General features: G+C 52.3%; 4 protein-coding genes and 1 long non-coding RNA gene across 5 annotated transcripts; 2 read left to right on the forward strand and 3 right to left on the reverse strand.

Annotated features, from left to right (window-relative positions):
* Positions 1-5,883: 5,883 nt before the first annotated feature.
* SRRM3 (serine/arginine repetitive matrix 3) lies at positions 5,884-39,054 on the forward strand. The gene is made up of 14 exons (XM_048224570.2): positions 5,884-6,116; positions 12,377-12,478; positions 20,452-20,580; positions 20,664-20,744; positions 21,222-21,251; positions 21,689-21,751; positions 21,871-21,906; positions 23,965-24,015; positions 24,454-24,558; positions 24,930-25,107; positions 35,221-35,588; positions 36,462-36,686; positions 36,788-36,925; positions 38,742-39,054. The coding sequence occupies exons 1-14, from the start codon at positions 5,884-5,886 to the stop codon at positions 38,968-38,970; spliced, it is 1,968 nt and encodes a 655-aa protein (XP_048080527.1). The 3' UTR covers positions 38,971-39,054.
* A 6,561-nt stretch (positions 39,055-45,615) lies between these two features.
* On the forward strand, positions 45,616-47,152 carry HSPB1 (heat shock protein family B (small) member 1). Its single transcript, XM_026516042.4, has 3 exons — positions 45,616-46,095; positions 46,665-46,728; positions 46,833-47,152. The coding sequence occupies exons 1-3, from the start codon at positions 45,726-45,728 to the stop codon at positions 47,020-47,022; spliced, it is 624 nt and encodes a 207-aa protein (XP_026371827.1). The 5' UTR covers positions 45,616-45,725; the 3' UTR covers positions 47,023-47,152.
* Positions 47,153-60,872: 13,720 nt separating this feature from the next.
* YWHAG (tyrosine 3-monooxygenase/tryptophan 5-monooxygenase activation protein gamma) lies at positions 60,873-87,410 on the reverse strand. The gene is made up of 2 exons (XM_026516043.4): positions 87,088-87,410; positions 60,873-64,302 (listed from the first exon to the last, which is right to left on the reverse strand). Exons 1-2 carry the CDS (start codon positions 87,172-87,174, stop codon positions 63,646-63,648), a joined length of 744 nt encoding a protein of 247 aa, XP_026371828.1. The 5' UTR covers positions 87,175-87,410; the 3' UTR covers positions 60,873-63,645.
* On the reverse strand, positions 77,003-87,081 carry LOC130544210 (uncharacterized). Its single transcript, XR_008960319.1, has 2 exons — positions 85,662-87,081; positions 77,003-85,378 (listed from the first exon to the last, which is right to left on the reverse strand). It is a non-coding gene; the product is annotated as an uncharacterized LOC130544210 (long non-coding RNA).
* A 20,512-nt stretch (positions 87,411-107,922) lies between the features above and the next one.
* SSC4D (scavenger receptor cysteine rich family member with 4 domains) lies at positions 107,923-117,405 on the reverse strand. The gene is made up of 10 exons (XM_026516045.4): positions 117,240-117,405; positions 115,615-115,650; positions 115,039-115,344; positions 114,259-114,336; positions 112,999-113,313; positions 111,863-111,940; positions 111,219-111,293; positions 110,777-111,088; positions 109,628-109,705; positions 107,923-108,983 (listed from the first exon to the last, which is right to left on the reverse strand). The coding sequence occupies exons 1-10, from the start codon at positions 117,403-117,405 to the stop codon at positions 108,667-108,669; spliced, it is 1,761 nt and encodes a 586-aa protein (XP_026371830.1). The 3' UTR covers positions 107,923-108,666.
* Between the last annotated feature and the right edge of the window lie 13,759 nt (positions 117,406-131,164).

Here is a 131,164-nt window from a genome sequence, read left to right on the forward strand (position 1 = left end):
GGAGGAGAAGGGTCCAGAGAGGGGAAGTGACTTTCTCAGGGTCTCACAGCCAATCAGCAGTAAAGACTTTCCCCATTTGCTGCTCCAGCTCCAAAGAGACTCAATGTAAATGTTCCAAGGACCCTATCATGTTAGGATCAGGGTCAGTTAGGGCTCTGGCTCCGCGCCTGCCTGCTTGACCCCCACAAGCTCCTCACTCTCGGTGCACCCCTAATTTGCCCTCCATGTTCCCCCATCACAGAAAACGGCTGCGCCATCCATCTGGTCTCCCAGACCAGCCCATGAGCTCCCAGATGGCCAGGATCGGGCCATGTTCATCTCCAAATGCCCAGCCTTTCACAGGGTCGGGCCCGAGTAGATGCCGGGTGGGTGTTTGTTGAGTGGATATAATGTCTACCTCCTGTTCGAACATTCCTGTGATGGGGAACTCACTTATATTAGGATGAACCGAACTGCTTCGTTTTTTTCTTAGAGGTTTGATTGCTAAGGGGGGAAAAAAAAATCCTGTCTTGGGCTTAGTTGAAGTCCACTCTAGCTGACTTCCCTGCAGGAGTCCTGGCTTTCGTCTGGAACAGCCCAGACTGGCGAGGTCCTTCCTCTTCTCAGTGTGATGGAGGACTGGCAGCATCAAGGGCACTTGAGAGCTTGTTACAAATGCAAATTCTCAGACAACAACCCAGGTCTACCGAATCAGAAACTCGGCAGCTGTGTTTTAACAAACCCTCTGGGTGACTCTGATGCCTCATAAAATCCGAGAACTGCTGCTCCGGATACCAGCTCCCAGTTGCTGGTCCAGAGACAGTCTGTATCAGAATCACTCGGGAAACATGAACGATCCCCCAGAGATTCGGGGTCAGGAGGTCTGGGGTGGGTCCCAGGTAGGATAGACACCCAGTTAAATTTGAGTTTCGGATAAACAATGATTTTTTTTTTGTATACATATGCCCCAAATATGAAATTCATGAAATTCAAATTTAACAGTGTATCTTAGTATTTTTCTTAAAGATGTTTATGTATGTACGTATGCATGTATGTATGTATGTATTTGAGGGGGAGAGACAGAGCATGAGCAGGGTGGAGGGGCAGAGGGAAAGGGAGAAGAAGGCTTCCGGCTGAGCAGGGAGCCCCATGTGGGTCTTGATCCCAGGACCCTGGGATCATGACCTGAGCCAAAGGCAGACACTTAACCCACTAAGCCACCCAGGCAGCCCCCCCCCAGTATTTTTTATTTCCCAAATCTGGCAACCCTAATTCTTTGTTTTTTCTTTTCTTAGAGATAGAGTGTGGGTTTGCATGTCGTGGGGAGGGGCAGAAGGAGGGAGAGAGAGAAAAACCTTAAGCAGGTTCCATGCTCAGCACAGAGCCTGTCTCTGGGGCTTGATCTCATGACCCTGAGATCATGACCCCAGCCGAAATCAAGAGTCAGACACTTAACCGACTGAGCCCCCCAGGTGCCCAACCTTATCTAATTCTAACAAGCTTCCCCACAGATTCAGCCAGGTTTGGCCGAAATCCTCTACAATCCTTCAAGTATTTGAAGATAGGGATTCTGACCACCTGTATATTCTTATCACCTCCCCCATTCTAGGCATCATGTCTTTGTTGATGCAGCCTAAGATAACACGCACTTTTGGCAGCCATAATGTGAGATTGACTCAAATCAGGTCTGTGACCACTGAAAACCCCTCAACCCTTCCTAAATATGCTGTTTCTTTACTTTTTTTTTAAGATTTTATTTATTTATTTGACAGAGAGAAAGACAGCCAGCGCGAGAGGGAACACAAGCAGGGGGGAGTGGGAGAGGAAGAAGCAGGCTCCCAGCGGAGGAGCCGGATACGGGGCTCGATCCCATAACGCCGGGATCACGCCCTGAGCCGAAGGCAGACGCTTAATGACTGAGCCACCCAGGCGCCCCCTAAATATGCTGTTTCTTAAATCATGTCTATCCCATTCCAATTTTAGAAAGTTAGCTTGGGCGGCGCCTGGGTGGCACAACGGTTAAGAGTCTGCCTTCGGCTCAGGGCGTGATCCCGGCATTGTGGGATCGAGCCCCACATCAGGCCCTCTGCTATGAGCCTGCTTCTTCCTCTCCCACTCCCCCTGCTGTGTTCCCTCTCTCGCTGGCTGTCTCTATCTCTGTCGAATAAATAAATAAAATCTTAACAAAAAAAAAAAAAGAAAGTTAGCTTGGGATCCAGCTTCAGAGTGAGAGATTTGTCTCTGTCCTCTTCCACTGCTTCAATTCCTGCCATCTTTCCAGCCTACTGAGTCCTTTTAGAAACTGACTCTGTTTATGAAGCTTTCCAGGTGCTGTCCTCAGTGAATCTGATCAGATTACCAATGTCCCATCCAGTCAATTGTGAACATACCAGAGCAGACATGGGTGAGGACAGGGCCCTGTGGTCCTCCACTAAGTACCTCCGGCTAATGTGACATCGACCCATGAATCAGCTCCCTTTGAGCACGGGTCAGTCCATCTACCGATCACAACGGTGCAGAATATTCACTCCAGAAGCCACACTCTCTCTCTCTCTCCTTATGCAATTTTGCAGGGATTCTGTAAAAGATAACGTCAGATGCCACTCAGAGAGACCTTGTGCCTACGGTAACTTCCTGGTGTGCTGGCCCAGCACCTGCAGCTTGGGAGGAAATGGGCTCCATGTGCAATGACTGTTCTTCTCAATGTTTGGGGGTCATCCTTCAATAACCTATCTCTGCTTCCTTCCTGGTGGCAGCCTCCAATGCACCAGGTGAAGCTGGTAGAATCCGCCATCTGTCCCAGTGAAAATCCAGATTGCCCTGCCCCCATGCCCATATACCCTCGCTTTTCCTTCTTAGAGCCATTTCTGAAAGATTGCCCTCAGCTGTCTAGCAATCTTAGCCAGGTGTTCTTCTCGTGCTGGGGATAGACCTGCTCGGGGTCTGGAGCTCTGAGTGTGCTCAGAACTGTGCCCACCAGCTTCCCCTCCCCTCTGCCCTCAAGGAGTTCAGGCCGACTTCTAGGCTGGGGAGCCTGGCCCATGTCAGAGGGAAAGCATGCAGAGCAGCATGGCTCAGAACCTGGTTCCGTGGGCTCCCCTGGGGCCTAAGCACTTTCTCCCTATACCCTCAACACGCCTCTTCCATCACCAGGTGCTGGGTAGGCTCTGGGGAGCCAGAAAGAAGAGATCCCTCCCCTGAAAGAGCTCACAGTTCAGAAGGGGGGGGTCCGATGCCAACAACAAGTTCGACTTTGGTATCTATAGAGGTGAGGACAAAAGCTGGAACACAAATAGAAAATGGCTCACTTCTCCTGAGAAGCCAGGACAGCTTCCTGGAGGAGGTGACATTTGGGCTGGGCCCTGAAGGATGAGCAGAAGGAAGGGCTTTTCCCCAGTGGAAAAGAGAGGAAATGGAATTCCAGCACAGGGAACTCTATGGGCAAGGGCCCAAAGGAGTGAGAGCACATGTCTGGGGACAGATGACCAAGGCTGAGGGGCTGATGTTGGCAGGATGAGGCGTAGCAAGGGAGGAAGTTGCAAGATAGCATCAGGCAAAATGCCAAGGGGTCTTGCACGCTGTGTTAAGGATGGTGCCCGGTATTCCTCAACCCCGCCTCCCGTTGTAATTATCTTCTGTTTGTTCCACCCGTGTGCTCCGAGCTCCACCGGCTCACTCAGGCACTTTGCTGGCACTAGGAGTTGAAAGCTAGGCAGCCCTCGGGGGGTGGCAGACCTGTGAGCCCACGGTGACAACAATGAGTGGCAAGAGCTCTGGCACCAGCCAGAGGGGTAAGGGAAGCCTTCGAGAAGGTGGCGATGCCTACAAGCAGTGATTCTGAGGGTACTAAGGAGTCGGGAGAAGAGCGTCCCAGGGAAAGGGAACACCGAGTGGAGAAGCCTGGACACCAGAGAGATGGAGAATGTGCGTGGCAGTGTGAGTGTGGGAGAGTGGTTACGGCAAGACCAGAAGGCAGGCCAGGCCGTGTCACGACGTTAAGTGACGAGAAGCCACTAGAGGCTATTAACTAGGGCATGACGCAGTCTGATTTGCTCCTGGACTGCTCTCTCAGGTTGCTGACAGTGATGGTGGGGATGGGGTGGGGTGGTGGGCGGAGGCAGGATTCGGGTGCAGCGGATCAGAGTGAGGGGCTTGGATTTTGCTGGTGACGAGAGGGGAGCAAGTGGATAAATGGAAGTGATGTTGAGAAGCACCATGGCCAAGGCAGATGGAGAGCAGGGCTCCCAGAGCTCTGCGTGGGGCTTGGTGAGTGTGTGGTGCTTGGCGGTCACCCCAGGAGAGGCCCCGGTGGAGCTGGGTGCAGGGCTGGGCTAGGACAGAGGCAGGAAACTCACGGGGCTTAGAGATGGAGAGAGAGGTTAGGAGAACAGGTTTGGTCTGTAAAGCCCCAAGAGCCTTCCTCTCTGGAAGAGTCTGGATGATGCTCCCAGGCACACGTAGGGACCAGAGGCTCAGAGAGGGTCAGTGACATCCTCAGGGTCACACAGCAAGGAGTGGAGGAGCCTGTCCTAGAACCCAGAGGCTTGGGATTTAGGGGGATGGACATGTAGAAAGAGTTTATGTTCTCATCATCACTGTCACTGCCACTCTGTCCCCTTCCCTGCCTTTCAGTTTTTGTGGCTCTGAACACCCCCACACCCATCACTCTGAGGCCAGTGAGGGAAGTGTGTGTTGGGGGTTATGTTGCAGGAAAGGCCCCATCCGGGATGTCCAGACATGCCCAATCCCTTCTTCCCACCTCCCTCCACTCTTCCCTCTCTCCCATCCCACTCCCTGGGAAGGAGGCCTCCCTGTTGCTTAGCAACTAGCTGGAGCCTTGGAGAAAGGAAATGGAAATAGCTGGAGGTGCCTCCCCTCTGTCAAGATAGGTCCTTGGTCGTGCACGTGAGTGTGCCTGCACACGTGCACGTGCATACTCTACTCTGAGCCTAGCGCGGAGCCAGGGCCTCTTACCTTCGGAGCCACACTGACTCCCACGTCACCCTGAGCCTGCAGGAGGATGCGGCTGCTGCAAAGCTAATGTCAGTGCCATTGGTCACATCTTCAGGAGCAGTGTTTCCAGAGCAAAGGAGGGGACAGACCTGTGGGCTTACCTCCGGATCTGGCCCACACCTGGAAGGTTGGCTTTGGAGTAGTTAGCCAGGTCAACTGAAAACTGCATGTGTGCTGGGATTGCAGTTGCCGGCATCTTCCCATCTCTGCAGGGCTGCCCTGGGAGCTGCCGGGGAGGTGGGAGCACATGTAGCCTGTGACCCCACAGGCCAGCAGGCCAGTGGATGTTTGGAGGGAGGTGGAGGTTTAACTGAGGCTGAAGGAAAAACAACAACAAAAACCAACAGATTTTACCTGGGGCACCTGGCTGGCTCAGCAGGAAGAGCACGAAACTCTTAATCTCAGGGCTGTGAGTTTGAGCCCCACCTTGGATGTAGATTACTTAAATAAAAAAATAAACTTAAAAAAAAAAAAAGACAACTAACAACTTTTCCCAGAGACCGATGTGGTTGCCTGGGAAAGTTACAAGCAGGTGTGCAAGCAGGGGCCCAGGAATTGGTACAAGGGAGAGTGCGTTGCCTAGGTCCCTGGACAGGGCTATTCCAAGCCCTTGGAGGCATTCCAGTCCAGCGTCCACCCACTCTGCAGATGGGAAAGACTGGTGTCCAATCCCCCCCTCGTGCCCTAGGTTGTAACCCAAAGGTCCTAACCTGACGTCCGCCCCCCCACTGCAGCATGAGGGGAAGCGGATTAGAGCCATGCGTGGGCCTTTAAAGCTCCAGGATTAACCCGCGCGCACAGGAGCTTAGCAGGTGGCGGAGAAGTGACCACCCGCCTGGCGTCTGTGTCTGTCTCGCAGGGCCGAGGCCGGCGGCTCCGGGGCCAGCCGCCATGTCCTCCACCGTGAACAACGGGGCGGCCACCGTGCCGTCCCCCCCAGACGCGGCGAACGGCTTCCCGCAGCCGGGCGCCTCCTCCGGGGCCTGGCCGCGGGCCGAGGAGGAGCTGCGCGCCACCGAGCCGGGCCTGGTGAAGCGCGCGCACCGCGAGATCCTGGACCACGAGCGCAAGCGGCGCGTGGAGCTCAAGTGCATGGAGCTGCAGGAGATGATGGAGGAGCAAGGGTGAGCGGGGCCGCGGGGCGGGGCGGGGCCGCGGGGCGGGGCGGGGCCGCGGGGCGGGGCGGGGCCGCGGGGCGGGGCGGGGCCGCGGGGCGGGGCGGGGCCGCGGGGCGGGGCGGGGCCGCGGGGCGGGGCGGGGCCGCGGGGCGGGGCGGGGGCGGGGCCGGCGAGGCTTGAAACCCCGCAGGCAGGCAAGGGGCCAGACTCTGATACAGGCTGGGTGGACCCCTTGCAAGGCCAGACGAACTGCATTCATTTATTAGTTTATTCAACCAATAAGCTGTCTTGAACGCCTGCTGTACGTCGAGCTCTGAACTAGGCTCAGATTCACGGAGGCCAAGGAGACACAGCCCATGCCTTCCAGAAACATCCAGTCCAGGGGAGGGGAGAGAAGTGTGGAAACATGCATGCATGGCAAGTCGAGGTCTCAGTTTGCCCTTCTCTAAAACGGCTCTATCTGGCTTCCTGGACTCTGCCAAGCAGGTGCCGCAGCCAGGCACGAGAGCATGATGGGCCCTTACAATGGGGGGAGGCTGCGTGTGGTTTCAGCAGAGGGTCCCTGCCAGCAGCCTCACCTGGAAGCTTCAGTTTCACCTGTCCAGGTCAGAACCAGTCACAGGGACATGCAGGGCGCCAGGCACTGCGCTGGGCAACATTGGGCCCCAGAGCCGAAAGACACGCTCCCACTCCTTCCCCATCTCAGAAGAGAAACAAGCATGTTTACAACCAACTCCGCCATAAAACAGATTAGAATCATGGTTATAGGATAGGAGAAGTCCAAGTGCTTCAGGAGCTCAGAGAAGAGAGTCTGAGAAAAGATGTTTGAATGGGCCTTGAAGGATGAGTAGGAGTTCGTCAGGGCTTGCACGTTGATCGGCCAGTAAGGATCTTTTTAGCGACTTCCCTCAAAAGCCCAGGGGAGACAGGGCAGGCCTAGCACATGGAGCTGGAGGCAAAGAAACAAAACAAATCCATTCCCGTTTGTGCAGCTCCAAGAATGCTGGTGGTCCCAAGGTTCCATTTTGCATCTGCCCTGCGTATGTTGAAACCAGTGGGCTGGCTGCTGGGGGGGTCAAAGTGGGGAGCAGGGCTCACCCATGAGACTTGCACTGTTGGAGAGCTGAGAAATCAGAAATGCCCAGGGTATTGGTCCCGAAGCCACATGGGGGCAGACAGCCTGTGTCCAAAAGTGCTTCAGACCACCTTAGTTCATCCAGGCCTCTGGGACTCCCCAAGAGGCAGCCAAGACATGGCTCACCATCGCCGTAGAGCCCAGGAAAACACTGAGGCTCAGAGGCAAGTCACTGGCTGCAGGCAGGACCAAGGCTGGGCCTGGATCCAGGGTCCCCAGGGGACTGCCAGGCAGGGCCCCTGAGGCGCAGAGACTTGGTGTTCATCTCCAGCTGGGGACCAGGTGGGGGTGGGGAGGGTCCCTGCAGAGTGCGATAAAAGGCTGGAAGGCAGCTGAAGGCAGACGGAAAGGAGGCTTCCAGCTGGCAACGAAACCAGGTTTGATGAGCCGTGCATGTGGACAGAGGAAATAAGATCCCTTAGGGACAGGGTCCAGTAGGGGCTGGGAAGAGGAGAGCCCTCGGACATTCATTCAACCTACAAATTCTGCTAAGTTGGGAGTCTCAGGCTTTGAAGGGATTGTGGGCAGGTGGGCCAGAGAGGGCCAGCCCTCTGTGCTGTATTCTTGGACACTGCCCCCTTCCCCTCCCAGAGCCCCACCTCCTTCCTGAGCCCCCTCCCTTCCCCTTGCAGAGCCCCATTCTTCAGGGATCTCCTAAGGCCCCCTTCTCATGGCGCCCCTCCTCTCCCAAGCCTCCTCCCTCTGGCTGAATCTCCTTCTCCTCCAGGAGCCCCCAGCCCCTCACCGCACACAAGAGGGTCATTATCAGATGAGGGCAGCCTCAGGCAGAAGGGGATGGCATTTGGCCGTGTCCTTGATGTCGGTCCCCTGGCATCAAGGACCCATGCTTCTCTGAGAGGCACCCACTAGGTCTCCAGTCAGGGCCCTTTCCCTCACCCAAGCCCTCACTCCAGGCTGTCCTTAGACTGGAGTCTCCCGGAAAGCTAGCTCTCAAGTCACCAGCCCCCGACTCCCACCCCTTAGCAGCAGTCTGGTCAGTGGAGGGCACAGCCCCTCTGGGACCCCACAATCCAGCTGTGAGCAAGCCACGGCTATTGGCCTGTAAAATAGGGAGTCCTTCTGAGAGTCTTGTGCCTAAAGATGTTGGGGGCTCCCCCACCTCCCGCCAGTCCCCATAAGGTGCCCCACAAACACTGGGCACCCTTGCTCTGTTCTAGAATCCGGTCATTAATATCCATTTCTACAAACACTGGTTCATTCAAGCTTATTTACCAGTTTCTCAGGCATTTGACAAATATTCCCACTAGTCACAGGAACACACATTCTTTGGCCCCATTAAAAAGCAATCCCTTCCCTAATACTGATGGATGGCCGGCCAATTCACTGGTGAGTGATGCTGCTTTGAAGTCCCCTTCCCCCGCAGCCCCCGCGGGCAGCCAGCCTGCAATCACCAGAGGGCTAGGGCCAGAGCCCCAGGCCTGGGTGCTGTGCTGCTCCCACCCCAGCCACAATCTCCCCCCGCCCCAACTATGCCCCTCCCTGTGAGGACTCTGCATGGCTCTGCCCCTGGGGCTTGGAGGTGGAGGCCTTGCTTTTCCCTGTTCTGTTTCCTCATCCATCAGATGGGAAGAGGAAGGCCGCCCACTGCCTCAGAACTGCAGTGAAGAGCAAACTCGTGACCAAGGAAGCGATTACGCAGGAACCTCCAGGTCTGGGCAGAGTTGGGCAGAAGGACACATTTTCTACTCTGGGGACCTCTTTGAAAATGCAGTGTCTCCTTACCGCCCCTGAACCTTGGAGGGCGGTCCAGGGAGCAATAACGAATTTGGCCTGTCCTTACCTGGCGGCCCCTAGAGTGCAGGGGAGACCAGGGAGCCAGACTGCCTGAGCCAGGAGGTGGGGATGCTGAGACAGGCATCACCGCCCTCCCTGTCCCCAGTTCCTTGGCCACGCCTTGGCTTTTAGTCCGAGAGTTTGGCTTGGCCGCCGGACCTGCATGCCTTAAGTTGGCAGGTGCTTCTGCCTGTACAAGCAGTGGATGATTTGGGTACCAGCCTCCCTACCTTGGCCCTTGCCGCCAGGAGAACAGCAAGAAGAGGCCCCGGTGCTTCCCGACCTGGGACGATGCTGACCTGGCGGGGGTGTGGTGTGGAAACCGGCAGGGACCCTAGGACCGCTAGACTCTGTCCCTCCTGCTCTGAGACAAAAGTCCTTGGTCATTACTATTCATTGAGCAGCTACTACGTGCCACGCGCTGCGCAAAGTGCGTTGTAAGCATCATTTCCCTTAATCCTTGCGACAGCCTTGAAAGACAAGTTACTACCCCATTTCACAGATGTAAAGGCCGAGGCTAAGAGAAGTGTATGGACTTGTCTAAGGTCACAGAGCTGGAAAGTGGGGGGTGCCAGGACGAAAAACTAGGACTGCCTGCCTCTCATGTCTCTTCCCTAATCACTGTCCAACGTGGCCTCAGCTGAGGGTTGACCTCGAGAGGCATGAGGGAGCAGGAGACTTCGGAGATAGTGGTTGTACCCAGGACCTCTTTGCCCATCCCTGGGTCCCCAGCTTCTCCCGGCAAGATGTCCTGAGGCACAGAGGGGTCCTCCCCAAGCCTCCGCGTCGATTCAGCCCAGCCCTCCCGGCCTCCCGATGACATGTGCTGGAGTTAGTCAGCTTGCCTGAGACCTGCCAGCTCTAGACTGAGCCCTAAGTCCCTGCATATGTCCTGCTCCGGGTCTCAATGGAACTCTGACTTCTGCTCCTACCGCCCAGCCTCAAATGGTCCACAGATCCCAGGAGTCCGGGGAACGTGGACCCTGGCCTGAAGCCCAACCCATTCAACTGAGGAACGGGCCGGCCTTGCTCTTGGACCATCTCCTCCCCAACCCTACCAGGCCCAGGGCCCCATGCCAAATGGCCCAAGTTTCCAGCCCCGCCCCCAGCCTGTCTCTCCCTCCCAGAGCCCTGTGAGTCAGAGGCTGGGCAGTGTGGAGGGGCCCCTGCTCTTTGTCTCTATGCTGCTGTCAACGACAAGCTAGTCTCCCCAGGAGAAGGTGAGGTGGGAGGAGTTCCTCTGTGCCTCCACCGCTCAGAAAGCACCACCGCCCCTTCTTCCTGGGCACCAGGACGGCCCAGCTGAGCACTGCCCAACAAACGAGGCCAAGGCACCTTGGCCCAGGTCTGAGGCTCGCAGACACTGGGGTGGACATTGATAAGCCAAGACCCAGGCTTGGAAGAGAGGAGGCCCCTCCCTTGGGCAGGCAGGACTTAATCCTCCCTCTGGTGGCCCATAACACAGTTCCTGAGCCTGCAGAAGGACAGACCACAGCTGGGGCTCGGGGGAGGCATGGCTCAGAAGCAGCTAGGGCTCCTCGTGTAGCCCCTCACATCTTCAGTCGGTCCCCAGGCCCCACTCATCCTGCGTCCTTGATGGATTCGTGTCCGCCTCTGCCCCTGCACCCTCATAGCCACTCTCGACCTCCGACTTCACCATCTCCTGCACCAACCCCCACAGTAGCCCACGGCCAGCCTCCCTGCCTCCATATCCCTCCACTCCAGCCGTGCAGCCACCAGGGACAGATGTCCAAAATGAAAATCCAACCTGCAAATGGTTCGGTGCCTCTCCAGCACCAGCCACTCACTTGTCAAAAAAAATGTGGATGCCACATGTGGCAGACAAGGTGCCAGGTGCTGGGGACACAATGGCAATCCAGACAGACAAGGCCCCTGTCCTCGGGGGAACTCCCAGGCCAGCACAGGATACAGAGGAGTCAGTCAACAGACAGACGAGCACTCGAGCCACCTGCTGGCACCTGCAGGTACAGGTTGCTATGGAAACACAAACGTGGGCACCTCACCCGGTCAGGGGGTATCCGTCCTCCTGTAAACATCCCATGAGTCACGTCTCTGTGCTTCTCCGTGATTATTTCCACAGGGTAAACCTGCAAGTTAATTTTATGAGTCAAAAGACGTGCTCGTTTTTTAAGGCTTTTGCAAGGACTTGCCAAATTGCTCTCCAAAAAGCCTGGGCCAATCCCAAATGCCTGTTGGAGAAGGGGAGGGAAGAAGGGAACAGAAGAGGAGGGAGGACAGCCATGGGGTTCCTGAGGGGCAGCAACGTGTTATTTTCATGGACAACCTCCATCCGGAGGCCCGGGTCTGCTGTGTGGACAGAGAGGATGGTGAGTGGAGGACAGACACAAGCCAGGACCCTGTTCCTATTTTGCCACCACCATGTTTTCCATCCGGGACAACGACCTGCAGCCCATGACGGGGCCAGAGGGGGCGGGGAGTGAGGGGTCTTGGACCCCGAGACTCATTCAGCAACAAACGCGACACCTGCTGCTGTGTGCCGGGCACAGGGCAAGGGGCTGGGTGAGCAAAGACCCCCTCCCCTAACCCCTGCCGAGGCAGCGTGGACACAGGCTGGAGGCGGACATGCCAGAAGAGCTGAACGGCCCTGCAGTGGGTGTCACAGGGGTGCAGTGAGAAAGGATCATGATAGACCCCAGGCCGTGGGAGCAAGGGCAATCGTTCTGGACTTTGGTCCCTCCCCTGAGCTTGGGCTTAGGGAGGGCAGGGGAAGGGAATAGAGAAGTCAGGGCATTTGTTCCAGACCAGACTTCACCCAGCTCCCCCGCCAGACCAGGAAGCAACGGATCTAACACTGGGACAAGCCATTTGGCAGCCTCGCTCATGCAGAGTTTGGGATGCTCTGAGGACTTCCCAAGGCTATTGTCCTTGAGGCCAGGAACGCAGAAGAGGCCTGGATCTTCGTTTCTCCTTTCATATGTCTCCAGAGAGTGACTGTAGTCTGGATATGGGCAGGCGGTCTGCCCTGGGAGTAGAGCAGGACCGGGAGGAAGAGCACAGCTTCCGCTAGACAGTCTCCCCACCTCTAGGAACAACTCCTTTAGTTCATTTGGCTGTTTGGCTAGTCATTGCTTGTTTGTGTGGTTGGTTGGTTATCTGGTTTGGTGCCAAATGGGTAGGCCTTGAGCTTCCCCAGTGCTGAAAGCCTTGCTTGGTGGTGGGACCCCGCATGGGTCATTGCAAGCTGAAAGGCGCACCTGTGATAGAGGGCTGGGGGTGTGGGATGTGGGGGGTGAGGGCAGGCAGGGAGGGAAGAAAAGCCAAGAAGGCAGCCCTCACCTTCCCTGTACCCCTACAGGTACTCAGAGGAGGAGACCCGGCAGAAGGTCAGGACCTTCCGGCAGATGCTGATGGAGAAGGAGGGAATGCTCACCAGGGAGGACCGGCCTGGGGGCCACATGTGAGTGCTCCCCTGCCTGGGGGCGGGGCAGGGGAGAGTGCGAGGTCAGACAGCAGCTGGGTGCCAGAAAGGCCTTTCCAAGCTCCTTCTGGGGGCTGGGGACTCGAGGAAGAGGTGGAGGAGAGGGCGTACATCCCGTCCACTGGAAGCTCCAGCTTGCCCCCCGGCACAAATCAGGGGCTACTAGGCCCCCAGGCGTTCCCCAGGGCTCCCCTACTGCTCTGGGTTTGATCTATGGCTCAGTGGTAAGGGAGGCAGCCCAGAGCCCAACTTGGGAAATCCTGGGCTGCAAATCAGGGAAACCTAGAAATGTTCTGACCCTGACATGGTCACTGGCTGACAGTGTGGCCCCAGGCCAGTCCGTCTTCCCCAACTATAATCACCTGTAAAATGGGCCCCAGAGTAAGCATGGGTTCTGGAAAGTAGGAACCAACACACCAAATGCCATTGTTCATATGGCCAAAGTCTTGTCAGGTAAAGAGAGAAAGAGCTCTGCGGGGGTCACGACTTGCACCTGGCATGCGCTGGGAGGGGTACCAGCGTGCGGTGGGCCCCTGGGCATTAAACAGGGAAGTGACGGGGAAGCAGATTTGTCTCATGTTAGAGACCTGGGAACCACTCGAAGCCGGATGAGAATGCAGCCGGCTGCTGTAGGAGGGCGGAGGCGGGCTGTCCCTGCCAGTGTCCAAGCCTGGGTGGGGGTGGGGGGATGGCTGATGGAGCCCCGTGCCCCGCAGGCAGTACTCGTGGAGGGAGCATCATGGAATCCACCCAATGGACCCCCCCCCTTGCTAAGCCTCGGAGCCCCTCCCCCCCCAGGTCTGGCTCTAGGTGAGACTGAGGCCTGGTGAGCAGCAGGGGTAAATGCTCCTGGCCTTTCCTCTATGGGGAGCAGGCATGTTGCTGAGGCCCTAAACCCGTGTCACCTTCGCTCACACAAAACAAAAGCACAGCAGCACCTTCTGAGAGATTTTCCTGTTGCTGTTGTCCTAAGGACAAACAGCATTGCGGGAGTAGACAGACCTGGATGGGCGGTGGGGAAGCCCTTTCTTCTTCCTTCTGGACCACTGAGGGCTCCGGGAGTCAGGGAGTCCCATCTTACCTCACCTAAACCTCACCTCTCTGGTTCGGGGATGGGTAGGAGCAAACATGGTCAGAGCAGCCCCAGGCTCATGGGGGCCCCTGGGGGACCTGGGGGAGCCAGGCTCAGAGATGATGAGGTGACACTACCACCACCTCCCTCTCTCCAGCCACCCTGAACTCACGGCACCCTCAGCCACTCCCGTGCCCTCCCTTCGGTGATGCCCATCCGGCCCCCCGCCCCCGCCACCAAGAGCAGGGCCGGCACCTCTCTTCCCTTCCCAGAGCTCCTGACAACAGATCCTCCTCCAAAACAAGAGGTCCCGGCTTTCCGACCTGGGCCCCTTCAAATCACCCCCAGGGCTTTTCTGGAAAGTCAGGCTCTTCCACACACTGTGCGGACGGGAGGCCTGTGTGGACTCTCCTGCCATTTTCCCTGGCCCTTTCAGCAAGAAGCCCACCCTTCCTCCCTTTCCCGGGCTCCTTCCTTTTAATCCCATCCTTCCTCAACTCTGCTTCCTCCTCTGGCCGCCATCCTATGCTTCTCTCTCCTTTCTCAACGGAATTTCCATAGAGTGTGTGGCACACATTGCCTCTACTTCCTCAGGCCATGGGAGCCATGGTGGGTCTCTGCCCTAACTCTGCGACCTGCTTGCCCTGCGGCCTCCAGAGTCCTACTCCTCGTGGTCTATGCCTCTCTGCAGGTCTAGCCTCTCTCTCTGGCAGGTGCCACCACTGTGCTTCCCCTTCTAGAAGCCTGCTTTTCGCCTGGCTTCAGGATGGCTTCCAGGATGCGGTTCTGTGTTTCCCCCGCCCCTCCGGTGGCTCTCTCAGTCTCTCCTGGTCCTGCCCTCCTCCCAGATATTGGACCCTTCCCTCCACTCCCTGGGGGGCATCTCATCTGTGCGCCAGCTGGGACTGCCTCCTGTGAGCGGGTGACTCTCGAATATTCTCCAGTCATCTTGATCTTATCTTCCCTCGAATGAAGGAATGATGCATTTAAGAACCAGGGACGCGCTGGGAAATCTGCCAGTGTGTCCTTCATCAGAAGGAATGTCCTTGAGGGTCTGTTCTGCGCGCCTCCCCCTGTGCTGGTGCTAGGAGCAGGGAAGAGAAGGGGGAAGGTGGGGCCCCCACCGTCTGCAACCTGAAACCAGGAATTACCAGAAACTCCTGACCAGAAGAGACAACAGGGTGGCCACTTGAACCCCGTAGCCCTCAGGCCTGTGTGTGTTCAGTGGAGGAAGAGAAAGAGGCGGGCTGCGGTTGGTCAGTCAGGAAGGGTCCCTTGGAAGGAGCAGTGTCTGGAAGACTTGGGGTTCTGGGAGGACTCCTGCTCTGGAGGCAGAGGAGAAGGTAGCCTTGGCCAGGTCCTGGAATCCCACTTGCGTGTTAGAAGACATGGAAGATGAGATCTTTATCGGTTTTGTTTACTGTTTTCTCCCTGGTGCCCAGAACAGTGCAGCTTGCCTGATTTTCCCTGACATCTGTTTCCTTCTCTATATGGGAAAAGGGACGGGGCCAGAGGCTTCTAGCTGAGGCAGCCCAAACGGTGTCAAAATAGCACTCCGGTGACTACAGCAAGCTAAGGAGGCTGATGGCTGCCTGAAATCCTCGCAGGCTGGGAGGAGCTAGCTGTTTGTGGTGCTGAAGCCAAGGCCCAAGGCAGAGAGGAGACAAGGGGCTGGTGATAGATTGGACGTGTGCCTTCCTGTGGACTTGGATTCTGAGCGGGTCTTCACTTCCTAGCTCAGAGTCTGGGGTAGTGGAGGGAGATTGTGGGCTCTGGCAACAGACACCTCACCTGTCCCAACCTCCAAGCTCAGTGTGAACCACTGGTCCCTGGATCTCAGCTCTGCCACACCCCAGCTGTGTGACTTGGGCAGGTCCTTGACTTCTCTGGACCTTCACTTTTTTATTTATACAGTGGACCACCCAGCAGTCCCTGTGCTCATGCCTCTGGCTTCCTGATCCTGAGACCCCAGCCCCTCAAACACTGGCATTTTGAGACATGGAGAAATCCCATGCCCTCTTAGGGTGAGGTGACAAAGCCAGAGCCAGCAAAAGGGTCACCACGCTGGGAGGAAGTGAGGAGGAATGTCTGATTTTAACCCTCTATGGACCGTAAGAGCCCATGGCACCTCCCACTCAAGAAAAGAGTCTCAAGGGGGCATGGTCACTCCCAGAGCTTTTCGGCCCCAGGGATCATCTTTTTTTCCTTAAGTTAATCAACTGGTCTGAGTGACAGCCTCTTGAGACAGACCCCCTTTGGTCTACTCTCCATACTGGATACAGGACATCTATTCCATAGGTGATGGGAGCCAGTAGACGGTTTCTGGAAGGTGTGATGTGATCAGACAGGTGTTTGGGACTTCCTTCTTGGGAAGAGGAATCAGAAGGTGACATGGCAGGGAGAACAGTGGGGCAGCTGGCAACCTCATCAGAAAGCGAGGTGAGAGAGAGAGGAAGTCCCAGAGACATTGAACGAGGACACAACTTTGTCCTTGGAAACCAATCGATGTGGGGGGCCTGTTTTGCCCAGGAAACCGTCTGTGGCTCCCCACCATCCACGCAGCCAAGTCTGGACTCCCTGGCCTGGCAGTGGAGGCTGTCCACACTCTCGATCCAGCCTTGTGCCCACTCCCAGCCTCATGCAGCAGCCAGCCCCGCCTGCTGGCAGTTCCCAGCTCCCTCCTGCACGCTCTCCTTTTCCCACCTTTGCTCATACTAGGCCCTTCCGCACTGGTTCCAATTCACCCCATCGTTCAGGGCTCCTCTAAAAACCACCTTCCCAGTATTCTCGGGATAAAAGTAAAACCTTCTCCTCCTTGGAACCGCACAATGCTTTCTTACTTCTTGTGGTTGCTATCAGTTCTTTTTTGGTTTTTCCTCCCTCACTCTGATAGACAACCTTTAAGAATAATTGCTTTCATAGTTATGTAACATGACAAAACGCTTGGGAGAGAGAAGGTTTATGGAAAACAATATTCATAAGCTACTCCCTCACACAGGGAGCAAATTCCAGTGTTGTGTGTTTTGTTTTTTCTGTGCGTCTAATTTTATGCATCGAGCCACCTCTCTGGGCCTCATTATTTTATCTATAAGATGGCAATATTAATGGTGGTACCCATGTCACAGACTTGTTCTGGGCATTAAATGACTAAATGAGATAAACACACATCAAATGCTTAGAATAGTACCTGACACCGCGATATACCCCGGGCACTGTGAGGAGTGAGAGGAGAGGCCCCAGGCCTGACTCATCCCTGTTCCTGCCACCGCACTCCCCCCCCCACCTCCCCCCTGCCCAGGCCCCAGGCAGGCCTGGCACGCTGGCTGAGTGAATGAGCAGAATGAGCGAGCAGAGAGGGCAGACCCTTTGCCTGGAATCCTCCCCTCCTCTGTCTGGACTTATTCATCTGTCAATTGGCCATTATGCTCCTGGCTAATGGCAAACAGAACCAGTTCATTAGAGAAACTGCTGGCATGAGAAGAGCGTGTGACAGGCAGTCTTTACGCAGGTCAGAGCCTTGCCCAGGGCGGCCAGTCCAACAGGTGTCCCGTGCAGTGTGAAACCTCCATCTGTGCTTGGTCCCTCTGCAGGAGACCCTGACTGGGTGGCCGGCTCTGGCCAGCTCTGCGGGGCTTGGTCTGTTCCATCACAGGGAAGAAAGGCCTCCCCTCCCTAGTCCACAGATGTGGTGAGGCATCGACTAGCTAACAAACAGGAATTTAAGAGCAGGAAGTGCTGAACAAATCTGGAACTCGGTGCATGTGTCTACAACTGGGTCTATAAAGCAGAGAGGCCATGGCTGAGCTAACGTCTGCAGCAGAGGCCAACCGGGAAAGTCAAGGCCTGTCCGGTTGCACAGGAATTCTCAAAGCCGACTGCCTGAGTGAACTTATATTCTCTACTCAAAGGTTCCAAAACTATAGGGGATGTGCCTTTCCTTCTCTGGGCCTCAGTTTATTCATCTGTAAAATGGGGGGTACGAATTCTCTCAATCAGGTAGTGGCTCGGATTGGGATTTGTGAACCATGGGGAGCTATTGAAACATTAGAGGACATTATTGTGAGTGATATTATCATCCAGGGAAGGCAGGCTAGGAGAACCCAGAGTTCTAGCCTTGGGAGAGCCTACAAAACAGATGTCCTGATCAAAGTCACCAAGAGAAGCCACAGCCTAGGCCCATTTATACCCCTGGAACGTGCAGGGCAAGTCTTACCAGAAGGTTCTCAGACCTTGTGCCTCTCCCTGAGCCCACTACTCATGCTCTATGCTTGTCTTTCAATGCTCCCAGCAGACAAGATCCCAAGTAAACCTCTCAGAAGGGACCAGAGAGTGAAAGGGCAGATGAGAGGACCCCAAGGAGGGAGGATGCAGGAGCTCTGTCCCTGGGCCAGAGGAAGAAAGATGTCTGCAGGGGTGCAGCCAGCAGAGCAGGAGGTCACAGCTCGGGGAAGGAGTTCGGATGTTACAGGCAAAAAAGGATTCCTGCGGAAGGCAGTGCCCAAACTGAGCTATTCTATTTTGTAAATAACCTTTATCACATTTGTGTCGAGATAAACGGAGGCTCCCTCCAGCCATCAGCTCACCCACACAATGTTTGAGGTGCCCTTAAGTTTTGCTAAAGACTGTGTTTTATGTGTCAGGCATTTGTGTGGCTGAGGGCTGTGTGGGGGTGACAGGGCTGGGGACGGTGGGGGGCTGGACAGGCCGAGGAGCTGGAGACTTCAGGAACAGAAAGGAGGAGGCCACTGGCTTCAGGAAGAGGAATGTGGGGAAGAGCAGAGAGGTTTGAATGGAGGGAAGTGGGGATGTTTGGCTCTGTGGGGATAGGGAAGATGACATGAACCCCGCCTCCACCACCCCAGAAGAAACTTCCCATACTACCTGTGTGACCTCAGAGTTGCCCAGACCAGGTGTGTGTTTAGGAATCGAATGGCATTCTTGATATTGGCCTCAAGGCTAGCTAACCCTGTCAGATTTGGGTTACATTCTTTTTGGGGGGGACTTTTTCTTTTCTTTTCTTTTCTTTTCTTTTTTCTTTTCTTCTTTTTTTTTTAATAGAGGGAGAGAGAGCCAGGGAAGGGGCAGATGGAGAGGTAGAGACAGAATCTCAAGCAGGCTCCACACCCAGCACAGAGCCCAGCGTGGGGCTCGATCTCACAACCCTGAGATCATACCCTGAGCCGAAATTAAGAGTCAGACCCTTAACAGACTGAGCCACCGAGGCACCCCTATACTATTTTTTAAAATACAAAATCAGTTCTTCAAAGACCAGTTTAGTGGGTGCTCTACTGGAGATGTGCCCCTGAAAATTGTTTCGCCTCACAGCTGTGGTCTGCCTCCTTTGCTCTTTCTTTCATGTTTCACCACCCTGGAAGAGAAGGCGTGGATGTGTTAGTGTCTAACAGAGGTCCCTCTGTCTAAAGCGGCGACCGTGTGCGGGACAACCGTCTCGGGCCAGGCTGTTGTTCGTGGCAGGAGCTTCACAGACAGAATCTTACTTAATCCTCCCCCCTACTGGGATATTCTTTCCCTGCTTGTAGAGGTATAAGGACCGGGAGCCTCCGCCAGCATGGTCCCGCCCGGACTGAGACCCGCTCGGGGCAGGGAAAGAGTGAGCCTGGTGAAGGGCACCCAGGCGGGAGGGTAGTGGTACCGAACCAGGGATGAGCCTCCATGTGGGAGGGGCACTGTCTGCACAAAGTGTGAAAGGAAGAATGGAAGGTGGGGAGGCCAGCACCTTGGAGCCATTAGCCTGGACGTGGGCCTTCGGAGGGTCGCTTCTGGGCTTGTTCAATAAAAAATAAAAAAAAAAAAGGAGCTGCACAGTACGGGTTACCTCAGCGAATTTTCCCAGCAGCCCCATAACATAGTCATCACACTCATCTCGGGGAAGAGGCTCAGAGAGGGGGCGCGACAGCTACCAAGTCACACAGGGACTCAGGGCCAGCGCGATGAGGGTACGTCTGCAGCTGCGAGGCTCAAGCTCTTGCCGGAAGCCCGGCTGCGACCCTCTGCCAAGTGCCCGCAGGGAGCCCGCATCTGTGGCAGAAGATGTCTGTGGGCCCCTGAGCCGGCCGCGGGGACGGGACGCGGCGGTCCCTGCCCGGTGCAGGGGAGGGCTCCGCGAGATGGATGGGGAGCCTCGGAGGCGGCGGAGGGCTGGGCCCGCGCCGCTGCCACCGGGCTGTGATTGATGACAGCCCGGCAGCGGGAGAAGAGCAGCCCGGCCTCGGGAGGCTGCAGAGACGAGGGCGAGGACAGGCCATGAATATTTCAGAGCGGCAGCCGGGGCTGGGGGACGGGGTGTTGGGGGTGGGGGGAGGGAGACGCTCGGCGGGGGCGGGGGGAGGGGACTAGGCAGGCGAGCCCGGGTTAGGGAAAGACTGACACCAGAGAGGGGGAGCTAGGAGATGAAGGGGCTCTCTGGGAGAGCGGGGCTCACTAGGGGAAGGGGGCCTCGGAAGGGGAGGGGGCTGAGCGAGGAGCTGGGGCTAGGAGTAGGAGAGCAGGGCTCAAGGGCAGGGGTCGGTGAAAGGGGCTCCATGCGGGAAAGGGGGCCGGGGGAGAGGAGAGGAGCACGGTGAATAGGACTGAGGGGCTCGGTGAGGGGAGGGCCTCACCAAGGAGGAGGGGGCTCACTGAGAGGTGAGACCGTAGAAGGGGTGAGGACCAAGTGAGGCGGGAGGACACCGCTGAAGCGGGGGGCCTGCCCTGCAGGCGGCCCTTTGGACCACCCAGATCCCCGCCTGACCCTCTAGGGGTCGGGGCCGCACCCCGCCGAACTTGCGGGGGACCCGGCCTCGGGGCGCTGCGCGGAGAAAGGGGCAGGCGGAAGGCCCGGCCCCCGGGCGCGGGTGGTGAGCGTCCCTGTCGCCGGCAGCGTGGCGGAGACCCCGCGGCTGCTCGAGGGCGCGGAGCCCGGCCTGGAGTACGCGCCCTTGGACGAGGACGACGGCCCGGTGGACTGCGACTGCCCGGCCGCCTGCTACCGCGGGCACCGGGGGTACAGGTCAGCGCCCGCCGCGGCAGGGGGCGGGGAGGGGGCCCCGGGGCCGCCCCTCCTCCCTCACCCCTCCTCCCCCTCTCGCCCAGGACCAAGCACTGGTCCAGCAGCTCGGCGTCGCCCCCTCCCAAAAAGAAGAAGAAAAAGAAAGGCGGCCACCGGAGAAGCCGGTGAGAGCGCCGCCGGGCCGGAGGGGGCGGGAGGGGGCGGGAGGGAGCTGGAGGGGCAGGAACGGTGGCAGTCCCCCGGGTACCCACCTCTGCGGGCAGGAGACCCGACGCCCACGCCGCATTTGGGAGCCCCGCGCCTAGCCGAGTCCCTCAGCCTTTACTGAATCCCGCCCCCTCACTGGCCCCTCCCCTTCACCCAGCCCCCTCCCCTCATTGAGTCCCCTCATTGGCACTCACCCAACCCCAGAACTGGTCACCCTGACCCCTGGGTGACAGTCCACCTGCTCCCGGCCCCCCTTCCTCCCTCCCTCAGAGGCCCTGCACTCACTCAGGACGCCAAGTGTGAGTGGCCTTGGCTAGGTCACATTTGTGGGTCCCCATCTGTATGTCCCCCTCTCCTGTCCTTAATGAGACCCTGGCAAACGTCTGTCTGGAGCCCCAACTATCTGTCTGTCCTTTTCTCTCCCTGGCCCTCAGCAAAAAGAGGAGACTGGACTCCGAGTGCAGGTCAGTGATAAAGGCGGGCAGGGGCTGGGGGCAGGGGTGGGGATGTCTGCGTGGGCGAGACTCCCAGGCAATCCCCCAGAGACGGGAGGGAGGCCTGCCACAGCAGGGCCTGGACCCTGGAAACCGCCCCTGTGCCAGCTTTCCCCAAAGGAGGCCAGAAATCCCACCTTTGAAGCCTCTGACATTTGGATGTAAAAGAGCCCTCACTTACTTAAGATGCCAAGGAGGCTGAAGGGTGGCTAGGGGACAACACAGGCGGCTCTGTCACCCACCCTTAGGGACCTTGCTGACCCTCGTGGCCTCAGTTCACTTTCTGCCACGGGCAGCTGGCTTCAGCTAGATGCCCCAGGCGCCCAGACTTCCCAGCCATGTCCAGCTGCCCCTGCCCCTGCCGGGGCAGCAGTTCACTAGAACCACCCCCCCACCCATGTCCGCAGCTGTGGGAGCTCCTCACCCCTGCGCAAGAAGAAGAAGAGTGTGAAGAAGCACCGCAGAGACAGGTACCTTCGCCCCCCTGGGACCTCCTCTCACCTCTGTCGGCCTGGGACTGTGGCTGTGCAGATTTGTGACTCCAGGCCACCCCAGACAAACTCAAGAGAACCCTTTTGTGGCCCTCCAGGTCTGATTCCGGGTCCCGGAGGAAGAGACGACACAGGTGAGCGATGCCCTGTTGAGGATGTGGACAGAAGCCAGTGCCACCCTGCAGGGACCAAGGCCCAAGGGAAGCAATGATGGGAGGAGGGGGGTGAGGGTCCTCCCCTGCTCCATCCTCCCCCCTCCTGGGACTCCTTCCAGAGCCAAGCAGGGGAAGGAGGGTGGGGGAGGGGGATGGAGGCCAATTGTTTGCAATACTTGCTGGTCCCATGAGTCAGCCTTGACTTGGGGGCCGTAAGAATTTCCAGATGACACAGCAGGTCCATTATCCAAGGGGCGTGTCCATAGAGGTGTCAGGAAGGGAGAAGCATCAGGACCCCAAATTTACATGGAAAGGGCATCCATACAGAAGGAAAACTCTGTAGGTAAGAGTGGTGATGTCTCGGGGACAGGTGCCAGCCCCCAAAAGGCCTGACTGCCAGGCCAAGGAGCTGGTCTCCAACCAGACAGAGCTGGGAGCCAGCATGGGGCTCTGAGCAGACAGTGACTTGTTCAGGATGGATTGGGGGAGGGGGAGGAGATGAAAGTCAAGAGCCCTAGCAGAGGGGCACCTGGGTGGCTCAGTCGATTAAGCATCTGCCTTTGTCTCAGGTCATGATCATGATCCCAGGGTCCTGGGATCAAGCCCTGCATCCGGCTCCCTGCTCGGTGGGGAGTCTGCTTCTCCCTCTGCCCCTCACCCCACTCATGCTCTGTCTCTTTCACAAATAAATAAAAAAAAAAAGAGCCCTGGCAGAGGCTGGGGTGGGGAAAGTAGAAAACTCAGCATGGAGGGAAGGAGGATATAGGCAGTCACATCCCCACGGCCGGCATGGGAGACAGGGCCCCTCCCAGGGGTCCTGAAGAGGGTCAGAGTCCCCAGTCCCATTCCTGCAGTGGGACTTTGACCATGGCCACTTGCCAGGTGGGGTCCTACCCGTAAATAAACCTACAGCCTAAATAAACACCTAATCCTGACCCTCCAATCTCCCCAATTTCCATTCCGCCTTCCTTCTCTTCCTCTCCTCCCCTCTTCTTAGGGGCCAGTATGGGCCCCTGCTGCCACCTAGTGGTCACCATCAGTCTGCACAAATCGTCTCACCAGCTCCCATGGGTCCTGGGAAGGACCTAAAGGTGACCTAGGGCTAGACCAGCTGCAGATGGGGAGACTGAGGCCCAAAGCAAGCAACATGAGCTCTAAAACTGAAATCTTTGGCCTGCTGGGCCTGCCCCCCACCCACTCTGCTCCTGTGAGAAACACATCCTCTTGGTCTTAGCATCACCTGGCTATTTGGTCAGAAGAAGGCATCTGTTGAGGGCTAGAACGATCCAGCTGGAATCTAGTGGCATCAGGGAGGGTGGGGCTGAGGGGCCTACAGGATCCAGGGGTGGAGTAAGACCTTAGACACCTACTAGGAAGCTTTTCAATCCTCTAGTCAAACATAGAAGGGAATGGACTGTGGGGCTGGATGGGACGGTATGGGGTGGGATTGGGTGGGATGGGAAGCTTTGGGGGCAACCCTCGATGAGAATCCAGAGGACCCAAATGTCGGGGAGATCGTGCCCCAGGAAGAGTATTTCTTTCTCAAACCCCTGGGGTGCTGGCCCAGAGCTGAGCCACAGTCTGAGGGGGCAAAGAGGCAGGAAAGCCTGGGCTCGGCCCTAGGAGCCCCATCTGAGCAACCAGGGACCCAGGGGACACAAACGAGGTGTGGAGGGACCACTCCAGCACAATGACTCATAGAGGGGCCTATCCTGAGACCGATTCCAGAAAGAAAGGACAAGTCAGCCTTCTTTCGGGGGTGGTGGACACATCACTTACGGCACTCCCAGGAGAAGCAGCAACTGCGGCCCAGACAGGCAGTGGTTGTGGGCCAGGAGAAGGAAGGAAGGAGGCTTGGCCGGGTGAAAGGGACCAAAGCAGTGGGGTGGGATGAGCAAGTCCATGCCAGCAGGGCTGGGGGTGGGGACTCAGGTCCCAGACGAAAACAAATCTCGGACCCACACCTAGGCACAGCCCTCCTCCTGGCCCCCTGCTGGGCTCAGGCTGAGCTGTCTCCTCAGCCTCTGCTTTCTGCAGATCCCGAAGCCCCAAGAGCAAAAGAAAAGAGAAGAACAAAGAGAGGAAGAGGTGAGAACCCTTCACCATTCTCTAGCTCCTCCCCCTTCCGCTTTCTAGAATCATAGAATTGGGCCCTTGGAGATAGCTCATTTTGGCCCCGCTGCCCAGATGGAAAAATTCAGACCCAGAGAGGAAGCCAAGAGCCCCTGCGAGTCAGCAGCAAACCAGGGAACTGGAACCCAGGCCTCCTGCCTCCTAGTCCAGGGTTCTCTCAAGCTCGGCCCTTGTTACTCGCCACATCCCTCCACCGCTAGTCACAAGAGCATGTGCTGAGGGGTCAGTGAGGTCCTGGGGACCACAGCTGTCTAGACAAAAGGGTGCCTTTGACTAATTCCCACAAATGACCCACCTGGACTAACGGGGTTATATCTGTAGGAGACTATAGGGGGTGGGGTCTCCCTTGGGGAGGTCAGGCAGAACTTAGGTACTGGCTGGTTTCTCTCCCAGGCCACACGCAGAGTCCCCAGGTCGGAGGTCCAATCGCCACAGCAGCGGCAGCTCCCAGAGCCCCTCCCTCTCCTCCCATTACAGCGATTCCAGATCACCCAGCAGGTAGGTCCTGGGCCCCTGGGAGCCTTCCAGAGGAGGTTCAGCTCGGCTTTCTTGCAGATTGAACAATCCCGAGGGCTGGAGAGGGGGCTGAGGAAGAGGATGGTGGTCGGGGCAGCAATCGATGGGTGGAAATCTACCAGGAGTGAGCAGGTGCCCCCTCACCTGGCAGTGGGCCGGGCAGAACTTCGGCCCCCGCCCAGAGACGCCCCAGACGCTGAACTGGAAATCGAGGCAGTGTGCAGGCTAGGGCCTTGCTCTCTAAATGCAAGGGAGAGGGCGGGCGAGGGGCTGCCCTTCGTGCGGGAGCAGCGGTTCCACTTGCAGAAGGAGCGTCCCACGCCGGCTCCCCCCCCATCTCCCCCCCACCCAAGGCTGAGCCCCAAGCACCGAGATGACGGGCGGAAGACGGGCAGCCAGCGGTCCAGCGGGAGCCGGTCGCCTTCCCCGTCTGGCGGCAGCGGATGGGGGTCGCCCCAGCAGAACGGCGGCAACAGACAGCGGAGCGGAGCGCACGGGGGCCGCCCCGGCTCGGCGCACAGCCCGCCAGATGTACGTACGCTTTGCTTTGCAGAGGGTTCCCGCGCCGTGCGGGCTGCGCCGCGCTGGGGGCGGGGGGCGTCACCGCCGGGTAGGGCGCGGTGAGTGTGTAACCGGGGAGGGAGGCGCCGCTTCCCCCTCCCGGCTCGGGAGCGGCCTGGAATGCTTGGTTGGTGCGCCCACCTGGCCCGAGTGTCAGGGGGAGGGGGGCCTGCAGGCTTGGGCCACCCTTGAGCTTGGCAAACGGACGGCCAAAGGGGGCTTGACCGCGGCTCTCAGGCGGTTGGGAACAGAGCTGAGGAGAACCCAGGTCTCCTGCCTCCCTCCCCCCAGGCCTATTGGGGTGGGAGGGGCATGGACGATGCTAGGGGTCGCAGTCAGGAGTCGGATTCGAGAGAGACGGGATCTCCCCTGGGCATCACTTAGGCCCTGAGTCTCCCTCTCCCCACCAAGCCCTCTCCCCCTCTCTGAGCACCCTCCCTCCCTCAACCCCCTCACTGCCTCACTCCCCACCCTCAGAGCCCCCCCCCCTTCTCTGTCCCCAAGCCGCCGCTGAGCTGCATTTCTAAAGTCCCTGCTCCAAGGAAAGTCTGTCCTTCCCCCCCCCCCCCGGGGACTGCCCACGCGTGGACAGCAGTTCCCCATGTCCCATCTTTCCTAAAGCGCCTGCCAGTGTACCCATTGCTCCCTCAGAGACTCCACACCAGCACCACTCAAAAACTGTCCCTACCCATCCTCCAGCAGGGGCACAGAGTCCTTGAGACCCACAAGCAGGTGTGGTGATGATAGGGCTGGCAGAACAGACAGGCTTCTCAGCCTTTCCCAGGTGGATGGGCTGGGGTTGGGGGCTCTCCTGAGCCCCAGGGGGGGCCCACATCCCTTTGTCTATTGATCTTGGAGTACAGGATAGAGCCCCCTCAGGGAGAGGGGGCTGCAGTACTGGCAGGGGCACGGGGTGGGCACGGGGGACTTGGGGTGGGCAGGCCTGCAGGTCCCCCCCACCCACCCAAACTGCCCCAGACGCCTCAGCAGGGAGGGCGGGGGCTGCCCCTCCCCAGACCTCAGGTCTCAGCAGCAAACATGTCCGTGTTGGTCAGTTTCATTTTGATTTTTGGCTGTTTCCTTCACTCCCTTTCTTTTCTCAAACACCCTTACTCCCAAGGCCTTAGGGAGGAAGCCAAAGGCAGCTGACAAAAGGCTCTCGGTCTCAAGCTTAATTTTTGTTTAAGGACATTACCTGTTTCGAGACTGCCCCGCTTGGACAGGGTGCCGGGCTCCTGAGCTCCTAGGCACCTGCTTGGGCCACATAGGGAGGATCGCACCCATGTCCCAGGATCTGCCTTGGGGGTGGGAGAGGACACACAGAGGCAGCTGAACGAAGCCAGGACAGGGACTGTTGCCATAGGCCCCAGAGATAATGGCTCAAGCAGGGAAAACCCAGGAGAGGGTGTACCTATCCCCCCACCACCAAGGGCACAGAGCCAGGGCCCCAAACACCTTCTCGTGGGAGCTCCCCATCCTCCTAGAAAAGTACAGAAGGCAGCCAGGGCCACTAGAAGGCTCCATCCCACTTCTGGTGCTCTCCCCTCCCTGAGCAGTAGGCCACTAGGGGCCCTGGGCTTGTACAGACAGAACAGCCATAGTCTACGTAGACCCCAGGAGAGAGCAATCAAGGAAGACAGCCTAGCCTCCAGCCTTGGGGAGGGCGTCGCCTCAGCAGCACCCAAATCTTGATTCCCTCCCAGAATGGGATTTCATTTTGCACTGCCCTGGGAGTTTTCTAAGAGACAGCACTTTGTTACCCCTTTCACGAAGCATGCTCCCCAAATCCTCTCCCTGCCCTCGGGCCCTGCGAGATCTGGGATCTCAGGACATCCAGGCCTCTCACCTGCACCTCCTGGGAGGTGAGATGGGGGTGGGGGGGTCGTAGTCTTAGCCATTCACCAAAAATGTCTTTGGGGACAAGTACTGGGGGGTGGGGGTATTCTTGGACGCTACCTTTAAAAAAAAAAAAAAAGAGAGAGAACAAACGGAAAAAAAAGAAAAGCTCACCATTTTTAACCCCGTCTATGTTTTTGCTTGTTTTTTTAGCCTCCCATTTGAACCGTGGTAATACTGTGATTCCATTTCTTGTATAGTCGGCAAGGGAAGAGGGTGGGGACGTTTATGTAACTTTTCCTGTTATTTTGTTTTTGTTTGTATTTTCTTTCTTTTTTTGGTTTCCTTTGGTAATGTACAGAAATGCAAACTATCTCTCTGGTTTTTTGTTTTTGTTTTTTTCCTATCTTCTATGTTTTTCTAGAATTTTGCTTTTGTGCGTGTTACTGTGGGGGCCTCTCCTCCTAACGCAGAGATGGGTTTGGAATCTCAAGCGAACATTAATCGTATACATCTATCTACTTATTCTTTTTTCCTTTGTAACCAGAATTTAAAAGGGAAGATAACTCTTAAAAAGTGACTCCCACGCCAACAGCTCCTGCCAAAACAGCAGCCAGTCCTCTCCTCGACCCCGGGGCACGTGCTGGAACTGCCTCAGCTTTTAAATGAACAGGAGTGGCCCGCACTGTTCTTCCATGTCCCTACCTATAAGGAACCTTGGAGGGAAGCTGGGAGACCCAGGGAGGAAGAGAGACTTGTCCCAGGTCACCCAGGGAGCATCCCAGGGCAGCAAGCACCCGGTGTCTCCCCGGTTCCATCTAGGATAGGATGGCTGGGGTGACAGAGCCAGGCTGCTGTGCACCTTCTGTGCCAGGCCTCACATCCTGGAGGAGGGAGCCATACACCCCTGAGAGAGTTGAGCTCAGGTGAGGGCTTCAAAGCCAGACACTCCCAGGCAAGAGAACAAGACCATCCTCCTCTTGAGACAAAGGCTAGCCGGGTGCTGGCTCCCAACACATCTCTGTGTTGTTCCATCCCAGGCCAGGGAGAAACCGCCAAAGGGATTTCTGGGTTCTGCTATTTACTGCTCCCTGCAGCTCAGAGAGGTCAATGACCAGCTCAAGGTCACACAGCTTTTTAGAGGTAGACCCAAAAGGAGACTCCAGCCCTCTCACCTCAAGACCACCAGCCACAGCCAAGATGTGGAGAGAGTGGTCAATGGAAAGCACACTCTGGGAACCCTGAGTAAGGGGAGGAGGATTTGGGAGGTGATGCTGATCGTTTCAGCACCTGCCTTTCCCCTGAGGAACCCCTCCAGATGTCGATGGCACACTCCCAGCTCTCAACTCCCTGGCACTGGGGCCTGCCCACAGGGAGCCCAGGGTATAGGTGGGCCCTGCATCCAGCAAGCCCAACTCTGTATGAGCGTTGCTTCAGAGTCTCAGGGAACCCTACACCCTCCCAGTTCACGCACATATGGGGACAGAAATAGTGAGGCAGAGAGGAAAGGGGGCTGCTCAAGGTCACACGGTTTGGGACTGAGGAGTAAGATGCTGAGCCCAAGTCCCAGAAAAGGCCTGCAGGGTTTAAGGGCTTAGAAGTAGGGGCCCTGTCTTGGCTCTAGCTGTCCCTGGCATTGGAAGTGTCAAAGGGAACCCTCACTATTCGGGGAGGGTGGCAGAGAGGGTTCCTGAGAAAGGCCCCTATAGGCTTGCTGTGGCCTCTACCTTTGGCTCAAATTTCATCACGAAATGGGCAGCCTAGGGTGACCCCAAGAAGAGGTGGCCATGGCACTGCCTAACCTGTGCCATCCCAGGCCTCCCCCCCTACCTGCTCCCAGAAAGAACAGTGGCCACAGCTAGAGGGAGGCAGTCAGAAGAGGAAGGGGCATCTTGGCCTTTCTTCCGGGATGAAGCCAGAAGGCCGGAGGGATGAGTTTTCCTAAAATGATGCAGAAGCCCCGGGAAAGTGGTAGGCCTGAGGCAGCTTCGGGCCTCCGACCAGATCTGTGGTTGCCTTCCCTTTTAAATGAACCGAACCCTTCACCCCATCTATTCACTCTGCCTTGTTGAAACAGCTTTTCTCTCCTTTTTCCGTCTGGGCCCACCTCTCTCTATTCCCTGCTTGTCTGTTTCCTTCTGTCTTTGTTTCTCTCTCTCTCTCTCTCTTTGTCAAGTCTGTCTCTGACTCTCTTTCTCTCCATCTCTCTCCCCAACATGGGCCTCTCTCCCCATGCTGCCAGCCCCTCTCCTTAGCCCGCCCTCTGGTTCTGCTTCCATCAGCTGCTTCCTGCATGCCCTCTGGAGGTTTTCTGTTGTTTAAAGAGTTAAGGAAAGCTTGGCTCTTGGAGCCTGTGGGTTCTAAAAAAAAAAAAAGGAAAACAGAAACGCTGGGTAGGAGCCCCCTCCCATCCCTGGGACTAGACCAAAAGCCAGACTGGCTGTACTGGTGCTGGTTCCCGAGGGGGAGCGCAGCTTAGAGTCACTATCTTTACCCCCCTTCTGCATTCCCAATGCGGAGACCTTCTTTTCTTTTTTATTATTGCATTCCTGTCCCTGACCACTGAGAAGGTAGGTATCCCGGCTCAGCTGTGCGCCCGCTCGCTCCCATCTCCAGATAAGCCCCGCCACTCTGCTTGGTTTGAATGTGGTTTTCTCTCTCTTTCTCTCGATCTCGCTCTGGTTGGTTTTCTCCCCCTCTCCCTTTTCTTTCTTTATTTTAGTGACTACTCATTTGTAAACTTGCATTTTCCCCAAATGAGCTACAAAGCTGTGTTTCCTGGTTTGTCGTTTGGTTTTCTTGACTTCCCCCCACCATCACCACCCCCACAACTCTTCTGGTTCATGTTTCCCCTCCCGTCCACCTGCCCCGCGCCTCCTTCTTCCTCTCCCACCCCAACCCCTGCCCCACCCGAGCCCCTCCACTCCTTCTCTTTCTCATTTTGTTGTCCGAATGCATTTCTGTGTGGTTAGCATTCCAAGTTCGTGTTCCCTTCCTGAACTGTATGCTGTGGTTGAGCCAATTTGATTTCTGTTGTCTGGAGTAGCTGCTAAGCCCCCCTGCCCCTCACCCCTGCCAGCTCCTGGGGCCCATCTGGGCAGTAAGCAGTGGTGGAGGCACCTGTGCCTGGCCTCTTGGCCTCCAGATCCTGGAAGAAGTTCTGGCTGAGGCCAAGCCTGAGGAAGGAGCCCTGTCCCACCCTCCAGGGCCTGCCGGGCTCCCAAGCGTCCTGTCCCGGTGGCAGGTGGAACTTAGGGTGGGAGCTGCAGACTCTGGGGCAGCAGCTGGGACCAGGGCTGACCCTCACAGCTCCATCTTTCGGGTGTGATGGTAGTTGAACTTCAGGGGGCTAGTGAGTTGGCATTGGACTTAGAGGGCCTACTTAGCAAAGTTTCTGTGGGGCAGTTTGGGGGATGGAGGGGACTCTCAGCTCACCCTCCCCCTGCCTGGACCACTACCCATCCCAGACAGGGGCTCCCTCAGCCGCCCAGCATCCTTCTGTCTTCTGAATTTGAGCTTAATGTGCAGAGAATGAGTCAGAAAGGACAGTCGATAGGGGCTGGGTTTCCCCAAGGTGTTGGAGCAAAACGGAGCCTAGGTCCTGAGACTTGCGACTCCCAGCCCCGTGCTCATCCAGTCACATTGAGGGTACGCATCAGGAGTAGGTCCTCAGGGGACCCGCCTCCCCATCCCTGATCTTTAAGCTGTTTCCTGTTCCATCTGGGAGTAGCTACAGAAGTCCGACATCCCAGCCCTTGTGAGGCTTCGGTGGACCTCCATCCTCAGCTTTGGAAAGAGTAGGCCTGGCTATCCATCCTCTCCTCCCCCCATGTTGACCCCAGGGACCAGTGGTGAGGAGCTCATCCACTCAGAACATTCCTCATCTGTGAGTGGTGTTGGGAAGGCAGACAGGAAGTTGTTCAGGGAGGAAGAAATCACTGTTGGTCCCACAGGGAGACTCCGTCCCAGACTGATGGGACGAGTAGAGGCCCCCATCTTCTGGGAGGACCTGATGTGACCAGGGACCCAGAAATGGGATTGTCAGACGCTGAGATGCTGAGTTAGGGGGGTAGTTGTCTGAGCCCTGGGGGGAGCAAGGGTAAAGCATCCCAGATGCTCAGTGTTCTTGTCCTTAAAAATGCCAGCCCTGGCCTAGCGCACCGTCTCTTGCTACTCTTTCCCATTGTCTTTTCCTCTCAAAGACTTCTTACATAAGCAAAAGAGAAGAGAGCAGATAGCAGGTGGTACCAAGGAGCAGAGAGGCTTCTGGAAGCCGGGCTCAAAGACAGGCAAGTCTCCTGCACTCACGTATTCATTCGTTCACACATACACTAAGCCAACATTTGCTGGGCACACTTCCGTGCCAGGCCCTGTCTGGGTATCCACACCTGGCGAGAGGCAGGCTGACCTGGGTTTGAGGCCGCACCTGCCAGGCTAGAGGCCTGACAAAAATGGCTCAGAACAATTAGAGAGAAAAGCTGAACCGTGGATGGGGAGCTCTGCTCACCACCGTAGGCCCGGCCCTAACACAACCTGGCACAGTCCCTACAGAAAGAAGGCACAAGGGTCTGTGAGATCATAGAGGTATGCGCCTGACTCAGGATGAGGGTCAGGGGAGGCTTCCTGGAGGAGGTGGTCTTGAGCTGAGGGCCCATAGGCATTAGCCAGGCCGTGAGGGGGTCGTGGGGGGTGAGGGCAGGGAAGGGGAAGAGGGGACAGGAGTCACAAAGAACAGGCTTCTGGAGTAGATGTTTGGAGGTCCCTGGCCAGGACAGCTAGTCCTGTCTAGCTGTGAAATCCCATGGTGTCTGGACTTGGCTCTCCCTCAGTTCCTGGGAAGAACAAGACCCAGCCAAGCGGAGGTTGAGGCTCACGCTCCGACAGGATCGTGGTGGCCCTTTCTCCAGGGAGGGATGGGTGGATAAGGGTGTGAGATCGGCCCTAGGAGTCTTCCCCCAGGGAGGGCGCTGTCTGCCACGCTGCCCAGCGGCGCCTTCTTCCCATCCTCCACCATCCTGGCACATGGGGGTGCCCAGACCTTCCTGCACTGCTCTGACCCCGTGCATCTGTGAGGGGACTGTCAGTCACTGGTGCTCTCGAAAGAACCTCTCAACCCCTATTCAGGCCCACCCCCCAAAGACCCCAGTAAACCCCACTTTACCAGTGGGGAAACCGAGGCCCGCAAGAGGTCACTTCCTTGAGGTCTCACAGCAGACTCACATCGGGGCTGATTCCAGGGTGTTTCACTTTGCCAGTTACTACCATCTGAAGCTATGGCATTTGGCTTGGAGGAGGGGACAGGTTCGACCTGAAGGCGCACCAGGCAGGAAGCGTCCAGAGAAGCACAGGGGGCCTCAGCAGCTGGGGGTAGCACCGTGATGGGGGTGGGCATCCACCCAACCCAGACCCTTTTTGTTCCTAACGTTCCCACCACACTCCCAGCCCAACACTGGGAAGTAGAGAGGGCCCCCCACGGGGTCTGTGGGAAGGAATATCAAGGCCCTCAGTCTCCTTCCCCCACTGGTGGCCTCTCTCCTGGAGTCAGAGAAGGCGGCACAGATCCAGAGTCTAGGTCGGAGCCAGGGTTCACAGCCAGGTCCTGACCCCCAGTTCAACATTCTGCCTTCTGGCTTTGCTACCCGCCCCCATCAGAGCAGCAAGCAAGGGCGTCTTAAAGGCAGGGTCCAGTGTTTCCTGGGTATGTACGGGTCACTACGCCTTGGCTCCCAGGGCTCCCACTCCCCCACCTAGTATCTGTTCACTTTGCACACTCGGACAACCCAGGAGATAGGGAAGAACTTGGCAATGTGAAGATCCTGGAGATTGCTTTCTCATTTGCCTCCTCTGGAGGAACAAGGATATGCTGTATGACAGAACCTAGTCCTGGGGGCTTGGGAGCCGTAGGCACTGGCCACCTGCTGGGGTGGAGGGGATGTGCGTCAGGGGAGCCAAGGGTCTCCTGGTGAGGTCTGTTGAGAACGGAACTGCCATCTCAGAGGGGCCATGGCGAGTCAGCCCAGTTCCCATGTTTCCTAGCCTAGGATGAGGGGTGAGCTGGTGATCAGGAGAGTCGGGGTGCTCAGGGGGGTATCTCAGTACCCAGTGATATCCACTCTGCCCCAGAGGGAAACACCAGGCTCTCCCAGGAGGCCTTCATGGCCCATTTGACTCTGGACAGCTGAGCTCACCTGCTCCTGCCAGTGTTCATTGGCTGCTTCAGCCATCAATCACAAGCTGGCTGTGCCTTTCCACCGATGAGACTGACTTCTTGGCTCTGCCTCCAAGCCCTGGCTGGATCCAGGCTTGCGCAGAAAGGCCTTGGCACCACTCTTGCCAGCAGCACCGGGGCCATGCCAAGGAAACCATGCTCCTTCCAGTCTCTTGGCAGCAAAGTGCCCTGAGGGGTGGTAGTTGGTTTGTTTTCTCATCCAAAGAGCCTGCCAAAAAAGCTTGGCCACCCTGCCCCTCTTCTAGGACGACCTGGTTTGGCCTCTGACCCCTGGAAAGGCATTTACTCCTTTCTCAGCAACAGGCATTGAGGCCCTCCTAGACACCAAGTTCTGTGATCAAACCGAGATTACAGAGCTGAATCCAACAAAATAATCTGCCCTGGGGGTGCTCAAAGTCAAGTTATGCTGGTGATTGGGGGTGGGGTAGGAATGGGGGACAGACTTCTAAACCCCGGAGTGTAATCAACTGTTACCAGATGGAAGCCCAAGGACAGGAGGAGGGGTCAGTTCTGTGAAGGGAGGAGGATGGAGAGGGTGGCCAGGGGTACACAGAGAATCCTGGAATACTTGCTCTGGAAGGGACATCAGGAAGCAAAGCCCAACCCTCTCATTTTGCAGATGGGTAAACTGAGGCCCAGGATGGGGAAGTGACTTAGCCAGGGTCACTCAGTGAGGTAGTGGCAGGCTCTCAGACCCCTGGTGGCCAGCCAGGGCCCTTTTGATGGTACCAGGCTCCCTTTCTGGTTTTCTGAATCCCAACCCTTGTGTCCTAACTGCACTTTTGGAAAACCATTTGACATCTCTATCCAGCAGTCACCAAAGAGGTGCCTGCTCAGGCCCGAGGAGCCGCCGGGCGCTGCCAGTCCTTCCTCCAGAGGCGGTGTGGCCTCCTCTCGGCCTAGAATGGGGTGGTTGCGTTTTTCTCTCTCTCTCTCTATCTCTCTTGCATTTTTGTGAATCTAATGATGAACTTACGCTACCACACTTTTCCCTTCTCTTACACATCTTACCTACTAAAGGAGGAAGTGCCACTTTATTGGTAAGTGGACGTTAACCAAGAGGGACTTAAAAAATCAGAACTTAAAAAAAAAAAAAGGAAAAGAAAAGAGAGAAACAGAAAGACAGTCGGGTGCTACTGACAGCTCCACAGGTCTCTGCAGGGCCGGAAAACAAAGAAAGAAAAATGTTAACAGAAAAAAATGTCAGTTCCCCAGGAGTTCAGACATTGTTTTTGATTTTGGTATCTAATGACATTTGTGGATTTGGTTTTTTTTTTATTTCTGTTTTTCCTCCCTTTCTTCGGTTCAGTTTTGAGTTCAGTTGTCCCGCCCCGCCCCCACCCCCATCTGTGTGCCGTGTGCCCCCTCCATCCCCTCACCCACCCCCACGCTCTGGGGGGCCTGGCCTGGGGGGGCTGGCCCTGGCCCGGCCTCCCGGTGCCCGCCCTCTCTCTACTCTCTGCCGGGATCGTCCGTCCCATCGGGGGCCAATGCCAGCCCCCGTGCCCGTCCTGGAGCCCCCTCCGTTTCAGCCCCCTCCCCCCACCGCTCCGTCCCTCTTGTGTTTTGCATGCCGAGAACCTTGCATGAGCTGCACTGTTGAGGCCAGAAGGTGGACACTCAGGAGAGGCAGAGGCAGGGCAGGCGCGGGGAACCGTGTGTGCGATGCTCCGGGACTGGCAGCCCCCGGCCTGGGCCCGGTGAAAGCCCCCTTTCCTTCTCTCCCCCCACCCCACCCGCCCGCTCTCTCACCCTCGACCTCGCTCCTTCTCTTGGTCTGTCCTCTGTCTGTCTCTCCTCTTTTCCTCTCTCTGCCCGTCTCCGTCTTTTCTCCCTGCTTCTCTAACTTCCCCTGCTCTGTCACCTCCGGCTCTCCCTCTCCCTCTCTCTCTCTGCTCTGGACTCTTCACCCTCTCTGTTTTCTCTGTCTCTGCGGGCGTCTCCTCCGCCCCGTCTCTGTCCGTGCCTCCGTCCCCTCTCCACCCCCTCCGTGCCCTCTCTGCCTCTCTCCCCGTCAGAAGCCCAGCTCGCCCTCGCCCAGGGCCCGCGACCAGGCGGAGGCCGGCGCAGCCACGCCGCCCGCGCGGGGCAAGGAGAGTCCGAGCCCGCGCTCAGCACCGTCGTCGCAGGGCAGAGGAGGCCGCGCGGCGGGCGGGGCGGCCAGGCGGCGGCGGCGGCGGCGGCGGCGGCGGCGCTCCCGGTCCTCGGCGTCCGCGCCCCGCCGCAGGGGCCGCCGGCGCGCCCGGCCCGCGCCGCCCCGGGGCTCGTCGCGCTCGCTCAGCAGGGCTCGCTCCAGCAGCGACTCCGGCGGCGGCGGCGGAGGCGGCGCCCCTGGCCCCGGGCCAGAGCCCGGCTCCGAGCGAGGCCACGGCGCGCACGGGAAACGGTGAGCGGCCCGGCCCCGGGTGGCACGGGGCTCCCCTCTCCGCCCTGAGCCCTGCCCCGCCCCCGCGGAACACCTGCCCCCACCCACCCCCTCCATCCCATGGAACACCCTTCCCCGCACTGACCCTCCTCCCTCCCCGCAGAACAGCTCCCCCCCCCCCCCCCCCGCCACCGGCCCCTCTGATCACTCTTCCTGCCCCCAAAGATCACTCTCCAGCCCCGTGGAGCGCTTCCCCCTCCCCACTGACGCTCTCCCCGCACTGACCACTCTCCCTCCTTCTCAGTAAGCTCTCCCTTCTGTGATCACTGCCCCTCCCCCCACGACCATGGAGCACCCTTCCCCACCCAGTGAGCTCTCTCCCTCTCACTGGTCATTCTCCTTCCCCACTCACTGAGTTCCCCCCTCACTGATCGCTCTCCCCACCAAGGAGCTCTCCTCTCCCCACACTGATCACTCTTCACCCCGACAGAGTCCCACCCACCACCCACGATTCTCCTCCCATCGGGGAGCGCTCTCCTCCCTCACTTGCCCGCCCCCACTGATCGCTCTCCCTCGACGCCACGGAACACTCTCTTCCACACTTGTATCACTACCCCAGCCCCACCCCCAGTCCTTTTCCCTCCTCTGGGAATTTAGTCCCGCTCCACCCACTCTCGCACCACTTCTTCCCCCCCACTAACCCTTCTCCTCATCCACATCTTCTGCATGGAACTCCTCCCCTGCCGAGTCCCTTTCCCTCCACTGAGCCCTCTTTGTCCCTAGCTGAGCCCGCTCCCTGTCACCAGCACCCCCTTAACCCCACTCTGCAACCCCACCCCCCGCCCAGTCCACTGTCTCCGTAGCTGAGTCCCTGTCGCCGTGCCCCTCCTCCAGGACCAAGGAGCGGCCCCCGCGCGCCCGGCCCGCCAGCACCTCCCCGTCCCCGGGTGCGCACGGCAGGCACGGCGGCCCGGAGGGGAAGAGCTCGTCGCGCAGCCCAGGCCCCCACCCGCGCTCGTGGAGCTCCAGCCGCTCGCCCTCCAAGTCCCGCTCGCGCTCCGCGGAGAAGAGGACCCGCAGCCCCAGCCGCTCGCCGTCGCCCAAGAAAACCCTGGGCCGGTAAGTGCGGGCCCGGGACCCCGCCGGGCGCAGGGGTGGCGGCGAGGCCGGGCCCGGGTGGGCCGGCCGGGTCGCGTCGCTCACCTCGGCCGGGCCCGCAGGGACAAGGACGGCGAGGGCCGCGCGAGGCACGCCGAGGCCGAGGCCGCCCGCGCCCGGCGCCGCTCCCGCAGCTACTCGCCCATCCGCAAGCGGCGCCGGGACTCGCCCAGCTTCATGGAGCCGCGGCGCATCACCAGGTACTGAGGGGCCCCGCCGGGCCGCAGGGACCTCCTGCGGGACGCATTGAACCTGATGCAGGGAGGGGAGGTGGGGTTCAGGGCCAGAAAGAGGGCCTGGTGAGGGCTAGAGGCCTCTGGAGGAGGAGAGAGGCTAGAACTGGAGGTGCCGGGGAGGGTGGGACTCAGAGGCAGGGGTCTGCAGGCCCGCGGAGGGGCGGGGGCTGTGTACTTGGGTCTGAGTGGGCAGCAGCAGGCATGGAGTTCAGCTACGGAAGATTCCAGCCATCCCTCCTGGAGCCCCTCCCTCTCTCGGTCCTCCCCACATCCGTCTCCTGGCAATGATGTCTCCTTTTCTCCTTCATCTCAAGGTCCAGCCTGCCGAGTGGCCTGTGGCCGGCCTGGGGGCGGTGCGGACCCCCTCCCCACAGGCCGCAGGGGAGATGCCCATGTGAGCTGATCTGGCTCTGTTCAGCTGTCATCTGTCTGCCTCTCCTTTTGTCACTAACCTCACTGCTCACCTCCCAGCAACCTCCGCCACCCGGGGGAATGGGGAATTCGGAGGAGGGGGCACCAGCAGCCTGCTCTCTGGGGCAGCTGTGGGAGGGCCTGTCCCTTCCACTCTCCCCTCCCCCCACCCCAGTCCAATGGGGCTGTGGGGAATGTGTGGCAGATGCGGCAGAAGCCACATCAGAGAGCTTCTCTGCCAGGACTGGAGGGTGTGGGCCCAGGTCTCCCCATGCAATCATGGTCTGTGTTTGTGGAAATCACTCTGAAGCCCTAGACCCCTGACTTGGGGTCGAGGGCTACAGGCAAAATTCTGAGCCCAGCTCTGCCACAGACCCTGCTGGGCAGCCTTGGGAGATTGGTGTGCCTCTCTGGATCTGGGCGTTCGTGTCTGAGCAGTTAGCAGAGTTTCCCTGAGCATCTTTTCAGCTCTAACATGGACTGATTCTCAAACTAGCCCTTTCAAGTCCTTGGTGAGGCAGATCGCGGGGGGGGGGGGGGGGAGGGCATCGCCTCCTCTCCTCAGCCCAGAGCCAGGGACCAGACGGCGGGGCTTGGGACACCCTCTAGACGGGCCACACACCTCACCCATATGCCGAGGGTCCTAGACAACTGGAGCCCTGCACCTTCCACCTGGCACCCCCCTCAGCCCCTCTCCCAGGCTGCCTCCTCCTCCCACTAACGTACACCTGTTTTCTTCCTCAGAATTAACCCCACGCCATGGGGCACTGTTGCCCCCTTAACCACTCTCTTTTCTTTTCTCTGGGTCACAGTCTCCTGGCTTCAAACTAACTCCGGGCGGCGGGAGGTAGCTGAGTGAGAAGGGGCCAGCGGGACTGGGCGGGGGCCATGGGCACGCGCAGCAACGGCCAGGGCTCTCCTCCTTGTTCCCTTGAATTGACCCAACAAACCGAAACCCTCGACTCTGTGGGGACCAGAGAAGCAGGGCTGGGCCATATCCACAACCCTTTCCATGCCCAGAAACCACTCCTTAGCTTGGTTGATGTGAGTTGTCTATATTTAAAAGTTTCATTTATTCAACAAATATTTATTGAGCACCTTCTCGGGCCAAGCAGAGACTTGGTCCCCATTCTGTGAAGACGAGTGAGGAAAAACGAAATGACCGACAGGAAATTGGCAAGAGACCACTGACTGTCCAACCCGTTTGGGGCAGGGGGCACTCCAAGGCCAGAGCTCAGGGGAAACTGAGGCAGGGAAGCTCTGGCCACTGCTGGGGAAGGGCTCGGGACCTGAGTGAGGGCCGAAGACAGAGCTCAGGGCAGAGCTCAGGGACCTGAATGGCCTGTAATCAGCTTTTCCCTCCCGGCAGCGCCCGAAAGCGTCCTATCCCCTACTACCGGCCCAGCCCCTCGTCCTCCTCCAGCTGCCTGAGCAGCGAGTACTCAAGCCGGAGCCCCAGCCGCAGCCCCAGCCCAGGCCACAGCCACGGAAGCTACAGCAGCCGCAGCCGCGGGACCCGCAGCCGCACGCGCAGCCCCTCCCGGACCCCCAGTCCCAGCTACCACAGCCGGAGCAGCTCAGAGAGTGGGGGCTTCTGAGCCCAGACAAACCCAGCTTGGTGCCCCCTGGAATAGGGAAAGGCGAGGGGTCAGGACCCAGGACCTGTGAGGGGGCCTGCACCCCACTGCTACAAAGAGGTCCCCGGGCCAGGGAAGACCTTGAGGGTGGGTGTCCTGCAGACGAGGAGAAGCTGGGTTCTGCTGCTTCTAGAGGGTCCCTACCTCCACCTCCTGCCTGCCCACCACGTCCAGGGAACAAAGAGCCGTTGCGAACACAGGGATCACCCTGTCCCCCTTCCTGCTTGATGCCAGCTCACCAGGCTGGGGACAGCTCTGTGGACCCAGGGACACCTTGGAAGGTGCCAGACCTGGGAGCCTCCCCCACCCTCTCCACAGGGCCCTCGGCTCCTCTCTATCAATGGGCAGACAAGGAGGTGGGAAGGCGAGCAGGATCTAAGTTAGACAGAAGGAAGAATGGCCTAACCCTTGGTGCAGCACCATCCAGGCTGGGGAGCTGCTTCCTTCTGAACTGGCTGCAGGATCCTGGCTGAGGGCTGGAGGCCAGCCCACAGCCTCCCCCAGCCCCTCCCCTGGCCCAGGAGTACCCACACAGACTAGGTGGGCCCCTAAGCCCCAGCCCGGAGAAGGGGAGCTTACTCCTGGTCCCACCTCTCCTCTCCAGGCCAGGCTGTCCCCTCCAGCCCTCACTCCATGCCCTGGGCCAAGGCCACAGCAGCCAGGCCTTCTGCATGACAAGAGGTGGGACATTCAGACCACACTGCATCTGACCCTGAGGTCAAAAGGGCTTCAGGTCAGGATGAGGGAGAGAGAAGGGGTAGATGGAAGAAGAGCCTGTGAGGAGCAGAGGAGAGCAATGCAGTCTGATGACTGAGCAAGCCCTGTTGTCCCAGTGTGCCCTGTGTCTGGGACATGGGCCAGATGGCAGCACAGGGTCACAGGCATAGGATAACACGCACTTCGGGGCCTGCCCAAAGGAGCACTTCCTTCTCGGGATTTGGTGGGGAGGTGGTCAGTGGTGGCTACCCAGAGAAGGGTGCTACAGCCCTTTGAAGAAAGGGTAAGATCTAGACTGAGGGCCTTGGCCTGGGGCATTCGTGGGAAAGCAGTGACCGCCCCCCCCCCCCCCAGCCCTCTTCTGCTGCTCCCAGCCCACTCCTCCTGGGGCCCTCAGGGATCTCACAAAGTCTTCCTTGGCCCAACAGGGCATCTACCCTGGGCTCCCATGGGGGGAGGGGTCTGGGGTCTGGTCCGGGTTCCCCCTCTCTCTATTTCCCCCTCCCTCTTTCTCCGCGGTGCGGATTAAAATTGGACTCTAATAAAACACTTGGTGCCCGGATGGCAGGTGGTGAGACCAGGCCTCTGTGAATTTGGGCACCTGGGGAGTGAGGGGAGGGCATAGGGTCCTGGGGTCCTTCCCTCCAAGAACTGAGAGGGGCTCAGACTCCACCCCAGAGAGAAGATCTGGCACAAGGAGCCAGAGCCCAGTGTGTCCAGCCCCCTGCCTCAGTCCAGGAGCAGAGCATGCAGCTCAGTGGGGAGGAACACAGGGACCCAGGAAGACTTTCCTTTCAGCCTGGAGACTCTGGGGGCTTTGAATGCCCCCACTTCCTTTAACCCCCATGCCCCACCTAACTTCCTCTCCCATCATTGTCCTTGACTCCAGTACACCCCAGTCCAGCTGACCCACCTCCTTGGGCCCTCCATGCATGACCTCTCCACCTCTAAAGGTTCCGGTGAGCTCATGGTTCAAGACCTAGCTCAGCTGCCTCTTACTCCAAGGAGCCTTCCTGGTCCCCAGCTGCAGTGGCCACTCTCACCTCTGGGTCCCTACAGATCTTTCGGGTCCATACCTGCCTTTAGGGCCCCAAGCTCTTGTTCGGCTTATTTGTGGGCATGTCCATCTCTCCCTAAATCTGTGAGTTTCTCAAGCCCAGGCCATGCCTTCTTGGCCTCTGCATCCCCCAAATAGGCACCCTTGAGATGTTTGTCGAATGAGTAAACAAGTGAACCCAGGAGCCAGGGAGTGAGGGGGTCCAGAAACCTTGAGGGAGGGGAGGGACCAAAGGCAAGGTGTGGTGGTGGCAGATAGACACTAGAGGGCGACAGAGAGGGTGAAAATTGCCTTCCGGTGGCTGGCCAGGATTGGCACAGAACAGGCTGGAATGGAGAGGAGAGAGCCCTGGCGGAGGGTCTGTGTCAGCCCGGAAACCCAAAGCTCCTGTCCTCAGCGCCCATCCTGGCTACTTGGGGAAGCGGAGTCCAATCCCCAGGGTAGGATGGGGAGAGTACCAAGCCCCTGCCCTCCCACAGACTGAGGGTTCAGCCTGAACTCTACTCTATACCTTGGGTAAAGGGAAAAATACCTCCAGGAAGGCAAGCAGGAAAACAGGAAACTCCAATTCTGTATCTGGTAGCCAGGGGTGGGGGGATGGGGCATGTGCATGGGGGAAACTTCCCAGGATGTGGGCCTTTGGGGTGTCGTACATAGGTCCTCTCCTGGTGTCTCTGCAGGTGGGGGCCTCAGGAACCCCTCTGTCCTTCCCCTCCCAATACACACAGCAGCCAGGAGTGAGGCTGAGCAGGGCTTCCTGTGTCCTGTTAGATACTTTCTCTTCTCCTTATTTGGTTTCCTGCAGCCCCGACCCAGGGTAGCAAGTCAGGGCACACGCCCAGTTTGGGTGTCCCAGCGAGCATCTCCATTCCCTGCCTCTCTGAGATGCTCTTGGAAGCCCCCTGACCTCCCACCGGCCCGTGACTGAATATGCCCAGGGCATATTCAGCAAACCAGCCCTACCACCAGGCACCTGCCCTTCCTTCTCCAGGCCCCTATCTGCTCAAGGACACCCAAGACATGAGAGTGCTCCAGCCATAGGGCCTCCCACCTCCACAGCCACCACAGGGGAGGCCAGGTCCTCCCTCACCCCCTTACTCCACTCACCATACACACACCCCTCCAGCAGTGTTAGATGGCAGAACGGGCAGTGCGGAGGCTGGGGGTGGGGAGTGAGGGCGAGTGGAGGAGAAACTGTTGATTCACTATGCTGGAAGGAGCCTTCGAGAACATCCAGTCCAATGGTCTCATTGTACAGATGAAGAAAATGAGTCACGGGAGCCGGCTGCTGGCCAAGGTCACAGAGCCAGAGACATGCAGGTCCCCAGACTCCCAAGCTAGACAGATTATTTCTGCTAGACAGCAGGGCGGGAGGGGCCAGACGATGGATCCCCAGCCCTCCCCACACGGCCCTCCTTGGCCCCCCTTCTGTGGTGAGGGGGTGAGGTGACACCCAAGGCTAGCCAGAAGCCTGGGGGACCGGCAGGCTGGAGAGGGACTCCCATAGAGGCAGTGTCTAGATGCTTCCAGAAAGACCTGGTGCCCCCCACCCCCATGTGCTCTAATTACTGCTGTCCACATTTTTAATTCCCAGTAAGCCCAGTGACTGGCGCAATCCATCAGCTGTCAGGTCTCTCCAGGGAGCTCGGGCAGCTGCCTGAAGACTCTCGAGCTTTCTCTGAGGCTGAGCCAGGGAGGGAGGGGCTGGCTCAGCCACAGTTGGCAAAGGCCTGTCAAAGGTGTGGCTAGTGTGGCCAAGGCCTTGGGCTCACTGCCGGGCAAGGAGGCTGGAAGGCTGGTCTTGGGCTGCTGCAGAGTGCCGCAGACTTTGTAGCTAGGGAAGAGGGGAGGCGCCCCTCAGATTAAGGAATCCCAGACCCAAGCCTGCCTCCCCCCAACTGCCCCTGTGGCTACTGGGAAATGCCTGGCAGTGGAGTTGTCCTCTTAATCCCGGAAAAACTAGCCCTGGCAGCTCAGTGCCCAGAGTGATAGAGTGGAAGATTATCAAAGAACACTTCGGCAGGTGGGCAAGTGGGAGCTGACATCCAGCCCTTGCTCCTCTTGCCCTGTGCCCGGGGAACTGGGGTGCAATCTCCAGAAGGGTGCCTGGTCAGGGCTGGAAGGGACTCCAGAGAGGCTGGCCCAACCTTCCCTGCCCCTTGGCTGCACACCTCCCTCTGCGCCCACCAGCCCAGAGCCCACAGCCCTCCCTGGACTGCTTAGGAAGTCTCTCCCCTGCTCACAGAGTCAGGACGTTGGAGTCCCGATCCCTCTACCCCCTTACTAACTTTGTGACCTTGGGGCAGTTCCAGCTCAGTTGTCTCATCTCAGAAATGGGACTCTGATAAGACACTCGGACCTGCCATAAGTGCATACAACTTCGTAATTCTTATTAGCCTAAGTCTCAGTATCCAAAATTAAAGGCCCTCTTTCCTTAATAAAGATAAACACTTACCGAGCACCAGGCACTTCCCACACATTATTGCATTCGAGATTCACCACAACCCTCCAAAATGGGTGCGTTATTACTACCCACACTTTGCAGATGGGAACAGTGGGTTCAAGGAGGTCACCAGGCCGGTGAACAGCAGCACCCAAGTTCAAGCCCAGCCTGACTGACCCCAAAACCCAGGTTTTCCTGCCACCCCCACCCCCTCTTGCCACCACCCAGAGCCACCCATGTCCCCTCCCTTGTGATTGGCAGGGTCCCTTGAGAACCGACCCACTGTAGATGGATATGATGTCTCAGTCCTGGCTCCCCCACCCACCCATGGGCAGAGTGCTGGGAGCTGTCATGCCCTGGTTCACACAACTTCCTGGCTGGGGCAGCAGGATGGACCCTCCCTGCCCTGGCTTCAGGCAAGATGCAGGGAGCTACTGAAGGAGCCTCTGTCTACAAAGACTTGGCAGGCAAGGCAGCCCGGCAGCCCCCACCCAAAGCGTGGCTGGGCCTGGCAGGACCACACTTGAAAGCATCCATGACCACACCTGACAGCTCCTGCAGGGTGGGGCTCCTGGGCTCCAGTCTGGGCCAAGGTGGGCAAGCAGAGGCGGATGAGGGCCCTCCCTGCCTCCTGACCTCAACTCGACTTTATAGAGCTGGGAATAGGTGGGGCTGGAAGTGCCAGGGAGCCAAGACCTGGGTCTTGCTGAAGCTGAGACTCTTGCCGCTGCGGGGGGGGGGGGGGAGCCGGTAGCTCCCAAAGGAGACCTACTGGGCCCATGACCTGATCCAGCAAGGAAGGTGGAGCAGAGATGGGGTCCTGTCTGCGTCGCACCCTTGGCCCATGAAAGCCCCAGGAACTCAGAGGAAACCAGAACCTCAGACGCATGACCCAGCCCTGGCTCTTCCCCGATGGGGTGCAGGTGGATAAGAAAGAGAGAAAGGCATCCAGGAGCTCCTTTTTGAAGAGGAAGTGGACACAGAGAAGGCATGAGATTTGTTGCTATGCCCAGCTCATCGAAGCAAGTGGCTGGAGTCTGGCTTCTGGTTTCTTAGGTGTCCTGGGCAGGGCAAGGCCCCCTGTAAAACTGGTGGGGGTTCAGCCTCAGCCCAGCCCTGGGAAAGGAGCAGCAAGCAGAGTGGGCCTCGGAAAGAGAGGAAGTAGAGGACTCCAAAGAGGCTTACACTGCTAGTGTCTTCTCGGGGCCAGGACACCAATCACTGTATTTCTTTGAACTCGTCTAAAAAGGAGGGATAACAGGGTGTAAATCAGGAGAAGGAAGACGGGAAGGGGCTGTGAAGGCAGGAGGGAGGGAATGTCAGGATTCTGGCAGCACTCTCTCTCAGAGGTGGGAGATGGGGTCCCATAGGTGGTCATACAGGAGGTGGGGGTCAAGGGGCAGGCCTCAGGCTCCAAGCATGTGTGAGTGAACTGTGCTGCATGGAGCTCTCCCGCCTTGGTCCCGTGCAAATCATAACAAAAGGGTCTTTGAGATCATAATCTGCAAAAAGGGAAACTGAGGTCTAGAGAAAGGAGAGGACTTGCCCCAAATCACAGTAAGTCAACAGCAAAGCCCAGCCTAGATTCAAGGGTACTGCCTTTCAAGTTCCCTGTCCAGGGCTCCTCAAGGAAAAACAGATACATGGGGGGATTTGACAACAACCTTCCTTCTGACCCCCTCTCAGAACTGGGTTTCTGACCTGGGTCACTGCTTCTGCAACAGGGATACTTACACACTCTCCTTCCTCCTCCCCCACCCCTTTTAATTGCAGATAACGTAACAATAGTGAACAATTATCAGGTTCCAGGCCCTGGACTAAAGTTGTTACTTGCATTAAATTGCTGAATCCTCACATCAGCCCAATGATGTAAGCATTTTTATTACTATCATCATCATCATCATCATCATCATCTCCATTTTCCAGATGGGGAAACCGAGGCCCAGAGTCTAACTTGCACAAGTTCATCCCATTAGTGGCAGAACAGGATGTGAAGTCAGACAGTCTGGCTCCAGAGCCCACACTCTTATCTGCGACGCCAGGCTGATTTTTAAGACATTTCATGGACGCCTTGTGGTTCAAACCCCGGCTCTGCCACTTCTAGAGGCATGTGATCTGGGACAAGTAGCCCAGCCTCTCTGGGCTTTGTCCTCCCGGACAAAAAGATGGGACTGTCCACCAGCCGCGGCCCAGAGCTTTAGCGGCCAGGCCTGCCAGTGTCCGGCAGTGGGCACTGCACCAGGACCGGTGCTCCAGCCATTTGTTTTTTTGAACAAGAGAAGGTTCCAGATGTGGGCAGGGCCTTCCTCGGCCCGCCCCCGCCCCTTGTGCAGGGGGAGGAATGCAGGGGGAGGGGCTGCCCCCAGCCTGTCATTGCCTTTAATAGAGACCTGAAACACCGCCTGCTAAAAATACCCGGCTGGAGCCGCATAAAAGCGCTGCGTGTCCGACGCCCCACACTTCTCCAAGCCTCAGCCAGAAGCGCCGAGCGAAGCCAGCATGACCGAGCGCCGAGTGCCCTTCTCGCTCCTGCGGAGCCCCAGCTGGGACCCTTTCCGCGACTGGTACCCGGCCCACAGCCGCCTCTTCGACCAGGCCTTCGGGCTGCCCCGGCTGCCCGAGGAGTGGGCGCAGTGGTTCGGCCACAGCGGCTGGCCGGGCTACGTGCGCCCGCTGCCCCCGGCCGCGGTCGAGGGCCCCGCCGCGGTCGCCGCGCCCGCCTACAGCCGCGCGCTCAGCCGGCAGCTCAGCAGCGGCGTCTCGGAGATCCGGCAGACGGCCGACCGCTGGCGCGTGTCCCTGGACGTCAACCACTTCGCCCCCGAGGAGCTGACGGTCAAGACGAAGGATGGCGTGGTGGAGATCACCGGTGAGCCCCCGGCCCTGCGGGGACCCAGTTGGCAGGGCGGGAACTGGGCAGGGAAGCTCCACCAGGGACCCGGAAGATTTGGGACTCACCCTGCCCCCGGGCTGTGGCCCCGACTGGGGAACGAGGACTGCGGGTAGCTCCTCTGGGCCCGTTTGGGCCCGAAAAACGCTCTATTGAGAGAAGAAATGCCGCCTTCCAGCGGAGACGCCCCCAGCCCCGCCCCCAAATGACTAGGTCTCCCTGGGGTCACCCACAGAGGCCATTGTCCCCTGGCGCACACGCCCTTATGCCCGGGTCCGCGGAGGGGGCGTGTGCGCATCTTTGGCGCCGCGCCCAGCCCCACCCCACCCTCCAAAGCAGGAACCCAACTTTCCAGAAGTTTCTGAGGGGCCCTGAGACAGTGCGACCACCCATGGGGGTCGTGTGTGGACTTGGGTGGGACCCTGGGTGGGACCCTCCCCTCCCCGCAGCTTCTGGGTGGGACCCTCCCCTCCCCTCCCCTCCCCTCCCCTCCCCTCCCCTCCCCTCCCCTCCCCTCCCCGCAGCTTCTGACTTCCTTCTCTCCCCAGGCAAGCACGAAGAGAGGCAGGACGAGCATGGCTACATCTCCCGATGCTTCACTCGAAAATACACGTGAGTCTTGGCCCCAGATCCAGGGGGACCTGGGAGGGGGGTGAAGGGAGTGGGGGGGGCAGTGAGGCACAGGTGTGTAACTCTTGTCCTCCCTCTCTGTCTAGGCTGCCCCCTGGTGTGGACCCCACCCTGGTCTCCTCCTCCCTGTCCCCTGAGGGCACGCTGACCGTGGAGGCCCCGATGCCCAAGCCAGCCACCCAGTCGGCAGAAATCACTATCCCTGTCACCTTCGAGGCACGTGCCCAGATTGGGGGCCCAGAAGCTGGAAAGTCGGAGCAGCCTGGAGCCAAGTAAAGGCCTTAGCCCTGCTGTCCACACCCCCACCTCAGTAGCCATCACTGACCATCCCCACCCGCCATTCTGTATGCTTTTTTGATACGTTTACCTTCTGTTTTTCTCAAATAAAGTTCGAAGCAACTGCCCACCACTGCCTCACACTGGTGTTTGTGGAGGCCTAGGGGTGCTCACATGATCACATTTGCTGAGGGCCTGCTGTGTGCCAAGCCCCATGCTAGGCGCTGTGGGTACTGTGGGGTACAGCAGGGGCATACCCCAGTCCTCCAGTCCTGAGTCCAGTAAGACAGAAGTAATGATTGGAACCAGCAGTGATGGGGGAAACCAGGAGAGGCAACTGGTCCAGGCTTGGCCACTCGGACACCTACGCTGGAGTCAGGTGTGCAGGGGGAGTGCAAGGGGACAGAGCAGGGCCCAGGGAGGGGAGCTTCTTAGGAGCTCAGAGTTCCTTGCTCACTTCCTTGAGACTTCACTAATCCCAGAGAGGGGCAGGACCAGGAGAAGGCATGGGAGGTGTGGCACTCCAGGTGATTTTCTGAGGGGAGTTTGGCCTTGTCAAGGGTTCCATCCCCTGATGCCCATGCATGCGGGGTGAGGCCTGGGCAGTCAGGTCAAGGGCACTCGTGCGGCCCTTGGTGGAAGAGAAGCAAAGGTTTTGGTGGAAGAGAAGCAAAGACCCTGACAGGGAAGAGTAGCCCGGGTAGGAAGAGTCACACCTACCTGGTCCTCTCCTTAGCCTTCATCCTACCCACCACCCTCTCACCTGGCCCAAGAAGGGTTTGGAGGGACCTGGGGGAGGGACAGAGAAGTTGGCGTTTTGGAGCCCAGTCTCAGGTCCCCAGGAACTTGAAAGATCCCACGCCATCTCCACCTACAAAGGTCACAAAGCCTGAAGCTGTGGCAAGACACTGTGACATTCTTTTCTAAACCCACAGCCCTACTTTCCAGGGTCTTTGAGAGGAGCAGCACCCTGCAGGGAAGGGCCAGGAGCACGCACACGCACACACACACACACTACCCTCGCCACTGCCCGGCTTCTTAATTTCCACTCCCTGGTGCAGGCTCTCTTTTGGGATACCACAATCTGGAGCAGGCACGAAGCCAAAGCAGGTCCCAGGCTTCAGAGACCTCGCTGGGCCCGGAGGGAGGCCAGCCAGGGAAATAAACACATGAACAGCTGGCAGCACGGGTCTGGGCCTGTTGGCCAGGGCACTGCCCTGTCTACGCCGCCCCTACCACCATTCATTGCCTGAGCTCCAATCTCTTAAATATGCCATCCTCCTCCCTGACAACAGACATGCCACATCTCAGGTGTCTCCTGGACACGTCCACATTCCTGTGGTCACAACTGAATCAGCCTGTCCAGGGCTCACCCTTGCTCTGCGCGCCAGCTCCCTTCTGGCTGGCAACAGGATGGCCCCGGCCTGCAGGGGTGTGACTGCCTCCTCCCGTCTTGTCAGTCTTGACAGAGCAAGAGCAAGGCTGCCAGCCACTCTGCCAGCACCCTGGAAGGGTGGGAAAGCTGGTGCCAAGCCTTTGACAAGGTAATCCTCACATCGACTCTGCGAAGAGGTGGGGTTAGTTCTGCCGAACCCCTGGGTACATAGAGCTGCAAAGAGGCGAACAGACTTGCCCAGGTCCATACAGCTAGTTCTGGAGGGGTGGAGGGACATCAGTGTGGCCCCAGGCAGGGGAGGGCGGGTTAGCTCACATAGGAAGGCTGGAGAGGAGGAAGGGGTGCTGAAGTGTTCCACAAGGCAAGCCTGAAGTGCTCCTGAAAGAGGCTTGGAGGGGCCACGGGAGGAGGACAGGGATGCAGCTGAGTCTGGGGTCCAGGGCCGCTCAAGGGGGCCAGGCTGCAAAAGAGCTGGAGGGAGCTGCCAGGGGTCTCAGACCCAGAGTCCAGGGCCACGGCCTGGGGCAGGTAGGAGTCAGGCTCAGGGGGTGACTGTCACAGGAGTGAGTCCAAGGACAACAGCTTTGAGGTCTTGGGGCCTCCGGCCATTATTTGGGACACAGCTGGGCACAGGGTAGGTGGGAGGGGACGAATTCCATCCCTGCAAAGGAAACAGACCCCAGTTTCCACGGGAAACTAAAGTAGGAGACAAGGAACTGTAGCCTGCCTGGGCCACCGTGGGGGCAGAGACAGGAGAGGAGCCCGAGGCCGGGCTGGCCCTATGCCCAGAGCTCCACTCAGATGTGGGATCCGGGGCAGCGCCTCTGGGCAGGGTGAACAGGGCTGGCTGGCTCAGGTCTGTGGGTATCCCCTGGGACAGGCTGACACTGGGCACGGGGACACCTGGTGAGTCCCTGCACTACTGCTGTGGGGCAGGAACAGTTCCAAGCTTCTCCAGGCCTTTCCCCGATTTTCAGTGGGTCCCTGTCTAAAGGCCTCTGATGTCCTTCAAGTCTACAGACTCAAGACATTGGCCTTGATTCAGTGAATGCTAGCATCTGGGTCCCTCTGCTCAGCTGCAGGGTGTCTGAGGGGCAATGCTCTGTGCTCCAGGGTGATGTCTAAGGCTCCTTCAAGGACCTCAAGTCCCTGTGGCTGCCTGTCACCCCTTACCAGCTGCTGCTTCCCTAAGGATCTGTGGAGTGCACAAGCCATTTTCAGTTCCAGGCCCATCCCTGGGTCTCTCCTTTTTTCTCTCCCTCCTAGTTGTGAAATCTGCCCTCCCTGTTGGCACTTCCTCTGGGCCCAGCACCCAGCCAGTCAGTCCAAGTCCCTGCTCAAGGGCCAAATGGAGGAAATAGCTCAATGACAAGCAGCTTATGCCATTAGCAAAGGGGCGGGACATCCTGTGGGGTCTTAGTGGAGTAGGAAAAAGGGATTTCCAGAAGCCACTCTTGGATAGGCAAGTGGCAGTCATATGGGCCAGGGCTGGCAGGCTGGCACCATCAGGCTGGAGGAAGGAAAGCAAGAGGACCAGTGAGGGAGGTGGGTGGGACCCGTGGGGGGAGGGCACTGAATGCCACACTAAGTGCAGGCTACTGGAGAGGTTTAAGCATCCCTGCTTTAGAAACAAGGATCCAGATCTTAGAGGAGAGTGGTTAGAAGGAACCAGTCAAGAAACAGAGGACAGTGTGCTGCCAGGGGGAGGGGGAAAGGGGGCCAGGTGCCAGGATGTAGCAGCAGCAGGCTCTGTGGTGTGGGGTGACAGACTGGGATGTGGGGGTGCAGGGGAAGCAAGGGATCTCCTGAGGCCCTGAGCCCTGGACTCTCATGGCTCCCTGCCCAGGGCTTGCTGACCTCAGTCTCTGCAAGTGGGGCAGACCCCAGGCCTCTGCTGCTGGGGGAGTGAACTGTTTCCTGTAGCATCATCTTCCCTGCTACAGAATTGGCCCAGGGTTTGCCAGGCACAGACTGCTCCTTGGAGAGAGTGGGGTGGGAAGCAAAAGCTGCCTGGCCAGTGGCTGCAGAGGACCCTAGTGCTGGGTCCAAAGGGCATGGTCGGAGAACCTTTGTGATGGAGGCAGGGGCAACCAAGCGAAGAAAGGAGAGGAGGGTCAGGCAGGACTGGAGCCCTGCTCAGAGACTGGCCATGGGGTCAACAGACACCCCAGACCCTCTGGTCTGTTGGCAGCTACCCAAGCACTATTCAACCCCGTCAGAGCCTAAGACTGGGCAGGAATCAGGCTGGTGAGGGTCCTATCTGCTCCTTTTACCCCGGATTCCCCTACACCTCTCTCTCCACCAACCGCACCCCCCCCCCCCCTCCGCCGCAATGCACACAGTGGGACGTGAGAATTTGGGACAGCCCTTGAGCTCAGGGCTTGGCCTCTGGCCCAGACTTACACAGCAGCAATGAGCTGCCAGCTCAGGACCAAAGTAGGGAGGAAGCTGCACAGGTGAGGGCAAGCCTAAGCTGGTCTTAGCCAGGATCTGGCACTGGTCCTGGCAGCTCAGACCCAGTGAAATTGGGGGCTAAGCCCCACCCTCATGCTGCCCTCCCAGGAACAGGAAAGTGGCCCCAGGAAATATGGAAGAAGCCAAGCGTGTGCCCCCCACCCCAAAATATGTACTGTCTGTCCACCAAACAACACCCATGTGTGCCAGCCCTGAGGTGCAAAGGGTTCCATGGGGGAAGACTCACACACCAGTGGAAAATATCTCCATCCCTGCCACAATCCTCTTAGCTAAGGGCTCTGGGTCCTACCCACCTCTTCCACCTGGCCAGGTGACTTTGGATCTCACTGTTGTGCACCTCGCTCTGTATCCCAAGGATGAGCCATAGGGGCAGACTGAGGGCAAGGGGAAGTCAAGTGCCCAGCCAGGGCTCCCCATATCCAGAGAGAAAAGGTCATGTCTGGGGACCCTGGGGAAAAGCCACCAGCTCCCTCCACCCTTCGTTTCAGCCTTGCACATGTACCAGTCTGGTACACCACCCTGTCCAGACTATGGGGGCAGTGGTTGGATCAAAATGTGGCACCAGTGATCCAGGGGCTGCCTCAGAGGAAGAAAGTCTACCCCTACTCCCTCCCCTGGGCTGAACACGGCAGAACCTTCCAGAAATACTTGGATTAAAGAAAGGACTGAGGTGGCAGAAGCAGCCCTGTGTTCAGGAAAAGGCACTGGGCTGAGGCCAGCTCCATCCCTGTTGGAGGTATGGCCTGGGGTCCACCCTGCTCTGAGCTCAGTTTCCATTTTGGGGTCTTGATGACCTCTGAGGCCCCTGTCCTACCTTGGCAGTTCATGTTGTCAGCCCTCTGCAGGATGGGAATCAAGGGAGAATCATGAAGACTGGCAGCTACCCAGGGTCTCCTAACAATGGTAGGAAAGCCAAAGTCCCAAGGGTGTCCAAGGATATAAGGACAGCTCTCTGCAGGGCCAACAAGGGCCTGGAATGGGGAAGGCCTTCAGTCTTGGCCCTGACCCCAGGGCAGGTCTGGGTAACCCTTTCCTTCTCACATCATTTTCCCCAGTGCCCCTGCCCCAAGATGGATTGTAGTTTCTCTGAAAGTCCCTCCGGGGTGGCTGCTTAGTCTGTGGGCTCAGGCTTGGGGGACAATGGGACATGGTAATTGAGGCTTATTTAGGTGAATGAATGCCCAGAGAGGTCACTGAGTCTTCATCCCTAAGCCCCCTCCCTCTCTGAGTTCTCCCACCCTCTCTCAGCCCTCTCCAACACCCTTCTGATCTCCCACCACCCTGGTTGGTCTTCCTTGTTCCTCTCTGATTGCACCCCCTTACTCAGACCCACCCCTCACTGCATCCCTCCCCAACCCCAAGCCTCTTTAATGAACCCCTCCCCTTTCTCAGAGTTCTCTCTCTCTCTATTATTTTTTTTTTTTAAGATTTTATTTATTTGAGAGACTGGAGGGTGGGGCAAAGGGAGAGAAACCCAAGCAGACTCTGTGCTTAGTGCAGAGCCCAACACAGGGCTCAATCTCACCACCCACGAGATCATGACCTAAGCCAAAACCAAGAGTCGGACACTCAACCGACTGAGCCACCCAGGCACCCCAGAGTTCTCCCATTTTCACTGAACCCCCACGCCCCATCACTGTACGTTCTCACTTCATCAAGCCCGCCCTCCCCCTCTGGAATCCATCCCCACCTCTCTCTGAGCCCTGGTTGGTGAGTGAGCTATCCTTTTATAATCCCCTCAGTGGGCCTGCTACAGATCCTGAAGACCCCCTTCTCTAGGTCTGACCAGCCTGAAAGCCTTGAACCTTGGGAGTGTCCCCACAGGCCAATCCTTCAGCAGGGGTCCTGGCACTCCAAGGCCCTCCTTCAGAGAGCTTCTGGAGGAGGAGAAACCAGTCCCCACCAAGCAGGCTGCAGGCCCTTCCAGCTCAGGCCTCGGGCAGTGCTGGTCAAATTGAGAAAGGAAGCCGACCCTAGGCCCCACCTGCAAGGGGGATGGAGCGATGCCAAGGCATGCCTGACTGCTCCCTGCAGGACCCCCTGGGGCTGGGTGTCCCCCATCTTCCCTCCCCTCCCCACCCAGGCCCAGATAGGACAGTAAATGACTGCCCCCTGGTGCTCTCCCAGAGACACTCAGATACCTAACACTGCCTACCCCACAACCTTCAGGAATCTCTGCCCAGGTTCTAGGTCCTGCCAGGCCCAGAGCAGAAATGGGGCAGGAAACCCAGTCTTGGAAAACACTGACACCCCCAGCCCCGCACCTTCCATACCTCTGGCCCTGTTCTCTGCTCCGGGGCTCACTCTCTTGAGAACCCTCAAGCCTACCAAAAGATCCCATCTGGAGGACCCAGCTCACTCCCTCCGCTGCCACCGCTGCCACCCCTGCCTCTGCCCTTGCAGGGTGTGGCAGCCAAGGCCTGGAGCCAGGGCCCCTGCTCTGCCCTGCTGCATAGGTGTTCCCCACTGTTCCTGTTACTTATCACAACTGGCATGTACTGGGCACCTGCTACTGCCAATCACTCCTTAGCTTATGCAATCTTCACAGCAACCCTCGGCCGCTGAGGGGCAGCAGAGGCTCGTGGTTATGCTTTCTGCCACAGGTCAGAACTGCCTGGGTTCAAATCCTCATGGAACCACTTAATCACTGCGGGACCTCGGGCAAGTTACTAAGTCTTGGTTTCTTCCTCTGCAAAGTGAAGCTTATTATATGAATTCATACAAGTGACCTCTCTGAAACAGAGCCCGAACCACACACCAAACACCCAGTCAACGCTAGGCATTTTTATGACGTAGAGTGCATTACTCCCATTTGACAGATAGGGAAACTGTCCGTCTGAAAGGCTAAGGAACTTGAGAGCTAAGACGTGGTAGGGTGGGAATTCAAATCCTGAGCTTTCTGCCACCTGCAGCCCTTTCGTTTGGAACACGACAGACATTGCTGAGGGACAGAAATTCACCTTTGTAAACAGGAGCTAGCCACGCTGAAGCTGACCTACCCATCCCCCCTCCCGGGCCCTCAGGTTGTCCAAGCTCTGTGTGGGGAACTGTTTAGGGCAGAGATTGGGGTGCACGCGCTCCCTTAACATTTCTGCCGTCTGATGATTCTGGGGCTGGCCCTGCGCCGCCACCATCAGCGACAAGTTGGGAGCGTCTCTCCAGGCGTGTGGGGGAAGAGAGGGCCTTCAGGGGTGGAACCAGCACTCGTCCTCCAGGAGGTCGAAGCCCTGAATGACATAGAGCGGCAGGGGTGGCTTCAGGGCGTCCCGACGCCACGTTATGGCGCCAGCGTGTGACAGACCCACGCCGCCACCCGCCCTGAGCCCTTTTGACTGCTGTGAGGGTCGGCAGGCTGTCCCGAGCCCCGGCTTCCTCCTCTGCAGTATCGGGAAACGTAGCCCCCCGGGGCTGGTGCCAGGGTGACGGCTGCGCAGGAAGAGAGCACGGCAAACCTGCTCAGGGCGTTTGCCGTTGTGCCGGCTGTTCAGAAACTGAGGGGCAGGCACGGGGTCAGCGGGAAAGCTGGCGGCTGAGGCCCTGTCCCGTCCCCACCCTCTTTCCCCCGCCGCGGAGATGGCCAGCGACTAGATGTGACTAACGGCCTAGACGGCGTTATAATACCCCGCAGAGGCCAGACGGAGTTACCCCGTGGGCTCACTGCGCACGAGGACAGCGGAGGCGGGTCGGGAAAGGGCGGAAAGGGAGGACCAAGCCCCGAGGTGGGAGCGAATGGGACCCGGGCAGCTGCTCAGGCAGATCCTGGCGCAGGGCTAGCAACAGGCCGACCATTGGAAGAGCGGGACAGACTGGTCTGTGATTGGTTCTCGCCACTGCCCGCGATTGGAAGGCGGGCTGTTGTCCCGCCCAGCTCACATCCGGGTGTCTGCCCGGTCCTGGAACCTTCGCGATCCAGGCCTGTAGGAGCCCCCAGTTCTTCAGAGCGCGCGCTCGTGCGTAAGCCCGTGGCGGGAGCGTGGGGGCGAGCACCTGTGGGGCGTGCGCGCGTGTAGGGCCGTGCGGCTGACTCAGAGCGCTCTCGCCCGTGTGCCCGCGCGGAACTGAGGCCTGCAGGGCCCAGGTGTTTGGGCTAGGAGGCGATCCGAGAGAAGCCCGCGGACGGGGCGCCCACGTGGGTTGACGCTGAGGCGGCCCAGAGGCTGGCAGGAAACGGAGCCTGGCGGAAACCCGGGGGCCGGGGCCGGGCGGGGCTCCGTGGATGCGGGCCAGCCGCAGAGCAGAGCCGGGCGGCGCCCTGTGGGGGACAGTGCCTAGGCGCCGGGCCGGCTCCAGGTGGATGCGGGGAAACCCCTCCGCTCCCAACTCCAGGGCCCAGCAGACCATTTGGTACCCCTGGAAATGGTACAGGAGCGGCCTGACCAGTCGTCGCTGGTGCATTTTGGGGGAAGTCGTGAGGGGTGGACCAAGGCTGTTTTTAGGTCCGCCATCCAGGTTCATTTTGGCCCTGTCACCACTAAGCTAAAGAAACCTTTAATCCTCCCTAATGTACTGCGGGGAGCAATTACTACCCCTTTTGATCAGCAGTGGGATGTAGTAGCTATTTGATCTTCGGACAGAATTTAGGGAGATTACATGGAAAGGGACTCCCCCCAAAATGCTTGGAGTCAGCCATAAACTGCTCATCCTTTATACTGGTTACCTAGCCATTCTTCCTTAAGTCTATCTTGTCTCTATTTCTAATGCAGTCTCCTAATTTAGGGCAAGAGAATAGGTTTCACTCTTAGTCTGCCCACCACCCAATCCTCTGCAACCTAGAATTCATCACCAAGAGACCACAACACTACCCAAAGAAAGGTTTTTTAAAACAGCAGGTTCCTAATGGAGAAGGCAAAAACACCTGTAAACCATAATGACATTATACCTCCATCTGAGGAGGCAAGGACTTTCAGAAGGCTTTTATAACAAATCCAATGGAACCCAAAATGAATTTTCCACCAGGCTTTAAGGAACCCACCAGCCATCAAAACCCCATCCCTGGGGCGCCTGGGTGGCACAGTGGTTAAGCGTCTGCCTTCGGCTCAGGGCGTGATCCCGGAGTTATCGGATCGAGCCCCACATCAGGCTCCTCCGCTATGAGCCTACTTCTTCCTCTCCCACTCCCCCTGCTTGTGTTCCCTCTCTCGCTGGCTGTCTCTATCTCTGTCAAATAAATAAAAAATAAAATCTTAAAAAAAAACAAACAACCATCCCTAAAATCTAGCTTCAGGCTAAGTGAAAAAGAGGTAGAAGGGTTTGATTACCCTTTTAGTCCCTAAGAGTCAGTAAATAGGGGGAACTTGTCCATCGTTGTGGGAAGAGCCAGTTAACACCAAGATTACAACTCGAGATTCTTTCTCCTGATGTAGATTCAATACGAAGGCAGCCTCTGACATGTTTCACCACCTTCCCCAGGCAGAGGGGCAGAACTGCTGCAGACCACCAGGACTCACCATATGGGGTGCATGTATTGGCTTACTAAGTCAAAGCAAGTGAAAACCGGGCACCTATCTAACACTTTCTCCAAGGGGGGGGGGGACAGACACAGGAGAGGGTTGTTAAGGAGGCAAAACATCTTAGCTGAGAAGACTCAAAACATTTGGTTCCCATGCGTGGCAGGCACTCCCTCTAGCCTGTCCTTCAGCTTAGTCCTCAAGGGCTCACGTAACAGGCCCTGGGCTGACTACTGCTTAAGATCACCTGATTCCCGGGAAAGCACCAGCAGAATCCCATTCAATTCACATTCAATTCCACATAAACCACTGAAAAGACTGGATGGAGGGGCAAAGTGTAAGCCTTACCCAAGACAAAAATGTGTCCCAACAGGGATGGGAACAAATTGACACAGGAGGAAACAACTGGACAAACCCAGAACGTGGGACATTCTCTTCAGGCTGTCTCTTGAGGAGCACCTGGCTGGCTGAGTTGGTAAAATGCACGACTCAGAGTTGTAAATTCAAGCCCCACATTGGCTGTAGAGATTACTTACAAATAAAATCTTTAAAAAAAAAAAAGACCATTTCTTGCAGATGGCTGGTTTCTTGAAAAAGTCATTATAAAGAAAAAAGGTGGAAAGAATAGAGGCTAAAGAAACCTAATAATGAAATTATTAGAATGAATTAATTAGAGCTGAGTTGGTGATGGGGAGGGGTAGTTAGAACTATCAAAGGCATTCTGGGGGCAACGTGGGGGAAATCTGAATATGGGCTGACATTAGGGGACTGTCGATTTCCTTAGGTGTGATGATAATGAGGTAATGTGAGAGAATATCCTTATTTTTAAGAGAAATATGAATATCGAGTAAATGTCATTACTTTCAAGGTTCCACAAGATAGAGAAATATGAAGTAAATACGACAAAATGTTAACAGCCGTACCCATAATATTTGGTTATCACCGTACCATTCTTTTCAGCTTTTGTGTCTGAAATTTCTCAAATAAAAATGTCGGGGGTAAAATGCCCCCCCCCCAGCTACCCTTTAAAGAGGGTTAAATCTAATTCAAGAGGTATTTCCTGGGATCACCAAATTTCAATTAATCGTATTTAGGATCACAAAGCAAAACCTTTTATGGACCAAAGGTCACTTACTGCTCAAAAGAAGCAGAAATCCTTCCATCTCAAAGCCAGAGTCTACTCTCTCAAACTGAGCCAGATAAAGAACAGAGAACAGTGGTTACCTCTGGGAAGATGAAATGGGCGGCTGGAAAACAGGCATGGGAGAATGAGTTACTGATAAACCAGGGGTCGCCAAACTACTGGCCAGATGAAGTTTCATGGGCAACATACTGTCCCTTTGCACTTTTTTTCCTTTACAACCCTTTCGAGATGTGAAATACATTCTTAGCTCGAAGGCAGTACAAAAACCTTAGACTGCACTTCTGTGGTTTTAATGTGCCTGCACTACCTAATGAAATATAACCCCCCCAAAAACCCACATCATGTTCCCCAAATTCCTAACTTTCCTCTCCCACAAGGGGGATAACTGAGCACCATCTCAGAGTATTACTTAAATTGGGAAATCCTGATCCATTTGTCTTGCCAGGTGTGGCTAGAGCATGAACAGGAGATACCAACAAAAGTGACCTGGTACTAAAGACTCTCGCCCCACCCCCTACCGACCACAGGTAACTGGTTCATTAGCGGTCGAGTCTGTGGCCAATCAGATTCAACCATTTACCCTGGTCCATACCAGAACTGGAAAATTCAAACCCGCAGGCTAATTAAGCGAGATGGCAGACCACATTTCAATGTTCTGATTAGGCTGGGTTACCACTTAAATGTCACTCCTAGAATCAGAGAAGTGCTACCCAGCTAGTTTTCAGCAGGTTTTTTTCTCCAGGCTTGCTCTGACAACTGTACACCCAGGAGGAGTAGCTGCCATACTTAGCCACTCAGATCAGCCCGTGTGAGTCAACACGCAGTTTCAGCTGACCAGCACAGGGGCCAATGCATGTGGTAATTACACATAAATAGAGTGGAGGGAAACTACTGGCACCGAACGGCAACTTAATGTGCTACACTGAAAAGTCCCCTGCCGCTGAATCTCACTGGACAGCCATTCCACCCCATCCTCAAAGTTCTTGAAATGGAGAATTCTGCTCTAGGGATGGCCCACGCAGAGTGGATCCAGTCCTTTATAATTGCTCTCCTCCCCCATCACCCACTCTTTAATTGCTTCCCACTACCAGTTAGCTTTACGCCCTGGAGTGCACTGAGGAGGACCTCCATCACTGGTGCCTAACATGGGGTACTGTGTGGTTTCTGAATTAGAACTTTCTTAACTCTTGGGGCGCCTGGGTGGCACAGCGGTTAAGCGTCTGCCTTCGGCTCAGGGCGTGATCCCAGCGTTCTGGGATTGAGCCCCGCATCAGGCTCCTCTGCTGGGAGCCTGCTTCTTCCTCTCCCACTCCCCCTGCTTGTGTTCCCTCTCTCGCTGGCTGTCTGTCAAATAAATAAAATCTTAAAAAAAAAAAAAAAAACTTTCTTAACTCTTTAGGGCCATCCATCTCCGCCTACTTATCCTTGTGATGCCAGGTTTTTTTCTTTCCAAATACTTCAATCAAAAAACATCGTAACAGGGGCGCCTGGGTGGCGCAGTCATTAAGCATTTGCCTTCGGCTCAGGGCGTGATCCTGGCGTTCTGGGATCGAGCCCCGCATCAGGCTCTTCTGCTATGAGCCTGCTTCTTCCTCTCCCACTCCCCCTGCTTGTGTTCCCTTTCTCGCTGGCTGTCTCTGTCAAATACATAAATAAAATCTTAAAAAAAAAAAAAAAAAAACCATCGTAACAGATTGAGTGCAATAGCAGGTACCGCAAGTCCAGCTGACCTCTATCAAGAGATCAGCAAAACCATAAAACAATGCCCCTCTTCCCTTTTTTTGGGGGGGGGGGGACAGAGGAAGAGAATCCTAAGCAGACCCCATGCCCAGCATGGAGCCCCCATCGGGCTCACAACCTTGAGATCGTGACCTGAGCTGAAATCAAGAGCTGGGACGTTTAACATACAAAGCCACCCAGGTGCCCCAAAACTTACTTATCTCAACATGTAATGGTTTCTAGTATTTTTAAACAAATGAGTATTTTTAATTTCTGGCTTTTGATACACCCCCCCATAAACAAAAGCTCTTAAGACTTGTGTAAAGGGGTCCTGTAAAGTTTGAGAACAACTGCATTAAGGGGAGCTCTTCCAAACTGGATAGAAATGCAGAAACACAGCATTTTATCTTAAGACAAATTTAAGTGTACATGGAAGTACTCTGGGCAAATTCCAGTCAAATTCCAGGCACTCATAAATAATGGGAAGTTAACAGGGAAGAAACAGGAGTGTTACCAGCGGCAACTTCCAGGAGCCACCCTTCTTTCTACCTAGCTTTTGGTGAGCCTGTTACGTGACTGCTCGGATGCTGCCCGCGTGTGTACTGTCCTGTTCGTAAGATGTCGTCTGATGGCTCTCTACCCTCAGTGACTCCCACACTGAAAGAGCTGTCACCACGTGCTGAACGGGGGCTGCCGCTGTTTCTTAGTCTCCTAGCTGAGCAGAGGCAGCCAGGTGTTTGCAGGCAAGGCTCAGGAGGGCCCAGGACTGGGGCTCCGACATCGTGGCAACTTAGGCACACCCGCCGCTTCTAAATCCACAGCTGCGCCCGTGGCGGCGCACTCAGAGTGGTTCTGAGTGACAAATGAGCCAACGTAGGTGAATTCATCCTGTGGCAAAACCTGGTTCCCACAGATCACTATTCCTAAAATGTGAATTCTGATCACTCAAAAAATTAAAAAGCCACCGTCTTTCAACACCCCGCACCCCCCACCCCTTTGCTGGAGCCCACCCAATCTGATGGAGGAAAGCCTTTGCCTTGGCATTCTTCCTGCCTATAGACAAATATCCCTCCCCACAGTGATCAAGGCAGAACACCCCCACACCCAGGGACGCTGACTCATGTGGTGGGCGCGTTCTGACAGCTGCCACCAGCAACAGCACACTACTGAGAGCTCAGGCCACACCAACTGAGGCTGCCAACCATTTCAGAGGGACTAAAGACATAAGACAATTTATTTATGAACATTTTTCAGCGCAAAGAACCACCTCAACTAAGATTTAATGAGATCTCCAACAATCCTGGTGCTTCATTGGGAGACCAAACCAGGCACGTGACCCAGTTTCCATTTAGACCTACACCCCAAAGCTCAGAAGTTTCAGAATTTGCCCGAGGACCAAAAGGAGCCGTAATTCAAACTCACGTCTGTGCTTCTCACAAATCTTACCCCCCAAAAGGCCTTTAGAGATCTACCTGAACATGCGCATTCGGGAGGAGAAACAATGGAGGCCCAAAAAAGTGCAATGATTTTTCAAGGTCTGTAAACCCAGGTCTGATTCCCAGCTATGGGCACTTCCCAAGACAGTATTGTCCCTTGCCCCCAGTCCAACCAACCCTTGGAAAGCAAAGGGAAATTAAAGTCATTTAAATAAAACTAAGTAGCACTGACATCAGATCTGTAAGTTTATTTGCTCAATGTACGACAGCTACATAATGACTCACATTCATGATATTCCATCACTGAGGAAAACTGCTAAGAATGGTCCGTGTGTGAAATAATTCCTTAGAGAAACACGGAGTTGGAAAAATAATCACTGATTAGACCTTAAAAATAGTTCACTGCATAACATGACAAAAAGCACAAAGGCTCATTCAGAGAACATAGTCGTTGTTCTCCTACACTGTAATAGTTATAATTTCACCATGACAAACACCAGACATTAAGATTAAGCTAACACTGGTGTTTCTTTTGCTCCCCCCCCTTTAAAAACAAAATATATAACTGCATGTCACTATAGCAACATCCAAAACAGATCAATTTGTTACGATCACTATTTGGTAGAGCAAACTGTACCCCCAAAAGGAAAAATTAAATTAAAAAAACTTTAAAAAATTTGAAGACTTAATTTTTTTTTGTCATAGGAATACATAACACCTACAGTATAAGTTAATAAATTTCAAGCTACTGTATAGAAATACAACACTAGCATGCACAATATTGTATCAATAGAGTAATGGAGGAGTAATCATTTCACTGGAGAGACAGTATCAGAGGCAAGTGCATTTCTTTAAAAATAAAGAAAAGAAAAGAAACCATTCAAGCTGCTTAAATATCAAGTCTCCCGTTCCCTCTTCATTTTTAGCCCTCAGGTATAATTGTATCTTGCATTATTCTAAAAAGCAGCCAGAGCCAAAGCTGAAATTTAAAAGAAAAAATCGGTTTTGTAATTCCAGTAAATCATTTCCAAAGGCTACAAGGAAGGACACAACACTGCTCACTGGACATGAAGATAAGTTAAGGAAAGCCCCACCTACCCCCCTCCCCCCCCAATCATTTCCCATCCATGGCATTGACTTTAGGCCCCGGTGATGGCACAAAAGCTGTACAGAGCTCTCTTCTAGTTCTGCTAGGGTTCAGTTAATTGGGACTTTTGCTCTAGCGTATGGAGGGAACCTTCTAAGGAAAGTCACGCTGGGTAAACTGTGCCATGCTACAGGGCGTCATCGCTCTATTCCTCACTGTCACCTGGATCCTGTCAAACATATTCATTTCCCAACTGTAAGTTCAACTTTGGTGAACAGCAAAAGCAACTGTCAGTGTTTCCTCAATTATTACTCATACCTCTCCTTGACTAAATAAACCAAAGGAACAGACAAAACAAGTCTGGTGTCATTACCTAGATCTCGGGAGTTCACACCGTTTCTGATCTTGTAAAAAAGGCTGAACACACACTCAACAGGTCATGTTTTCAGACAGATTTTTCCAAAATGAGAATGAAGGACCTAAGGCTAACTGAGAACAGATTTGTGGAAACAGCAATGTAGTTTCCTTCGATTCCAGAGCGTGCGTCGACTACGCAAGAGAGAAAAGAACTCTCCCGCTTCGAAGCTTTCATTAAAAAGAAAAAAAATATATATGTAGAAAAAGTCTTGGTCAAATAGGAGTGATTTATTATCTGATAATGACTCTAGTTCATCTTCCTACAACAACTGCTTGGGGAAGGAGTGTTTTCGGGGAGGAAAAACGGACATGCTTACGAGGCTCCCGAAATTGGACAGGATGCTTATGAATAGAAGAGCTCTTCCTTTTGGATTTTTCTACCAGTAAGCTTCTAGCACCTGAATTTCCACACACTGCACCACAAACTTCCTCAAGATGACTGCCCAGCTTCTCCAGCTCAACAGTGTCTCCACCCTCCCGAGAGCCACTAGCAGAAGGTCCAGTGGGGAACACTCAAGTGAAGAGTGATGGCAGCATGATCCCTGAGGAAGGAGCTGTGGCAGCTTAAAAATCAGGAGTTCTCTGAAAATATCAACACAATAAATGACATACAGACCTGAATTTTCTCTATTTTTGTGGTGTTTAACATTTCTATTAAAGTGATTATTTTTGTGGTGGATTTGAGTTAAGAGGAAAGAAGGACAAAAATCCCACAGCCACCTGCCAAGCACCTATTAACCAAAACCTAAAGTAGCTGTGATTCTCCTCAGGCAAGCCTTTTGGCCTAGGAGACAGCGAACAGCAAAACCAACCTGGATAAGGCTGACTAAGGATGTAAAGCCAAAATAACTAGCAAAGAAAAATACACAATCAATGGCTTGATGTTACATATGGCTGTAATGTAGAAATACTGTAAACTGCAATTTAGTGTTAATACTGTCAGCTAATCCGAGACTTCGGGAAACTGGCATGGCCTAAACCATAAGGATAAATACACCTTATGTTCCAAGTCTGTCAGTTTGGGATTTAAACTAGTCCATGGCTGGTCGAGTACACCCTGAAAAAAAATGCACAGCTAAAACAGATGAGATAGAAAGTACCCAAAACGTAAGACAAGAGCGTATGTACATACAAATCCTTACTGGAACCACAGAACTTACTGAATGAGGGCCATCCCGTTTCAGTTTTCTTTTCGTCTTAAAACCCTATTCTCTAGCAATAAGTTAGATTAAAGACAGACAGCTCCACCTGCACTCATCTACAGAACAGTCCATACGCCAGTGTGAGGCTGCTATTCCAATACCAGCACAGCTAGCCTGACTTTCCACTAGTGGTATTTTGGCAAAAATGTCAAAGAGGCGATCAAAGACAGGACAGGTCGTGGGCTTCTCCCTAGGAAGGTCGTCCCTCCCTTTCCCTCCCCCACCCGACCCCCAGCTCATGGGAAAAAATAAAGACTGCAGTAGTAGCATCAGCGGGCGCTGCCAGTCCACCTGGGGGCCTTAATTGTTGCCTTCGCCGCCGTCGTCGTCTTGCTGATCGCTTGTCCAGAGCGTTAGGTTGTCGCGGAGGAGCTGCATGATGAGAGTGGAGTCCTTGTAGGAGTCCTCATTCAGAGTGTCGAGCTCGGCGATGGCGTCATCGAAGGCGGTCTTGGCCAAGTGGCAGGCTTGCTCCGGGGCATTCTGGATCTCGTAGTAGAAAACGGAGTAGTTAAGAGCCAGGCCTAATCTAATGGGGTGAGTAGGCTGCATATGCTCCTTGCTGATCTCATGGGCTTCGCTATAGGCCTTCTCAGAGGACTCCACGACAGTCGCCCGCTTCTCTCCAGTGGCGACTTCAGCCAGGTAGCGATAATAGTCCCCTTTCATCTTCAGGTAAAACACTTTGCTCTCGTACTGGGTCTCACTGCAATTCTTGATCAGGTAGTTATCCAGCAGGCTCAGCACATCCTGACATACCGCTTCCAGCTCCTTCTCAATTTTTTCACGGTAAGCACGGACCATCTCAATCTTCTTCTCGTTGCCGTCTGCAGATGTCTTCTGCTCAATGCTACTAATGACCCTCCAGGAGGAACGGCGTGCCCCAACCACATTCTTGTAGGCCACAGACAGGAGGTTTCTCTCTTCATTGGACAGTGGCTCATTCAGCTCTGTCACCTATGAGGAGAGAAGGAATAGTAGTTATGGTCCGGATGATGTCGCTTGGGTTGATCACATCTTTATGCCACTACAACACTAACAGATTCACAGCTGACTAAAGCAAGGGACAGAAAGAGCGGCAAGACTGTGTAGGTGTGCGGAAGGGGGACAGAGGTGGAACGAACGACAAAGAAGGAAAACACTGCAGCGGGATAGGTGGTGCCTGAACCCCTGCTTCCTCCCTAGAAGAGGACACATGCTTTCCATACAGCTGTTCCACTGAGGATCTATCAAGTTGAGTTCTTGGATGACAAACCAAATTCTGATCTAAATTGCAACAGGTCAATAGTTCTCTCCTGTAACCTTATGTACATACCAATCCTGGGGATTTTAGGCCCAGATGGCTGTTATATACCTCAACAGTATTTCTGGCAATCAGACTGACGCTTTCCTTCTAACCTTGTCCTGTCTACTCAGTTCCATCGCTCTTCAGTGAGAATGTTCTGAAGTCATAGTCAAGTTGCCTTCTGAGAAAGGAGGTGGCACTTCTGCTCTTGGGTTAAGACTATATGAATTCCAAACCTCAGGAAGGGAAATCAAAACGAGGGGCACAGAACTGAGTCTGAACGCTGAGATAAGTTATCAACTGTGAGAACGCATTTGTTGCGGGCTGAACACGATCCGCAATACAAAAGAATGGAAAGCCGAGCAAGGTACTTCTAAGCTGAAGTGGCCAACAGCAATTAATGCTTCTTACAATATGGGCATTTCTAAGTTTCGTTCTTCATCATCCTAACGATTAATCACCCCGAGGAAACGAAAGCAATGTCACACCAATGATCTATATTTTTAGGACTACCAAACAACTGCTTATAACAAAAAAAATTAAATTGAGTCAATAACACTACATTCACTTAATATTTCAGAGCCATATACCACTGTCTGACTACCACAGAAAACAGAAACTTTTACAAGGAGGATAGAGCTCATATTTTTTATTCCTAATTGGAGAGCACATTTTTTGTCTGGCTACTGTATCTAAACTGGTGTACCCTAAGTCAGTGGCTAAGCCACAACATCAAAAACCCCACTATTTCAGAAGGACTACATACTTCTCTCGCCTTGCCCTCTCCTACCCGTGGCTCCAGTCATAACATGTTAAGTGCAACAAAAACTTCATACTTCATACTTCTGCCCTTTGTTCTTCTCTCCCTGTCTGGAACACTTACACAACTGTCAAGAACCAACTTAACAGTTAATATTCACGTCCTCTATGAAATCTTCCCCATCTCTCCTTCCACCCCATGAAAACCGGCCACTCTCTTGAATCCCCACTGATCCCTGTGTGGATCAACCATACCACCTATGTAACATCTGTATTACTTACAGATGTGAAGGGCGGACGGGGAGACATGATTCAAAGTGAAAAACCAAAACTATTTGGGGGGGGTTGGGATACCAAGAGATTTTTTTCTACATGTGAATCATTCACATTTAGTATGTATCGCACTTTCATAAACCAGGAGGTGGGGAGGGTTATACTTAGTGCAACTGGTTGTGTAAATTAAACGGTATCTCTCAGGAGATAATTAAATCAGAACGTAAACCAAATCATACTTATTAGTTCACTGCAAGCAATTCATTCTTTGGAAGAATTAATCATGCTTTGCTCACTAATTCCCACGGTATCTAACAAATGATATATACTCAAATATTTCTTTTTTTTAAAAGATTTTATTTATTTGAGAGAGCAGAGAGAGAACAAAAGCATGGACAAGTGGGAGGAGGGGCAGAGGGAAAAGCAGAGGCCCCGCTGAGCAGGGAGCCTGGATGTGGGGTGGGGATCAATCCCAGGATCATGATGACCTGAGCCAAAGGCAGACGCTTAACCAACTGAGCCACCCAGGTGCCCTATACTCAAAATATTTCTTATACTGCTTAGCAGCTTTTCTTATGTTACCTTTTTACTATGCATTTTTGATTCTCCCATTACACTAAAGGACAAGACCTCTACCAGACATGGCCTTCTTGTGAAACAGACGGTAGAGCTGGGAAGACAAGGTTTCTTTAATACTGGACTTCAGGGCAGAAGGAAACCAGGACAGAGGTGCTTTCTGTTCTATGACCCCAGACCCCCATTCCTCTGTGGAAACACCACTTCTCCGGAATAAGGCAGCTCATATCATCTCACATCCAATTCTTTTTTTTCTCCTCACATTCAATTCTTTACGTATTCTAGGCTTTGGAGACCCTCTGCTCAACCCACAGACCACGCCTGTCACTCCTGCTGATTTCTGATGTGTATTCAGCTAATCCAGAAGACCGGTTTTTGCAGTCCCACCATTTACTAAGAGACCTTGGGAGCAAACATTTCATCTCTCTGGACCTCGATTTTCTTCTTTGTTAAGCTTAGATTCCCTCCTCTTTCATAAAATTATTAAAGAGTGTATCAAAGATAAAAGTGCTCATGACCCAGTAAAGTGACAGAGAGACGTGAGCAATTAATTTTGAGAATACCTTGAATAATTTTCCATTTTATTCTCAGCCTAAGAAGCCTCTAAATTTCTTACATAACCATCTGCTAGCTTATATCCCTGTATCAAGTATCGCATCTCCATTTCATCCTGGTTTCTCTTCTAAGTTGAAATTTCCTTAGCTACCTTATGTCACTTCCTTTCCATAAACTTTAGCATCATATAGCCTGAAAAAACTCCCCAGACTGGCTTTCAAACAAGCTGAGGCCTTTGTAAGCCTCAGGCACGCATACCATAGGGCTCCAGCCTATATTCACTGAATACCAAAGGCTGGCTGCAACCTGATCACTGTCTCCAACGCAAAGAGAAGCCAGAGTGCCTGAGGCCATTGAGATCGTGTTCTGGCCTTTCCCCTAAATCATGCTGTCCTTATTTCCAGAGCCAGCAACTATTTAAAGCTCAAATGACCTCACCAGTACCCTATACTGCTGGGTCTCCTCCTGCTGCTGCAAATCAAGTATGGCTGCAGAGCCCAAAGGTAGCATTGTGTGCTTATGTCAAGTCTGCATAGTTGCCTCAAACAGAAAACATGGAGATTATGAAGTGGCCGTATCACCTTTAGATACAGTAAACTCGACCACATTTGGAACATGCCCAGATGTTCTCTGCCACTGAAAAACTAAGTTAGAGGGGAAAACCTTTAACTCTTGAGAAGTCTGCTCAAAGGAAAGTTTCTCCAAAAACCTTCAACCAGAATTTCAAAAACTCCTTAAGATCAAAAGGACTTGTGTGAGAATGAATCTGTGATTTTTACATTAAAACACAGATCCCAACCCCACTAGTTTTAAAAGTCAAAAGATGGGGCACCGGGGAGGCTCAGGTCATGATCTCCCCAGGTCCTGGGATAGAACCCCATATCAGACTCCCAGCTCAGTGGATTCTCCCTCCCCACCCTGCTTGTGCTGTCTCTCTCTCTCAAATGAATAAATAAAATTAAAAAAATATATATGTAAAGTCAAGAGATAACTTTTTATAAGGAAAAAAATTATGCTCATAGTGTCCAAAAAAAGGTTTAACCAAGATAGAATGAGAATTCAATGTGGGAAGATGAGATATATGTATCATCTGGGAAGGGAGGTAATTATTTTTCCAAACAGTCACTGAATTGTTTCTAAGAATGCAACACTTGTAAATACGGTCCCCAAAATATACTGTCACGGCTGTTGTAAAGTGCAGAAAGTCTGTATCCTCTGGCATGTCACATGTTCTGCTTAAAAACAAAATTAAGGTTTCTCTCTTCTCAACGACTAGGATACTAGCCCAAGTTCAAATTTCTTTTAGTGAGTTAAAGATAAACAGATGAGTAAAAAGACCCCAAGAATCTGTTATTCTCAGATAGTTAAAAGACAGTTTAAGAACTGGAACTCCCCAAATGCCAGTCGCTAAGGAATCAGATTATTAATTAGCGTCAACTGTTCTCCCCTAAGAGTTGATGCAGAGATTTTCAATGGAAGATTAGCAACCCTGGAGAATCTTGGAAAGCTATTTAGACGACTTTCTGACCCCAACACTTAGAGCACACAGTCTTTTACAATTTCCTCAACTTAACTATCAAGAACCTTAAATTGTAATGAATGCAACTTCATATAAGAAAAAACTCGCATCAGGCTTATTTTATTTAAAATCTATTTCTATCTTGCTGGGGCGCCTGGGTAGTGCAGTCGTTAAGCGTCTGCCTTCGGCTCAGGGCGTGATACCGGCGTTCCGGGATCGAGTCCCACATTGGGCTCCTCCGCTGGGGGCCTGCTTCTTCCTCTCCCACTCCCCTGCTGTGTTCCCTCTCTCGCTGGCTGTCTCTCTGTCACATAAATAAATAAAATCTTTAAAAAAAAAATCTATTTCTATCTTGCAAAAGCTTGTGTAGAAATTACAAAATAATGGGCGCCTGGGTGGCTCAGTTGGTTAAGTGTCTGCCTTTGGCTCAGCGCATGGTCTGGGGGTCCTGGGATCCAGCCCAGCTTCCCCCCTCCCCCGCCAACCTGTGCGGGCGCACACGCGCTTCTCTCTGCACGCTACTAAATAAAATCTTTTTTTAAAAAATTACGAAATAAGAGTTACAGTGGTGAACATAAGACACACCGATTTAAGGAAGCTGAAAGTCTCCACAAAGAACTGGGTTCACGTCCAAAAAATAAGAAGGGATGAACAGGCAATTTTGAAAGGATTTTTAGGGTGGTGAAACTATTCCATATGATACTCTTAATGATGCATATGTGTCATTACACACTTGTCAAAATCCACAGAATGTACACCACAAGTGAACCCTAATGTAAACCATGGACTTTGGCTGATAATGATGTGTCACTGTAGGTCTCAGGCCACTATTATAACAAACCACTGAGATGCTGATAGTGGGGGATGCTGTGCATGGGGGTGGTGGTGGCTGTGGGCAGGGGGTATACGGGAACTCTGGCTTTCCACTCAATTTCACTGTGAACCTAAAACTGCTCTAAAAAAATAGTCTCTTAAAAGATGAAAAAAGGGGGCTAGTGGACACCAGGTAGAACATTTGGCCCCATCTTGCATTTTTTTGTGCGCCTAGGTTTGGAGTGCTAATCATCCGAAGTGCCAGGAGGACATGAAAAAGACAAATGCAGTGATTGCTGTATGTGAACACCCTATACCAAAAACAGAAAAAGATGACAAGGTGCAGGATGGGCATCAGTGCCCACGTAATGGACACAGGCTCTATATACTGTACAGGCAGAGGAATAAACCACCAGAAATAAATGTGACGTTGTGCTTGAATATATAAATTACATATTCTAGAGATGACCGACCTATGAAACAACTACAAAAATTTTACAAAATAATCTGAAGCTATGTCTTGCCTATCTGAGTAAAATGGCTTAAACCTGAATTATGGTCTGTGCAGAAGAGTTAATACAACAGGCTTGAGGATACTAACTTTAGAAAAGTCTGCTTGCAAAGTTGACCCTTGGCTGGCCTCTGGAAACTTGAATTTTGGAAGGGTTCCCACCATTCCCAGATAAGAATGACTCCCTGCCCCTAAACTGTTTGTGCAAACAATGTGGTTTACGGTAAACACCTGTTTTCCTTCCAGGAGTCTTAAATTTTGGTATGTGCCAAGCAGAAAGTACCAATGTGACCAGCCTCAGTAAAACCCTCAGGCACCAAATCTCTTACGAAACTCCCTGGCAGACACCATTTCACACACACAGCCTACGTGGGAGCCCCCAAGAGAGGATTCTTGAAAGCCTGCACCTGGTTTCCTCCCATCTTTGCCCAAGCACCTTTTTCCTTTGTTGATTTAGCTCTGTACCCCTTCACTGTAATCACAGCCCTGAGTACTATATGCTGAGTCCTAGCACATCATCGACCCTGGGGGTAGTCTTGAGGACCCCGCCCATACATTCATTCTAGAAGACTTGATATAACATGTCCCGTAAGGTCTGATGACAAGGAAAATATACTGAGAAGCACTCATCAGATAATTCACCAGCCATTTGCTGAGCATCTAGCATGTGTCATATACCACCTCTCTCTGAAAGTGAGACATCCTCAAGGTGCTGCTCCCTTAGGAGGAAGCACAAACTTATTCACTTTATTCTTAGGGTAGCACTCTGCAAAGTTTAGAGGAAATTTTAATGAGAAAATGACAACATTAGGGGCACCTGGTGGCTCAATCGGTTAAGCGTCTGCTTTCAGCTCAGGTCATGATCCTGGAGTCCTGGGATCAAGCCCGGCGTTGGGCTCCCTGCTCAGTGGGGAGTCTGCTTCTCCCTCTCCCTCTGCTTGTGCTCTCTCTGGCTGGCTATCTCTCTCTCAAATAAATAAATAAAATCTTAAAAAAAAAAAAAAAACACATTAGCTGAGTTTTTTAAAAACCCAGCAGCAGGGGCACTTGCGTTGCTCAGTCGGTTAGGTGTCTGCCTTCAGCTCAGGTCATGATGCCAGAGTCCTACATGATCCCAGGGTCCTCCTGGGATGGAGCCCCACACGAGGCTCCCCGCTCAGCGGGAAGTCTGCTTCTGTCCCTCTCCCCACCTCCCTGCTTGTGCTCTTTGCTCTCTCTCGCGCTTGCTCTCTTCCTCTCAAATAAATACATAAAATATTAAAAAACAAACAAAAAACCCAGCAGCAATCACCTTGGATAAAAACTGTGCAGAAGGGAACCTTTCAGGAAGAGGAGCATCCTAGGAGTCCTGTAACTTCATATTCATCAGGGCCAAGTTCAAGGTCTCACAGGTGACAGAGGAGCTGGTCAAGTACCAGGGCTTTTCGAACACGCACAAAGTCCTGTGTTTGTTTCACAACTTCTCTACGAGGTGGACATCACACTTACTTACAAGTGTGATGCAGACAAATGAAAGGACTTTTCCCCCCAAATCACACCACGGACGACACACTGCAGAGATGGGACACAAACGTGGGCCCTCTGGCTTCAAAGCCTGTGTTCTTTCTCCCATCCTGAGTCTCTCACGATAGGAACATGACCAACACATCACAGATAAAGGGCTAACTTCTCTAATACACAGGCCTCCTAAAAAGAATTTCGGACCAACCGGTAACAGAAAAAGGAATAAAAGGAATGGACAGTTGAAAGAAAAGGGAAAAACACAGGTAGAGCACCCAATCTCATCCACTATGAATGTTCGTTCTTCTCCAATCTGACTGGCAATACCTAAAGTCTACGACTCGCTGTGAAGGTGATGGTGTGTGTCAACAGCGCTCTCATCCACGGTGGAAACTATAAACTGGTACAAACTTTGTGAAGGGTAAACTGGAAAGGACTAACAAAATTACAAATATTCAACAACCTTTTGACTCTGCAATGTCCACCCCTCCCCCTGTTTTTAAAAGTAAGCCCTAAACCCAACATGGGGCTTGAACTCACAACCCTAAGATCAAGAGTCACACGCTGCTCGGACTGAGCCAGTCCAGCGCCCCTCCGCGATTCCCTTTCTAGAAACTGATTCACTGAATTATTGCTAACACCTCAAGTCTGGAATCACCTAAATGGTTTTCAGTAAGAAACATGTTAGGGCACCTGGGTGGCTTAGTCAGTTAAGCGTCTGCCTTTGGCTCAGGCCATGATCCCAGGGTCCTGGGAGCAAACCCCACGGCAGGCTCCCTGCTCAGTCGGGAGCCTGCTTCTCCTTCTCCCGCTCCCTCTGCTTGTGCTCTCTATCAAATAAATAAATACATACAATCTTTTATTTAAAAAAAAAAAGAAACTAATTAAGATTAGGACACATCCACACTGTGGAATAGATAGCCATTCAAAAAGTATCTGTGTCTTCTCAGTGTTATTTCTAGAAAAGTCTGAAAACAGAGTAACTGGGAAGCAGTCAAGATTGAGACGAATGAATTTTGACCTGTTACAGTACCAATTCAAACAAGCCCACTCCATAATTCACCCTGATAATTGTACCTACAATTAAAATTTAAAACCAATTCTGAGAACCAAGTTTTCAAAAAAAGAAAAAAAAAAAAAAAGCCCAAAGGCAGTAATTTTATATAAACAAGTTTACTGATGTAAATAATTAACTCAAACCCACATCTGTTGCTTGTGCTCACTACCCCACCCCAAGAATGTCTCTTTTTCACTTATTTTAATTGTATAAAAATCTTTCACGGATCAGGGCCAGTGTACAGAATATATACTAAAGATTTCAGCCCTGTCCTATTAAACCAATTACTAATTCATATATTTTCCCAGTTGCTTCCCTACACACATACTCTTATGGTTCCCAAGCATCACCTTCTTTCCTGTGGTTATCGTCCCTATACCTGTAATCACATCTTACCGCACGCACATGGGCAATGTTACTAATGCTCATCACGAGCACCTTTATTTTGTTTTGAATTTAGGGGAGTACTTTCAGCATTTCCTTCTTAAATACGGACTCTTGGTTTAAAAGATTTCTCTAGGGGCACCTGGATGGCTCAGTCAGTTGAGTGTCTGTCTTGGGCTCGGGTCACGGTCCCAGGATCCTGGGACTGAGCCCTGATTTTGGCTCCCTGCACAGCGGGGAGACTGCTTCTCTCCCCCCCCCCCCACCCCCGGCCTGTGCTCTCTCTCAAATAAATAAATAAAATCTTTTAAAAAATAATGAAAGATTTCTCTTTCATGCTAAGAAAGAATCCATCTATTCCATATTTTTCTAAGTCACTTTTGTCATATCAGAAATGGGTCCTTTACCAAACTGTAATTCCTCTTTTAGCCCTCCATAACCCTTTATGATTTAGAATTGTTACTTCCATTTTAAAGTTAAGAAAATTAAGGCTCAGGGGCGCCTGGGTGGCTCAGTCGCTGGGCGTCTCCCTTCAGCTCAGGACATGATCCCAGGGTTCTGGGATTGAGCCCTGATTTTGGCTCCCTGCTCTGCTGGGAGCCTGCTTCTTCCTCTCCCACTCCTCCTGCTTGTGTTCCCTCTCTCGCTGTCAAATAAATAAATAAAATCTTAAAAAAAAAAAAAAGGAAGGAAGGAAGGAAGGAAGGAAGGAAGGAAGGAAGGAAGGAAGGAAATTAAGGCTCAGAGTCTAGGAATAGAACCCAAATCTAATGGCTCAAAATCCTCTATGCCTTCCATGATAGGACTTGTTCTTAACCAAGGAGAGGAAGCTTTTTATAAAATATCCCCGTGGGCTGCCTGGGTGGCTCAGTCAGTTAAACATCCAATTCTTGACTTCGGCTCAGGTCGTGATCTTAGGGTCATGGGATCAAGCCCCAGGTCGGGCTCCACGCTCGGCATGGTGTCTGCTTGGGATTCTTTCTCCCTCTCCCTCTGCCCCTCCCCCGGCTTACACGCATGTGTGCACATGCGCTTTTTCTCCAAATACATAAATAAAATCTTTAAAAATAAATTAATTAAAATAAACTAAATATCCCCCTATGCAGCCCTACGCCTTGAAGATTCAGTCCTGTGTGGAATCCATACTTAACTATTTCTCCAAGTTAAGAAGGCAGCACAGGGGCACCTGGGTGGCTCAGTCGGTTAAGTGCCTGCCTTCAGCTCAGGTCATGATCTTAGGGTCCTGGGATGGAGCCCAGCATGGGGCTCCCTGCTCACTGGGGAACTTGCTTCTCCCTCTACCTCTGCCTCTCCTACCCACTGTTCTCTCTTTCTCTCAAATAAATAAAAATCTTAAAAAAAGAAAAGAAAAAAAGGCAGCACCATGTTCATCAAAATGGCGAGCTACCACATGACTCAGCAAATCCACCCTTAGGTGAGTATATACAAGAGAAATGAAAACACAACGTCCACACAAAAACTTGTCACAGATGTTCTTAGCAGCATTAGTCAAAACAGCCAAAAGCAAAAACAATCTAAATGTCAACTGGTGAACAGACTAAATTAAATGCAGTATGATCCAAACAATGGAGTATTACTCAAGCATAAAAAGGAATGGACTAGGGACACAGGCTCCAAAATGGATGGTAGTGAAGACGCCATGCCAAATGAAAGATGCCTGTCAGAAGTGACAGGAAATGTCCCGAACATCTACAGAAACACAAAACAGACTGGTGGTTGCTTAGGGCTGGTGGGTTTTGAGGGTAGGGGAGTAGGCAGTGACTCCCCATGGGTATAGGGTTTCGTTTTGGGGAATGACAATATTTATTCTAGGATTTACATACTGGTGTCAGCTAATGCAACCCTGAAATGCTAAAAACCACTGATCTGTACACTTTCCATGGGTGAACCGTATGGTATGTGGATTGTATCTCAATCAAGCTGTAAAAAGAAAACTGCTGCACTATACCATAGTCTACACAGCACTTTCACGCACACCAGCAATTAAACATTAACTCGTGTGTTCCAGGAGTTCCGAATTCCAAATACTTCACCCTTCATAATACATGGGCTTATACAAAGAAAAATCACTGTCACAGAGCACAAACCTCTAATAATTAATTCTCCTCTTGTGATTTCAAATAAACTCCTATGTAGTCTGACGTATGTTAGTATTTCCCATCCCCCCCCCCCCAATATGAGAACTAGAGTATTGTGTAGGTTTATTGCTCAGGGATACTTAAACTTGAAAAGGGTGAACTGACGTTCCCTACCACAGGTATTTTTCATTATAAAGCATTTAATCCTGCCACTATGGTGGGGGGGCGGCACACAGGACAACAAGGAGAAAAACACACTGAGATTACGTACGTAACTTCCCAAAGTACAGACAATCCACACAAATACCAAACCAGAGCTCCTTCCCCTCTTACAGGCCCTTAGTGAAGGTCTTCCACCATCACCTGCACACCTTCTTTGAGAACTCAGCCTGAATCCACCTTCAGAAATTAACTTCATGGTAAACCAAGTTTATCTCCCTACAACTGCCATGTGCTAGCCTTAAGAATTTTCTCTCAGGGCCACAATCAATTCCTCAAAACAAGTGAAGACAGCCCTCCTAAGTCTTGGTCTTGTCTACTTACTGCTTCTATGATCTGAATACAACTGCCCTCACCATCCTGACTCTCTTCCCTCAAACAGGCTCCTCTGTCACTATTCTTTAGCCTGTTACTGAGAATACAAGACTTCAAAGTTCAGCCGGGCTACCTTCTGAATGCAAGCAAACAAATGAGCTAATATTTATAATTGCTGCTTTTATCATAGATCTGTTTTGGTGGGGAAGGGGGAACTCTCCCAGCAGAAAATTAAACAAGCTGGTGTGTATACAAGTGCTGTATGAACTATGGTGCCCTGCAGCAGTTTCTTAAAAACATCTCTGCAGAGATCATCTATTGAGCAGAGGCCAGGGATGCTCCCGAACCCCACAGTGCACAGGACAGCCCTCCTGCAAGAGGGAAGAAAACAGTCCAAACATCAATGGTACCGAGGTAAAAACACTGCGCCAAGTTATCAATACTCAGGTCAAGATACTCACACTCTTCCTCATACTGCACACTTCTGTGCTCTCATACTTTCCCAACCACCTACACACACTTTCAGGACCTAAAGAAAAATTCTCTGTATATCCTTCAAGTCCTCAAATACTTATACACTTCCTTCCTGAAGCCTTCTGAAAAATTCTCAGGCAGCTGTAATCACTGCTCTGTGTATTAGTAACTTTTACCTTGCGTCTTTTATACTGCTTACTTCTAATGCCTTGTACTGTTAAATGTATACCTCTCCTTTCCCCACAAAGACTGAAGTCCTTCGGGGCACGTACCACACTGCACTGACCAATGAATCACCACGGTACCCAACAGTCATTTCTGGATGTAGGTGACATGAAGCTACTCATGATGTACCAAGCCCAGACTGTTTGCATAAGTGGCACTAACAATTCCTCCCAACGCTGTATAGATCGCCTTCCTTTGCAATGATTTTGTAGCTCCTCCCATGAAGAAATGGAATCCAGCTCTCCACCCCTCTAATCTGCACTCGGTCATGTGACTTCCTTTAGCCAGTGGAACAGTAGCAAGTATGAGGCAAGCAGAGGCCTGAAAAGTGCTGGGGAATCAGGAAGGGCCTGCTGCTGGGAACTCCCATGGCCGCTATAGTTTCTACAAGCCACACTGAGGCTGGCCTAAACCAGAACTACTTGGCCAACCAAAAGAACTGTGAGAAGTAAGAAATCTTTGTTCTGAGTAATCTGACATAAACAAAAACTAACTTAACTTCTATGCTCCTTTTAAAACTATTATCCTGCAATGTTAAATTCTGCTTAACTTCTGAAATCAATCAGCCTCAATTCATTCTCAATTAACGCCCTATGTCTCTTTCCCCCAAGTACTACTGTTAAGTGCCATCTGCACCAATGTAATCATGAAAAGCTGAATTTGGGGCCAAAGTACAAGACTTGAAGCAAAAATAAGGCTACTTCAACAGCCTAGATTCCACCCACAGCTCCAGTCTGATCCCACTTTCTAACAATTAGGACACTTGTCAAAACTTTGCTGCTTGCCGTTTAACCCCCCATACCAGGAAAACACCTGATCAAATGTCTTGAAAAAATTCAGATATACTAATTCTAGCACTCCCATGGCTAGTAGTCACATAACTCTATTCTAAAAAGCAATTAAATCAAAATTAGTTAAAAATTAAACAGCTTCTCAGGATGCCTGGGTGGCTCAGTTGGTTAAAGATCTGCCTTCAGCTCGGATCATGATCCCCAGGTCCTGGGATCAAGCCCCATGCCGGCCTCCCTGCTCACCTGCTTCTCTCTTACCCCTGCTTGTGCTTACTCTTTCGTTCTGTCTCTCTCTCTCTCTCTCTCTCTCAAATAAATAAAATCTTTAGGGGCGCCTGGGTGGCTCAGTCGTTAAGCGTCTGCCTTCGGCTCAGGGCGTGATCCTGGCGTTATGGGATCGAGCCCCACATCAGGCTCCTCTGCTATGAGTCTGCTTCTTCCTCTCCCACTCCCCCTGCTTGTGTTCCCTCTCTCGCTGGCTGTCTCTATCTCTGTCAAATAAATAAATAAAATCTTAAAAAAAAAAAAATCCTTAAAAAAAATTAAACTGCTTTTTATACAAACCCATACTGACTCCCCTTCATAATAATTTCCTTTTAGGCCTTTTCTTTGCTTCTACAACTTCCCCCGGAGTCGAAGTCCTGTTCACTTTCATTGGGATTGTTCACCTGTGTCCAAATTTGTGTCCGGATCTCTGGTTCCACTTCCATTATCCAAGGCTATTCCCCCAAATTAATTATAAACAAGAGTTCGGTTATCTCTCCAAATTTGACAACTTAACCTCCAAGCCACACCCCAGACCTCCTTGTTCAAAAGCACTCACCTTTAAAATCAAACTCTTACAACCTCCATCCAATAATACCAGTCCTCACTCCCGTCTACTAGCTTGTGCTCCTGAACCGCATCCTTTCCCTCTTCCGTTTAGACTTTATCCTTTCTTCTAAGATCCATCAATTATTTTTGTATGAATATAAATTTTCCTATTGAGGTGAGAGGAGACAGGGAGGGAGACAGACACCAACCTAAGACTAGTCCCTGCACATTAAGGTTTTCCTAACCTCAGCGGAGCCCTCTGTATTTAACTGTCTCTCCATCCCTGCTTCCTACAGCCTCTTCACAGAGGAGAGTGACCATGAGGGAAGCTGAGCCTTTTCCCATCGAACAAGTGGCACCATCGTTGCCTCCCTGTGTGCCATCCCACTGTTTCCTCCCCCTCACTATATGCCCAGCAGTCATTCTCCCCCCTGGACCTTCCCTCCTCCTCTCTTGCTCTTTCCCATTAACCCATCACCCAAGTTCAGGACGAAAATGAGTGAGTGATGCCTTTGAATCCCATTTCTTATTTCCTGCAAAATCAAGCTCCTGCAAGTAAGTCTACACTTCTCAGCACTTCCTCACCTTTCCTTCACCCCTCACCCTACCACCCCTGCACCCACGTGAAAAAGCCATCAACTGTCCTCCCCATTTCCAGTCCCCAACCAAAGTTCCCTTATGTCTTCAACTTAAATCTCTGCTGACCACTCCCCCCTTCCTGACCTGCTCTTCTCCTGGTTTCCTGCCTTTATCACTACCAACTCATAGGCTCGGCTTCCTTATTCTGAGTCCAACTCTCCGCTTTCCCCAGGTGACCTTAACATGGTTTTAACCACCATGGACAGACAGTGACCCCCCACTAGAATGTCCATTCCATGAAGGCCATGAGGTGGGCCATGTATTCCCCACCTCTCGGACCAGAGCCCGGTCAGTAACTGGTCCTACTAAAATATCTGCTTATTCAATAAACGAATAACATGTAACACAGCGCTTGCCCTGTGCAGGGCGCTGTTCTACGCACTCCGCACGTGTTAACCTGCAGCTACCTCCACTTACATGGCTCCCCACACTCGGCTCGACCACAGTGGAATTCATCTCATTCATCATTTTTCCTCCCTCCTCTTTCTTCTGCCTCCAGCTATCAAATTCCCTCTCAGACCTGCCCTCACTGTCCTTGTCCAGGTTCTCATCTCTTCAGACTCGACCCCTGTAACACTCTAATCTGTCTCCCTCCCTCTGCCTCACTGTCCGTTTTCTATTTCCAAATCTTTTCAGACCAAAAACTGGACTATGATCCTCTTCTGCCTACAATCCTTCCAGGACTCTCCAGAGCTTAAGGAAGAACTCAGACTTCACGAGGCCCTCTGTGAACCAGCCCTACTCACCACTGTGGACTCTTGCTAACAGTCCCTCAAACGCACACCACTGCAGCACATTCTGCTCCTGGACACTCTGGAACTTCAAAGGACAGTCCCTCTGTCATGACATCCCTTCCTCCATGCTCTCCCCCCTTCCCTTCTAGGCCCCCCAAGACCCTACTCCAGCATCACTTCTGTACCAAATATCCCCTGAAGTCCAGTGTGACTTCGATGTCCTGTTCCTCTATTACTGTTGTTATAGCTATTTGAAATTTACCGTATTATTTCCCTTCCTCAATAAATGGATCCCCTTCCAAAAATCTCAAGTTTTCCTGCAGGACCTTCAAATGGCAAAAAATAAATAAAATGGCAACATACCCACCTTAACTACTGCTAACATCATTAAATTGGTCAGCTCCATCCCTGTGAGCATGGATTCAAAGCCAGGCTGTCTAGGCCCAGGCAGCTAGGATATATGCTTACTACCTACCCAACACCCACTCATTCATCCCTCCGAACACCCAGCAGTATACTGACCTTAAGGCAAAAATGGTCTTAAAACAAATGTTTGGCAATCAACAAAGCCAAACAAAAGCAAAGTTGTTTACTCACATCATCCCCAACAAACAATTGGGTTTTAGCTCTTCTATCAGATTAGGGATAAAAGCCAGAACTGACAGAAGAATCTACCCTTCCAAGAACAAAACAAAAACTAAGGCAGTAAAAGAGGAATCACAGTCCTGTAATGATCAAACTCTTATCATCATCCATCCTCTGCCCCCTCATGACCCATCCAGGCTGCCATCTCCCTCATGAGAAAGGCTGATGGCAGGCAGCACTTGTGTTTCAATGGAAGAGAAGCACCTCTCTTAAAATCAAGGAAAAAATGAAAACCATCTGCCATCTAGATTAAATGCTTTAAGCAAGAAACTACATTTGAGGTTGCCAAATTTGAATATAAAGAGATCTTGCTGGTAACTTCTGCATTTACGGCAAATAAGGGGTAATTTTAGGTCAGTAAGAAGCCATCTTCCAAGATGGTAAATCCCAAGGGGGCTGACCAGTAGGAAGGTACACAGATACAAGACTGACCGCTATGCTGACAAATGCCGAAGCTGGTTGTATGGAGACATATTCCACTATTCATCTCTGTAAGTGTTTGAAAATTTCCATATTAGTGTTTTTTTCATTTTTTTTTTAAGTTTAACTAATCTCTACACCCAACGTGAGGCTTGAACTCACAACCCAGAGATCAAGAGTCACACACTCTTCTGATTGAGCCAGCCAGGCGCCCCAGTGTTTTCTTTTCAAAGGCAATCATTCCAACCACAAGAAAGCAACAAAAGGGAGATTTGCTGCTAGCAGTCAAGCTTTCCTCACTGGACTTCATTTTATTTTTCTCCATATACTAAAAGTGCAACAGGGTATCCTTGAATTTTCAACCAGTGTATGTAGTATCTATTCAATTACATTTTTCACACTTTTAAGAAAACTCAGTACCTACTGATGATTTCAAGTACCTTAAAAGTTATGCTTAGCTAGTCTTTCAAGCAATTCCACTTTTGGGTCTCGGTCCTAATATATAAACTATATTGGAAGCTTTACCCACAAAGGTATTCATGGCAATATTACTTGTAAATTTGGAAAGAGTATGTTAAATATACAATTAAATTATGACACATCCATGGAATTATTCAGCCATTGAACATATTAATAACAGGGGAAAAAAGATCCTTGAAATAATGCCAAGGGAGAAGGCAAGGTACAAAAGCAACCCTACATAAAAAGACATGATGGAAATATCCCTGCATAGGGAATTATTATGGTGATACCGGTCATTTTTTCCCCAAATTTCCTAACATCCTTAAGGCCAGACATTTTTGTCATTAGTAATCAGTCCCACTGATGACTGCCTTCCAAAAACCAGACTCCCTTAGAAAATAACAGCATCCCAAAAATCCAAAATATTCTAGAAAATTCCTTCTCAAATCAAAAAATTAGGGGTGTCTGGCTGCTCAGTCAGTAGAGCACACAACTCTTGACCTTGGCCTTTTAAGTTCGAGCTCCACATTGGGTGCAGAGATGACTTAAAAATAAAATCTTTAAAAAACAAATTTTTTTTAAAGAATACTCCTCTACTACCCGCTTGTTCCCACTAGATTCTCCTTGCCTCGGGAAGTTCTTTCCTGCTGTTCTTAGCCTATCTTGTTCTCTCCTTGCCCTTCTGGACTGAGTCATTTTCAACTTAATAGAAAAAATTTAGTGCCTAAAGTCTATTTCTATACACACATGTAGTTTAGAAAGACTAGATACAGGTCATACGTGAAGTGTGGAATATCACTTGAAAACAGCATCTATCCACCCGTCTACCCAGGTCAGGCAGGCCCTCCTCTAAGACTGTGCTGGCAGGAGGCCGGGTGATCTGAACGGCTACTATATCCACGCCGGGCCACCAGGGCAGAGGCCTACTTGTCCACTTTTTCATATTAGACTGCTACAAAAAGAACACTGTACTGAATTGAATGGTTCTGAATTGAAACAATTCAGAAAAAAAAAAAAGTTTAAGCTTTTTTCCACATCCTTGAAGTACTGGCACCAGAGACCACTCTGTTGCCTGGATCAAGGTTATTTAAATATCATAGGCTCAAGTGTCGCATTAATTCCTTTCCGAAAGCTCAAGAAATTTAAATTTAAATGATCTATCTCCTCAAAACAAACCTGCATCTTTAAAAGCCTTCCTCTTGTTACCTCTCACCCTTCCCTCTGCCACCACAGCTGCTCTGCACCCTCGCCTGTGGGGGAGGGAGGCTAAGGGATTCCTCTTGAGCTCCTGTCATTATTTGTGCAGCTGCCCACTTCTGTCACTGTCCTATTCCCAGCTCTGACACCGCTGTTCTAGTAACAGAATTAAGAAGAGAAAGCTGATCCTACACCTGAGTCCTTCTCAATTTGGCTTTCGATCTCTCCAAAAATAAGATCTTGCTCCAAAGATTAAGAGGATGAGACCGATGAGTTTACTTGGAAATTTACTTTCTAAATCTCATTGTTAAAAAACCTACATACGTGACAACACTCTCATTCCCATTTACCTACTCACAACCCAACTAACACTACGCAGCACATGAATAAGATTCAACTCAGGTTAAAACAAAAACAAAAACAAAACAAAAACAAACAAATAAAAACCCTCCCTCTGTGGGACACACCCTTACAGGCGAAAAGCTGATGATAATTTGGCTTAGATGTCAGTAGTTCTTCAGAAAGGAAGGGGAAAAAAAAAGACCCATGCAAAGTCCTTTAAGATTTATTTTTTATTGTTGCTGCAAAATCACGGGACCAAACCAATTCTTTAACTATTTATCTTAAAATTAAAGCTCTCTTTTGACAACTTCCATTGATCACTTTTCGTGGAACTGTTTTTTTACTCAAATTAATAAACGAGTAAAATCAAAATTCAAGGATCTCTATGAGTGTCGATTTAAAGTTAAGATGATACGGTGGTAGTGAACTAAAATCATATTTGACACCTAAAACAGAATTTGGGGAAGACAACAGGAAAATGATTATGAAAGGAAAGACTATAAGGCAGCTGATACTGGTAGCCTTTTCAACCTACAAAATCAAGCAGAGCTTCCCATGATTAGTCTTAAATATCAGCTCAAGCACTAAGAAACAGAACTTAGAAATTAAGACAAAAGAGGGGCGTCTGGCTGACTCAGTCAATAGGGCATACTGATCCTGGGGTCTTGAGTTCAAGCCCCATATTGTGCAGAGTTTACTTAAGCAAAAATGACAAAAGACAGAGGTTTATGTGTGATTCCCCCCCCCTTTGATTATTAAATCTATAAAATGGTCTGTGCTTTTTTCCCACATCCCATGGAATCTGATAGCAACACAAATAATCAGATCCCTTGCCAGATAAAAGGGTTAAGGCTGGTGATAATGGGAGGGCGAGGCTCTTGGCAACCTCAGAAGCCCCCAAACGATGTATATAACATCATACGGAAGGGATTCCCATCAGTTTAGCATCCTGTGTTTGAATAGCTCACCTCCTCGCTGTACAGTGTTCATTAGGGGACCGCTGCCACACAGCAGGGAAAGCATTTATAACAAAGTCAGCATTGGGGTGGAAAATGAGTCATAGTAAGAACCCGGCAAAATTTCCATAATCTCCAAATAGTTAATAGTTTATTCTGATTTCAGATAAATTGTTCTTATTAATTTGGGGGAACATCATATGGTTTTAAAGCTCTGTAAGCTCTGTATCTTCTTAAATGGAATATAAACCTAGCTAAGATAAGTTGCTTTTTTCAATTTATGCTGAAAAGGTTCAGATGTCAGAAAACAAAGACAAAAGGATGCTGATTACCACTGGCTGTGAGCTGCTGTGGTTACTTCATTATTGACACATTCCTGAATCAGTAATGTTTTGAAATCCAGCCAGCTACAGCCAAACCGCCATCCCTTTTTAGAAATATCATTTTCTCATTTTTTCAACTAGAGATGATGGTTGCACAACATAGTGAACGTGCTAAATGTTACTGAATTGTACACTTGAAAACGGTTAGTTTAATTATTATGTGACTTTTAGCTCGATAAAAACAAAATCATTTTCTCTACTTTTTAATAATTTAGAATTTGGCTTAATAAATAAATAAGGCTTCCCACAGGTACCAGGGGATGAAATTGTCCCCACAGTTTGCTATTAACCCAAAGCTCTGTAACAAGGCTATACATTTAGCAACACCTTTTATCTTGATGTAATTCAAAAGATACACAGGAGGGCTTTTTTTAATAATTAGAAAAAGCACTTAATATGTCATTTCAGTTATTGAAAAGAATAGTACATAAAAAGCCAACTGTTATCTGTATTCTCTCCACCCCAAAGAAGAGAACAATTGAAACCACATGACTTAGAATAATGGCTGGCAGAACTCCACCTCTGAAGTCTGCAGAGGTGTCATTACTCCATTAGTGATAATGGCTATTGATCTAGCCTCCCGGAAGAGCTAGTAGGAAAAAGAGAATATTTAAGATAGTAAGAATTTTAAACTATATGGATTCCAAGACTTTTTTATATATAATTAAGATAGCCTTTTGCAGCCAGTACCCCCCAATCCTCCAGTCACTTCAACAAGATGAGTAGCCCAAAACCTTTTCTCCCTCCTGAGGCAAGTACCAGTAGCCTACTTAGAGTATTAACTCCTCGAGAAGCTATGAGAATCCAAAGGACAAGACAGAATTGTCTAACAAGAAACATCTAGGTGTTCACTCCCCCCTTAAATGGAAGACCTCAGGTTTCTCTTAAAAAACTAGATTTCTGGGGTGCGTGACTGGCTCACCCGGAAGAGCATGTGACTTGATCTCCAGGGTCGTTAGTTCAAGCCCCACACTGGGTGTAGAGATTACTAAGAAAAAAATTAACTTAAAAAAAAAAAAAACAAAAAACAAAAAAAAACCACAACAACAACCCTAACTTCCCCCTTTCTTCAAAACACTGCATGCTATTCCCATCCTGGTCACCCACACACAACGACCACTCTGCACACATCCCAACAGTATTATTACTAGGATAATTTCATTAAATACAAATAAATATAATCCCCTTTATCATCAGGATGACTTCAGCCTTAGATGGGCGTTCATTTGAGTGACAGGACTGAGTATTTTCTTTGTATCTTTCTGTACTTTCCAAATTCTCCATGATGAGAGGACTTTTATAAACATGGGAAGAAACAAAGTTTTATAAACAGTTACTATTTTTGAACACCTACTACATTCCTTATTTAATCCTCACAAGTTTTTTAAGTAGATATTGACCTATTTTACAGATGAGGAAAATGAAGGTCAGAGGTAAGTATACTTCCTCAGCCACAGTAAACAGGTTTGAAAAAAGGTCTGCTTTATTTTACAAGCTGTTCTTTCCTCCATACTCTGACAAGAAGCAGAGGTACAAATATGGCAAAAGAGAACTTTTCCATATCTCAATGTAAAGTGTTTTGTAACGAATTCTCACTAACATTACTAAAAATGACCCAGGAAGTCATAATTTCTTAAGTTTTTTATTAAAACCTGCCAAGATAATAATCTGCAATAAACCCAAGCATACAGCCCACCCCAGCACTATGATCAGAAGACATATTCTTGTTTAAAATTGCTATTTTTATTCCATTATTGTCCAGTTTTAACAATGAGGCGAATGTTTTTAAATACAAACGTATGCGAGCAAACTATAAATTGGAAAATGAATAGGTATGTCTAGAGGTCACTGATTTGCATGCCTAAAGGTAAATGAAATCCTTATTTTTTGGACCAACTCCTATCTGGTGAATAAGGTGAAGTGCTCAATTCCACCTGCTTATCTGCTAATTTCTGCATTACCTTGGACAAATGCCATTTGCATACTCCCTACCAGCCCTTAGGTGCATTGCAGCCTCTGTGTCATTGTGTGTGACATCACTGGGTTGCTATGGATATAGGTGCGAGGTCACTCACTTCCCTGTGAAACTAGAAATATGGAAAAATTAGAAGAGTCTAAACAGCATGAACTAAACGTATTTCCAATACTGATATCTATTAAAAGCACAAGTTACCATTTGAGCTTTAAAATGTTTTAAGACAGCATCTGTGACAATACATTAATAATGCAATACTCCCAATTTCAGAACCAGGGGTCTTTCTTAATGATATAAAAATTGTTTTCGTTAAGGTAGCTGGCTTAAAAAAGCATCAGCACTGTTATCTTTTATGAAATAGCCAAGTTATTCAAGAATTAATCTGTGATACCTACATTGCTTCATTAAAAAAATGTAACGTGCAAGATACACTCCTGAATCCACTTCACACCGGAGATGCATTTTCAAAACCTTTGTTACATAAGGCAGGAAGTTAAATGTTAAGAAAGTGGGAGAACTGAATCATTCATTAGATAATTCTCCATGTTTCATTTAATAATGCTCAATACTTGCCCCCTCCTCTAATATCAAACTCCTTGATAGCCCATTAGATAAATGTAGTGTTACTAACAAAATGGTGCAATACAGGCAGGAATCTGCATCCCAGACAAAATGCGACAACTGGTGATCAGCATTCTCTTTTCATCAGCATGAGGATGCGCTAGCTTTTTAAAAAAAACAAAAAGCCTCGGATATATCTAAAACAAATTATTAAAAAAAAATAAAAAAGACCTTTTCTCTTTTAAAATAACTCCTCCCAGCCTCCACCCAGTCTAGGCTCTCTGCAATATGACAAATGCAGAATCTTCTAGAATGACTTGATACTGCCTCCCACCACTGCTTTGTTTGCAATATCAGATCAGAGAGAATATTTTTTCAACTTATAGGAATTTCAACAGATGTGTGCCTATATTTAAAGAAGAAACAGCATGTGTCACAAATTGAACCAGTCAGCTAAATGCATAACCTTTATTTTAAAGACAATACCTACCCTTTTCAATACAAAAAACATTAGGAAAAAATGGAGAAGACATGTTGAGAACGATCAATGAAAAAGCTAGCGAGACATACGTCCCCCTTGCCTAAAAGCAAGAGGACTTGCTTTGCGGTATAGAGAAAGAGCAGCCTTTGTTAAGAAAAACGTGAGAGCAGCAAGGAGGTTTCGGTTTTGCACCACTGAGCCCAGGGTTTCAGGAGAGCCTACATTTTTCCTGGGTAGGTTCTAAAGGATCCATCAGGAGAGACAGTGGGGAAGACTTGGGGGCCGGGGCGGGGGGGGGGGGGGGGCTACGTATTAGAAAACCAGGAGACCTGATGACTGAATGGGAAAGGCGCCGCCCAGACACCAGGGAGAGAAAGAGGAACCGCATCCATGCGGTCCCCCGCCCCCACGCCCAGGCTGGGAGGAGGGGAAGTGGGGCACAAAGGATGTTCACGGCCCCCGCTCAGGTCCCCAGCGGACCCGGAGACACAGGGCCAGAGACTCCGCTCCCAAGACCAGCCTTGCAAGATCCCGCCCCAGCCCGAGCCCGGGGAGGGCCGAGGAGACAGGGCCGCCGGCCCTGGGGGACGCTCGAGCAGAGTCCGCGTCACAGCCCCGGTCCCTATCGCTGTCGGGGCCCTCCCCAGCGCCCCGAGTGGGTGGGGAGGGGCGGCCGACGCTGCAGTCGCGACTGGCGACTAGTCCCTGGGCCGTCCACGCGAAGACCCGCATCTGCGAAGGGGCTGGGGCGAGGCGGGGGGAGGGGAGGAGAAACTCACGTTCTTCATGGCCGCGGCCATGTCGTCGTAGCGCTCCGCCTGCTCGGCCAGCCGGGCTTTCTGCACCAGTTGCTCGCGGTCCACCATCTTCGCGGGCTGGGTCGGGCCGGGTGAGGAAACCGGGGCGGCCTGAAGGGCTCGGAGGGCGGCTGCGGCGCGGCTGGAGCCCGTGTGCCGGAGGGACCGACCCACGAAGCGAGCAGCTGAGGCGACGGCGGCGGCGCGGAGGCTGCGGCTCGAGCTGCGACCGCGGGACCGGGCGCGAGGCGGCTGCGGCTGCTGTGCGTGCCGCGGGCGGACAACCCCCTGCGGCCCCGCCCACGCCGCGTGACGCAACCGGCCCCGCCCACCCACCCGCGCACCCCACCCCGGCCCCGCCCCGACCCTTCCGCTTCTCGAGCTTCCCCTCCCCAACTCAGCTCTCGGCCGCTTTCTGGGCGTCTTCCTCTTCCCTGTTGCCCCCCGCCAGTGCTCCCCGTTCTTCACTTCGCCCGCGTTCCTGCGCCCCAGTTTCTCCAGACTATCCCCTACTCCCCCCTCACACCTCCGCCCTGTCAGGCCCCAGCGCGTGGGTCCCTGGGAGTTGTAGTTCACCCAGCGGTGGGGTGATACGTTGGGGAGAGCAAGGACAAAGGGGCGGTCAGGACTACATCTCCCAATGGTCATAGCGCGTGAGCCGTGGAGAAGTAGGGGGGGTTCTAATTCCGCGGCCACTAGGGACCCCTGGCGGGGACTGAGGCTGCATCAGCCCGAGCTAGTGCTGATTCACGGCCCCGCCCCAAATTCTCCGGGAAATTGCGAGGGGAGGGGGCCAGGACCTCAGCCCCGGCCCCCGTCTCGGAGATAAAGTAGAAGCAGGCCAGGAAGGGACAGAGGAGAGGACCCGCGTCCACCGTACATCCAAACTTGCCCCCCCGCAGGATGGGTTGAATTAAGGAGCTTAATACTGGGGGCTAAACTGTCACCCTACCCCACAAGGTTCTATGTCCCCATACCCACTTTGAGGTTCGTGGACCTGAAGAGGTGAAAACATGCAAGGACAAATACTGGCCAGGCATACTGTTTAATTTACAGAAAGGATGCAGCTGTGTGCAGGCTTACCCCTGGGGAGCTCCTTCTTCCACTCCAGGGTGGAGTGTCAAAGATTCAATTCTGTTGCTAAGAGCCTACTGTATGCTTAGCGTGAGGTTGTATCTGAGGGCTAACCAACCCTTCTCTCCCCACCTAGGACTTACACACGGAGGTCAGGCTGACAAATTCTTGCTCATATGCTTCCCTTTTCCACATCCCATGTAGCTCACACACCCGTAGTTTTGACTGCACATTTTATTTGCTTAATTTTTTTCAGCAATTATCTATTGAGCACCTACTGTGCTCCAAGCACTGTTCTAAGCAATGGGGGGGAGAGCAAGGAACAAAACAAAAAATCCCTACCCAAAAAAAATAGGTAAGATAAAGATAAATATGTAGAGTACGTTAGGCTGTAATAAGGAGTTAAAAAAAAATACAGGATAGGAAGTGTTGTGTATGAGAATCTAGAACGAAGGAATAGTTTTCTGATGAAATATTCCAGGCTCTATGCTACATGGTAGAGGAACAGGTCACGGAACCCTACCCTCAAGGAATTTAGAATATTTTAACTGTTGTTAAGTTTTGTTTGTTTCTTGATTCTTTCAGGATGGATAGGAAGAGGTTCTGAAAAGCTTCTCCACAGAGACTGGTAACATCTCCAACCCAGCTCTTAAAAGATGTGTAGCATTTGAAAGCATGAAGGGGGCACAGGAGGCAGGACTCAGAGGCAGGCATTTATCGCGAGGTAAAGAATCCAATGTGTTTGTTGCCTTAAGTGATGGGTAGTGGGACTGGGGATGGAGTCAGGAACCAGAACAGGAGGAGGCCTGAATGGCAGGCAAGGGAGTGAAGTCTGTATCCTGAAATAAATAGGAAACTTGCGGAGAGATTTTAACGAGGGCAGAAAATGATGAGATTTGCATTTTGTGTTCATCATCATCCGCCCCCCGCCCCCCACCGGAGCTTAGCACAGTGCCTGGCACACAGTAAATATGTAGACGTTATGAAATAAATGAATTATTGAATGCCTGCTGCACTTCAGAGAGACCGCTCTGGCAGAAGTGGAAGAGATGCACTTAGCGGAGAAGAGGGTCTGGTGAGGAAATAGCTCTCCCCACCACCAAGATGGGATCTAGCCCCTCTTCTCTTACTATGACACCCAGCGAAATGCTGTCCTGCTGGTGAATAAACCCTCCCACTTCCTTCTGTCTCTTACATGAGTGTTTGCCAAGTCATTCCTCTTCCTCTCTCTTCCTCCCCGCAAGCCAGGCCTGAGCCATTCCAACCTGGGCATCACAGGTCCATGGCAATGAGCCCTGATAGCCAACCCACTCGTCCTCATGTGAATTGTATGTGTCAATGATTCGGACCCCAGACGCAAAATCTTGGGAACTTCCTGGCACATCTCAGGCTGCCTCTCTGACCTCTCCACCTCATTTCCTTCCTCCACCAGTCCAATGTGCATTAAAAAAATAAATAAATAATAATAATAATAATAATAATAATCGTTTTAAAAATCCAGGCCAAATCTGTTTGGGGAGAGTAAAGCAGACGCAAAGAAAAGGTTATTCCAAAGCCAAAGAGGAATGACATCTGCAGTCTCCACATCAAAGCTTCCCTCCACTGGTTCAGGGGAGAGCTGGCCCTGCCCTCCTTTCCTTTTTGATTTTTTTTTTAAGGCTCTAAGCTTAAAGCTGCAGCAGCCCAGCAGCCCCTGGCTGTCTAGAGGGCGGCTTCAGAGGCACGGCGGCATTACACAGAGCAAATGGCTTAATATTCTGGCTTCTTTCTCTACTGCCTGGTACTGCTGAAAAAAACCTGGAGCACAGAGGTGGAAAACTAGCCTTCTGGCTTCTGCCTGGGCCCCAGCTCTGTGTGCAAAGCCTGTCCCTTCTCAGGGTTTTAATTTCCCCAACTTGAAAGTGAGAAATCAAAGAAAATGAGCACCAAGTGCCCCACCCGGCTGTGACAAGTCATAATTCTAGATTCGGCCTGTGCCTCCTCTTTAGCTGTGGAAACAAGGAATCGGTACCTGCACGACTGGGAGATGATTCAGTCCCAAGGGCTGAGCGGCTCAGAATCATCCCCGTTCTTGAGACCAGGAAGCCGAGACACAGAGAGGCTGTGTGACCAGCCAAATTTCACACACCAGTGACTGAGAGCCTGAATTCAAACCCAGGCAGATCTTGCAGACTCCCAACAGCAAGGGCACCCTCGCCTACGCAGACTACGGGGATCTACCCTTTGGCATCTGCTCAGGAAAGGGGTCCCTTGCCCTCTGGTAATGGGCCTGATTCAAGGGCAGGCACCCTGTATGGCTGACCCTCCGCCCCATCTCCAGGACTGGAGGACATGACCTTTAGATGCATGCTCTCTGGCTGAGCTGGCGGAGAAGCAGCACGGCCAGAGACATTAGTGTCCCGCTGTTTCTGTGCAGTCGTAAATCACCGCAGCCCCATCCCCTAGCTCCTGGCTTCCTCCTGCGGCTAGAAAGCTCCCTGATTGGAGGGGAGGCCACAGCAGCAGCAACAGCAGCAACATTTTCTGAAGCAGGCAGTTCTCCCCGCCCTGTCCTCTGGGAACACTTCCCCGTCACTCTCCTAGCCGACTGGACTGTGGTAGGGGCAGAGCACATAACAGATTCAGAGGCAAAGGACAACAGGGAAATCTTAGTGGGTTGCCCACCTTCCTGAGGAGAGTGGGGCAGCAAAGGAAGGAGGGAGGCAGCTAAGGAAGGAAGGAGGCTGGACCCACAGGTTGAAGCCTTGACTTTGCAATTGATCTTGCTAGGTGACCTTGAGCAAGTCACTTTACCTCTCTGGGCCTCAGACTGTGCACCTATAAAGTAAAAGAATTGGATGGATCCTTCTTAAGATCTTCCTCTGTGGCAGCAGCCTTTCAACTGGCCTGCCTCAGTGCCTGCCCAGCCTCCCCAGTAAAAGATGTGAAAGATCTTTCCAGATACACATCCCATCTTCTCCTCCCTTGGCCTTGGCTCCGACATCCATGCCACTACCATTGCATATGGGCCTAAGTCCCTGCTCCTTAGCCTGGAGTTAAAGGGCTTTCCTAAAGGCCCCTGCCTGCCTCTCTAGCTGCCATCTCTCACAAGGCACTTGACTGGCCTTTCCCAGCCATGCAGCACCCTCTTCTAACTCTGGGCCTTCTTTTTTTTTTTTTTTAAGATTTTATTTATTTATTTATTTATTTATTTATTTATTTATTTATTTATAGCGCAAGCTGGGGGGGGCAGAAGAAGAGGGAAAGAATCTCAAGCAGGCTCCCTGCTGAGCCTGGAGCCCAACGTGGGGCTTGATTCCATGACCCCAAGATCATGACCTGAGGCTGAAATCAAGAGGTGGACACCCAACCCACTGAGCTACCCAGGCACCCTAACTCTGGGCCTTTTCTTTTTTTTTTTCCATTGTTTAAAATTTGAATTCAAATAACTAACATATAATGCATTATTGGTTTCAGAGGTAGAGGTCAGTAATTCATCAGTTTTATATAACACCCAGTGCTCGTTAAATCATATGCCCTCCTTAATGTCTATCACCCAGTTACCCCATCCCTCCACCTCCCACCCCTCCAGCAACCCTCAGTTTGTTTCCTATGATTAAGAGTCTCTTATGGTTTGTCTCCCTCTCTGGTTTCATCTTGTTTTATTTTTTTCCTCTCTTCCCCTATGATCCTCTATTTTGTTTATTAAATTCCACATATCAGTGATATCATATGACATTTGTCTTTCTCTGATTGACTTATTTCGCTTAGCATAATACCCTCTAGTTCCATCCACGTCGTTGCAAAAGGCAAGATTTCATTTTCCCCCCCTTCTGTTGGGAACTCCTACCCCCACCCCCGTTCAATTGTTACCTACTATCTTTCTGAATCAGCTACCTGATTCAGAAGTTGAACGCACTGCTCCCCCTTGGGGCCCCAACCTATGCTACACACTTCCAGCAAGGGGTCTGAATCTCCTTATGACACTTCTATTTATATGAGTCTCGCTTTCCCTGAGGTCTTACAAAACAGATTCCTCAAAGACAGAGACCCATCTGAGTCACTTCTGAGCTCCAAGCCTAGCATGGGGCAGGTGTTCAGAGAAGTTTGCTTCAATGAAAGAGACTCTCCACTTCAAGAAAGGAGAGACCTGGTGATGGTCTTATGTCTCGAGGAGGATTTGAAAAGTTTTACCCTAAAATAAAAGGTCACAACCGAGTTGTGGCAAAAACTCAGGAAAGCAGAATTGTGAACAGTCCTGGGAGCATATAGGGCCACAACCAGGAAGGATCGTTTTTGAAGAGCATCCACATGGAATTTCAAAGAAGGGCCTGTTGACATGGAGCTCACCACCAGCAGAAATGCTCTATTCTGACTCTCTGGGGCTGACCACTCCTTACCCAAGCAGCTTCCCTAATCTAGGGGCGTAACTCTCAAATCCCCTAACACTGATTGAGCTGGAAAGAGGAAGAGGTTGAAAAGTCTAATATCTCTTTACATTTTAAGTTTTGCATTCCACTAAAAAGAGCCAACTTCCAAATGTACCACACCAAGGGACTGCCTATGGTAAAAATGGTTTAAAAAAAAAAAGTGCCATTATCCCAAACAAAGAGAGAAACTGTGCCATTCTCAAGAAATGAGCATTCCAGAGCAGAGGAGCCTGAGCTAGAATCTTCTCCCAAAACTCTGCTGAGTGAACTTGGACCTAATGCTGCACCAATCAAGACCTTGGGTTCCCCACTGAATCTTGAAGAGGAACGTCCACCCTGCTCTGCGTTGGGCAGTGACACAAATGAATTCTTTGACTTGATAGAGGGCTCTGAAGCAATGCTTTGATGCTTGGAGCTCTGACAAAGGGCACATGATCATGGGGAGACCGACAGGGATGGGTTTGGCAGCAGCCAGTCAATTGATCACATGGAGTGAGATGGACCCTTCCATCGTTGGAAGACTGCAAGCTTCAGAGAGCCACCAGTTTCTGCTCATTTCAAAGAAGCAATTTCTCCATCAGCTGGAGTGGTGTGGTGATGACATGAGCAGTGTCTGGAGCCGTTGGGACAGGAATCAGGGGTCAAGGACTAGCAGATAAGTAGGGTTAGGGGACCAGCCACTCCCAGGTGATGCTGAGCAGTGATTCTCAACCTGGCTGGGCCTCACTCCTTCCCAATACCTGGGGGGAATGTGTCTAGAATACAGAGTCCCAGGGGCAGCGTAGACATGCTGGGTCAGGCTCCCCAGTGGTGGGGTCTGGGAAGCAGTATGCTTCTGGGGGATTCTTCCCACCACTGGTGGTCTGCTGGGGTGACCTCAAAAGGCCCCGGCGACTTGGAAGGAGGCCAGGCTGGGTTCCCTGAAGAGGAAGTGGAGTGGCCATGAGGCCTTCTGAGAGCTGCCTGGAAGGGGTGCAAGAACTGGAATCTTCTCGTGTTGGCCATTCTGCCGAGTCAGCCCAGCACTAATGCTTCCAGAGTGCAAATCCCACTTGGTCATGTAATAGGAACGCTGGTGCTGACACAGCAGGCAGACGGGAGCCCAGGCTGCACCAGGGGACAGATACTCTGCACCAACTCCTTGCTCTGAGCCTGGGGACAGGCGAGGGGCAGAGGCACTCCCTCCACGCCAAGCCTTGAGCGAGCCAAGACGACTCAGGAGCATGGGGCCTATTCTAGGTTTCAGAGCCAGCCAGACTTCCTCCTTGTGTTCCTGCAGTTTGGGGTTTGTAATTGGAAGGGACAGCAGAAGGACTCCTGTTCATCCAGGAGGGGAATCCCTTCTGCAGCAGCCCATCTCCTGGGTGTCAGCCCCTGCTAGCGCACCACCAGCCACAGACCATTCATTGTTTCCCCGAGGTCCCCCTCCCTCAGTGGGAGAGCACCCCTGTTCCCAGAGCATCTGCCCATCGTTCCTCATTCTGCCTCCTAGTGTTACAAGGAAAAGGAGGACCCTTCTCCCCAAAAGCCTGTTATGTCGAAGGCAAGAACATGTGAAGCCCTATTGTTTCCACACTGGACAGTTTCCCCAGGAGCGAAGAGTAGGTTTGAGCACATGCTTTTCTGTAGCCATAGTGCCTGGTACATGATGGAAATGGAGAGATGGCCAAGGAGATAGACAGCCAGGACAGGCCATACTGACCCCCCGCTCGAGAAGCACGTGCCAGAGCGTTAAACAAGGCCTAAGAGCACTGCATCACAAGCAGAGGTTTGGTCTCCGAGCCCAGGGCAGCCGCCCCCCAACATCAGCTGTGTCAGGGGCCTGGCTACATCAAAGGCTGCCTGGGGGTCTGGGGGTCTGTAATCGGGGCTCCCGCCACCAAGTCTTCGCCTTAGTTTCCAATACTCAGATAGCAAGGAAAGGCCAGTAAGGGAGAAAAAGCCAGGAGAGCAAATGCACTTATGGCATATAGATAGGAGAGAAGCCACAGTACAGATTAGGAATCCAAGAGACACAGGAGGTAAGTAGCCTGTCCAGGTGAGACAGCTAGTACGTGGCGGGGGTGGGGCATGAGGGAGGCTCACGTGTCTCCTAGTCTTCCTCTACCATCCAGAAGCAACACCTCAGCAGAGGGGATTTCTTTCTCTTTTTCTTTTTTTTCTTTTTCTTTCTTTCTTTTTTTGCCTCTCTTCGGAGCCGGTGAAGGCAGTCTGACTCCCTACACACAGCTAGGTTTATTTCTAACAGAGGAAGGAAGTTGGAGCGACCTGCTCGCTCATAAGAGTGAGGAGTGTGGTCTCTAGGAGGGCGAATCAGAGCAGAGGCCCTTCTGGAGAAGGAGGGACAGCAGTTTCCAGGTGTACTGCCCAAGGCTGTGGCCATCCAGGCTGGAGACAGCGAACAGACCCCTGGAGACCCGGCTCCACAAATGACTTGCTGAATAATCTTAAACAAATTACTTCTCTTCTCTGGAACTCTGTCCCTCCTTTGCAAAATGAGGAACCAATGACGCACCGGCTCCGCACAAGCCACTTGGGCTAATACTAAAACCTTTACATTTCGTTACCTTCTCTAAAATGATCTGAATTCAGGTGATCCTGTGCAAATCGGAAGCACCCAATGATATCATGGGGCTTTCCTGGCTATTTATGATATCATGGGGCTTTCCAGGGTTCCGGGGAGGGGAGGATAAAGAAAAAGGTGCCAAGAGGAACCAAGGTTGGAAATCTCAGAATGGACCAGCTGCTGTCCTTCAGATTCTTCAGCCAGGAGGGGTTTTAAGTGAGGCAGAGAAGGGGTCATATTTGCATTTTAGAAGGCAGGAACTCTGACAGCTGGGTAGGGGATGGGGTGGACAGGAAAAAGGCCAAAGGAAGGGAGACCACCTGGGGGGTTCCTGCAATAGCCCCGGTGGGGGGGGGGGGTAGGGCAGTAGTAGTGGCTGTGGGAGGAGATGCCCAGCATGACTTCTAGGAAAGTGGATGGAGAGGGCAGGTCCCCTTCTTCTAGATAGAGCAGGTTTAAGGGATAGATGATGGGTTCCGTCGGGAAGTGACAAGTACAAAAGGATATTCAAGTATAGGATTGTTGAACGACTGTATTGTACACCTGCAATTAACATAGCACTGTATGTTAACTATACTGGAATTCAGATATAAAAAATTAATAAAATTTAATTTAATAAAAAGAAAGAAAAAAAGAAAGGATATCCAAATGAGGTGCCCAGGTTGAGGCTGGAAATAGAAAGTTGAAGGGGTGGGCCTGTGCAGATGGGCTCAGGAGGAGACCTGGAGGGAGCACCAGGAAAGCCAGAGTCCCTGTGTCTCAGGGATCACGGAAAGATGTGACCATCCAATCCTGGATGCCCATGGTGCTCAATTCCTGGTGCTCCAATGTGCCAGAAGCCTGCAGAAAACTCGTGTGAGGACAAGAAAAGAAGGCCTTTTCTTGAGTTGGGGCATCCTTGTTGACCTAGGCAAGAGCCGTTTTGGATAGCAAGGGGTGGAGGGCTGAAGAATTAAAATCTGGAGCTGACTGCTTTCATCAGTAATTTAATGGTTAGATGAAGGAGAGAGAAGCTGCTTGCTGGTGGCTCAGGCAGAGGGAGGGTTTTACTTGTCAGGAGGAGGCTGAGGGTTGTTTAAATGCTCAGAGGAGAGGCTGGAGAGAGTGGCTGGAAGAGGAAGGGACTGGAAGGGACCGGTGGATGAGTTGAGGTGGGGGAGGGAAGGCAGGAGCCCTTAAGGAGGGGTCAGCTGGGATGGCAGGTGGGTGGCTGGGCAGGGAGGTTCCTGGGAACCTCTTTCTCCAAGAAGGAGAAGCTGAAGTCATTTGCTGAGTCACGAGAGGAGGAGGGGAGGAAGCTAGAGAACAGGCTGAAGGTTTGAGGAAGTCTCTGGGGAGGATGGGGGAGTGAGTTGGAGAAAGGCCAGCCATGTGAGGACCAGCTGGACCTAGAGGCCACCATACAAGGGCCCCCGTCTGCACAGCCCTGTGGTTTTCTCCTGCAGCCCTCGCAATGTGAGTCTGAGCTAAGAAGGTGAAGGTCAGATCACCCAGAGCAGGCCGTGGTCAGCTGTGGCCAAGGGTGTGGGGGACAGGAAGCCCAATATATCAAAGGAGTGAGTGCCCAGATGGGCCAAGGACCAGCTTAGGTAAGAGAAATAGAGGCCAGAAGGGGACATGGCAGGCAGCACGGGTCGAGGGGAGCAGGGAAGCAGAGGTGCCAAAGGATCAGGAGAGTGGACTGTTGTCATTCTCAGAGGTCCCCCAAGGCCTGCAGAAAATTCTGGGGAGTAGTAGCTAGGGTTGAGGCTCAGGAGGTTAAGGAGGTTCCTCTAGGAGGCTCTGGTGCAAGATGCTGTGTCCTGTGGATGCTGGAATCTTCCAGAAGGAGGCAGGGCCTGGGGAAAAAGGCAAACTGCAACCAGGCTCCAGGCCTCAGGAATGCCACCCAGGAACTGGCTGTTTGAGCAAAGGGATGAGTCACAGAGCTGCAAGGCCCCAGCCCCAAGGAAGGGGACTTGCCCAAGGCGTTTGTTAGGAGCAGAGCTGGCAGGGTTGCTCATGGCTTGGACCTTCGTACCTCTCAGTTCTGCCTGCACAGAGGCCTGCACCCGCACGTCTTGCGCCCCTCACTGATCTCTGGGCCAGCACTTCTGCCTCCGAGACGGTTCCACTGGGGCCTCTTGATCTTCATAACAAGGGAAGAGGAAGCCAAGGGCTTGAACAAACAGGAGCCTGACCACGGTGTACCCTGCTTGGTAGGGTGTTTTGTTTTGTTTTGTAGTTTTTTAATCCACTGGGTTATGCACGTGGCTGAGGAGAAGCACCAGGCAGAGTAGAACACTCCTGAGGAGCTGGACGTCCTGGGCATGCTCCCGAGGCAGGGGAAAGGCCAGGGAAGAGGTCCTGAGGCTGACCAAAAAAACAAAAACAAAAACAAAAAAAACTCCCTAAAAACTAGAGATGAGAATATGATATTGACAGACAGACACACAGCGGCAGGGACACAGCCCCCGAGAGAGAGACAGAGAGAAGGAGAGAGACAAGGATTCAACAGAGGGACAGACAAGAAGACAAACGGCCTGAGACAGAGACAGAGAAGGTGCTGAGCAGGCTGGCCAGGCGCCCACGGCTCATCCAGGAAGCTTGCTGGGCTGGACCCAATCAGTGCAAGATGGATGGGCGCTTTGGGAAGGCAGAGGCCGCCAGGCCCGGCAGCCGGGCAGCTGGGCTTGTCTCTTCCATCTGCACAGCAGGCTGCAGAAAGCCCAGCCAGCTGACCCTGTTTCCCCACAGACGGAGGAGTGCACCCCCAGGGCTTCCTCAAGGGCAGCAGGAGGTTGGGGAAAGGCGCTGCTTTGGAGACAAGGACCACCCCCCTACCCCACCCCCACCTGGCTCTGCCTCTCACTAGCTGTGCAGTTTCGAGGCCACTGGGTCCCCTGCAGTCTTCACTCCCATTTCTAGGATGAGAACCACCACCCCAGCCCTCACTGATTCTGATGTTTTCACCTGCTCCACAGAGACAGGGACCTGGGGTGTCACAGGTGTCTTTCAGGTCCAACAAAAACTTGGGGGTGATAGATCCCTTCTCTCCTGGCACACTTTGGGGATAGTTTCAAAAATCTGGCCAAGGGGTTTGGGCTGAGGGTGGTTGTGACCCTAGGTCCCAGAGTTGCACGATTGATCAAGATCCCACCAATTAAGGGCTCCTATCCAGCTCCCCTTACCTCCAAACCCCTGCACTTAGGAGGAGTGCCAAACCCCACTGCAACAGGGAGGTAAGGGCAAGTTTCATTGTTCTGTCCTAACCATCCAAGGGATGTGCTCCAGATAATAGCCCTCAGCAGCAGGGCTGGAAGAGACGCCCTGATCACCAAGGCCACCTGCAAGCTAGCCTCATCCAGCCTCTCCGCCATACACTTGCTCCCTCATTCACTCAAATGTCGAATGTCTAAATCTGGTAGGTGTGATGAGCCAGGATGCGGGAAGAGGACATAGAGGGGACCCATCGCCCTCTCCCCACCTATTCAAACCCCGGCTTAAATGTTCCCTCTTCCAAAAGTCTTCCCAAAACTTCTGCTAGAATCGATGCCTTTCTCCTCCTCTGAGCCCACAACACTTCTCTGAAGACCCACACACTGGGGTCTTATACAAGGTCTGGGAATGTTATGCTTTATATCCCTATAGATGGTCTCCTCTCTGGGGGCAGAGCCCAAATCCCATTCATCTTTGCTTCCTACGGAGCCCAGCCGCAGTAGCAAGGGGTCAGGGTTCAATGTATCCAAATTCACTTGTCTTTGAACCTCAGTGGAGTTCAGTGATGCATAATAATTATGGTTTTTAAACCTCAATCTTTTCACTTGTAAAGTGGGGATAATAATCTTCGCTTCCCAGTGTGGCCAGATGGATCAAATGAGATATTGCTTATGAAGTCCCCTGGCAAGCTGGAGGCTCTACAGCTCTGTGCAGCGTGGGCTGTAGCTAATAATAGAGCAATCGTGGGGCCAGAGCTGGGCTCAGAGAGGCAGGGAGCAGGCGCCCCTCTGCCTGACAGTGTGAAGGGAATCTCTGAGCCGGAAACACCCCAAATGTGGGCAGCCAGACTGCAGTAGGGAGAGAAGCCACGGGAACCCGGATATCCAGTTTCCAAGTCTGCCCCCAGCTCAAGGTGAGTGACCTTGGTCAGGGCAGTCCCTTTGCTGAGCCTGTTTCTCCATCTGCCAGGTAGGAGTAATAATTCCCAGCTGGCGGCAGAGGTGAATCGAGGCCTGGTGAGGGTTAGAACGCATAGGAACCCCCACACCAACGTCCAAATACTGTGCAGTTGTGGGGTCACAGAGAGGTCTGCACCAACCCCTCTGCAGACATCCTTGCCTTCTACCCCGACTGGGTAGACAGCAGCCCTTTTCCCTGGGAGACTGGGCATCATTTCTGGCCCAGAGTGGTTCAGAATATTTTCTGAATGAGATAATGAATGAATGAATGAATGAATGATGAATGAGGCCCCAGGAAGCATCAGAGCCCCCTCTGGACAGGTCAGCAGCTCATCCTGTGTTCCCCGTTTACCACTTTCACCAGAGTCCGAACACCCTCACTTCCCCTATATTAATGCATCAATCTCCAACTGGTCTCGCTGCTTCTGTCTTATTATCTTACCAGCTCTTTCTTCTCCACAGGATGCCCAGAGTGATCTCTGTAAAACTCAGGTCTTATTAGGTCTCTCCTCTGCTTATAACTCGTTGGTTAGCTTCCCAGTACTCTCAGGATAATCTCCATAATCGTTAATGACCTACAAGGCTCTCCTCCCTTCTAAGCCCACCATCTGGGATGAACCTATGTTCTAACCATCTGATTTTCCTCCCATTCCAATAAGGCCAGGTTCCTTTCCCTCTCCTTAAGTTCCTTTCCTCTCAAAGCTTTCCCTGGACTCTCGCCCCAGTATAGATTAGGGGACCCTGCAGTCTGCCTCTAACTTAACATTGTTCTGTCCCATTGCAATGCTCATGAGGCTTTGATGTAACCTTTGCTCTGTTTCCCGCCTGGAGTATAAACTCGACCAGAGCGTGGACGTGGCAGCCCAGCAATGGGCCTTTTCATCCCTGAATGCACAAGGAAGGGTCTCAGAATATTTGATGAGTAGCTGAGTAAGCTGGAAAGGAAGAAAGACTGCACGGAGTCTTTGAGAGTAAGGTCAAGCAAACCAAGTAAGGAGCAGAGGACAGGTGGAGAGAGGGGCAGGGCCAGCGTCAGAGACAGAGCATCAGGTCATGACTATGAGTTTGAGAAACCACTAACAGCCAGAGACCACCTTCCCAGCCTTGCCTACATCTCAAAAGCCCTGAGGACCGACACCAGAGACCACAAGGACCACACTCTCAGTGAGAGCCTGCAACCCCATGCCTTTGCTGGGGTGTCTCTACGCGAGCGCCTGGTTGCTAGACTCAGTCTAGTTGTGCCTATCTGGGAGTGTCCCAGGCTGCCCTTCTCGAATCTGTTCACTGAAAAACTGGCTTTACAATTTTAACGGGCCTCTGTAGGTCAATCCTCCCCTCTGAAAACAAGAGTAGGAACCCCAGCCCACCCAATCGGTGGGCCACTCTTTTAAGCTGCGATGGGCTGCACAGACTAGAAAAGGTCGCCTTCACCCCAAGCTCTTGGAGGCCATTTCCGAGCGTTCCTTTCCGTCCGGGTGTTGGCTGCTCCGGGGCTCCCCGCCCGGGTTCCGGCCAGCCCCACCCCTTCAGCGGCCAGGCCCAGGACACTCCCAAAAGCCCCGAGGCGCGCGCCCGGGAGAGGCTAATTCCTGGGGAGGACGGGGCGTTTCCTTCGCCTGAGGCTGCGTCCCACCGGCACTCCGCAGCTGGCTGTGATTGGCTGCGCTTTTCCCAGGCTCTCCAATCAGGAGGCAACGGCGGGGTCAGGGGTGGGGCTTCGGGTCCCACGCGGGGCGGGATCCTACTCGCCTCCTCTCCGCGCCCCGCCCCCCCCCCCCCGCGGTGGCCGTGACTCAGCAGGAAGGCGCGACCCGACTGGGCCGGAAGGGCCGAGCCTCGCCACTCCCTCAGGGTCCAAACACCGGGAGGGTGGGGCTTCGGGGGAGGATTTGTCGTCTGAGGTGGGAGTCTTTAGATCTGCTTGCCGGATCTTTCTCTGTGGCCCAGAGAAACTCCAGATCCTAGTCTGTCGGTAGTTTCTCTTCTCTGCACGAAAGATAAGGCTACTGGACGGTCATGAGATAAGACAGGACTAGCTAGTTAGTAGGAGCGGCGTGGGGCTTTTGGGAGTTTGCAAATCCCTTCCCCTAGGTAACTAGGTATGTGATCTTGGCCAATCCCTAAATACTCCGGTAAAATCAGGGAAGGATTTTACTTTAATCTCAGGTTGTGATGGTGAAATGAGGCAAAATGACATAGATTCGTGGGAGGCAGCAAAATTCCAATTAGGAGAGCCAGCTTTGATTAGGAAAACGAAAAAGGGCTATTTTGGAAAGCTAGTCTTGAAGACTAGGCAGTACACAGGATAGCTAGACAGTTCTGCCTAAGAAATGAGCAAGAACCCAATTGAAAAATGGGCAAAGGCCTGGAATAGACATTTCTCCAAAGAAGATACATAAATAGCCAATGAATAGGCAATACGAACAAGGAAAGATACTCAACATAATCAGTCTTTAAGAAGATGCAAATTAGGTGGGGGATGGGCTGGATGGGGAATGGGTATTAAGGAGGGCACTTGGTATGATGAGCCCTGGGTGTTGTATGTAAATGAAGAACCACTGAACTCCGTTCCTGGAACCAATAGTGCGCTGTATGTTAACTAACTAGAATTTAAATAAAAATTTGAAGAAGAAAAAAGATGCAAATCAAAACCAGAAGATACCACTTCACAACCACTGGGATGGCTAAAAAAAATTTTTGGTTTGTTTTCGTTTTTGTTTCTTCTTCTTTCTTCTTTTTTTTTTTTTAATAGGGAGGGAACAATAAGAGTTAGCAAGGATGTGGAGAGTTGGAACCCAGGTGCACTGCAGGTGGGAATGTGAAATGGTGCAGCCCCTGCGGATAATTACCCGGTGGTTCCTCAAAATGTCAAAGGTGGAATTACCACATGACTCAGGAATTCTCTTCCTAGGTACATACCCAAGAGAATTAAAAAATTCTCAGATACTCGTATGCCAGTGTTCATAGCAGCATTAGTCATAATTGCCAGAAGGTACAAACAGCCCAAGTGTCCATCAACAGATGAATGGATAAACACAATTGATCGCATCCATACAAAGGAATATTATTTCACCAGAAAAAGGAATGACGTCCTGATGTATGTTATAACGCAGATGAACGTTGAAAACATTATTCTAAGTGATAGAAGCCAGACACGAAAGGCCACATATTGCATGACTCCTTGTCTATGAAATGTCCAGAACAGACAAATCCACTGAGACAGAAAGTAGATTAGTGGTTGCCAGGAGCTGGGGGAAGGGGAATGAGGAATGCCAGCTAATGGGTATAAGGGTTTTTTGGGGGGAGGGGAGATGAAATGTTCTGGAATTAGGTAGTGGTGATGGTTGCACAACCCTGCAAATATACTTAAAAAACCACTGAGCTGTATACTCCAAAAGGGGAGAACTTTATGATATGAGAATTTTAGCTCAATAAAACTGTTATTTAAAAAGGAAAAAAAGGGGACACATGGGTGGCTCAGTTGGTTAAGCATCTGCCTTCAGCTCAGGTCATGATCCCATGGTCCTGGGATTGAGCCCCGCATCGGGCTCTCTGCTCACTGGGGAGCCTGCTTCTCCCTTTCCCTCTGCTGCTCCCCCTGCTTGTGCTCTCTTTCTCTCTCTCTCTCTCAAATAAACAAACAAAAAATCTTTAAAAACAAAAAGAGAAAGGAAGAAAGAAAGAAAGAATGAAAGAGCAATGAGCACAAAAGTGGCAGAGTGCTTGCAAAACAGGGAGGAGAAGGAAAGAGGTAATAGGGAGAAAGGGAGGGTCCCAGCACTGACATAGGCTGTTAGAGCTAGAATAGAGAAAAATGACTGAGAATTATCTGGAAATGTGAATGTGTGTGTGTGTGGGGGGTGGCGGCGGTGGTGTTGCGTATGACTATATAAGGGCTTTGTAAAAACAAGGCATCTAGTTTTCAATTTTCAGCTATTCATTGGGCCCTTGCTCCAAATCATCAGCCAAGTGTGGTATAGGCACAGCCTGGAATTGGTGAAACCAGGAATGAAGGGCTTAGTTAGTGAACAGGAGAAAGGAGAGTTACAGGGGAGGCCAAAGCAGATGAAAGATTCAGAAAGTCAGGTGTCTGGGTGGCTCAGTCCGTTGAACATCCGAACCTTGGTTTCGGCTCAGGTCATGATCTCACAGCTGTGGGATCAAGCTCCACGTAGGGCTCCAAACTCAGCACGGAGTCTGCTTAAAATTCTCTCTCTCCCTGCCCCTCTCCCTCTCATGCGCTCTCTCTCCCCTAAATAAATGAATAAATCTCAAAAATAAAGAAAGAAAGCAATCAGCCAAAGTCAGGAGTTCTTGGCAGAATCTAAGCTCCTGAAGAATTCCTGCAGTTTTTGTAGGGATGCTGGTATCCTAATATAATGGGAGATAGCCACCTGGATCCTTTTTTTTTATTTTATTTTTTTCAGAGAGTGCCAGGGCGGGGCAGAGGGATAGAGAGAATCCCAAGCAGGCTTCACACTCAGCCTGGAGCCTGAGCTTGATCTCAAGACCTTGAGATCATGACCTGAGCCAAAACAAAGAGTCAGACGCTCAACCAGCTGAACCACCCAGGTGCCCTGGTGGCTGGGTCCTTTTAAGTAAATTTTAAGAGGCACAGCGCATTCAGCAAGTTGAAAGAGGTGGAAGATAGTCAAGAGGCTGACATCTGGGGCACGTGTATCATTCATTTTCCAATGGACTCCCATTGCCCTTAGAATAAAACTTCTCCCCACAGCCTAGAAAGCCCTGAGCCATCTGGCCCTTCTGCAGGCCAGGCTAAATCCCCACTGAAGGACTTAGAATGTTCCTCCCCAAACCCTTCTGTGGCTAAAAGGTTCGTGGCCACCTCCCTCTCATTACTGAGGCCCAACTCAAGCCTCACCTCGCTGGGGACCTTCTCTGACCACCCAGTCCCTGCCTCACACCCGCTTTATGGTCTTTACAGCACGAATCACTAGCTCAACTTCGCTGACTACGGATACGCTCAGGGGCTTATCATTGGTCTCTTCTCCTCTTGAAAGGAAGCTTGCAAACAGGAAGCTGCTCCAGGCCTCTTCTTGCTCTGGGCGCTGTGCTTGGCCTGGTACACAGGTGCTCCAGAAATATTTGCTCATGTCTTTCACTCACCCAACAAATATTATTTGAGCAGCTGCTGTATGTGGAGTCCTGTGCACCAAGTTGGGCATGACAGCTCCAGCCACAGTCCTCAAAGGCCCCCTGAGCTAGTAGAAGAGACAGCCAAGTCAGCAGTCTCAGCAGGGCTGAATGCTGTCCCCAGGGAGGTACAGGGTACGAGGCTGGCTGTGTCTAGCGCAGACCGGGAGGAGGAGGTTTCGGAGAGGGCCTTCTGGAGAAAAGGAAAGCTAAGACACGAGGCTAAATAAGAGTTGACTCAGGGGAAGGAGGGAAGAGGGTGACGTGTATCCCAGGCAGAGAGAACAGCATGTGCAGAGGCCTGGTGGGAAGGGAGCCCAGACATTAGAGGAATTGAAAGTAGTTCAGCCTGGCGAGAACCTGGCAGCAAGTGGCAAGAGATGATGCTGGGAACACAGACAGAGCCAGGCTGGACAGGACCTTGCAAATTGAGCTAAGGAGTTGAGGAAGAGCACTGGGGAGCCATGGGAGGGGTTTGAGCAGGGCCATGACAGCATTGGGCTTTGTAAACATCTCGCTGTTGTTGTGGTGTGGGGAATGGGCTGGAGACAGGGAGCCAGTGAAGAAGGCATGGTGAGAAATGTGGGGTGGGGAGATGTGACCAGATTCCAGCAAGGGTTGGGAGATAGAATCAGTAATGTTTGGTGACTAATTAGTTTTGGGGGGTGGGGATGGCTGGGGATAACACCCAGGTTCCTGGCTCAGGCTAGTGGTTGGTAGTGCTACTTACCAAACAGGGAAACCCAGGTTTAGGTGGGGATGACAAAGTTCTGAGTGGGACAGGCTGAGTTTCAGGAAAGCCTGTCCTACTCAGGGACGGCAAGTCAGCAAGCAATTATTATATGAGTTTCTCAAGGGCAGAAGCCCTGTCTTATTTATCTATGTGCTCCCAGTCCAGGCAGGCCCTAGCCCACAGAATACCAAAATGGACCCCAGAGCACAGCCATAACAAGTTGACAGCACTAGCCTTGATAACTGGCTGGAAAAAAGGCTTCAGATAAACCCCACAGTGCAGAAAAATGTAGGAGCCTGAGTATGTCAGACAGGATGGTCTAGGTTAGGTTGCTCTGATAAACAACGCCCACTCTCGTTCACAATAACAAAGATTTATTTTCCACTCGCTCTAAGTCCATGGTGAGCCAACAGAGGTTTTGGTCCAGGTGACCCTCACTCGGGGACACAGGTTGATGGACCCTCTACCGCCTGGAACATCAGAGGTCACCTCGAAGGAAGGAATTTGGCAAACCGTGCTCAGGTCCTTGAGGGCTCCTATCTGAGGGGCTACTTCCACTCACGTTTCACTGTCCAGAGCATGTCATAGGGCCATGCCTCACTTCAAGAGGGCAGGGAAGTGCAAATCTACCATGTGCCAGGAAGGGGAGCACTGGACACGTTGGTGACCAGTATTAAGGGGCATCAAAATCTTAGGTTTTAGAAGAGAGCACCTGGCTGTCTTGGTGACTTTTTGAACTCAGGGTTGTGAGTTCAAGCCCCACGGTGGGCATAGAGCTTACTTAAAACAAAACAAAACAAAACAAAACAAAACAAAACAAAACAAAACTCTTAGGTTCTAGTAGTGGGTCCATGGAGTTGGACAAATCAGTGTCCCTCTCTGAGCCTGTTTTCCCTGTCTGTAAAAAAAGATGATAATCGGGGTGCCTTAAGCAGTTAAGCATCTGCCTTCGGCTCAGATCATGATCCCAGGGTCCTGGGATCGAGCCCTGGTTGGGACTCCCTGCTCAGGGGGAGCCTGCTTCTCCCCCTTCCTCTGCTCCTCCCCCAGCTCGTGCTCGCTCTCTGTCTCTCAAATGAATAAATAAAATCTTTTTTTAAAAAAAAAGGCTGATAATACTTCCTTGCAGGGCTGCTATGAGGGTTGACAGAGCGTCGATGAAAGCAGTTTGTTCAGATGGGAAAGAGGAGTCCAGGGATGGGGAAGCTCTGATACTTCTCGGGATGAGGGAGAGGCACACTTGAATGTCGGTGTGGCCAGAGCGGCTAAGCAGAATCTGACTGTGCTGCACGCGGCGCTGGGGGCTACAGGGTGGCTGGAGGGTCCCCGTCCCTCTGCCCTGCGTCCCTGAGTCCTTCAGTATTTTTGTTTCTTTCATTGCTCCGGACCTCATCCTTCCAATGACACAGTGGGTCTCAGAGCTCCCTGACAAATGGAGACAAAGCCATTACTGCCAAGTGCTGATGTACTGTGGGCCTAAAGTGTCTGCCTCACTCCTTGGCTGGGAGCCAGGGCCGAGGTCTGGAGCCTGTGGAAGGCAGAATAATGCCCTCCTCCACCCTCCTCCCCCAAGATGCCCATGTCCTAATCCCTGGAGCTCCTGAACGTGTTACTTCACAGGGCTAAAGAGATTTTGCAGACGTGATTAAGTTAAGGCCCTTGAGATAGGGGGAGTATCCTGGATGATCCAGGGCCTCCCATAATCACAAGGGGCTTCAGAGGATGGAAGAGGGTGGCGGGAGCGTCAGGAAAGGAGATGAGGTGATGGAAGCTGTGGTCCAAGAGATGCACTTGCTGGCTGCAAGGAGGTCACGAGTGGGCGTGGGACGCAGACAGCCTGGAAAGGTATGGAAATGGATTCTCCCTTAGATTCTCCTGAAAGAACACCAACCTGCCGATACCTTGAGCTTAGCCCAGGGAGTCCCACTTCAAACTAGTGACCTCAAAAACCATAGGATGGGGGGCCTGGGTAGCAGTCGGGTGAGCATCCAACTCTCGGTTTCGGCTCAGGTCATGATCTCAGCCCCAAGTGGGGCTCCGCACCCAGCGAGGAGTCTGCTTCTCCCTTCCCCTCCGCTCCTCCCCCTGTCCATTCTCTCAAATAAAGAAATAAAACCTTAAAAAAACAACAACAACACCCTGTAGGATAACGAATTGGTGTTGTTTTAAGCCATTCTGTCTGTGAGGATTTGGTACGGCGGCCGTGGGAAAGCCAAGAGCCTGTAGGCCGGACGTGGAGGGCAGGGGCTTGACCAGGACAGTTGCTGTCACCCAGCAACTTGACCAGGACAGGCAAGTCACCCACCCTGGGGCTGAGAGGGGTTCTGGCAAGATCCCCCACTTCTCTATGCCCTTGGAGCTCCAGGTGAGAAGCCCCAAGAGCAGCCCCTGGGGACGCCCCAGTGTTGCTCTGCTCTCATCTCTCTGCCTCTTCTCGAGTTTTGCTTCTAGTGACACTGCCCACCTTGCCATGTGCCTTGGAGCGGACCCTTTCCTTCAGCAGGACCTAAATTTCTCTATATGCAAAAGGAAAGCAGGGATGGGCTAGGGGACCCTCTGCGGCCTTCCAGGCCTCATATCGTGAGTCAGCATTTCCAGGATGTGTGGGCCTGCTGAGAGCTCTCTGATGATGCTCTTGAACCAGCCTCCACCCCCGAGCGGGTTTCCTCCAGAGTCCTAACCAGTCTTTCCTGCCGCTACAAATGATGCGCTTGTGCCCACAAGTTAAAAGACGGCGGGGGGGGGGGGGACAATGCTTTATTGACTTGGCACCTATGAACAGGTGGCTACAGGCCCCCAGGGTTCTTTGCTGCTGCAAAGTGGAGGCTCTGTGGTGGGGGCAGCGTAAATCAGAGATGCTGGTTCCAGCTGCATGGAAGGGCCACTGTCCCTGTGTTGGCCCCTCCAGTCCCCTTGTCCAGCCAAGCACCGAGTCTGGGCCCTCATGGAAAAGGCCAGGGCAATGACCCAGGTTCTTCCGCAACCCCATGCAGGCGAAGGTAAGAGCTGTGGGCCTCTCCTGCCTTCCCTCTTCTTGGGGATCCCAATATGGGGGGGGGGGAAGGGAGATACTCCATTTACAGAGAGCCCCTGAGCCTCCTGGACCAGGGTCCAGGAAGGCAGGGTCAAGTGGCTATAACAGGAGCCCCATCAAAGAAGAGAGTTAAGAGTCATTCCCTTCCCCCCTCCCCCATTTTATGTTTTGGCTGAGCAGAAAGTGGGAGCTCTCATTACACTGGGCCCATGGTAGTTGATGACAGGTGAGGTCACACAAGAAGTTGATGGGTAAGGCTCATCCTCTAAGCAGGCTCCCCCAAGCAGGACCGCATTGTCTGAGCGGGCTCTCTCCCAGACAAGAGGAGGGAAGGGTAGGGTGAACTGAAGCTGTCACAGGAGGAGGGCTTCCTGGAGGAACAGGGGCAAGCCACAGCAGGCTCCCAGAAGAGATGGTCTGCAGAACAGGCTGGGTCACAATGACTGGCACAGGACACTCGCATCCTCACTGTGGTCACAGTTGTGGGCATCCCAGCGTATGTGAGAACAGAGCAGAAGAGCACTCTCGTCCCCACGGCACTTGACATTGTCCAGGAGGATAGGGCCTCGGCCTGGGCCGAAGTGGGCCTCGCCGGGGGCTGCCAGGGCCTGGCCACAGCCCAGCTGGCGGCACAGGACAGTGGCTGCCCGCAGGTCCCAGGCGTCGTCGCAAACGGTGCCCCACCGTTGCCCTAGGAAGAGTTCTACACGCCCCTCACATTGGTGGGCTCCGTTGGCCAGACGCAGGTGCCCTGCGGAGAGACAAGGATCAGGGCTTGCAGGGGCTGGCCCATGCCAGGCCACTCTCATGCCAGGCCACGGAAGGGGTAGACAGAAGAGGCAAAGGGTGGTGGCTTGAGACACAGCATTTCCCCGGGGGCCGATGGATAAGGGCAGACAAATCAGATTAAAATAGGATGGGCAGCAGTCCAGACTCAGTCTCTGGACGCAAGAAGAACGTGTACCAGCCTTTGTGGGGTGCTGTGCAGATCCCGAGTGCTTCATGTCTGCTTTTAGGCCTCATTTCACAATCCCAGACCCTCAGCCCCAGCGCTGCTCTCTGGAGACTGTGATTGTGTCCCCTGAAGGTCATCATCTCCTCTCACCCACAGGTTTAAAAGTGAATTCTTTCATTTCTCTCTTCAGGAAGGTGCCACATTCTCTTATTTTGGTCCTATCCCTAGAAATCACTAAGATTGCTCCCTTAAAACCCCCCCCCTACCTCTTTCTGGACACCATATCCCTACTAATGAAAACAGAGACTAGCACTGAACAAAGATTCTCAAACCTGGTGCAAATCTGTTGAGCTGTGCAACCCCAGCCTATCATCTCCCTCAATTCTGGTCCTTCCTATCCTGATGCCTCTACCTCCATCTTCGGGGCTGAGAGCACCTACCGTCCCTGGGCCGAGGAGTGGGCCCCCGGGTGGTCTCAGAACCATCCTGCTGGACTTGCAGTCCCAGCTCCTCTGGGCCTGGCTCAGCAAGGACAAAGAAAAAGAGGTGCCTGTCACATTAGGGAACTTGTTCCTTGAGGCCAGGTTACCTCCTACCCTTCCAAGGGAAGCCTGATTTAGGGGCAGAGAGGACCTTACAGGACCCTGAAGGACAACTGCTCTCTGCCACTTGGATCAGAAATGGGGGTTGTTGGGGCACCTGGGTGGCTCAGTCAGTTAAGCATCAGACTCTTGGTTTGGACTGGGGTCATGGCTACAGGGTCGTGGTGGGGCTCCCCGCTGGGCCGAGGAGTCAGCTTCCCCTCTCTCTTCCTCTGCCCCTCCCTCCCTGCTTGTGCTTTCTCTCTCAAATAAATAAATCTTAAAAAAAAAAAAAAAAAGGAAGGAAGGAAGGAATGGGGGTTGTTTCTTTCACCCTGGGACCCAAAGCAGAACCCTTTGTAGCTACACCTTTGTGGCCAAAGTTATTAGGCCCAGGGCACCAAAGGAGGGGTGAAGCTATCAAGTCCCACACCAATCAATGAACAGAAGCATTTTAAAATAGATCAGACTCTACAAACACCCCTTTCCAATGATTCCTCCCAAAGGTCAGACGCTTGCTCCCCGAAAGCTGATCAACTAACTCTCTCTGCTTACTGGGGCTTTGTCGGTCCTTGACTCAGCAGAGCGAAAGCGACCCGGCCCTACCCTTCACACAGATTTCCAGACTTTGTCCCCGGCTTTCTGCCTCTCACCTCCAGCCCGCCCCTCACTGCCGCAGAGCCGGCGCCCTCCCCCAGCCCCACCCCACTCTCACTGCAGAGGGCGCTCCCTTCCCGGCTCCGCCCGCGCCGCGCAGCCGCAGAGCGCGTCGATGGTCGGCCTCCGCCTCCCTCTGCGGCCCCGCTCACGCCGCCGTGCCGCAGAGAGCCCTCACGCACGACCCCGCCCATTTCTCAGAGCCCGCCTTGTCCCGCCTGCGCTGCAGTACGCGCCTGCGCGCGGCCCCGCCCATTCCTGGGAGGCCGTGCCGCGCTGCCCCGCCCGCGCTGCAGTAAGTGCCTCTGCTGGATCCCGCAGAGGCCTCACCTGAGCAGAGCGCGCTCTCACCTGAGCAGAGCGCGCCGGCGTCTTCATGGTGACCGCAGTTGTGCTGACCCCAGCCCAAGTGGAAGCAGTCGCTCAGGCGGGCCTCCGTTCCGGCGCAGCCCACGTTGTCCAGCAGCACGGGGCCGCGCCCGTAGCCGAAGTGGCCGAGGCCGGTGGCGCCCAGCGCAGGCCCGCAGCCCGCCTCGCGGCAGGCCACGCGCGCATCCGCGAAGTCCCAGTCATCGTCGCACACGGTGCCCCAGCCCCCGGCGTACATCACCTCCACGCGGCCGCGGCACGGGCCTGGGCCGCCCACCAGCCGCAGGCGCCGGCCTGCGGGGCGCAGAGGCCCGCGGCCATAGGGGCTGGGCTGCGGCCCTTGGCTCCCAGAGCCCCAACCCCACCCTGCCCCACCCTGCTCCACCCTCCCTCACCCCCACAGAACCCCGGCCCTGCCACTTACTTTTCTTCCCCGCGGCCCAGGTAGCTGTGGTTAACAGTGCCATCTCCCTGGAAGGCAGGGCACCAACTCCTGTAGCTGCAGAGACAGGGCATCTAGAGCATTTGAAGGGGACAAGGAGGCCTTCTGGCCTGCAGCAGGGCACAGGGACGTCTATGAGATCCCCCAGCTGTATCACACCTGCACCCCACACTCAGCCTCAATCCTAGTGTCGCCGTGTTGTCACGCATGGTCCTCAGGAGTCTTGATTGGAATGAACCGAGTCCTGTTTCCAGGCATTATCCTGATTTCAATCCCAATGATAGTTCCAGACCAAACTCCAAATGTGCTTGTACCTTTCATTCAACCTTTAGCTCAACCCTCTCAAGGCCTCTCAATTTCCAATCTCAGCACTCACCCAAATTTTACCTCAGAGCTTTGAAGAAATCCCTTACTATCTCCTCCCACCTTGCTGAACTTTTCAGAGCTCTGGATTTCATCCTTGCTCCACCTGCTCATCGTTCTCTCACCCACCTCTTTATCATCTGGCCTAAAGACCTGGTTGGCTAACCAGGGCCCCCTTCCAGTAGATGCAGAACAGCCTTTCTAATTCCCAGCCCTGCCCACCTTGCCCCTACCATTCCAGCCTGGAGGGCTGGGCTCCTTACCCTCTGGCTCTGTGTGCCAGGCCCAGTCCTCTCTTGTGGCCAAGGGTGGCAGTGCTGTGAGAGTCGGGGGGTCCAGCACTAGAGCAGAAGAGAAGGGATCAGGGTCAGAGGCCAAGGTTTCTGGTCAGCCTTGGGCTGTCAGGGGACGATGGGAGGATCTCCCTGGAGAGGATGACAGATTTTACTTCCAGAGTTAGGGGCTCAACCCTGGCTGGGGTCCAAGGTCTGCCCTACTTGACAGTGTTTGTAATTTACTTGTGGTGCACAAGTGTATGCTCCACAGTATCAAGGGCTTTGACAGATGTACTTTCACTTCTCTCCAATGTTTTCCAGAAACCGAATGTGAGCCCACCAGGGAAGGCCATGCAGGGAAGTCCTAAGGGGCTTACAAAATAAGATTCATTCCCATCTCACAGATAAATAGGACTAGAAAGGACAAGGGTCATGCTGGAGACTGTGCAGCAAGCTTAGCTGTGGCTTTGCCAGGGCTCAGTATGTGAGCCCGGGTAAGGCTCTGCCTCACGGGGCTTAGGCTTTCCTATCTGTAAACCAGGAATGACGGCCCCTGGTTTGCTGTGAGGCATGGGCAAACAATTTGTATCTTGTAGAGTGGAGACCATCTGCAAAGTGCCATTTCTGGTCCTATTATTCCTATTTGCTCAGAGAAACTCTCAAAATGGGAGAGGGACCAGGTGGGTGAAAATACTGTTATAAGAGTATCCAGGATTACAGAGAGCTATGTATGCTATGTAAATCTGGGGCCACCCCTGGGCTGCAGTGAGAGAATTCTGGAGTACCTCTGGTGCAATTCTAGAGAAATATTACTTCACTCTTTAGTGTTCCATGAAGAGTACCTAGAAATTGCTAGAAAATTCCGGGGGCATTCTTGGGGTACTGCTAGATAATTTTGGAGTTTTGCTGGCACAATACTGTGAAACCTACCACAAAGACTACTGGGGCTTTCAGAGGCACTTCTAGAGCAATACTGAGACGTTAAAAGTAATTTCGGGGTCTTCCTGGAAAGCACTGCGGAGCGTCAAGGCAGCCACCAAGCCCCGCCCGCCTCCGCTTCCGCCTCCGCCTGCATCACAACACGGCCCCGCCCCGCTCCCCTGCGTCCCGCCCCCAGCCCGCACCTGCGCAGAGCGCGCCGGCATCCTCATGGTGGCCACAGTTGTGCACGCCCCAGCCCAAGCTTAGGCAGGCTGCCAGGCGGGGCTCGCCGCCTTCGCAGTGCACGTTGTCCAGCAGGATGTGCCCCGTGCCATAGCCGAAGAAGGCGTTGGTGGTGGCGGCCAGGGCGGCCCCACAGCCCAGCTGGCGGCAGACCACGGCAGCGTCCGGCAGCCCCCAGTCGTCGTCGCACACAGTGCCCCACAGGCCGCCATGCAGGATCTCCACTCTGCCCTGACACGGGCCCGTGCCCCCCACCAGGCGCACGCTGCCCTCACCTGGTGGGGTTGGGGCCAGGGAGCATCTCCCACAGGGCTCTGCCTCCCCCTGCAACAGCGCACCTGACCCAAGGCTTCCCCAATGCCTCAGGCCCCGCACGTACCCACAGTGCATGGTGCCCCAGGACCTAAACCCACGGAGGAGCTGTTCACGCATTTACCCCAGGGCACTGCCTCCTCACAGTCCCAGATTGGGCGAGGTTTGTGGGATCAGGACAGATTGGCTTTGAGTGTGTCATTTCCTAACCGTATAGCACATGCTGTTTCCTCACTTTCTACTGCAGTGAAAGCTGTCTCACCTTTCCAGGTGCATTGCCAACAACTTCTTCCTCTAGGAAGCCCTCCTTGATCTCTGATCGATGAGACCCATTTCCTCCTCTGGACTTCCTTGCCTATTTATCTGTCCATCCTTTAGGGCACTTTCCCTTTTCTCGTTCTACATCATTATTCACATTTCTGTACGTATCTTTCCCATTGGATTAAGCTCCGGTCCTCACCTCTCTCACTAAACTTGTGCTATTTTTTTTTTTTTTTTAAAGATTTTTATTTATTTATTCAACAGAGATAGAGACAGCCAGCGAGAGAGGGAACACAAGCAGGGGGAGTGGGAGAGGAAGAAACAGGCTCATAGCAGAAGAGCCTGATGTGGGGCTCGATCCCAGACCGCCGGGATCACGCCCTGAGCCGAAGGCAGACGCTCAACCGCTGCGCCACCCAGGCGCCCCAAACTTGTGCTATTTTTAATCATCCCACGGGAATGGGCTCCTCTCTCCCCATCCAGACTGTGAGCAGCCTGGGGGGCTGCGGGAGGCAGCATGGGGAGGGAGTGACCCAGCTCACCCATTGGTTATCCCTCTCTTCCCACCGTCAAGAGTAGATATGGGATACTCCCCTTGGGGTCCTTCTCTTAAGACCCAGGTGGTCCCCCATGTTGCCCTTACTTACCTTTCCCATTCTGGGGGGTTGTAGGGGGCACCCTACTGGTGAACACTTTCCTTGTTGGGGGCTGCGTGGGCAAGAATTCTGGGAAGGAAGCAGGGTGGAAGGGAGGAGGATACATGGATCTTTCTGTTCTTCATCCTCACACCCACGGGTGTGTGAGCAGCAGGGCATGGACCCCTAAGGTACCTGCCATAGGGCCTCTGGCCACACAAAAGGTCAAAGCCAGGAACCCTGGGGTATGAGAGGAGAAGGGCCCCCCTGAGTCCAGAAAGCAGTAGCTTCAGATGAGTTCTTTTAGTTTTTCGAGCAGCACCCCATTACTTGAGAATGTATTAGAAATGCAAATTCCCAGGCCCCACCCCAGACCTGCAGAATCGGAAACTCTGGGATGGGGCCACAGTCTGTGTTTTAATGAGCCCACCAGGGGATTGGAAAACTAGAACCATTGCTGTCAAGGTCAGTGCCTCTCAGAGATTTCTGCTGCAGCTCCATAGCAAATAGACCTCACTGCCAGTGTTGTCCCCACTTGTTTGATTTAAAAAATGGGGAGAGGGCACTGCTGGAACATTCAATGCCCTACAGAGAAACAGTAGTGCTGGTTTTCCTTCAGTCAAGCTCACACAATGAAGCAGAAGAACCACTGGGACCGTGACAGCTAGGCTGGGGCTCTTGCCCAGCACTATGCAATGCCACCCCTGGCTTGGTCTTCCGCGTGGAAGTCCCTTCATTCATCCAGCCTGCAACCCTGCTGCCCGCCCTCCCTGGTCACGGGTCTCCGCTTACCATCGCACAGGACAGCCACGTCTTCGTAGTGGAAGCAGTTGTGGACGCCCCAGCCTCGGCTGTTGCACTGGCTCAGCGCGGCTTCCTGCCCGCCGCACTCCACGTTGTCCAGCAGGATGGGGCCTCGGCCTTGGCCGAAGGCGAGGGGCCGCGGCACGGGCAGCGCCAGGCCGCAGCCCAGCTGTCGACACACCACGTTGGCATCCACCACATCCCAGTCATCGTCACAGACGCTGCCCCAGGAGCCGCCGTGCAAGACCTCCAGGCGCCCCCGGCAGCGGCTTGGGCCCCCCACCAGCCTCAGCTCTGTGGAGAGGGTTGAGCTGGCACCAGAGGGATCGCTGGGCCTGACCTGCAGGACGCCCACCTTGCTGTGAAGCCGCGGGAGCGTGAGGGCCTTAGGATCAGTCCCTTCGGGGCCTTATTTCTCTCCCTGTCAAGTGGGCAGACTAGCGCCATCTGTTTGGGGGCCGCTAGAGTTGTGGAGGGCTGGTTAGCCATCACTCTCAGAGGATCTGTGGGAGCATCTGAGTTTGTGGGGGGCAGGGTGTGGGCAGGAGGGGGAGAGGCACCTACCTGGAAAGGGCAGTGGGGTGGGCTGCAGGGCACTGGCTGAAACAGAATGAGGAAGAGCATTGGTCCCCTACCCCCTCCCTGGGCCTCCTGGCCTGGGAACACAGCCTTCCATGCCCCCATGGTCCTTACCATCATCCCCCTTCTCTTCCCCTGCCTTCTCCAAGCTTCTCTCTCTTCCCGGCTGTCCCAGTGGGCCTCCTTGCTTCACCCCTCTCCCATCACCCCAGAGAGATCCACCTGAAACAGGGGTCTGCTTATCCCGCTCCACTGCAAGACTCCACGTGCCCTGCAGGAGTCCCAGACCCCGAACTTTCTCTACAAAGCCTTCTAGTATCTTCTGACCAGCTTCCCCTAACTTTTTTTGGAAACGTTTTATTTTTAAGTAACCTTTACACCCAAAGTGGGGCTGGAACTCGCAACCCCGAGGTCAAGACACACACTCTACCTACTGGGCTTGGTAGGCACCCGCCTCCCCCTGGACTTCTTTATATCCCATCAGTCTTGTCTCCGGGTCTTTAACCCTGCAGTCTTCTCTGCTTGAACAGTTCTGTTTATTACAGCCCTGCAGCTCCTTCCAGACACAGCTCGGAGCCCCCTCCCCTGGGAAGCCTTCCTGGAGCCCTCAGCTAGAAGTGCTCTTTGTTTCCTCTGGATCCCTGGGCACCATCTCCAGGCCCTTTTCTGAGCCTTCTGCCTGGTGATGGGGCCGTGCATGTCTCATCTCAGTGTTTCCCACCACCCCCCACCCTTCACCCCAGAGCCTGTTACTGGGCAAATGGTCAGTAGCTCCACCTTAAGTGTATCAGTTGGCTTTGGGATTCATTATAGGATATCCTGCAAAAGATTTACCTGTACAAGCCCTTCTGTTTCAGCCCTCATGTATGTATTTGCCTGGCACTGCGCTCATCACTTTCTGTGGCCTGGCTCCCTTAACCGTTAGGACGATGTGTGAGATGCGCACATGGGGGACCTTAGGTTTACGGAGTTTAGACAACTCGCACAAGGCCACACAAGTGAACAGGGAGGAGAGCTGGGAGTCCAACCCGGACAGCCACACTCTTCTGCACCACACAATTCTGGGCACGTGGCCTGAGAGGCGGGGAGGTAAACCAGGAAACTGGCCTAGCGTGGGACATTGAAAACCCCATAACAGCCCCTCACTTGTATGCAGGGAGTTACAGTTCTCAGGAACATTCGTGTACATTACCTCATAGAATCCTTGCAACGGTGCTCCGAGGTGTGTACTAGTGTACCCATTTTACAGATGAAGAAACTGAGACTCAGTTTCTTCTTTCTCAAGTTAGGATCGTCCCTAGGCCCTTTGGTTCTGTGTATGCCCCCAGCTGCCTTTCGAACAGCCATTGCGGAGCCCACTCCTTTCCCTCCTTCCCTATTTCCAATGTCCCCTAACTGCCCAGACTCTGTACATTGAGCCCTCCCCTCCAGCACTGAGCCCTCCACTTCCCCAACCCAGACCCTTAACTTTCATCAACCCCGAACAAATGTCAGCTGGAAAGAACTTCGGAAACCACCTCATTGACAAACCATGTCCCACCATAATTTTACAGCTGGGAAAACCGAGAGCCAGAAAGGGGATGGGTCAGGGGTGCGGGGAGGGCACTCACCCAGCGGCAAGAGGAGGAGGAAGGACAGGGCTGGGGGGAGGGATGAAGGGGTGTTGCTCCTGTCTCCCGGCCTCCACCCCCTGCTCTTCTCTGCCAGCTGGGGATCAATTCGCATCTCTGCTTCCTTGGGCATCCAGCCAGGGGATGGCCTTTCAGAGGGTCCCATCAAGGGGCAGTGGGGGAGTCACAGCTGGAACATCTGGAATTAAAGATACCCAGTCACTTCTTCCAGCTGGAAGGGGCCCAGTGAGAACTTCAGGGGGATGTGACATTTCCGCTTGGATCTGGCATTCCGAGTGGAGGCAGCAGCAGGGGCGACAGCTGGGACCTCTGGGAAGGATGGAGCACAGGACTCTGATGAGGAGTGAGGTCTGGCTGGAGCAGAGGGTGTGTGAGAGCAAGTGGCAGGAGACAAAGCTGGAGGGCTGCCTGGTCCCAGACCAAGACAGGCCTGGAGGTGGTGCCGAGGGCTCAACGCCTCCCAAAGCCCAGTGCTGGTGCCACTGGTGGTAATCTACATAATTTTAGCGGGCAATAAAAGGATGTTTACTCTTTTCTTTCTTTCTTTCTTTCTTTCTTTCTTTCTTTCTTTCTTTCTTTACAGTGCTTTTATTTATGGCAAAGGCTTCTAGTTTTCCATTTATTTGGAGCGATATAAAGTTTCTCTTTAAAGTTAATCTAAATAAGAAGAAATGAGTCAATTTAAGGGGAAAAAAAATCAAGGAAATATGGCTCCCATGACTCTCAAATATGCCAAAATGGTGAAGGGGTGGGAGAGTAGATGCCATTTGGGATGCTCTACCCTTTTGGGGTAGGAAGCCCTTGAACACGCTTTCTTAAGTTTTGGATTGAGTTGGGGCACCTGGCTGGCTCAGTTGGAAGAGCATGTGACTCTTGATCCTGGGGTCGTGAGTTTGAGCCCCACGTTGGGTCTCAATAAATAAATAAATTTGGGGGGGGCGCCTGGGTAGCTTAGCTGGTTAAGCCTCCGGCTCTGGATTTCAGCTCAGGTCATGGTCTCAGGGTCGTGGGATTGAGCCCCACGCCAAGCTCTGCACTCAGCACAGAGTCTCCTTGTCTCTCTCCCGCCCCCTCTCAAATAGGCGAGTGCATAAAAATCTTAAATAAATAAATAAATAAATAAATAAATAAATAAATAAATTTTGGATTGAGGTATACCAGCCCCAAAGTGCGTCAATCGGAAGTGTAGAGCTCAGTGAACATTCACACCATGTAAGCAGCGCCCTGGTAAGACCCCCACATCCCCTTTCCTGGCAGACCTTCAGCAGGAGTCCGATACCGTGTGTGGACAGTAGTGGGATGGTTGGGGGGCGATGGGGGTCTGGTTTAGCGGATGGGTCTGTTTGGGATATACTGAGAGGGAGATACCTCCCAGCAGGAGATAGCCCCCATCTCCCCCTGGCTTGGCCTCCGTCCTGGTATACAAACAGTCTGGTTGGGGAAGGATTGAAAACCAATCTGGATGTGGACATGGGGTTTTCAATACTCCATTCATGGGGCCCAGTACAGCCCCCAGTGAATAATCAGCTTTTGTCTTCCCTCTGCCTGACCTGGGGACAGCTGGGAGACGGGCAGTTTGAGGACGATGAGGAGGGGTAGCCATGGGCCAGTCTTTGCAGAGGGGCTCCTTAGCGATCTGGTCCTACCCCTGCCTCTCACCCCCTGGGACCCAGGTGGAAATGAGGCTTAACTGTTCCCTGCCGTCCGTGAACTGACTCTCTGAAGCTCTCACACTCCCTCCACACCCTTTATTAGTGCACATTTGCCTTTACAGCTCGGGGGAGGGGGCAGGCAGCATAACACAGTGCTTAGAAACATCGGCTCCACCACCTACTAGCTGTGTCACCGCACCTCCATAAGCCTCACTAACCTCATCTGTAAAATGGGGCTAGTAATACACTTAGCTCCAACAATCGTTGCTGGGTTAAAGGAGCTAGTTTATAAAGGTTTAGCCCAGTGCCTGGCCCACCATAAGTGTGGTAGCTATTTTATTGTTACTACTCTCTGTGGACCTTTGAGGGCAAGGGCCACATCTTGTTCGATGGCAGCATCTGGCACAGGGTGGGTACTCAGGAAATGTTTGTTGAATGACTGAATGAAGTTTAGGGCTGCAGAATCATAGAATGAAGCAGTCAGAAGAGGCCCAGGAGATCATCAAGGTTAATTTCACATCTGACCAGTAGAAATCTTGTCATTCTCTCTCTCTCTCTCTCTCTCTCTCTCTCTCTCACACACACACACACACACACACACACACCAGCAAAAGTGAAGTATTCATACCTGGGGGAATGTTCTGGGCTCTTTCTGTCCCCTCTTCCACGGTCAATCCAAGGTCAAATCTCAAATCACTTTTTCTGCCCCCAGGAGTTTAGGAGGGGGAAGGATCCCCCAAATGCAAATCAACACAGACCTTTCTTCTTCTTTTCTTTCCAGAGCTGGAAGATGAGCAGAGGCAAAGTCCCCGTCCATGGAGCTGGCTGGTGGCCCCAGCCTGTCCCCACCCGACCTCGGGGGCAGAGGGAGGCAAAGGGAGAGTGGAGGTGACCCGCACAGTCTGGAGCAGAGAAGGGGCACCCAGACAGAGGAGGAGCTCAGGGGTGGGGGGCAGGCGTGGACTCTCAGGGCCAGGCAGCCCCTCCTTCCCCTTCCTCCTACCCTAGGGCTCGGGTTTCAGAAAGGCAGCTCCGCCAAGCATCCCTGAGCTCCTGCAACAGCCCGGATCCGTCCTTAATCCTGTCATCCTGGGGAGTCCCCTTGATCAAGCCCTGACCCACGTCCCACGGGGGGTTTGGAAACATGGTCACAGGAGCCAGAGTGTGTGTGGTGGGCTTCCCATGCAGGTAGGGCCTCTGATCTTGCTGCTGATTTTGCCTTACTGTTATTCGTCTTGAGTTCTGGTGCTTTTTGAGCTTTGGGGCTTCTGTCGTTATCAGTGACGACAGGACCTGCACCACAAACTCTCAAAGCCAGAGCGCCCCCGCAGGGCACTTCCCCAACCTGGCGGGACATCCACGTCAGCCCCAGCAGGGGGGGCACTTTAAAAATATATACAGATACCTGCCGCCACTACTTCTGCTACGGACGTTCACGGATAGGGGCCCCCAAAGTGTATTTTTGAAAAGCTCCTGAGGCTCAAAGACGTTTGGGGACCAGAGATGTAGTCCAAACCGTTTATCCTGCAGGTGGGAAGACGAGGCTAAGAGAGGGAAGGGGATACACGGCCCGGGTGCCTCGAAGGACTTAGTTTCCTGGCTCTTGGGCCTGATCCTGCTTCCCATTTCTTGGAGAAAGAGAAAACTCTCTGCAGGAAGGTCTGCCATCACCCTGCTCCCCAAACCATACAGCCTCGTATATCTGCACCCACCCCTCCTTCCCTCCTGTCTCTTTCTTCCACCCCTGGTCTGACAAACGGCTCCCCCGCAGTCCAGACCCCATGTCCTTCTGCCTCGTCAAGGACCTCCCTCTCTCCATCTGTGCATCTTTTCTCTCCGATATTCAGCAGCTCTTTCCCAACTGGATTCTTCACACGGGGCTTCCAGCATCCTCTGGTATCTGTCAGTACAAGCAACCGACAGAAAACCCTTTCTGAAACACCAGCCTGTGGCTGGTGGGTCCTCAGGGTGGAAAGGGTCTGGCCCTAGTCTCCCTATTATGCTCTGTCACTGGCTGGAGGAGGCCTGGGAAGTGACGCCTTGGTTCAGATGCTCAGGCCTTGGAAGGTGCTAGAACTGGAGGCTGCCAGCCGCCTGTGCTCCTCACAGCTCATCAGCAAGTTCTTTCCACCGGAGAGATCCGAGCAGGCGAGCATTGGTGTCTCTTCTTATAAGGACACTAATCCTGTGGGATGAGGGCCCTACACTTATGACCTCATTTAATCTAAATTACTTCCTAAAGGCCCTATTTCTCCCACTCTCTCTCTCTCTCAAATAAATAAAATCTTAAAAAAAAAAAAAAAAAGCTGGGAAGACTTTCCCAGAAAACCCCCAACAGATATCCCCTCAAGTCTCCTTGGCCAGAATCAGTCACTTGCCCATTGCGATGTGACTGGTAAGGGAAGGGGAGCCCTAGGCTCAGTTCCTGGCCTCCTTCTCTGTCCATACTCCCTCTCCAGGAAGCCTTGGACAAGCTCAAGGTGTACAATTCATTGGTTTCAGTATATTCACAGAGATCTACAGCCATTGCCATAATCTAATTCCCGAACATTTTCATCACCCTCCAAAAGAAACACTGTACCCATTAGCAGTCAATCCCTCCAGTCCTTAGCAACCACCAATTTTCTTTCTGTCCCCATGGATTTGCCGATTTTGGGCATTTCAGATCAACGCAAGCCTGCGATATGCGGTCTTTTGTGTCGGCTTCTTTCATTTGGCATAGTTTTCAAGGTTCATCCATGTTGTAATGTGTGTCAGTACTTTGTTCCTTTTTATTTATTTGTTTTATTTATTCATTCATTCACTCACTCATTCATTCATTTAAATATTTCTTTCCACATTATCATTTTTTTTCACATCATCATGTTTTTAACAGATTTTATTTTGGGGGCGCCTAGGTCTCAGCTGGTTAAGCATCTGCCTTCTTCAGCTCAGGTCATGATCCCGGGGTCCTGGGATCGAACCCGCATCAGGCTCCCTGCTCAGTGGGAAGTCTGCTTCTGCCTCTGCCCCTCCCCTCCCCTCATGCTCTCTCTCTGGATCTCTCTCTCTCAAATAAATAACTAAAAATCATTTTTAAAAAAGATTTTATTTTTAAGTAATCTCGACACCCAATGTGAGACTCAAACTCACAACCCCAAGATAGAGAGTCACATGCTCTCCCGACTGAGCCAGCCAGGCTCCCTTATTCCTCTTTATAGCTCAGTAATATTCTGCTGTATGGAGTATTACATAAATGAATTGATAGAGTCCTGTCTAGATTATATAAGAAACTCTCAAAATTCAGCATTAAAAAAATCAAGCACTCCAATTAGACAATGAGCAAGCCATTAAGAGACATTTCACTGTCGGGGGATATACGGATGGTAGATGAGCACATGAAAAGACGTGCTAGGGGCGCCTGGGTGGCACAGCGGTTAAGCGTCTGCCTTTGGCTCAGGGCGTGATCCTGGCGTTATGGGATCGAGCCCCACATCAGGCTCCTCTGCTGTGAGCCTGCTTCTTCCTCTCCCACTCCCCTGCTTGTGTTCCCTCTCTCGCTGGCTGTCTCTATCTCTGTCAAATAAATAAATAAAATCTTAAAAAAAAAAAGAAAGAAAAGACGTGCTAGCCATTAGGGAGGCACGATTTAAAATCAGTATGAGGTGGGCGCCTGGGTGGCACAGCGGTTAAGCGTCTGCCTTCGGCTCAGGGCGTGATCCTGGCGTTATGGGATCGAGCCCCACATCAGGCTCCTCCGCTATGAGCCTGCTTCTTCCTCTCCCACTCCCCCTGCTTATGTTCCCTCTCTCACTGGCTGTCTCTATCGCTGTCGAATAAATAAATACAATCTTTAAAAAAGAAAAAATCAGTATGAGGTGGGCGCCTGGGTGGTTCAGTCGGTTAAGCGTCCAGCTCTTGATCTCAGCTCGGGTCGTTGGTCTCAGGGTTGTGAGTTCAGGCCCTGCGTTGGGCTCCGTGCTAGGCATGGAGCCTACTTCAAAAAAGAAAATCAGTATGAGATGTCATCACACACCTATTAGAAGGGCTAAAGTGGAAATAGTGACAATACCAAATGCTAACAAGGATGTGGAGAAACTGGATCCCTCATACGTTGCTGGTGGAATGTGAAGTCGTCCAGACACTCCAGAAAATAGGCTGGCAGTTTCTTCAAAAATGAAGTATACGCTTACCATACAACCCAGCAATTGTACTCCTGGCCTTTATCTCAGAAATGAGAATTTATGTCTGTACAGGGGCGCCTGGGTGGCTCAGTCTGTTAAGGATCTGCGTTCGGCTCAGGTCATGATCCCAGGATCCTGGGATCGAGTCCCGCATCGGGCTCCCTGCTCAGCAAGTAGCCTGCTTCTCCCTCTGCTTGCGCTCTCTCTGTCAAATAAATAAGTTATTAAAAAAATGAAATTATGTCCATACAAAAACCTACATATGAACGTTCATAGCAGCTTTATTTGTAATAACCCAAAGCTGGACACAATAACAATGTCTTACTGTAGGAAAATGGTAACAAGCCATGCCCGGCGCAGCTATTCCACGGAACACTTCTTAGTAACAAAAAAGAACAAACTATTGATAGAGACAATAATCTGGGTGGCTCTCAAGGGCATTATGCTGAGTGAAAAAGACTAATCTCAAAAGGTCACACACTGTATGATCCCATTTATATGACATCCTTGAAATGACAAAATTATGGAGTTGGAAAACAGACTAGTGATGTCCCAGATTTAGGGATCGTGGAAGGGAAGGGGGTAGGTGTGGATAAAGGGGTAGCATGAAAGAAATCTTTGTGATGATAAAATAGTTCTGGGTGGCTCAGTCAGTTGAGCGTCGGACTCTCGGTTTCAGCTCAGGTCATGATCTCAGGGTCCTGGGATAGAGCCCCGTGTCAGGGTCTGCACTCAGTGCAGAGTGCACTCGAGATTCTCTCTCTCCCTCTCCCCCTGCTCCACCCCCATGTGTGTGCGCACTCTCTTTCTCTAAAATAAATAAATCTTTTTTTTTAATTTAAAGATTTTATTTGTTTATTTGACAGAGAGAGAAACACCCAGCGAGAGAGGGAACACAAACAGGGGGAGTGGGAGAGGAAGAAGCAGGCTCCTAGCAGAGCAGGGAGCCCAATGTGGGGCTCGATCCCAGAACGCTGGGATCACGCCCTGAGCCGAAGGCAGACTCTTAACGACTGAGCCACCCAGGCGCCCCTAAAATAAATAAATCTTAAAAAAAAAAGTTCTGTATCTTGATTGCCATGATGGTTACAGGAATTTGCATGTATGATAACACGGCAGAACTATACACACACATTGTATAAATATCACATTCCTGGTTTTGATATTGTACTGTAATTGCATAAGATGTAACCATAGGGGGGCTCCTGGGTGGCACAGCGGTTAGGTGTCTGCCTTCGGCTCAGGGCGTGATCCCGGCGTTGTGGGATCGAGCCCCACATCAGGCTCCTCCACTATAAGCCTGCTTCTTCCTCTCCCACTCCCCCTGCTTGTGTTCCCTCTCCCGCTGGCTGTTTCTATCTCTGTCAAATAAATAAAATCTTAAAAAAAAAAAAAGATGTAACCATAGGGAAGCCAGGTGAAGGGTACACGGGACCCCCTTACGTATTTCTTCACAATTTCCAGCGAATCTCTAATTATTTCCAAATGAAACTTAAAAAAAAAAATCTTAGCTGATTTACTAGAGAAAAACAGACTAATACTTAAGAATAAAAGTTGGAGGGGGCTGGGTAGCTCGGTTGCTGAGGAGTCTGCCTTCGGCTGAGGTCCTGATCCTGGGGTCCTGGGATCCAGCCCCGCACTGGGCTCCCTGCTTAGTGGTGAATCTGCTTGTCTCTCTCCCTCTTCCTCTCCCCCCTGCTCATGCTGTCTCGTGCTCTCTCAAATAAATAAATAAATAAATAAATAAATAAATAAATAAATAAGGCATTGAAAAAGCTCGAGAGAGCAGAGAGAGAGAGAGAGAGAGCGCAGGAGCAGGATGGAGGCGCAGAGGGAGAGGGAGAAGCAGACTTCCCGCTGAGCAGAAAGCCCGCTGGAGGGCTCCATCCCAGGACCCTGGGATCATGACCTGAGCCGAAGGCAGACACTTAAACAACTGAGCCACCAAGTAGGGATCCGCTGAAACCCATTCTTGTGAAATAAAAGTCTCGTTGTGAAATGCCTTTGCACTTCTCCAAAACACAGTTTCCACACACACAGAACACGCGAAAGCAAAATCCAGAGGATAGAAGAGCCACATGTTTCCCCATAGAGTCACCAAAGCTGCATTCTTTGATCTTTCCAGAGACGACTGTGGGGAGCACGGTTGGTGAAGCTCTGGTTTTGAAGGAGAGTTTCATAGGACCAGAACCAGGGGCCCATGATGTTCATCCCCCACTTTCTTTCACTAGCAGCCTAAGGGCTGCCAAGGCAGAAACACCCCAGGGGAAAGTGCTCTTGGACTGGGCGGCCAATGGCTTGGAGGAATCTTCTGGCAGCAGCAGCCACATTCTGAGAATTAAGCAGGCCTTGTTGGCCAGGAGCTGCATTGCTCTGATGCAATATTTAAATATTTTTAAATTTTATTTTCAATTGTAATAAAATACATGTAATATAAAATTTACCACTTTAATCAGTTTTTAAAAGATTTTATGTGTTTATTTTAAACTTATTAAAATTATTTATTTAATTTATATTAATTAATTAATTTGAGAGAGAGAGAATGAGCAGGGGAAGGGGCAGAGGAGAGAGAGAGAGGCAGACTCCCCGCTAAGCAGGAAGCCTGATGCCGGCCTCCATCCCAGGACCTGGAGATCATGACCCGAGCCGAAGGCAGATGCTTAACCAACTGAGCCACCCAGGAGTCCCTATTTATTTATTTTTAAAATATTTTATTTTTAGAAAATATTTTATTTATTTATTTGAGAAAGAGCTAGAGAGGGTGAGCAGGAGGAGGAGCAGAGGAAGGAGAGAGAATCTTGAGCAGACTCTGAGCTGAGCAGGGAGCCCAAACGGGGCTCCTTCCCACGATCCTGACATCACGATCTGAGCCAAAACCAAGAGTTGACGTTCAACCAACTGAGCCACCCAGGCGCCCCTATTTTATTTTTTATTTTTTTATTTTTTAAAAAGATTTTATTTATTTATTCGACAGAGATAGAGACAGCCAGCGAGAGAGGGAACACAAGCAGGGGGAGTGGGAGAGGAAGAAGCAGGCTCATAGCGGAAGAGCCTGATGTGGGGCTCGATCCCAGAACGCCGGGATCACGCCCTGAGCCGAAGGCAGACGCTTAACCGCTGTGCCACTCAGGCGCCCCTATTTTTTAATTAGGCTCCACGCCCAACGTGGGGTTTGAACTCACAACCCTGAGATCAATTATCTCATGCTCCACTGACTGGGCCAGCCAGGCGCCCCCTCCATTTTTACTTTAGACACTTCTTTATTTTTTAAGGTAATTTTTGAACACCCTGTAATAAAAAAGCCAAAATGTGGTACAAAATATGTTTTCCTGAGCTGTAATCAAGGTCACATACTTGCTTAAGTGGACTGTAAATTTTATATATCATTTGACATTTAATAAGGAAATAGTGAAAAGTTCCCCACACACCTCAGCGCCCCTTTCTTTTGGTACCTTTATTTATTTTTTTTAAAGATTTTATTTATTTATTTGACAGAGAGAGAGAGACAGCCAGCGAGAGAGGGAACACAAGCAGGGGGAGTGGGAGAGGAAGAAGCAGGCTCCCAGCGGAGGAGCCTGATGTGGGGCTCGATCCTGGAACGCCGGGATCACGCCCTGAGCCAAAGGCAGGCGCCCAACCGCTGTGCCACCCAGGCGCCCCTCTTTTGGTACCTTTAAATTTCTTTTCACTTCAGTCACTGCACAAAAGAATGTGCCAAATCCCAGCCGATCGAGACCTCCCCAGTCTGGCTGAAGTCTGGCGGCAGAATTAACCGGTAGAATCAGCAGCATGTGGGTTTGTGTGTCTGGCAAATTCCAGCCGCCCTACAATTTATGGCTACTCTTATTCTCCTTCACATACCAGCTATTTTGTCTTCCCAGGGTGACATGCAGAAAGGAAAGTCCAATTTTTTTTAAAGATTTTATTTATTTGACAGAGACAGACAGCCAGCGAGAGAGGGAACACAGCAGGGGGAGTGGGAGAGGAAGAAGCAGGCTCCCAGCGGAGAAGCCTGAGGTGGGACTCGATCCCGGAACGCCAGGATCACGCCCTGATCCAAAGGCAGACGCTTAACGACTGCACCACCCAGGCGCCCTGATAAGTCCTATTTTTTTTTAATTTTTATTTATTATTTTTGAGTAATCTCTACAGTATATGTGGGGCTCGAACTCATAGCCCCGAGATCAAGAGTCACATGTTCCATCCCCTGAGCCAGCCAGGTGCCCCAGGAAAGTTCTATTTTTTAAAAAAGATTTAGTTATTTATTTTAGAGAGAGAGAGAGAGCAAGAGAGAGAGATCAAGAGTAAGGGGAGGACAGAGGGAGAGAATCTTCAAGCAGACTCCCCACCGAACATGGAGCCCGACGGATTGAGCCACCCAGGTGCCCTGTCATGGTAGCTACTTTCATTAGTGATAATGAAAATGTCCTAGTGTCCTAAAAAGTCACCTCTCTCTTTAATGCTTTGTGCTTTTTCTTGCCGGGGGGCGGGGGGCGTCATGTTTAGCAAATACATCTCACTCTGTCCCGGGAGGTTGTATTTCCTTCCACAAATTTTATAGTTTTCTTCCTACACATTCAGCTCTTTAATTTATCTAGAATTCATTTTTTTTTTTAAGATTTTATTTATTCGACAGAGATAGAGACAGCCAGCGAGAGAGGGAACACAAGCAGGGGGAGTGGGAGAGGAAGAAGCAGGCTCATAGCAGAGGAGCCTGATGTGGGGCTCGATCCCAGAACCCCGAGATCACGCCCTGAGCCGAAGGCAGACGCTTAACGACTGAGCCACCCAGGCGCCCCTCTAGAATTCATTTTTATGTATGAAGTAGAAATCCAATTTTCCCCCATATGGATAATCATTGCCACAGCTCCTTTTATTAAGTTGTCCATCTGTCCCCTCTGTCATGTGTCATATTTCACATATGCAATTGGCTGTTTCTGGGCTCACTCATCTTTTCACTGCTGGTGTGTTTCTTTCCTATCAGCACCCCATTTTAATTACCATGGCTCTAGAATATGTCTTCATAGCTGCGAGGGTGTGTCTTTCGCATTGTTCTTTTTCTTCAAAAGTCTTGATTTCCTTGATCCTTTACCCTTCTGTATAAATTTTAGAATCACTTTGTCAGGTTCCATACACACACACACACACACACACACACACACACACCTGTGGGGATTTTGGTAGAGATTACAGATTAACTTTGGGAAAATTGAGCTCTTTATGATACTGTGTTTCCCATCCATGAATATGGAATAGCTCTCTGTGCATTTAGATAATCTTTGATGGCTTTCAATAAAGTTTCATAAAGTATTCCTCAAAGATCTTACGCATCTTTTGTTGGCATGATTTACGCCTAGTAACTTCATATTTTATTTCAGCAATTGCTTTTGGAAACCAGTGAAAAACCTTCTTCTGAAAAGGGTTGCCACGTTTTCCCTTTCACTTGAATCTGACCTAGAGAAGGTTTATTTTTCATTTAGAAATCCTGTTTACCCTTGACCCTGATTCAGCAAATATGAACATTTTGCTGCATATACTTTCTCTGTATCTCTCTTTTTTAAAAATTTATTTATTTATTTATTTGAGAGAGAGAGAGAGAGAACACAAAGGGGAGAGGGCCAGAAGGAGAGGGAGAAGCAGACTCCCCACTGAGCAGGGAGCCCGATGTGGGGACTCGATTCCAGGACCCCAGGATCATGACCTGAGCTGAAGGCAGATGCTTAACCCACTGAGCCCTCCAGGCGCCCCTCTGTATCTCTTTATATTCGTATGTGTATAAATGAACATATACAAGCATGTATACACACACACACATATACACGTACAAGTGTGCACACACACACATATATATACGTACTTTTTCCAAAAACTGGACACCATCCCCTCACATGAGAAGCCACACGATGGCGGTTTATCCCACCAGTGGGACGATGCCGATTCCACTGATGGTTAGTTAACTTCGATGATGTGGCTCAAGTGGTGTCTGCCAGATTTAGTCACTGTGAAGTAACCATTTACTCCTTTGTAATTAACACAGAATCTTGAGGGAGAAACTTTGAGACTATGCATTCCAGCTTCCATCAAGGAGTTTTTTTTTTTTTTCCTGTGTTGTTCTTATTGTGGTAAAATGTACATAACATAAAAGTTACCATTTTGGGGCGCCTGGCTGGCCTAGTCAGTGGAGCATACAACTCTTGATCTCAGGGTTGTAAGTTCAAGCCCCACGCTGGGTGTAGAGATAACTTAAAAATACAATCTTGGGGGACCCGGGTGGCTCAGCTGGTTAAGTGTTCGACTCATGATTTGAGCTCAGGCCATGATCTCTGGGTCGTGAGCTCGAGCCCTGCTTTCATCTCTGCTTAAGCTTCTCTCTCCCTCTCCCTCTGCCTCTCCCCCACATGCATGCCTGCTCGCTCTCTCTCAAGTAAATAAATAAATCTTTTTAAAAATAAAATCTTTGTTTGTAAATAAATAAATCTTTAAAAATAAAATCTTTACTGGGTGCCTGGGTGGCTCAGTTGGTTAAGTGACTGTCTTCAGCTCAGGTCATGATCCTGGAGTCCCGGGATCAAGTCCTGAGTCGGGCTCCCTGCTCGGTGGGGAGTCTGCTTCTCCCTCTGACCCTTCCCCCCTCGTGCTCTCTCTTTCTCTCATTTTCTCTCTCAAATAAATAAATAAAATATTTTTTTAAATTACAAATAAAATCTTTATTGATTATATATTTATATATTTATAAAATATTTATTATGAATAATAATACTATGACTAAATAAATAAATAAAATTTACAATTTTAGTCATTCGCAAGTATATAATCCAGTGGCATCTAATTCATTCGCACCATTGGGCCACCACTGCCACCATCCATCTCCGGAACGTTTCCTCCAGCTTTATCAAGACATAATTGCATAACATTGTGTGAGTTTCAGGTGGACGACAGGTTGATCTCATATTCATATATTGCAAATGATTATCACCACAGCTAACACCCCCATGGTGCCATCAACTAATTTTTATATACATGATAATTCTTGCCTGAATCTATTACTATGATGACTGCAACTGGTCATTTTTTTAAAGATTTAGTTATTTTTCTGAGAGGGAGAGAGAGAGCGCCCCCGAGCATAGCAGGGGGGAGAGGCAGAGGGAGGAGAGAGAATCTCAAGCAGACGCTGCTGCCGAGCACAGACCCCTAGACGTGGGGCTTGATCTTGCAACGCTGAGATCTGACCTGAGCCAAAACCAAGATGCTCAACCGGCTGTGCCACCCAGGTGCCCCCAAATGGTCATTTTCTTACTTTTTTTTTTTTAAGATTTTATTTATTTATTTGACAGAGATAGAGACAGCCAGCGAGAGAGGGAACACAAGCAGGGGGAGTGGGAGAGGAAGAAGCAGGCTCCCAGCGGAGGAACCTGATGCGGGGCTCAATCCCAGAACGCCGGGATCACGCCCTGAGCCGAAGGCAGACGCTTAACGACTGAGCCACCCAGGCGCCCCACAAATGGTCATTTTCTTTTTTTTTTTTTTAAAGATTTTATTTATTTTTTCGACAGAGATAGAGACAGCCAGCGAGAGAGGGAACACAAGCAGGGGGAGTGGGAGAGGAAGAGGCAGGCTCATAGTGGAAGAGCCTGATGTGGGGCTCGATCCCATAAGGCCGGGATCACGCCCCGAGCCGAAGGCAGACGCTTAACCGCTGTGCCACTCAGGCGCCCCACAAATGGTCATTTTCTAACTGAGCATTCCCCCTGTGATAGTGTTCTACTGTAAGGAAGTTTCTTCCCTTTTATGGAGAAAATTTTCCCATTTATGTGTTTTCATGTATCGTCCGAATGGATGCCCATAGATTCTTACTTTAGTCAATTGGAGTCCTTGTTGTCTTCATTCATTTTCATAACAAAGTTGTCCCCAACTTGGCCAGTGGGACCGCCCCCCCCCCCCAATTCAATTTGGCTTGGGTCCTTTGGACATGTCCTCATCATTTTGTGAACATTTTTTGCCATAACAAGATATTCCAGATTCATCTTGTACTTTCCTGGCCCTTGCCCTGGAATCACCCAGTCCTCCAAGGAGCCCTGAGTCCCCCTGT

Source organism: Ursus arctos, unplaced genomic scaffold (genome assembly GCF_023065955.2).
Source record: "Ursus arctos isolate Adak ecotype North America unplaced genomic scaffold, UrsArc2.0 scaffold_2, whole genome shotgun sequence".
Classification (NCBI taxonomy): domain Eukaryota; kingdom Metazoa; phylum Chordata; class Mammalia; order Carnivora; family Ursidae; genus Ursus; species Ursus arctos.

What these genes read in the sequence shown, in the direction of transcription:
- SSC4D (XM_026516045.4), bottom strand. Translation starts at nt 117,405, where the DNA reads ATGGGACCCTCTGAAAGGCCATCCCCTGGCTGGATGCCCAAGGAAGCA. An exon ending in CTGGCACACAGAGCCAGAGG is followed by an intron (nt 111,294 to 111,862) that starts GTAAGGAGCCCA and finishes CTGTCTCTGCAG; the next exon opens with CTACAGGAGTTGGTGCCCTG. An exon ending in CTGGGCCGCGGGGAAGAAAA is followed by an intron (nt 111,089 to 111,218) that starts GTAAGTGGCAGG and finishes TGCGCCCCGCAG; the next exon opens with GCCGGCGCCTGCGGCTGGTG.
- HSPB1 (XM_026516042.4), top strand. Translation starts at nt 45,726, where the DNA reads ATGACCGAGCGCCGAGTGCCCTTCTCGCTCCTGCGGAGCCCCAGCTGG. An exon ending in TGGCGTGGTGGAGATCACCG is followed by an intron (nt 46,096 to 46,664) that starts GTGAGCCCCCGG and finishes TTCTCTCCCCAG; the next exon opens with GCAAGCACGAAGAGAGGCAG. An exon ending in TGCTTCACTCGAAAATACAC is followed by an intron (nt 46,729 to 46,832) that starts GTGAGTCTTGGC and finishes CTCTCTGTCTAG; the next exon opens with GCTGCCCCCTGGTGTGGACC.
- SRRM3 (XM_048224570.2), top strand. Translation starts at nt 5,884, where the DNA reads ATGTCCTCCACCGTGAACAACGGGGCGGCCACCGTGCCGTCCCCCCCA. An exon ending in GACCGGCCTGGGGGCCACAT is followed by an intron (nt 12,479 to 20,451) that starts GTGAGTGCTCCC and finishes TGTCGCCGGCAG; the next exon opens with CGTGGCGGAGACCCCGCGGC. An exon ending in CACGGCGCGCACGGGAAACG is followed by an intron (nt 35,589 to 36,461) that starts GTGAGCGGCCCG and finishes CCCCTCCTCCAG; the next exon opens with GACCAAGGAGCGGCCCCCGC.
- YWHAG (XM_026516043.4), bottom strand. Translation starts at nt 87,174, where the DNA reads ATGGTGGACCGCGAGCAACTGGTGCAGAAAGCCCGGCTGGCCGAGCAG. An exon ending in TGGCCGCGGCCATGAAGAAC is followed by an intron (nt 64,303 to 87,087) that starts GTGAGTTTCTCC and finishes CTCTCCTCATAG; the next exon opens with GTGACAGAGCTGAATGAGCC.